The sequence below is a fragment of the Rhinolophus sinicus genome, linkage group LG14, assembly GCF_036562045.2.
Source record: "Rhinolophus sinicus isolate RSC01 linkage group LG14, ASM3656204v1, whole genome shotgun sequence".
Lineage (NCBI taxonomy): Eukaryota > Metazoa > Chordata > Mammalia > Chiroptera > Rhinolophidae > Rhinolophus > Rhinolophus sinicus.
The window spans coordinates 21,088,119-21,232,297 of record NC_133763.1 but is presented as its reverse complement, the minus strand read 5'-3'; the positions used below and the strand labels follow the sequence as shown (position 1 = coordinate 21,232,297).

At 37.3% G+C, this 144,179-nt stretch overlaps 3 protein-coding genes across 16 annotated transcripts in view; 1 reads left to right on the top strand and 2 right to left on the bottom strand.

The window, feature by feature from the left end:
- MOS (MOS proto-oncogene, serine/threonine kinase) overlaps window positions 1-144 on the bottom strand; it is a 1,047-nt gene extending 903 nt beyond the window's left edge. Inside the window, exon 1 of the mRNA XM_019711058.2 lies at window positions 1-144. This exon is cut by the window's left edge and continues 903 nt beyond it. Within this exon, the coding sequence (XP_019566617.2) occupies window positions 1-144 (144 nt within the window).
- A 63,010-nt stretch (window positions 145-63,154) lies between these two features.
- On the bottom strand, window positions 63,155-107,741 carry PLAG1 (PLAG1 zinc finger). Of its 5 annotated transcripts, none has more exons than XM_019711084.2 (5): window positions 107,535-107,741; window positions 80,791-80,895; window positions 73,188-73,286; window positions 70,099-70,457; window positions 63,155-69,578 (listed from the first exon to the last, which is right to left on the bottom strand). In XM_019711084.2, exons 4-5 carry the CDS (start codon window positions 70,338-70,340, stop codon window positions 68,321-68,323), a joined length of 1,500 nt encoding a protein of 499 aa, XP_019566643.1. In that variant the 5' UTR covers window positions 70,341-70,457; window positions 73,188-73,286; window positions 80,791-80,895; window positions 107,535-107,741; the 3' UTR covers window positions 63,155-68,320. The 5 variants fall into 5 exon arrangements, with proteins under 5 accessions (XP_019566643.1, XP_074174788.1, XP_019566645.1 ...); XM_074318687.1 differs by lacking the exon at window positions 107,535-107,741 and adding an exon at window positions 81,561-82,514; XM_019711086.2 differs by lacking the exon at window positions 70,099-70,457 and having other exon boundaries at window positions 107,535-107,727.
- A 319-nt stretch (window positions 107,742-108,060) lies between these two features.
- Window positions 108,061-115,351, top strand: CHCHD7 (coiled-coil-helix-coiled-coil-helix domain containing 7). 10 transcript variants are annotated; one of them, XM_019711069.2, is made up of 6 exons: window positions 108,254-108,407; window positions 108,516-108,690; window positions 109,713-109,811; window positions 111,031-111,100; window positions 113,056-113,154; window positions 113,912-115,351. In XM_019711069.2, exons 4-6 carry the CDS (start codon window positions 111,047-111,049, stop codon window positions 114,014-114,016), a joined length of 258 nt encoding a protein of 85 aa, XP_019566628.1. In that variant the 5' UTR covers window positions 108,254-108,407; window positions 108,516-108,690; window positions 109,713-109,811; window positions 111,031-111,046; the 3' UTR covers window positions 114,017-115,351. The 10 variants fall into 10 exon arrangements, with proteins under 10 accessions (XP_074174703.1, XP_019566632.1, XP_019566631.1 ...); XM_019711073.2 differs by lacking the exons at window positions 108,254-108,407; window positions 108,516-108,690 and adding an exon at window positions 108,072-108,247 and having other exon boundaries at window positions 109,713-109,816; window positions 113,012-113,154; XM_019711072.2 differs by lacking the exons at window positions 108,254-108,407; window positions 108,516-108,690 and adding an exon at window positions 108,078-108,247 and having other exon boundaries at window positions 113,012-113,154.
- Window positions 115,352-144,179: the final 28,828 nt, after the last annotated feature.

Sequence of the window (144,179 nt, the reverse complement as noted above, 5' to 3'; positions counted from 1 at the left end):
CCGTGGGGCCCTGGGAGGAGTGGCCCCTGAAAAGAGCTTCCCTGCCTTACCTGGGAGCTTGGAGGGGCTACTGCAGGGCCTCGAGTCCACCGAGGGAGAAAACTCCCCCGGGAGGTAACGGCGCCGTGGGAGAGGTGAGGGCATCGCCCCTTCAAAGTGGACGCAGAGCGGCTCAGGTAAGTGAAAAGAAAAAACACTCGTGAGTTTGGGAGCATGACTGACTGCCTACTCCTTTGCTCCACCCCAGCGTTTTTCTCCTCTTCCTTCCTTTCCCCCAAATGAGCCGCATCTGTGCTGTTACTCAGCAAGGGTTTCTATCAGATGGGAGAAAACAATCTGAACGAAGCACAACAGTATCTTTCAGATGAAAGTATTTCCCTTCAACACTTACAGTGAATTCTTATAACACCAAGCTCTCAGATAAACAGCACTGAGCTGCCCCAGGACTCACCCCTTTTACACTATTTTTTTATTATAATAAAACGGGCTTTTTTTTTTCACATCTCATCCTCTGAACATTATCAGTTATCAGCCTAAAGAGACCACAACAGTGCAATGAAATTATTTCACACTTTGCAGACTGTAATGATTGTCAGTTATTCTCCAGCTGCATTAAATCACTTCCAGCAGTTATTGGCAGAAAGAGTTGAAATATGAACGGCTGACATTTGTTAAACCAATTACAGGGATAATTAGGTGCAATCTTCATATATGGATAAAAAATTGTAACCTTAAAGTAATCCATCCAAATAGAATCACTGATACAGGTCAAAACATAGGCATACACCTCCTAAGTTCAGCGAGGGAAAGGAAAAGTCTCTTACACTGTATTCAGCATATACAGCAAATTAGCAAGACTTAGCAACATATTGACTTCCTAACAATCCTTCCGTTCCACGGCAGTTCAGCCCACCCAGTAAGCTTGCTTGCAAGAGAGATTCTAGACTCCACAGCAAATGAGTTGCAGAAGTTTTGAAGTAGAGTTGGGTGAAGAAAAAAGAACAAAAATGATTCAGAGCCACGATCAGAGCTTCAAATAATAATAAATATGAGAGAATCCTAGGAGAGGGAAAATCTGAAGAAATAAAAATGGCACAGAATCACTAGTGCCTGTATATAATGTGGAAAACCAGATGTTGAAATTAAATTCATGGTCTTGCTGTCCAACCATAAGTTTTTCCTTTCTAATTTTTATAATAAAAAAGCTAATTTTCATTCTGTATCTTTGGAAAAAAGACCAACAATATTACCCTGTTCATTAAAAAGCACAGGAAAATGTTAGGATCTACATTTTTAAAAATCAAATGGTAAAGTTTTATTAAGAATTTTTGTACTTAGAGCACATAGGTAATGTGTAACCACCTTTTTATGATGATAGGTCTATGCTTCTGAGGTATGTTGGTTCTGAAAAGGTATGTTTATAAACACAAGTCCTTTTGAAGTCTCTTGAACTCTAAAATAGGATTTCTACTCTATACTATCCATTTGCCTTAGTATGTGATGTGGTGTTTAATAGTTAACCTAGTTAAGCCTCCATCTTTTTACTTACAAAATTAGCATAATCATTATTAAACTTTTTATCTTGGAATAAAAGTTGGGGTGACCTGCCCAGATTAATAACAGTAAAAATCTAAAAAATGTAAACTATGTGATATTTTAGTAGAAATGCAGTTATATGAAGGTGTATCAGACCCAAAATATAAAAGGCTGACAGTGAATAGAGTAAAATAAAAAAGCAATAAAATTATATTCTGTAATAAGTCGATATTGCAAAATTTATTCAATAGTCATCACATAGTTGGGATTATACTTTAGGGCTCTGAAACTGTTCTATGGTATTAGGAGTGCTATGAATATTAGTCGAATAAGAGCAATAGAGTGCCTTAACCTCCTTGGTATTACACACAATGCAAAATAATGCGACTTGTTATCACATAATCTATTTTTAAGATAATAGCATAAACAATTCATTTTTCAAAGTTTGATGTTATTATTTAAATAAAATATAAGTATTAATGAAAATGTGGTACTCTGTACATTCACAAACCCCAAGTTCATTTAACTTGTCATCTGCCAATCTGCACAAGAGTACTTAATTGAATATCCTTTTTAAAATATCTTCTGGGGCCAGATGGCCTGGGTTTATTACTGTCCCTCCGTTTCCTAATCTGCTGAATGAGGAAAATATGCCTACCTCAGGATTGTTGTCAGGATTAACAGAGTTCCAACTACTTAGGTAAGGGCTAAATAAGTGATACCTAAATGTTAATTGTTATTTATGAAACTCATTAAAAATATATACGGGTTTATACCAATAAGAAACAGATTTGTTAGACAGTATTGGTTTAAATTGTACCCTACCAGGGCTGAAGCAAGGCACGTTATCATAAACTAAACCAATTTGAAGTTTAATTTGAGTATTTTTTTCTGCACTTAAATTTTATTTGAGATTAAAGATAAAAGAGTATGTTGCCTTATTGTTATATATTTAAAATGTGGAGGGTTCACATTAATCTGATCAAATGCAATAACGTCGTCGTTCTCAAACAAAGACAAAGAATGAAAGTTGCTGATAACAGTTGCCAATGAAACAAAGGAGAGAAATTAAAGAGACTGTGTGCATGCACCTACTGAAGAGCAAAGGGCTCTCTGGATCTTAGAAAAGGTTTTACATTTTCTGCTCTTTCATTGGCAGCATGACTGTTATGGGATACCTCAGTATCAGGGAAAGAACAGCATATTTATCACAAGACGTGACAACAGATACCAGAATTAATAGCTCATTGAATTCTATTTCAATCAAAGAGAATTCAGAAGCACTGGGTGTAGGAAGGAATCTATTGGTGCACGCGGAAGGCTTGCCCACTGCGTAAAGGGCGTGAGTGCTACTGGCCAGCGTGGGCGCGGGGGATCCAGGGCAGCGCTGGCTGCAGGAGCGCCTCCCTCGCCAGCCCGGCGCTCGGGAGGAGTTTCCCTGCCCGGATCCCCAAGCCACAGGAGTTGAGCGGCTGCAGTTCACGCAGCTGGACGAACGCCATCGCAACCTCCCCTGCACGAGGACGCACGCAGGGCTCCTGAGGCCTCTCTGGCCCTGGAGTCTGTACGCACCTCATCAGGAACCGCAGCGCGGTGGAGTTGGCTGTGAGTGAGCTGCTTTGGGGGGTTGCCGAGGAGCACGTGGTCACCCCCAAGACGACGTGGTGCCTAAGGTCAAATGTACTCCAAGCTGCTTTGTTTTCTTGCCCTTCTACATACACAGAATTTTATTTTCACTTCAAGTCAGACTCATTACATAAGCTCTTGGAAGACATTAGTAAAAGGCCTTTAAAGTCAATGGTCTTACAACAATGCACAGAACCCCACTCAGAACTACCACCTTGTATCCTTATGGCCATGTCAGCGCTTGCGCACTGAGTGACCACCGTGTCACCCCGGGGACTGTTTCCCAGTGATCTCAGGTTTCAACCAAATTTCAATGTTAAAATGTGAGGGAATGCGCATATTGGAGTCTTTGAAGTGTCTTATTACTATTTACAAGCCTGAACTAAGGTTGAAAATTCACTTTTGCTTTTTTTTAGAACTAAAACTAAGATATAAAGAATACACGTACTTTGTATTGTATAGTCACACTTGAAATTTCTTTTTTACTTATGTAGGATTGTACTGTTGATATTAATCTGAAATTTGAATTTTATATTTAGCAATATATCATACATGTGTTTCCATGTCAGTGCAGTACATATAGAGCTACTTTAGTTTTTGCAACATAATATGATCGGGCAAATCGAAGTTTTCTGGGGCCTAAAGTTTCTACAAACCGGGGGACCCTCTTTAAGCAAAAGATTTAAAAATTAGGTATGTCAGTGAATATTACTTAGATGAGAAATCACAGCAACTTATAAAGGAAGAGGTGGTACATATATACAATGGAATATTATCCAGCCATAAAAAAGAATGAAATCTTGCCATTTGTGACAACATGGATGGACATTGAGGGTATTCTGCTAAGTGAAATAAGTCAGGCAGAGAAAGACAAATACTATATGATCTCTGTTATACGTGGAATCTGAAATAAGCAAACAAAACCAAGCTCATAGATACAGAGAACAGATTGGTGATTACCAGAGGCAGGGGCAGGGCAAAATGGGTGAAGGGAGTCAAAACAGTACAAACTTCTAGTTATAAAATCAGTAAGTCACAGGGATATAATGCATAGCATGGCAACTATAGTTAATATTGTATTGCATATTTGAAAGTTGCTAAGAGAGTACATCTTAAGGTTCTCATTACAAGAAAAAAAATTCTGTATGTATGGTGATGGATATTAACTAGGCTTACTGTGGTGATCATTTTGCAAGACATGTAGCTAGCAAATCATTATGTTGTATACCTGAAACTAAAATAATGTTGTATGTCAATTATACCCTAATAAAAATAACAAATTTAAACAAATTACTCAATTATACATTTTAAATCAGAGATACAGGCCATCACTCTAATAGGCCAAATTCACTTATATGTTACAAATGTATGAAGTCCAAAATATGCACAGGTTCCCACTTGACAGACAGATGTTAACACTGGATCACATGGATCATGTCCCTGGGTGGAACCTGCACACATGATCTGCTTCTTTTGTTCATTCATGGAGGTTGGTCACTCTTATCTGGGATGATCATTTGGATTTTGTATTTTGACTCTTAAGATACATAAATATATGCTTACTTCTGTAACATTTAACTTCTAACTTCTCTACCTTTAAACTTCACAGGACGTTAAGACATGCAAATGCCTATCAAACTGGTTTTAAAGACCTTTGAGCTAAATGGTATCTTGAAAATGTTTTTTTTTTTTTTTTTTTAAAGATTTTATTGGGGAAGGGGAACAGGACTTTACTGGGGAACAGTGTGTACTTCCAGGCCTTTTTTCCAAGTCAAGTTGTTGTCCTTTCAATCTTAGTTGTGGAGAGCGCAGCTCAGCTCCAGGTCCAGTTGCCATTGCTAGTTGCAGGGGGCACAGCCCACCACCCCTTATGGGAGTCGAACCGGCAACCTTGTGGTTGAGAGGACCCATTCCAACCAACTGAGCCATCCCGGAGCTCAGTGGCAGCTCAGTTTAAGGTGCTGTGTTCAATCTTAGTTGCAGGGGGTGCTGCCCACCATCCCTTGCGGGACTCGAGGAGTCGAACCAGCAACCTTGTGGTTGAAAGCCCACTGGCCCATGTGGGAATCGAACCGGCAGCCTTTGGAGTTAGGAGCATGGAGCTCTAACCGCCTAAGCCACCAGGCCGGCCCTGTTTTCATATTTTTAAGACCATAAAATGTTCATGGATATTTGAAATTGTATCTGAAATTTGGCACTCTTGAATGACTTTGTCCAATTTATGGAATCATTCTACTGACATCCTTCTTTAAGCCAGAAAATACTATTTAATTATGTATTTAATATTTACTAAATTTTGTATTTTTCAGTGATAAAGTAAATGAATCAAAATAACATGTTGAAAAAGATTCAGAAGTAGTACAGGCTATTCAATTCACCATCTTTACTCAACTTTATTGTAATTTTTCTCCCATGTACCATTATGGACTCATAGCTTTCCATAGATTCGATGTGATTTAGCCAAGTGCAATCATTATTGTGTTTTACAACGCTTGTGTTCTATTGACACAGTCCCATTAATCTGAATTATTTATTGTATCCTGGTATAGCAAGTTACCCCCAGGCTCATAACCTACCCTGCCCCAGACATTGAATCAGTCATTTCTCCAGTGTATCCTGGGAAGATGGAATTAGAAATCATAATAGTGAAACTGGTACATTTATACAATGGAATATTACGCAGCCATAGAGAAGAATGAAATCTTACCATTTGCAACAACATGAATGGACCTAGAGAACATTATGTTAAGTGAAATAAGTCAGACAGAGAAAGACAAATACCATATGGTCTCACTTATATGTGGAATCTAAAGAAAAGGATAAATGAATGAACTAATCAGAAATAGTCTCAGAGACATAGAGGAAAAACTGAGGGTTGCTAGATGGGAGGAGGAGTGGGGATAAGGGGGAAGATGAGGGGGAAAAAATGGGAAAAAAAAGAAATCATAATTTACACATTAGGTTCGTTATCTAAGCCCTTGTTCCTAGCTCATTTTAGCTGACAGCATTGGAAAACATATTCTTTTGCTTTTCTTTTCAAAGCATGGGTTCGTAGTGATATTTCTGTCAGTTCTAAAATTATGGTTCCTAATTAAAACAGATTTTATAATTTCCCTCCCCTTTCTCTTATACTTAAAATTTTGATTCCAAACAAAAAATATTACTTCTTTTATCTGACAAAATTATTAAATATAGTCTAAAAAATTTTTTTGCAGTTATTTTAATCCTTATACTGAATGCCACTAAGGATGTGTACTCAAATTATGTTCTTGTAAAGTCATTCATAATAACTCTTTCTTGGAAGCTTTGTATATTATACTCATATATGATTAGTTTAATTTGTTTTCAATTCTCAGAGGTTATCAACATAAATAACTGGTAGTTTTCGTAGAAGGCAGTGGCTTTCAGCCACGAGGCTTTTACCTTGTGTGATATTCAAACCCTGGAGGATGGTAGAAAACAGTTAGCTAAGTCTACCTTATGAGATGGCAGGGGTCGGGGGTAAAAGAGAACACAAGCAAATGCATTTCCCAAGTTCTGTGTGAAAATTTCATTTAGCCACCATCTAGTCTACATTTATTGACCAAATGAAGTATCACATGCATAACATTCATATGCATAAGTTCTGGCTGGGCACCCCAATTCTGTATTCTATTCAATTGGTGATAGTATTAGAACCTACATCGTTTCATATATTCCATTAAAATTTAGTAAATAATAAACTATATTAAAGCCTTTAAAATTTATTTTTTAGCTTCCTTTTCTGCTATATAACATTTTTCTTCAAATTAATATTATATTAACCAAAGTTTAGAATGTATAAATCCAAATGAGTCTCTTAAGTTTGTTTTATCACAATTCAGTGCCAAAATCTTTAACTGTTTTCTCCAGGAGGACTTTAAGGAGGTAAGTAGTATCTTAGAATTCAAAATTATTAAGAAAGAATGCTGTGTTAGTCCAAGTCTTCTGAGAAGCAGATAGCAAGACAGAATTAGAAGTGCAAGAGATTTACTAGAGGAAACATCTGAGGGAAATGAGGAGGGAGCTGGGGGCAGCTGGAAAGCTGTCAGACAGTGATACAGGTTTGACCCTTGTGAAGGAGAGAGGGAAGGAAAGCAGGTTGGATGGAAGTGTTTTAGCCTGCAGTGTAGTTCTAAGAAGTTTCCATATGGCTGGTGAGGAGTCCTCAAGTTAAAATTGCCTGTTAGAGGAATCCTTGTCTCCTAGAAATTGGCTGGCTTTATTTAATGTCCATGCTACACACACTTACTGGCTGGGAGCAGCCCTGGGAAGCATAGTTTCAGTGCAAACATCATGATGAACTTCAGAGTGCAGCTCTGAGGCCATTGGCAAATAAAACATTCTGTATTCAGTGATCTTACAGACACATTTTCATGGTCACCACAGATATTATAAGCTTTAAGGATTTTGTCTGAGAACCTCTCTACTTGGGTCAAAATTCTGATGTCACTTTGTACATAATAGTTACCCTAATTTTTTGTTACAGTGTAAAATTCCAATTTTTAAGAAGGCTTTGGATACACTGTATTTCTTTTTGGTCTCAAGACTATGTTTAAAATAATAGATGTGTTTGCTTAAACCCATTCTTGAGGAGTGACGTCATAGGAATGGCAGCAGTGAGGCGGACTTCTTGAGTTCTCCTCTGGAGCTTACCACAAATTGAACATCTATAACCCATCAAAGGACTCTCTGCTCATCACACAGAACAGCTAAGAGACTCGTACGAGGATTACTTGAAGTGCCCTACACCAGGGCATCTCAAAAGGCACAAGATTCAAAACACCCAGAGGCCAACTCCAGACCAAACCGGAGTACTACTGGGTTTGACCTACAAGTGACACACCCAGAGGGAATTCTCTACAGGCACAAGAGCCTATAGGGGCCAAGCCTCATTTAAATGGTCATCCCTCACGTAGCAGAACATCCTGCTGTGGGCAGAGCCGGGTCTCACAACTAGTCAGCCTAGGAGTCAATCCCACCTACTCACAAGCTAAAAGCAATTAAAGATCAACGTTAACAGGACAATATACACAACACCAACGGTCACCTTTGGAGCACACACTCAAGAGAATAATGAAGTTGTGCAAGTTAAATACAAAGGACACATACTACATAAGATCACCCAGCAAAAACTAAGAACCCTAGGGGATCTACCTAATACATTGAAGCAAACACAGAGAATCAGCCAGAATGGGGAAACAAAGAAACATGTCCCAAATAAAAGAACAGAAGAAACCTCCAGAATGGGAACCAAATGAAATAGAGGTAACCAACCTATCAGAGATAGAGTTCAGAACACTGATGATAAGAAAGTGTAAGGAGCTTAGTGATGACATAAAGAAAGATAGAGAAATCATAATGAACAACCAGTTAGAACTAAAGAATACAATAACAGAAATAAAAAACACACTTGAAGGAATTACCAGCAGGTTAGATGAAGCAGAGGATCGAATCAGCGACTTAGAAGACAAGTTAGCAGAGATCACCCAAATGGAACAACAAAAAGAAAAAAAGAATAAAAAATAATTAAGATGGTTTAAGAGACCTCTGGAATAACATCAAGTGCAACAACATGCACATCATAGGAATTCCAGAAGGTGAAGCGAGGAAGCAAGGGATCGAGAACATATTTGAAGTAATAATGTCCAAAAACTTCCATAACCTGTTCAAGGAAACTGACATACAAGCCCAGGAAGTGCAGAGAATTCCAACCAGGATAAACCCAAACAGGTCCACACCAAGACACATTATAGTTAAAATGGCAAAGGTTAAAGACAAAGAGAGAATCCTAAAAGCAGCAAGAGAAAGACAGCGGGTTACATACAAGGGAACTCCCATAAGACTATCAAATGACTTCTACAGAAACATTGAAGGCCAGGAGGGAGTGGCAGGAGATACTCAAAGTGATGGAAAACAAAGGCCTACAACCTAGATTGCTTTTTCCAGCAAGACTATCATTTAAAATTGAAGGAGAGCTAAAGAGCTTCCCAGAAACGAATAAGCTAAAGGAATTTATTACAACCAAGCCAGCATTGCAGGAAATATTAAAAGGGCTTCTGTAAACAGAAGAAAGATGAAAACAATCTAACTACAAATTTTAAAAATGGCAATAGCTATGTACCTACCAATAATCACTTTAAATGTAAATGGATTACATGCTCCAATCAAAAGACATAGGGTGGCTGAGTGAATAAGAAAGTAAGACCCTTGTATACACTATATGCAAGAGACTCACCTCAGCTCAAAAGACACACATAGGCTGAAAGTGAAGGGTTGGAGTAAGATATTTCATGCAAATGGAAATGAGAAAAAATCTGGAGTTGCAATACTTATATCTGACAAAATCAACTTTAAAATGAAGAATATATTAAAAGACAAAGATAGGCACTATATAATAATAAAGGGATTGATCCGACAAGAGGATATAACCCTAGTAAACATCTATGCACCCAACATAGGAGCACCTAAATATATAAAACAGATATTGACTGACATAAAGACAGAGATCAACAGTAACACTATCATAGTAGGGGACTTCAACACACCTCTGACAACAAGGGACAGGTCTTCCAGACAGAAAATCAATATGGAAACAATGGCCTTAAATGACACATTGGACCACTTGGATTTAATCGATATTTTCAGAGCATTTCACCCCAAAGCTGCAGAATACACGTTCTTCTCAAGCGCACATGGAACATTTTCCAAGATAGACCACATGTTAGGCCACAAAACAAGTCTTGATAAATTTAAGAAAATTGAAATCATACCAATTGTCTTCTCTGACCACAGTGCTATGAAATTAGAAATGAACTACAGGAAAAAAACTGGAAGACACACCAATTCATGGAGGCTGAATAACATGTTACTAAATAATGAATGGGTCAACCATGAGATCAAGGAAGAAATCAAAAGATATCTCGAGACAAACGAAAATGAAAACATGACGACCCAAAATCTATGGGATGTAGCAAAAGCAGTCCTATGAGGGAAATTCACAGCATTGCAGGCCTACCTAAAGAAACAAGACAACTCACTCATCAATAGTTTACCTTCACACGTAAGGGATCTGGAAAAAGAACAGCAAAATAAGCCCAAAGGGAGTACAAGAAAGGAGATAATAAAGATCAGAGTGGAAATAAATAAAATAGAAACCAGAAAAACAATACAAAAGATCAAGGAATCCAAGAGTTGGTTTTTAGAGAAGATAAACAAAATCAACAAACCTTTAGCCAGACTGATGAAAAAAAGAGAGAGAGGACCCAAATTAATAAAATCAGAAATGAAAGAGGAGAAGTGACAACAGACACCACAGAAATACAAAAAAATTCTAAGAAATTACTATGAGCAACTATGTGGCAACAAATTTGACAATCTGGAAGAAATGGACAATTTTCTAGCAGCATACAACCTTTCAAGGCTAACTCAAGAAGAAATGGAAAACCTGAATAGACTGATTACCACCAGGGAAATTGGATCAGTAATCAACAATCTCCCAACAAATAAAAGCCCTGGACCAGATGGCTGTACAGGTGAATTTTACAAAACATTCAAAAAAGAATTATCCCCTATTCTCCTCAAGCTCTTCCAAACAATACAGAAGTAGGGAAGGCTCCCAAGCGCTTTTTACGAGGCCACTATCACCCTGATCCCAAAATCAGAAAAGCCACTACAAAAAAAGAAAACTACAGGCCAATATCCCTAATGAACATAGATGCATCCCTAATGAACATAGATGCAAAAATCCTCAACACAATATTAGTGAACAGAATTCAGCAATACATTAAAAAGATCATACACCATGATCAAGTGGGATTCATTCCTGGTAAGCAAGGGTGGTTCAATATCCGCAAATCAATTAATGTGGTACACCACATTAACAAAATGAAAAATATAAATCATATGATCATATCAATAGATGCAGAAAAAGCATTTGACAAAATCCAGCAGCCATTTATGATAAAAACCCTTAAGAAAGTGGGAATAGAGGGATCATAGCTCAACATAATAAAGGCCATCTATGATAAACCCACAGCTAACATACTCAATGGGGAAAAGCTAAAACCATTCCCCTTAAGATCAGGAACAAGGCAAGTTTGCCCACTTTCTCCACTTCTATTCAACATAGTGCTGGAAGTTCTAGCCACAGCAATCAGACAAGACAAAGAAATAAAAGACATCCAAATTGGTAAGGAGGAAGTAAAATTGTCATTATATGCAGATGACATGATACGATATAGAGAGAACCCTAAAGACTCCACCAAGAAACTATTAGAGCTGATAAATGAATTTAGTAAAGTAGCAGGATACAAAATTAATATTCAGAAATCAGTTGCATTTGTATACTGATAATAAAGTATCAGAAGGAGAAATTAAGAAAACAATCCAATTTACAATTGCTTCAAAGATTATAAAATACCTGGGAATACATTTAACCAAAGAAGTAAAAGATCTGTACTCAGAGAATTATAAGACACTGAAGAGAGAAATTAAAGAAGATACAAATAGATGGAAACACATACCATGTTCATGGATAGGAAGAATTAATATAGTTAAAATGTCCATACTGCCTAAGGCAATATACATATCCAACGCAATTCCTATCAAACTACCAGGGCGTTTTTCACAGAAATAGAACATATAATCCTAAAATTTATATGGAACCATAAAAGACCCCAGATAGCCTCGGCAATCTTGAGAAATAAGAACAAAATGCGAGGTATAACGATACCTCACATCAAATTGTACTACAAGGCTACAGTAATCAAAACAGCGTGGTATTGGCATAAAAACAGACACATATACCAATGGGACAGAATAGAGAGCCCAGAAATAAATCCATGCCTATATAGTCATTTAATCTACAACTGTGGAAGCAAGAATTTACGGTGGGATAAAGACAGTCTATTGAATAAATGGTGCTGGGAAACCTGGACAGACACATGCAAAAAAATGAAGCTGGACCACCTCCTTACACCATATACAAGAGTAAATTCAAAATGGCTTAAAGACTTAAATGTAAGATCTGAAACCATAAAATTCCTAGAAGAAAATATAGGAAGAAACTTTACAGACATCACCCGGAGTAAGATTTTTACTGACATATCCCCCCGGGCAAGGGAAGTAAGAGAAAAAATAAACATGTGGGATTACATCAAACTAAAAAGTTGTTTACACAGCAAAGGAAACCATCAATAAAACAAAAAGGGATCCTACTGAATGGGAAAAGATATTTGCCAATGATATATCCGATAATATATCCCAAATTTATAAAAAACTTAACTCAAAAAAAACAAACAACCAAATTAAAAAACGGGCAGAAGACATGAAGACATTTTTCTAAGAAGGACATACAGATGGCAAACAGACACATGAAAAAATGCTCAACCTCACTAACCATTAGAGAAATGCAAATAAAAACTACAATGAGATGCCACCTCATCCCAGTCAAAATGGCTATCATTAATAAATCAGCAAACAACAAGTGCTGACGAGGATGTGGAGAGAAGGGAACCCTTGTGCACTGTTGGTGGGATTGCAGATTGGTGCAGCCACTATGGAAAACAGTATGGAGGTATCTCAAAAATCTGAAAATGGAACTACCTTCTGATCCAGCAATTCCACTCCTACGTATCTATCCGGAGAAATCCAAAACTCTAATTGAAAAAAATTTATGCACCCCTACGTTTATTGCAGCACTATACACAATAGCCAAGACATGGAAACAACCAAAATGCCCATTGGTAGATGACTGGATTAAGAAACTGTACATTTATACAATGAAGTATTATGCAGCCATAAAGAAAAAAGAAATCTTACCACTTGCAACAACATGGATGGACCTAGAGAACATTATGTTAAGTGAAATAAGTCAGACAGAGAAAGACAAATACCATATGATCTCACTTACATGTGGAATCTAAAGAAAATAATAAAGGAATGAACTGATCAGAAACAGTCTCAGAGACATAGAGGAAAAGTTGAGGATTGCTAGATGGGAGGGGAGGTGGGGATAGGGGAAAGGTGAGGGGATTAGAAAGCACAGACAGTAATGACAAGATGGCCACGGGGTTATGAAAGTCAATTTGGGGAATGTAATCAATAATGTTGTAAAGATTTTGTAGGGTATCTGATGGACACTTGTCTCAGGGAGACCGCCTCAGGGAGGATGTAGATGCCTGATCACCACACTGTACACCTGAAGTTGAAGCTGAACAATAATGAATGTCAACTACAATTATATGTGTGTGTGTGTGTGTGTGTGTGTGTGTGTATAGTTACAAGAAGTGGAGTACAGCATTAGGAATAGAGACAGTGGAAATGTAATGGCTGTGTGCGATGGCAGAGGGATAGTGAATGGGGGGAGGGGGTTGACACTGTGTGAGCAATATAAATGATAAATATCTAACTATTACATTGTTTAGTGCACCTGAAATTAATAATAAAAAAAATAAAAACCCCATTCTTGTAATTTTAGCTTTATACCATTTTGTGTAAAGGGGTTAGGGGCAACAACCCCAGCACAGTTGAAAATCTGCGTATAACTTTTGACTCCCCCAAAACTTAGTTTTTCCTGGGTATCTGCAGAGGATTAGCTCCAGGACTGCCTGCAGATAACAAAATCTGCGAATGCTCAAGTCCCCTATATAAAATAGTGTAGATCAATGCATACAGTCAGCCCTCCACATCTGCGGACCCCCAATGGCAGATCGAAAGAGTACTGGTATTTACTGAAAAATATCCACGTATAAGTGGACCCATGCAGTTCAAACCCATGTTGTTCAAGGGTCAACTATACATACATACATACATTCAACCAAAGGAATAAACAGAAATTTGTATATACATAACAGAAGCAACAGAACCCATGGAAGCTTCCAAGTAGATCAGTCTTGACACACCCCAAATGCTTTTTGGAAGGCAATTTTTTTTTTTTTTTAAAGATTTTTATTGGTGAAGGGGAACAGGACTTTATTGGGGAGCAGTGTGTATTTCCAGAACTTTTTCCAGTTGTCCTTTCAATCTTAGTTGTGGAGGGCACAGCTCAGCTCCAGGCGCAGCCCACTATCCCTTGCAGGAGTTGAGGAATCAAGCTGGCAATATTGTGGTTGAGAGCCCACTGGCTCATGTGGGAATCGAACCGGCAGCCTTCGGCGTTAGGAGCACGGAGCTCCAACCGCCTGAGCCACTGGGCCAGCCTGCAATTTTTTAATTGGTAAAAAGAGTGTGTGTGTGTGTGTGTGTGTGTGTGTGTGTGTGTGTGTGTGTGTGTGTGTAAGGATAGATGATAGATAGATAGATAGATAGATAGATGATAGATAGAGACTATATATGTGTGTGTGTGTGTGTGTGTGTGTGTGTATACATTTTAAGAGATGTTATCTTAAAATGTGTGTACATTTTTGGGGCACTCTCTGTACACAAAATCGTAAGCAATTCTCTTTATTGATAAAATTGCCTTACTCAATGCCTCTTATTAGACTAAGACTTTTAAAATTTGAAATACAAACGGTTTCTTTCTCACCTGGCCTTCTGAAGTTTAGGAGAGATTTACTTCATTTTCTTCTATTCTAAAATGCTCAAATGTTCTTTCTACCTTTAATGGACAAAAAATGTTCTAACCACTTCTAGGGTGTGGCTCCCTAACAGCTTGAGGATTTCAATGCTAATGCTTTAAGGCTTGGTCTTATATGAGATTAAGAAGCATTTTATAGTGAAGCTCCTGGTACCCCTGGCCTGCATCTTTGCAAATGGAACATTAGGAAATTAGTTGGAATTCCAAGCAAGGTGATTTTAGGTGACTCTGGAGGAGGAGGAACCCAATTATTAGAAGGTCTTTAGCTCTTGTTGAGGTGGAGAGACTGGGGTACAGTCTCAGTGGGTCATACTTGGGCAGGAAATGGAGAATCTTCTAGAGGGTTTTTCCTCAATGTTTCTCTCATCTTTAATGAGGTTTTGGCCCCTTTCTTGGCAACTTATGTCAGAGCCTCAGTTCATCTTTCCATGCACACCATGAATCTATCTGGTTTTGCCCTGGTTGATGTTGTTTTGGATATCATACTCCCAGGATCGATAAAGGGGAAATTAAAATTTGGGGTCATCTCTAGTATATCTATTGCAGTTTTTTCAGACCATTGACTGTAATGATCCAGTACTAACTGAAGAAAGCTGGAAATGCCTTCCTAACATTTAAACATGGTGGTGACCGTGCTATGTCAATCTAGCCTGAGGAAGAAAACAGGATATTAAATTCTTTTATTGGCTGTTAAGGAAAAATATACGGGGTGTGTGTGTGTGTGTGTGTGTGTGTGTGTGTGTGTGTGTGTGTGAGAGAGAGAGAGAGAGAGAGAGAGAGAGAGAGAGAGAGAGAGAGAGAGAAACAGAGGCAAGATGAAAAGATTTAATATATCATTCCTGCCTGAGACTGTAGATGCTGCTGAACTCAACCAAGTTGAGCACTGGAGTCCAAACATGACAACTCAGGACAGCAAAGGACAAGTGAGGAGGGGAAGACAAGAGGCTTACAAATGTCAAGTGACTCATTCTACAGATTCCTGGTTGCAACAAATTCTGCTGACTATGCCAAATTCTTATGAAATAAAGATTGTGGTCTCAAACTTTAAGACTCTGTCATTTACTTGTAATCTGTATACAGAAAGAAGAAATAGAGAAGCATACATACACCAGTGGCTTAGCTCCCTGATATTCTTAGAGTTTTCTAGTTTTGCTTGCTCTTTGAATCCCTTTTTTGTGGATCAACTATGAGGAACTTAATTTAGCAAATTCAGCAACCTAATACTTAGGTAACAGAATATTTTTGAGAATTATTTATGTGTGTGTGCAAGGGTCTCCTGTGAAACAATGAAGTGTGTGGGAAGGGGTACCTGTGTCACATGGGAGCTGAGGGTGTTTCTGGGAAGGATGAATAGATTCTTCATCTAAGGATTCTCTAGATCCTCAACTCGGGACAGTGAACACTTACATGTTCTTTTATTCACAGGAACATTTGATTTAGGCTTTTGTATTTATTCGATCATTACTGTATAATTTTTATGTCCATGGAGTAAACAACTGGAGGCTGATTTGGGGTTTATATACCCCAATTATCATTGACACGTTTTAAAAATCATGAAGTTACCAATTACCAAAAAAGAACAACTGGTCCCTTCCACAATTGCATGTAATCCCATATGACTCAGTTCTCGCCTACAGACAGTGTCCAATTATATGACCAGATGTTATTAATAACTTGAGTCCATATTGGTCTCCACATTTAGCAAAACCCAGGGAGGGCAGGTGGTGGCTGCACAATAATTTGTCCCAGATGACCCCATGGAAGATAGCAGACATTCTCTAATTTGTGTCATTTTTCCACCCAAAGGAATAGTATTGAGTTAGCACATTAGCAAGAGTGTTGATTCAGGTGATGTAGAATCTCCAACTTTGAACAACAGTTAAAATCAGAAAAAGCAGGGTCAGGGAAACATTCTAGAAGATATGAAATTACTATTGCTATAAGTCTCCATTTTGAATGGCTTTGGGTTTTAGGTTGCATTGCCCCTTGTTCAATTTTATGTTTCCAGGGCTTTAAACTTACACTACTCTGGTTTGTTTCTCGTGTAATTAACTTACACTGTCTCCTTCATGTTTGTATCCCCCCAATCAATATATTATCAATGTAATGGGTAATTATAATATTTGGATCTAGTTTTGGCTATAAGTTTAAATTCTACTGAACTATGTTATGACACAAAGCTAGGGAGTATATACATCAAATCATTATTGTCAGTGGTGTTAACAGGGAGAGAAAAAATTGCATTAACCTGGTTCATAAGTGCTTACAAAAACAAGTGGGATTTAGGATAATCTTTCAATATAGAAGCAAAATGAGTCATAACATCGACACAGCAGGAACAGTGTCATTCAATTTACTAGAATCCACAGTTAGCCACTATATTAGTTTAGTTAGGGTTCTTAGTTTCCAAAATGTAATAGAAGCAAACTAAGCAAAGAGAAATTTATTGGAAAGATTTTGCAGATCCACAAACTCAATGGGAGCCTGAGGAACCATGCTCAGAAGTGGGCAAGAACCAGGACATTTCCAGAGAACTAGGAAACATGAACCACTGTTAACAGTCTGGGCAGAAAAGTATGTCTAGGATACCACCACTGGGTTAAGGATTCCTCAGCCATGTCTTTAGTCTTAGGATGAAACAGCCAATAAGTCAAATTTGTTCACTTTTTAACCCTCCTACTACTATACTATCATGGGGAAAAATAGGACATGAAATTTTGGCTTCCCTTGTGGGAAGCAGGCACCTTGATATACTATTTCAACTAGACCATGAAATATTGAGGAAGAAGTAATTTCTCAAAAGGAAACCAACATGTTGTTAGGAAGGACAAATGGTGACAAATGTCATCTAAACTCACCAGGGGACCTCTCTCTGGCAAAAAAACCAGGGCAATAGGGGGAAGTGAAGGTGTAAACTACCTCAGTGTATCTAATTTCTGTATTCAGCTGTGATGCTTTTCAGTTCACTAGGACCCTTGTGCTATTTCATGTTTATAGTTTGGGTTGGGGTAGAGAATTTCAAAGACTCCTCCTTTGCATGTCCTAATAACAGGCCCTTCCAAATGTGCTCTCCAGCCATTCAAACTTTTCAAGGATTGTTTCTTTTTTCTTTTTTTCAGGACCACTATATATCAATTCTTATGTCACTCTTGGGAAGAGGGAAACCATCACTAGGTAATTCACCAGAACTGTCTGGCCCACTTAGAGTGTTAGCACAATTCAATCTTGAACACTCACTTGCCACATGTTCCAGTGGTTAAGGGGTCTTTACATTTATTAGGGTCTCCAGGATACCTTATCATTACCTTCTCTTTCTCTTGACTATAGTGGTTGGTTCAATGAGTTTCAGTTGCAGGAATTTTCTAGAGCAATGAAGAAACACTACCTATAGGTGAGTGCTGACCTGAGAGAGAAGTGAATGCAGAGTAATGCAAAGCAAAGATTTGGTAAAAGAGAAATGGAGAACCGTTAGCAGTATTTGAACGCTCAGGACTAATCCTGCATGAAGCAAGATCTTCTCATAGATACATCAATTATGTAATCCAGCAAATAAATTACCTCTGAGGAAATGGTGGGTGTGAGAATTTCCCTACAGGTTGGTGAGATATGAGCCAACCTGCCCACTGCCATTTCCCTTTGTCACTTAGTTCTGTTACCCAGAGGCAACCGTTTTCAACTTTTTAAGCTGTATATTTGAGTATTTACTTCCTATTCTGGCATACACTTCTGTAGCTTTCCTATTCCAAAATGGATGGTTGCTAAAGCTTATTACATAGCTACCATCTTGGGTTTTTCCTTTACATTTATTTTTGGAATTCTCTTTGCCTCTCTCTTGGTTTGAATACACTTTTTTTTTCTTGAATTCCATGTCTTTCTCTTGCCTATCTTATTTTCTTGTTCTGATGGAACACATCCTACAGTAACTTCCTGAGAAGGACTACATGGGAGATAACTTTTTTTTCCAGTTCTTATATGTCTAATACTGTAATTTACCTGGACATTTAATTAATAATTTGGCTAGTTCAAATTGTATATTGAAATTAATTTTCCCTCACAATTTTAAAAGCAACTATTGGGATGTATAATGATTTTTTTCCTTAGTGCTTTGCATGTAACTAATTTTTGAACTGTGAAAGTTTTTAGGATACTCTCTGAAGTAGATATCTATTGTTGCATAAAAAATGACCCCAAACTTAGTGGGGTTTATATCTGACATGTATTATCTCACAATTTCTATGTTCTCAGGAATCTAGATGCAGTTTACCTGTGTCTTCTGGCTCAGAGGCTCTCACAACACTGTAATCAAGTTTTCAACCTGCAGGTTTAGGTATGCTATCTCACCAGAAACTATGCAATCTAGAAGATAATTGAACAACCTTTAAACTCCTGAGAAAGAAAAAATTGAGATCAGTCTATTCTCTGTCTAGCAAAAATATTGCTCAAAAATGAAGATAAACTAGACTTTTTCAGGCAAACAAAACCTGACAGAATTTGTTTCCTGCACACCTGCATTATCAAAAGTGTTAACGGAAGTACATTAAGCAAAAGGAAAATAATACCAGATGGAAACCTGGACATATACAAAGGAATAGAGATTATTGGAAATGGTAAATATATGGCTAATGTAAAATATTCTTGTCACTTAAAAATGTTTCTTTAAAAGACAATTGAAAATAATAATACATTGTTTAGTTTAGAACATAAGTAGAAGTAGAAAACATGACACAACTGGCACAAAATAGAGGAAGGGGCGATGGAAGCATGCTGTTGTAAGTTTCACATTACAACTAAAGTGACATAATATTATATGAAGGTAGACTATGATAAGTTAAGGATGTATATTGAAATCTTACAGGAACCACTAAAATAAGAAAACAAAGAGGTATATAGCTAATAAGCTGATAATGGAGATTTTAAAAAAATCCTAAAACTCATTCAACCCCAAAAAAAGGTAGGAAAAAAGAAACAAAATATAGATATGACATAGAAGCAAGATGACAAAGTTAAACTCAATTCTATCAACAGTTACATTAAAAGCAAGTGGTCTAAACACTCCAATTTAAAGGCACAGATTGTTAGATTGGATAAAATAGCAAGACTAAACATATTTTGTCTACAAGTAACCTCACTTAACTATAAAGATACATATAATATAAAAGTAAAAGCATGGAAAATGAAACACTATGCAAAGACTACAGAAAAGAATGCTGGAATTGCTATATTAATAACAGAAAAAATAGACTTTACAATAAGGAATTATTAACAGGACTAAGGAGGACACTTAATTGTGGTAAAGATGGTAAAGGAATCAAGAAAACATAATAATCCTAAATGGTATGATAGAATTTTAGTATTACAACTGCAAAAAAGACACAACTGAAAGAAATAGACTGTAGTTGTAGTTGAAGATATTAACGCTCTTCTCACAGTGATTGACAAAAAATTATCAAGTATACAGAAGAACTCAGCAACATTCTGGTATTAATCAAAGTTCTTCAGAGAAACATGAGAGAGAGAGAGAGAGAGAGAGAGAGAGAGAGAGAGAGAGAGAGAGAGAGAGAGAATAGTGTTAGATGGGAAAGTCCAAAATCTGTTAGGTAGGGTGACTAGCTGAAGATTCAGGGAAGAGTTGCAGTTCGAGTCCAAAGGCAATCTGTTGGCAGAATTACTTCTTGCTTGGGGGAGGTCTGGCTTTGTTCTATTAAGACCTTCAACAGATTGGATGAGACCTACACACACAATATGGAGGGTAACTTACTTATTTAAAGCCCATTATCTTAAAAGTTAATCTCATTCGTAAAACACTCCACGGATCACATCCAGAATAATGTTTGACCAAATACCTGGGTGCCATGGCCCAGCTAATTGACATATAAAATAACTTGACCCCCAAATTTCCCAATGCACATTCTTTTCAAGGGTGAATAGAACATTCATCAAGACAAGCCATAAAACGAGCCTCAGTAAATTTAAAAGGATCAATATCCAATAAAATACTTTCTCACATCACAGTAAAGTTAAATTAAAAACGAATAAGAGAAAGATATCTGCAAGATCCCTAAATATTTGAAATTAAACAACATACTTCTAAATAATTCATGGGTCCAAAAAGAAATCACAAGGGAAATTATAATTTTAACTGAATGAAAAATTCAATACATCAAAAAATTTGGTATGCAGCTAAAGTAGTGCTTAGAGAAAATGTTATTGCTTTCAAATGTTTATATTTAGAAAAAAGGTCTAAAATTAGTGATATAACCTTTCATCTTAAAAAAACTAGAAATACAAAAAACTAAAAATAAAGAGAAGATTACAAGTCAATAAAACAGAAAAAAATCAATGAAACTAATAGCTGTTTTATTTTAAAAATCAATAAAATTGATAAACCTCAAGCTAGACTGATTAAGGAAAAGATAGAGCAGACACAAATCACCAGTATTGGGAGTGAACAGGGGCATATCACTATAGAACCTAAAAACCTTAAAAGGATAGTAAGGAAATATTGTGAACAACTTCATGCTAATATATTTGACAACTTAAGTAAAATGGACACATTCCTTTAGAAAAACATGACCAAAACTGACTCAAGAAGAAACAGAAAACTTGAACAATGTTATATTTATTAAATAATTTTTATTTGTAATTAAAACTCTTCCCATAAAGAAAACTTTAGGACCATATGGCTTCATTGGTGAATTGTACCAAACATTTAAGAAAAAAGTTATATGAATATGACATATAGACATTCAGAAAACAGAGAAGGAGGAAACATTTTTCCAACTCCTTTTATGACAGAATTATCCTGATATCAAAACCAAACAAAGACATTGCAAAAGAGAAGACTACAGAACAACATCTCTTATGAACAAAAAATTAAAATTTATTAATAAAATATTACCAAATTAAATTCAACATATATAAAAAAGAGACTACATTGTAATCAAGTGGGATTTATCCCAGGAATCTAAGGTTAAGTTAATTTTCAAAGGTCAACCAATGTAAGTTACTGTTACATGAATAAAAGAGAAAAACCATATAGTTATTTTAATAAATGCAAAAAAGCATGTGGTAACATTTAAACTCACTTATGAGAACAAACTCAGCAAAGTAATAATAAAAGGAAACTTCCTTAACCTGATAAAAGAGGCATCTACAAAACATTTATAGCTAACAACATACTTAATAGTAAAAGACTAAATTATTTTCCCTTAAGACTGAGAACAAGGTAAGGATGTCCACTTTTAACATTATACTGGAGGTCCTAGGCAGTGCAAAACAAGGCAAGAAAAAAGAAAAAGATATATACCTGTTGGAAAGAAAGAAGTGATGAAATGACCAGATGAAATGATCATATGTGAGAAAATCTTAAAGAACTTACAAAATAAAAATCTAATAGAAATAATAAATGAATTTAGCCAGATGGCAGGATACAAGGTCTATATACTAGCAACTTTACAATAATAGCATCAGAAAACATGTGGATAGGGATAAATTTAACAAAATGTATGTAAGATTTGCACACTAAAATGACAAAACATAGCTTAGAGAAATTAAGAAGATCTAAATAAATGGAGAGATATACTATGTTCATTGATTGGAAGACTAAATCCTAAGAAGTCAATTATTGTTCATTTTTTATATAGATTCAACACAATACTAACCAAATTCTTAGCAATTATTTTTAGGAATTGATCACCTGATTTTAAAAAGAATACATATATGACAATGCAAAAGGTCTAGAATAGCCAACATAACTGAAAGAGAACAAAGATGGACAATTAACACTATCTAATTTCAAGAAATACTGTATTGTAAAGTAATTCTGACTAGTACTGGTATAGGGATGGGCATACTATGTATCAACAGGACATGATAACAAACTCAGAAATAGATCTATATATATGTATGGTCAATTGATTTTTGACAAAGTAGCCAAGATAATTCAAAGATGAAAAAGGCAGCATTTTGAAAAATGGTGTTGGGACAACTAGACATCTATATAGAAAACATATAACTTTGATCTTTATTTTACACCATCCCCAAAATTAAATAAAAATGAATGCTAGACCTCAATATAAACACTAAAACTATACAGTTTTTATAAGAAAATATAAAATAAAATCTTCAAAATCTTAGGCTAGGCAACTATTTCTTAGATAGGACATGGGAATCATGAATCAATTCAAGATACCATTAAAAAAATAAAAGGCAAGCCATAGAGTGAGGAAAAATATATTTGCAATGAATGTATTTTCTATCCTGTCTCTAGGAAATGCCATTTTATGCTACTAAGAAAGCTTTCTGGCTTTCACACTTAGTATTTAATTGCTGATTAATCATTCCCAGACTTTCTTCACCTTTTGTCAATGAGTCCATTGCATTTAGTAATTGCCACTTGATTCTACTATTCTTTCTTTCTTTTTTTTTTTTCAGTTTCAGGTGTACAAAACAACATAGTGATTAGACATTTATATACCTCCCAAAGTGATAACCCCAATAAGCCTGTTACTCATCTGACACTGTACATAGTTTTTACAATATTGACCATATTCCCCATACTGTAATTTACATCCCCATGACTATTTTGTAATTATCAATTTTAATCCCTTCCCCTTTCTCACCCAGGCCCACATACCCCCTCCCCTCTAGTAACCATCAGTTTGTTCTCTGTATCTATGAGTCTGTTTCTGTTTTGTTTGTTTATTTTGTTCTTTACATTCCACATACGAGATCATGTATCTTTCTCAGTCTGACTTATTTCACTTAGCATAATATCCTCTAGGTCCATCCATGTTGTTGCAAATGGTAAGATTTCATTCTTTTTTATGGCAGAGTAATGGTCCATTGTATATATGTACCGCACATTCTGTATCCAATTGTCTATTGATGGTCACTTAGGTTGCTTCTATGTCTTGGCTATTGTAAATAACACTGCAATGAACATGGGGATGCATATATCTTTTCAAATTAGTGTTTTGGATTTCTTTGGATAAATAACCAGGAGTGGAATTGCTGAGTCATAAGGTAATTGTATTTTTCATTTTTCGAAGAACCTCCATACTGTTTTCCATAGTAGCTGCACCAATTTGCAATCCCACCAACAGTGCACAGGGGTTCCCTTTTCTTCACATCCTTGCCAACACTTTGTGGATTTATTGATGATAGCTATCTGACAGATGTGAGGCAATATCTCATTGTGGTTTTAATTTGCATTTCTCTGTTGATTAGTGACAATGAGCATCTTTTCATGTATCTATTGGTCATCTGTATGTCCTCTTTGGAGAAATGTCTATTCAGGTCCTCTGCCCTTTTGTTTACTGGATTTTTTTTTTTTTGGTGTTGAGTTCTATGAGCTGTTTATAAATTTTTGATATTAACCCCTTATCAGATGCATCAGATGTAACATCTTGTCCCATTCAGTAGGATTTCTTTTAGTTTTGTTGCTGGTTTCCTTCACTGTGAAAAAACTTTTTTGTTTCATGTAGTTCCATTTATTTATTTTTTTCCTTTATTTCCCTTGCCTGAGGAGATGTATCAGTAAAAATATTACTAAAAGTAATCTCTGAAAATTTACTGCCTATATATGCTTCTGGTAGGTTTATGGTTTCAGGTCTTATATTTAAGTCTTTAATCCATTTTGAGTTTATTCTTGTGTATGGTGTAAGAAGATGTTCTGGATTCCTTTTTCCTTTCTTTCTTCTTCTTCTTCTTTTTTTTTTTTCATGAATATGTTCAGTTTTCTCAGGACCATTTATGAAATAGACTGTCTTCACCAATGTACATTCTTGCTTCCTTTGTCATAGATTAAATTACCATATAGGCATGGGTTTATTTCTGGTCTCTATTCTGTTCCATTTCTGGACTCTCTATTCTGTTCTATGTGTCTGTTTTTATGCCAGTACCATGATGTTTTGATTACTATGGCCTTGTAATACACTTTAATATGAGATACTGTGATACCTCCAACTTTGTTCTTCTTTCTCAAGATTGCCGTGGCTACTTAGGATCTTTTATGGTTCCATATAAATTTTAGTATTATTTGTTCTAGTTCTGTGAAAAATGTCATTGGTATTTTGATAGGGATTGCATTGAATTTATAGATTGCTTTGGGTAGTATGGAGGTTTTAACTATGTTTTAACTATTCATGAGCATAGTATATGCTTCCATTTATTTGTATCTTCTTCAATTTCTCTCTTCAATGTCTTATAATTTTTCTGAATATAGATCTTTTACTTCCTTGGTTAAATATATTCCTAGATATTTTATTTTATTTTATTTTGATACAATAGTAAATGGGACTGTTTTCATTTTTCTTTCTGACAGTTCATTATTGGTTTATAAAAATGCAACCGATTTCTGAATACTAATTTTGTATCCTGCTACTTTATTTAATTCATTTATCAGTTCTCATAGTTTTTCAATAGAATCTTTGGGGTTCTCTCTATATAGTATCACATCATCTGCAAATGACAGGTTTACTTCTTCCTTTCCAATTTGGATGCCTTTCATTTTTTACTTCTTGTCTGATTGCTTTGGCTAGGACTTCCATTACTATGTTGAGTAAAAGTGTGAATGTGGACATCCTTATCTTGTTCCTGATCTTAAGGAAGATGATTTCCCCATTGAGTATGCTAGTGGTGGGTGGCCTTTATTATGTTGAGCTATGTTTTTTCTATTCCCATGTTGCTAAGAGTTTTTATCATAAATCAATTCTACATTTGTTCAAATGCTTTTTCTCCTTCTATTGATATGATCATATGATTTATATTTTTCACTTTGTTTATGTGGTGTATCACTTTAATTGATTTGTGGATACTGAACTAACCTTGCATACCAAGAATAAATCCTACTTGATCTTGGTATATGAACTTTTTAAAAAAATTTATTGGGGTGACAATTGTTAGTAAAATTACATAGATTCCAGGTGTACAATTCTGTATTACATCATCTATAAATCCCATTGTGTGTTCACCACCCAGAGTCAGTTCTCCTTCCATCACCATCTATTTGATACCCCTTACCCTCATCTCCCACCCCCCACCCCCCTTATCCTCTGGTACCCACTAAACTATTATCTGTGTCTATGAGTTTTTGTTTCTCATTTGTTTGTCCATTTGTTTGTCTTGTTCTTTTGTTGTTTTTGGTTTACATACCACATATCAGTGAAATCATATGGTTCTCTGCTTTTTCTGTCTGACTTATTTCGCTTAGTATTATACTCTAAAGATCCATCCATGTTGTCACAAATGTTCCGCTATCATCTTTTCTTACAGCCGAATAGTATTCCATGGTGTATATATACCACAATTTCTTTATCCATTCATCTATCGAAGGACATACTGGTTGTTTCCATGTCTTGGCCACCGTAAACAAAGCTGCAATGAACATTGGAGCACACATGTCTTTATCTCTAAATGTTTTCAGATTTTTTGGGTAGATACCCAGGAGAGGGATTGCTGGGTCATATGGTAATTCTATTCGTAATTTTTTGAGGAACCTCCACACTGCCTTCCATAACGGCTGCACCAGTCTGCATTCCCACCAACAGTGTATGAGGGTTCCTTTTTCTCCACAGACTCTCCAACACTTGTTACTGTTTGTCTTGTTGATTATAGCCATTCTGACTGGGGTGAGGTGATATCTCATTGTGGTTTTGATTTGCATTTCTCTGATGATTAGTGATGTTGAGCATTTTTTCATATGTCTATTTGCCATTTGTATGTCCTCTTTGGAGAAATGTCTGTTCAGGTCCTCTGCCCATTTTTCAATTGGGTTGTTCTTTTGTTGTTGAGTTTCATGAGTTCCTTGTATATTTTGGATATTAGCCCCTTATCGGAGACACTGTTTGCAAAAATCTTCTCCCATTCAGTTTGTTGACTCTTTATTTTGTCGATGGTTTCTTTTGCTGTGCAGAAGTTTTTATGTTTCATACAGTCCCATTCGTTTATTTTAGCTTTTACTTCCATTGCCTTTGGAGTCAAATTCATAAAATGCTCTTTGAACCCAAGGTCCATAAGTTTAGTACCTATGTTTTCTTCTATGCAGTTTATTGTGTCAGGTCTTATGCTTAAGTCTTTGATCCATTTTGAATTAATTTTGGTACATGGTGACAGATAGCAGTCCAGTTTCATTCTTTTGCACGTGGCTATCCAATTCTCCCAGCACCATTTATTGAAGAAGCTGTCTTTCCTCCATTGTATGTTTTATGCTTCTTTGTCAAAAATTATCTGTCCATATTTATGTGGGTTTATTTCTGGGTTCTCAATTCTATTCCATTGGTCTATGTGTCTGTTTTTCTGCCAATACCATGCTGTTTTGATTATTGTAGCCCTGTAGTACAAGCTAAAGTCAGGAAGTGTGATACCTCCAGTATTGTTCTTTTTTCTTAAGATTGCTTTGGCTATTCGGGGTCTTTTGTGGTTCCAAACAAATCTGATGATGTTTTGTTCTATTTCTTTAAAAAATGCCATTGGGATTTTGATGGGGATTGCATTAAATCTGTATATTGCTTTGGGTAATATGGCCATTTTAACTATGTTGATTCTTCCAATCCATGAGCACGGAATGTCTTTCCATTTCTTTGTGTCTTCTTCAATTTCTTTTAAAAATGTCTTATAGTTTTCAGCATATAGGTCCTTCACATCCTTGGTTAAGTTTATTCCTAGGTATTTTATTCTTTTTGCTGCAATTGCAAAAGGAATTGTTTTTTGTATTTCTTTTTCTGAGATTTCAATGTTAGTATATAGGAAAGCAATGGACTTTTGTACGTTGATTTTGTAGCCAGCAACTTTACCGTACTCGATTGTTTCTAATACGTTTTTGGTGGAGTCTTTGGGTTTTCTATATATAGCATCACGTCATCTGCAAAGAGTGATAATTTAACTTCTTCATTCCCAATTTGGATGCCTTTTATTTCTTTCTCTTGCCTGATTGCTCTGGCAAGGACTTCCAAGACTATGTTGAAAAGCAGAGGTGATAGGGGACAGCCTTGTCATGTTTCTGAACGTAGAGCAAAGGGCTTCAGTTTTTCACCATTAATTATGAGATTAGCTGAGGGCTTGCCATGTATGGCCTTTATTATGTTAAGGTATTTTGCTTCCATACCTATTTTATTAAGTGTTTTAATCATAAATGGATGTTGTATCTTGTCAAATGCTTTTTCTGCATCAATTGATATAATCATATGATTTTTGTCCTTTATTTTGTTTATGTGATGTATCACATTGATGGATTTGCGGATGTTGAACCATGCTTGTGCTCCGAGGATGAACCCCATTTGGTCATGATGAACAATCTTTTTAATGCATTGTTGTATTTGATTTGCTAGAATTTTGTTTAGGATTTTTGCATCTGTATTCATCAGAGATATTGGTCTGTAGTTTTCTTTTTTGTGTTGTCCTTACCAGGTTTTGGTATCAGGGTAATGTTGGCCTCATAAAATGAGTTAGGGAGTACTGTCTCTTCTTCAATTTTTTGGAAGAGTTTGAGCAGGATTGGTATTAGATCCTCTTTGAAGGTTTGGTAGAATTCACTAGTGAAGCCATCTGGTCCCGGACTTTTGCTTTTGGGAAGGTTTTGGATGACTGATTCAATTTCGTTACTGGTGATCGGTCTGTTTAGATTTTCCAGTTCTTCGTGGCTCAGCCTTGGAAAGCTATATGTTTCTAAGAACTTGTCCATTTCTTCTAGGTTATTGAATTTGGTGGCATATAGTCCTTCATAGTATTTCTTGGATGATCCTTTGTATTTCTGTGGTGTCCGTTATAACTTCCCCTTTTTCGTTTCTGATTTTGTTAATTAGTGTCTTCTCTCTTTTTATCTTAGTGAGTCTAGCCAAGGGATTGTCAATTTTGTTAATCTTTTCAAAGAACCAGCTCTTTGTCACATTAATTTTTTCTATTGTCTTTTTGTTCTCTGTTTCATTTAGCTCTGCTCTGATTTTTGTTATTTCCTTTGTTCTGCTGACCCTTGGGTTTCACTTGTTCTTCTTTTTCTAGTTCTTTAAGGTGTAACATGAGGTTATTTATTTGGGATTTTTCTTGTTTCTTGAGATAGGCCTGTAATGATATAAATTTCCCTCTTAAAACTGCTTTCGCTGCATCCCAAAAATTTGGTAGGATGTATTTTCATCGTCATTTGTTTCTATGTATCTTTTGACCTCTCCTTATTTCTTCTTTGACCCAGTCATTCTTTAAAAGTATGTCGTTTAATCTCCACATATTTGATGTTTTTCCTGCTTTCTTCTTGCAGTTGACATACAATTTCAAAGCCTTGTGATCATAGAATATCCCTGGTACAATTTCAATCTTCTTAAATTTGCTGAGGCTAGTTTTATGTCACAATATATAGTCTATCCTTGAGAATGTTCCATGTACACTAAAAAAGAATTTATAGTCTGATGTTCTAGGATGAAGTGCTCTATAAATGTCAATTATGTCAATTTTGTCTAATGTGTCATTTAGGGCTGATATTTATTTAATTTCTGTTTGGATGATCTATCCATAGCTGCCAATGATGTATTTGGTTCCCTACTATAATTGTGTTTTGGTCAATTTCTCCCTTTAGTTCTATTAGTAGTTGCTTAGTATATTTTGGTGCTCCCTGATTGGGGGCATAATATTGATGACTGTTATGTCTTCTTGTTGTATAGTCCCCTTTATCATTACGAAATGTCCATCTTTGTGTCTTGTTACCTTTTTTGTCCTGAAGTCTTTTTCATGTGATATCAGTATGGATACACCTGTTTTTCTATGGATACAATTTGCTTGGAGTGTCAATTTCCACCTTTTCACTTTGAGTCTATATTAGTCCTTGTAGCTGAGATGTGTCTCTTGGAGGCAGCATATGGTTGGGTTTAGTTTTTTGATCCAATCTGCTACTCTGTGCCTTTTTATTGGTGAGTTCAGTCCATTTACATTTAGGGTGATTATTGATATATGAGGATTTCCTGTCATTCTATCTTTAGTTTTCTGGTAAGGCTGTGTCTCCATTGTTCCTTTGCCTTTTTGTTATTATTTCAGTGTGGTGGTATTCTATGATTTTTCCCTATCTTTATTCTTTTATTATGTTATATATTTCAGTTCTGGATTTTTGTTCGAGTAGTTACCATTAAGTTTATGTACAAGAAAGTTTCATATTTAGAGTATTTCACTTTCTTCAGCATGCTTACTTTCTCCAATCCTGTATTCCAGTTCAGGCCTTTACTCTCCCCCTTTTTATGTTTTTGTTGTCACAAATTATCCCTACTTAAGCTGGTCGAATAGCCTCCTTTAGTATTTCTTGTAGTGCAGGTCATGTGTTAGAAAATTCCTTCAATTTCTGTATGTCTGGACAGGTCTTTATTCCTCCTTCATATCTAAAGGATAGCTTTGCTGGATATATTATTCTTGGCTCACAATTTCCCTCTTTCAATAGTTTTGAATATTTGAGTCCAGTCCTTCCTGGCTTGTAGAGTTTCTTCTGAAAAATATGATGAAAATATAATGGGTTTTCCTTTGTAGGTTACCATCTTCTTTTCCCTGGCTGCCTTGAGGATACTTTCTTTGTTGTATTTGACAGCTTCAATACAATGTGACTTGGAGAAGGCCTGTTGGGGTTGAGGTAATTAAGTGTTGTATTTCTTTTTGGATTCGAGGATCCAGTTCTTTCCACAACTTTGGGAAGTTCTTGTTGACTATTTGTTTGAATATACTCTCTGTTATCTTCTCCCTTTCTTCTCCTTCTGGTATGCACATTATTCTTATATTGCTCTTTCTGATGGAGTCAGAAAATTCTTGTACAGTTCTTTCATTTCTTTTAAGTTTCAAGTCTTTGTCTTCTTTCATCTGTGTCGTTTCCAGGTTTCTATCTTTGATGTCACTTATTCTTTCCGCCATCTGGTCAACTGTACTACCTAAGCTGGCTATTTCATTTTTCCTTTCTTTTACTGAGTTCTTAATCTCCAGAAATTCTATTTGGCTCTTTTTAAAAATTTCAATCTTTGGTAAAATTTTCATTTTGTTCTTTGATTGTGTTTCTGAGTTCATTAAATGCCTGTCTGTTTTCTTGCATCTTGTGGATTTTTTTCATAACTTCAATCTTGAATTCTCTGTCATTTAAGTCACACATTTCCATGTCTTTAAGTTCATTTTCTGGAGACTTTTCATTTTCTTTCTGAGCTGTCTTGTTACCCTGGTTATCCATGGCAATTAATGGATTACTATTTACTTTCCTAGGCATCTACACAAGAGGGTTCTGCAACAGGTTAATAGAAAGAGGTCTTTTGTTTTCCTGTAGGCATGGTAGAATGTTTTATTTTCTCTCCGATTGCAGCCTCTTATTCTCTCTCACATTGTAGTGTTATATTTTCTCTGCACTATTCTGGGTTGTCACACAATGGGGGGATTCCCTGGAAGGCAGGCTTCTCCTCTGTGAACAGTTTGCCTGTGACACAGGGCACTGCCTCTGTGGGGGGATGTGGAGAGCTTCTGAAGTTCCAAAGCTCTTCCTGCACGAGATTCAGAGCATGAGTATTTCAGCGACTGTTTAGTCCTGCAGGGATCCGCCCAGATAGGTGAGGACAGGGGCAGGGTGGGTTGTGTGAGTTGGCATAGAGCAATGGCAGTGACCACCACCACAGCCAGTCCTGCACCCAAGACTCCCTCCCCTTTCTCAGAACTAGTTGGGCTGCAAGTCTGTGGCTGCAGGCCACAGTTCTCAAAACTGCAAATATTCTATTCTTTCGATCTGACCCTGCTTCTATTCTGCTTCTAGCACTAGGAGGGTGGGGATATGGCGAGCTCTGGGAGGATGCGGAGGGGGCAGTTAGGCTCTGTGCCTAAGCCTTCTGTCCTCTGCTCGGCAGTGAGGGCTTAATCCACCGTTTTCACCCTTATTCCCTCAGTCTTTGCTCCGAGGTCTCTGCTGTGAGCATTGGGTTCATCCGTGTTATATGCTGATCCCTCAGGAAGGACTCTAGGCCATAAGCAGAGCCCTAGCAGTCAGAGTTCTTTCCTCTCCCATGGCTGTGGTAGTTCCAGAATTCAGAGAGCTGAGAATTCTGATATCCAGTCTGCGTCCTGTGCCCACAGGGCCCACGTCTCTGCACTTCCCATTTCCTTTCTCCCCCGACTCGCCCAATTTGCCCACCTTTAGGTGATTTCAGTTTTGTGCCTCTTAGTCTTGCCTGTCTGCTGTGCAGGGAGTCCTTTGTGGAATTACAGTTGTTCAATTTGTTGTAAATGCCAGGGGAGATTTCAAGAGGCTCATTTCATGCCGCCATTTTTATGACGTCTTTATGAGGGGTTTAAATGTCTATTATGTTGCTTTGCACACCTGAAACTAACAATAAATAAATAAATAAATAAATAAATAAATAAATAAATAAAGTTTCCCAAGCTGCCACAGGGCATCTGGTGCAGTAGAAGCTTCCTGAAGCTTGCCGGACAAGGCTGGCTGCCCATGAGCTGAGCATGCTCTTGATGCTGCTGCTGTAGCTATGTGGGGTGAACACCCAGGGAGTCACCAAGGTGATGCACACATGGATTTTTACCAGACCAACGCAGCCTCAGATTTGGTCCTGTGGGGTCGATTCAATACAGGAAAGATGGTGCTGTCCTGTAGGCTGCAAGTGAGGCAGGCTCCACACAGGGATAATGGCAGCTGTCCCTCTAATCCTTGCCCTGAAGCCACACAACTCAGTCTTTCCCTGTATGTCTCTGGCCCCTCTCGAGTTGCGGCCCCTCTTGAATTCCACCCCTCTGCTGGAGCCCAGGTTGAGTGCTTGCAAGTGAGTGAGTCTGTGCACAGGCTCTTTAAGAGGATGTATGGGTTTCCAGCTGCCTTCGATCTCACTGGAACAGATGGATGGTATCCTCACTGATTTTCACTGCCAGATGTTGTGGGGACTCCTCTTCCTGGCACAGGACCCATTGGCTGGGGAGTCCAGTGTGGGGCTGAGACCCCTCACTCTTTAGGCAGCACTTTTACCACTGAGGTGTCTGCCCCAGTGCTCAACCACTACCTGTGGGTTTGGGGTCAGCCTATTTCATGTCTCTGCTGCTTCTCCCAGTCTCAATGTGGCCTCCTCCTTATATCCTTAGTTATAGAGGTTCTGTTTAGCCAGTCTTAAGATAATTCTTGAGGTTGATTGTTCTATAGCTTAGTTGTGATTTTTAATGTGATTCTGGGAGGTGGCAGACATAGTGTTTACCTATGCTGCCATGTTGGACCTTCTCCTGATTCTACTATTCTTATAGTTACTATGTCCCCTATATTTGAGACAGGGTTCCCAGCAGGATGTACAGTACCATCCCATCACAGTTCATCATAGGAGAAAGTTTTAACAATTGCTCCACTACCTTGTACTGGAACCCATTTGTCTCTATCTCTTAGGAGGGGTCCTAACTGTCAGGTAGGGTTGTCCAATGCCAATAGGCCCCTACTGACTCAACTGTAGCAGGTGAGGTTCCCTGAGAAACAGAGTCTGATATGGAGAGCATCATGCAGGGTGTTCATTACGGAGTGTTTTGGAACCAGTGGAAGCAGAATTGGACAGAGAGACAAACTGGGCTATGAGGCAGTCAGATAGTTGCTCCAGAGCTAGGATGGTTCTTCAGTGTCCCAAGTTGAGGCGAGGAAGCTGGGAATTTGTGCACCTAAATTCATCATTTATCGAATGATTGCCCCTGTGGAAGAAGGTGTGACTGTCAGCAAGGTGATGTTCTTCCACTGAAGTAGGCCTAAAAGAAGGCTGACAGTGAAAGGCTCTGCTGGCAACACTCAAATACCTGGAAAACAAGTCTTGAAGAAAGCTATGGGCAGTGCTTTTTAGTGTCCCCTAGACACCTTCCATGACTGATTAACTCTTGGGAAGATGTCTGTTCTTCCACCCTGGTTGTCAGGTCATCCCACCAAATCTTCTGGAATTTGAGCAATTCTTGAACACTACCAACAGCCTTTGGCTGACAGGTTATCTGTGTTCTGTTCATTCATTCAAAGCACCATGGAGTCCATAGAGTCTATAACTACACACATGTCTTGAAGACATCCATTTCACCAATGATTTCTTTTTTTTTATATCCCTTAACAAACATTTTGATGTATATTTCCATCATAATTCTGATATTTTCTGACTATGGAATATGAATTCCTTATTAGGATACTCCAAAATCAAACTATCTCTAATGAGAAAATTTGTTTAACTCTATATTATATCTATCTTTAGATATGAAACACATTTTACAAGTTAGTTTTAGAGTGAATTTCCCCACAGTAATGTGGCTGGAGATCTACAGGCCTTCAGAAGCTAAACTGGGGAAGACTCTTCCCTGGCATCCTTGTTCCCAACAAGAGCCAACTGAAAGGAGTTCTCAGGACTTTGCTGAGTAGGGCTCTACCTTTACTTGTCTAGTTGGAGCAGGGAACAGGTACCTTTACCTTAAAAGGCTAACGCCACTAGGAACAGGTGGAGGAAATGACCCAGGTGTCCAAAAGCCAAGTTTTCTCCTGGAGCTGACATAGTAGGCTTAGGTGGGTTGCTTAGGCTGGTGTCCACTCACGGTGGCTGCTGGGGCTCTTAATGAACATGGCTAGGAAAACATAGGAAGTTTGAAACTCAGTGGTTATAGAGGGTATTCTTAAGAGACCAGTGTTCATTTTATAAGAAGCATCTCAGCACTTCTCATTATAGAGATTGGAAGTGCTGGGTCTTAGTGGCTTAATTGCTGGATTATGTGATTAGATCAGAATTTCCCAAAGGGATAATATGGATCAGTAAGGAGATAATGCCACAATTTCTCATCCAGCTAGGGAGGCATTTGAACAGTACTGGCACCAACTTTTAATAGTGGTAGCTCAATATTGTGGCCAGCAGGCAGATGCCAAATGTCTGGCAATCCAGTCTCTTTCCGTTCTGAAAGCAAATGCCTATGGGAAGTTAGAGGCTGTGCTGAAGCCTAAATCCAAGAGCTTCAATTTTAGAAAAACTCTGGTTCTGGCGAGTCAGAGACTGTAAATGAAATTCTTCAGCCAGAAGCACGGCCTTCTCCCTCACAAATAGAATGTGTGTTTTCTCTATATTGCTCAACATTGTTTTAATTGAATTTCTGTAGACTTTTTGAGAGGTCTAGAAAAGCATATGAAGTTTAGTACTCATGAAATATTATTAAAGAGTCATCAATTAATGATATAACATGTAAAACTTAGAGACCTTATTAATCTCCCTCACCCTACACTGTAGTGATAAGAAAGAAATCAGGAAAATGATAAATGTGCACAGAGCCTTGTACTCAGAATAGGAGCCTAAAATAGATTAATTCACTGCACCTCGTTATTAGTTCTCAGTACTGGATTTGATTGGTAGGTATTAACATATACATGGGGCTGAGGAGGGCAAACCTAGAGCTGCCTTTATGTGTCCTCTGTGGTTTTAAATTTTGAACATCCCCAAATATTTCTGGAGCACCTGCCAAATTCCAGCAGTTAATGATAAAGTAATTGGGGCTATTCATTATCTACAATTGTTGGTTTGGTACAAGAAGCATAAAGACTGAGGAGCTTGGTCCACAGGGGTGGGTGGAGCAGGTATACAGTTGTCCCTAGATAAACACTGATTCTCTCAAACATCTATACTATGCATGGGATGTGCTACGCCACTGACTGACCACAAAAAATGCCACCATCACCTACAGGTCCTTAGTTGTATTAATTACAGGAAATGTATAATTCAATAGTAATTATAAAAGGTACCCAACTTTTAAACCACTGAGTTCACATGAAGGTTGTGACACTATAAGAACAGCAGTGCACACACTCCTTGGCGCTATCTCTGCTCAGCACAGTGGCCTTAGATCCTTTGGAGTAAGATGACCATGCAGGACACTCAGAGCACTGTCTTGAGTGCCAATCTCAAATTTAGGCTCCATGACTCTCTAGGTCCTTATTATCCACACAGATATCAGCTTTGAGGGCTCCTGTAGGAGCTGTTCTGAACTAAGATGAGAAAGGAGAGTGAAGAGAAATCGCGTTCACACAGTCAGAATTGTGTGACTTCCAAATTAGAATTCCTGTCCTTTTGGGGGTCATTTCCTACCTGTTCCAAGATGTGTAAGGTCACATATCAGCACAGAATGTTTTCTATTGCAAGTAACAGAATAGCTAACTAACATTGGTTTAAGTAATGAAGTCAGTTATTTCACATAACAAGGAATACAGAAGAAGATCAGAGCTGTCAGAGGTCTTGCTGTGATGTTAGTGTATCATTTAATGGTTGGGAGATGCCTTTGCAGCTTCAGGCATCATATCTATGAGGACAGGAGTTTGGAGGGTACGGGAAGAGCTAGCCACGTCTGACCGTTTTACTAGGAAAGCAAGGGCTGTCCCGGAAGTAGCCCAGCAGTTTATCCTTACATCCCTCTCATTTGCCATAGCTGGGTCACCTAACTACCATTATCTGCAAGGGTAGTTGGAGAGAGAGAGAGAGCGAAAGGGAGGAAGAGAGGGAGAGAGAGGGAGGGAGGGAGGGAGAGAGAGGGAGAGGGAGAGAGGCAGAAGAGGGAGGGAGGGAGGGAGGGAGGGAGGGAGGGAGGGAGGGAGGGAGAGATAGAAAGGGAAGGAAGGAAGGAAGGAAGGAAGGAAGGAAGGAAGGAAGGAAGGAAGGAAGGAAGGAAAAAAGGAAGGAAGCCAAACAAAAATGGGTACATAGCTTTTTTCAACCCCTGAGGTAGAGGCAGACATGAGGTTTGGGAATGGGTATGGCTGACTTTGGTGCATTTTCAGGCAGTTGTCTTCATATCTGTACTCATTAATGCCAAAGACACGGTGCTCTGAGAGCATCCAGAAGGGAAAATAAACCTAAACTAGGTGTCTGGGAAGGCATCCCAGAAGAAATGACATTTAACCAGCAAACCTGAGGGTAAATAGGGAAGAGTGGTAAAGAGTGTTTTGGGTTAATTAAGTGGCATTTTTGAAGACAGAAAAAGAAAGAATGTGTTGTTTCCAGGAACTGAAAGAAGTATTCTGCTGGAGGAAATCCTGAGAGCTGGGGAGAGTTTTTAGAAATGAGATGGGACATCTAAAGGTAGGTTTGTGGAAGGCCTTTTAAGCCATTTTAAGGAATTTCAAATTATTAAATAAAAAATAGAGAATATTAGAAAGCAAGTTTAAGCCCTGAGAGAAAAATTTTACTGCCAAGCAGGGAAGCCTCAGAATAAGGTTTCAGGAAGCAAATGAGGTAGGTCTTTTCCAGCCAGAAGACCATGAACTGCTTGTTCCAAAGTAGGAGGGCAGTGATTGGCTGGTGGCAGCTGGCATGCTGCTGGGTTAGCATTAAGCTTGTGGGAGGTGTCTGCTTTACATTTGGGGTGCCAGCTTTGGAAGCATGACATCCAGCTGCCTCGGGACTGGCCCAAACAGGAGCATGGTGCCCAGTTGGGGCTGCCCCTTGCGTCAGCATGTTGGGCTGGGTCAGGGCTCATCAGCATTTACCTTAAGGAAAGGTTCAGGGTCATATATTTCAGGTGATATGAGTTAGCCTGTGTGGTTTTCACAAGGAATAAATATGGAATCAACAGAGAGTTTTAAATAGATTTGTTATTTTAGAACAGTTTTAGATTTACAGAAAAATTGTGAGATTGTGTAGAGTTCCCGTATAACCTACGCCCAGTTTCCCCTATTACCAACAGCATGCCAGCTGCCACCTGCCAATGGCTCATGTGTCTTATGAGTAATTAATGACCAATATTCACACATTATTAACAATAGTCCACACTTTATTCAGACGTCCTTAGTTTTTAACCTGATCCTTTTTCCTGTTCAGGATCCCATTCGTGATACATTATGTTTAGTCATAATGTCTCCTTAGCCTCTTCTTGCCTTTGGCAGTTTCTAAGACTTTTCTTATTTTTGATGACTTTGACAGTTTTGAGGAATACTGGTCAAGTATTTCCTAGAATGTCCCTCATTTGGGATTTGTCTGATGTTTTTCTCATGATTAGACTGGGATTATGGATTTTTAAAATTAGTTTCAGGGGTACAAAACAATGTAATAGACATTTACACCCCTCAAAAATTGATATCCCCCCAATCTTTTACCCTTCTGACATCATATATAGTTGCTACAATTGCATTGACACTATTCCCTATGCTGTACGCCATAAGGAATTAAGGATTTTTGGAAGGAAGACTAGAAAGGTAAAGTACCATTTTCATCGTACCATATCAAGGGTGCACAATATCAACATGACTTATCTCTGTTGACGTTGACCTTGATCTCCTGGCTAAGGTAGTATTTGTCAGGTTTTTCTACTATAAAGTCACTATTTTTGCCCCCCACTTCCATACTTTACCCTTTGGAAAGAAGTCACTTACCGGTATGTGCAGCACACACTTAAGAGGCAGAGAACTGTGTGGTTTCTTATACTCATAAAATATTTTAATCCTTCTGCACAAGATGTGTGCCTATTCTCCCCCATTTATTTATTTGTCCAATCATTTATTTATATCAGTATGCACTCATGAATATTTTATTTATACTTTGGGTTATAATCCAATACTACTTTATCTTGTTGCTCAAATTGTTCCGGCTTTGGTCTTTGGGAACTCTTTCAAATGGCTACTGTGTCCCTTTAACATCATTATAGATTTTTTTTTTTAATTTCTATTACTGAGGACTTCCTAACTTTCTGAGACTAAAATATACTTAGGATTCATTTTGTATTATTTCCTACTCCAATCAGCCATTTATCCATTGCTATTCATTTTCTAAATTTATTTTGTGTCTTTTTAACTTTAAAATATTCAAAAATAAATGTAGAGCCCAATGAATTATTATAAGGAACACACCCTTCCAGTGTTGTGCTGGAGCTGGCTCACACAGTCTTCTAAGATCTGTTTGTTCCATTTATTCCCAGCTTCACATACAATAACATCGTGTTGGTAGCTTGAAACTGGCCATGGTGGTAGTATTTATATGATGGAAATCAGAAAATGGTACAAGTTAGGACTTTCTTTTTCCCCTGGAGCGCCAGTTGCCAAATACCAGGAAACCACTGCTTGTAACCACCACCAAAGTTAAGAAATAAAACCACAAGCTAATAAATAAAACTTTGCCAGTCACCCCCATAACCCCTTCATGTACACTATCACAGCCCTCTCTCATCAAAAGTAACCCCTACCCTGACTTTTATAGTAAATGGATTTTATCACCCAGGTGTCCATCCCTAGACACTATGGTTATTATCATACATTATTTTTCACCTGATGTGTATTTTAAGACCTTTAATCTATAGACTCCCTCTCCATCCTTTTTAAAAAACAAACAAACAAAAACAACAACAATTTATCTATTGAAGCATGGGACATTTTATCTGTAGACTTTCCTCAGTCTGGATTTTACTGACTGCATACTCATAGTATAGTTCAACATGTTTCTTCATGCTCTATTATTTACCATATCAAGCTGACATTAATAGAATATTCTACCTAACAACAGTAGCATACACATTCTCTTCATGTGTCCCTGGAATATATCAATAAAACCACAACCATAAAACAACTTCAACAAATGTAAAAATTGAAACCAAAAAGAGTGTGTTCTCTGATCATTATAAAATTAAACTAGAAAAGAATAACAGAAAGATAGCAGCTAAATCTCCAAACACTTGGCAACCAAATAACACACTTCAAAATAATCCACATGTCAAAGAGGAAATCTCAAAGGAAGTTAAAAAAAATTAAACTTATATGCATACAGCATATCAAATTTTATGGGACACAGCTAAAGCAGTGCTAAAAAGGAAATCTGTAACATTAAATGCTCACAATAGGAAAGAAGTAAATCTGAGATCAATCGTCTACATTTCCACCTCAAGAACTTAGAAGAAGAAGAGCAAAATAAACCCAAAAGAAGCTTAAGGAACAGAATAATAGAGATCAGGAAACAATGTAATTGTAACAGAAAAGCAGTGGAGACAAATGAATGGAACAAAATCTAGCTCTTTAAAAAGATCAACAAAATTGACAAACCTCTAGCAAGACTGACATATAAAAAAAGAAGATACAAACTACACATATCAAGACTGAAATAGGGAATGTTGTAAACATAATAAAAAAAGAGATACTACAAATAACTGTCTAAATATAAATTTGGCAAATTAGATGTAATAGACCAATTCTTCAAAAAGCAGAAACTACCATAATTCACCCAATATGAAATGCATATTTTGAATTATTCTATAATTATTAAGAAAATTGAATTCTTATTTTCAAAACTCTCCCAAGAGAAATCTTGCAATCTAGGTGGCTTCACTGAAGAATTCTCCCAAAGATTTAAAGAAAAAGTAACACGAATTCTACATAACCTATTCCAGAAAATAGAAGAGGAGGGAATATTTTCCAGTTCATTTTATGAAGCTAGTGTTACTTTGAACCAAAACCAAAGATAGTACAAAAAAGCAAAATATAGACCAATATTCCTCATGAACATTGATGGAAAAATCATTAACAAATAGAATTCAGTAACATTAAAAAAAAAACTGTACACCATGACCAAGTCATGTTTATTTAAAGAATGCATGGCTAGTTCAACATTTTACAATCAATGTAATCCACCATATGAACAGGCTGAATGAAAAGTCACATCAGCATATAAATGGATGCCAAAAAAAAATTGAAAAATTCAATGCTCATCCATGACAAAACTTTACAAACTAAGAATAGAGATGAACTGATTTCCGGTCAATATGGTGGAATAGGTAAATGCTGTGCTTACATCCTCTCATAACCACATCAAATTTACAACTAAACTACAGAAAAACCATTGAGAATCAGCTGAAGTCTAGCTGAACTAAAGCCCTACATTCAAGGATACACAGAAGAAGCCACTTTGAACAGAATTCAGCAACACATTAAAAAGATCCTATACCATGATTAAGTGGGATTCATTCCTGGTATGCAAGGGTGGTTCAACATCCACAAATCAATTAATGTGATACGCCACATTAACAAAATGAAAAATATAAATCATATGATCATATCAATAGATGCAGATAAAGCATTTGACAAAATCCAGCAGCCATTTATGATAAAAACTTGTAAGAAAGTGGGAATAGAGGGACCATATCTCAATATAATAAAGGCCATCTATGATAAACCCACAGTTAACATCATGCTCAATGGGGAAAAGCTAAAACCATTCCCCTTAAGATCAGGAACAAGGCAAGGTTGCCCACTTTCGTCACTTCTATTCAACATAGTGCTGGAAGTTCTAGCCACAGCAATCAGACAAGAAAAAGAAATAAAAGGCATCCAAATTGGTAAGGAGGAAGTAAAATTGTCATTATATGCAGATGACATGATACTATATAGAGAGAACCTTAAAGGCTCCAACAAAAAACTATTAGAACTGATAAATGAATTTAGTAAAGTAGCAGGATACAAAATTAATATTCAGAAATCAGTTGCATTTGTATATACCAATAATAAAATATCAGAAGGAGAAATTAAGAAAACAATCCGATTTACAATTGCTTCAAAGATTATAAAATACCTGGGAATACATTTAACCAAAGAAATAAAAGATCTGTACTCAGAAAATTATAAGACACTGAAGAGAGAAATTAAAGAAGATAGATGGAAACACATATCATGTTCATGGATAGGAAGAATTAATATAGTTAAGATGTCCATACTGCCTAAGGCAATATACATATCCAACGCAATTCCTATCAAACTACCAGGGCGTTTTTCACAGAAATAGAACATATAATCCTAAAATTTATATGGAACCATAAAGGACCCCAGATAGCCTCAGCAATCTTGAGAAATAAGAACAAAGTGGGAGGTATAACGATACCTGACATCAAATTGTACTACAAGGCTACAGTAATCAAAACAGCGTGGTACTGGCATAAAAATAGACACATATACCAATGGGACAGAATAGAGAGCCCAGAAATAAATCCATGCCTATATGGTCATTTAATCTACAACTATGGAAGCAAGAATTTACGGTGGGATAAAGACAGTCTATTGAATAAATGGTGCTGGGAAACCTGGACAGACACATGCAAAAAAATGAAGCTGGACCACCTCCTTACACCATATACAAGAGTAAATTCAAAATGGCTTAAAGACTTAAATGTAAGATCTGAAACCATAAAATTCCTAGAAAAAAATATAGGAAGAAACTTTACAGACATCACCCGGAGTAAGATTTTTACTGACATATCCCCTCGGGCAAGGGAAGTAAGAGAAAAAATAAACATGTGGGATTACATCAAACTAAAAAGTTTTTTACACAGCAAAGGAAACCATCAATAAAACAAAAAGGGATCCTACTGAATGGGAAAAGATATTTGCCAATGATATATCTGATAATATATCCCAAATTTATAAAAAACTTACTCAACTCCAAAAAAACCAAACAACCCAATTAAAAAATGGGCAGAGGACATGAAGAGACATTTTTCTAAGAAGGACGTACAGATGGCAAACAGACACATGAAAAAATGCTCAACCTCACTAACCATTAGAGAAATGAAAATAAAAACTACAATGAGATACCACCTCACCCCGGTCAAAATGGCTATCATTAATAAATCAGTAAACAACAAGTGCTGACGAGGATGTGGAGAGAAGGGAACCCTTGTGCACTGTTGGTGGGATTGCAGATTGGTGCAGCCACTATGGAAAACAGTATGGAGGTATCTCAAAAATCTGAAAATGGAACTACCTTCTGATCCAGCAATTCCACTCCTACGTATCTATCCGGAGAAATCCAAAACTCTAATTGAAAAAAATTTATGCACCCCTATGTTTATTGCAGCACTATACACAACAGCCAAGACATGGAAACAACCAAAATGCCCATTGGTAGATGACTGGATTAAGAAACTGTGTACATTTATACAATGGAGTATTATGCAGCCATAAAGAAAAAGAAATCTTACCACATGCAACAACATGGATGGACCTAGAGAACATTATGTTAAGTGAAATAAGTCAGACAGAGAAAGACAAATACCATATGATCTCACTTATATGTGGAATCTAAAGAAAATAATAAATGAATGAACTGATCAGAAACAGTCTCAGACATAGAGGAAAAACTGAGGGTTGCTAGATGGGGGTGGGGTGGGGATTAGAAAGCACAATCTGTAATCACAAAATTACCACGGGGATAGGAACGTCAGTTTGGGGAATGTAATCAATAATGTTGTAAAGATTTTGTAGGGTGTCTGATATATATATATATATACATACATACATAGTTACAAGAAGTGGAATACAGCATTAGGAATAGAGGCAGTGGAAATGTAATAGCTGTATGTGATGTCAGAGGGGTAGTAGATGGGGGGAGGGGGGTTATCACTGTGTGAGGGATATAAATGATAAATGTTTAACTTTTTAAAAAAAATAAAGCCTACACCCTTGAAAGCCTTAAAAAAAAAAAGACGAAGAAGAAGCCACCTTGAGATTGATACGAGGGGCAGAGATGTGCATCCGGCTGATCCCTCTCCCACATGTGGCCATTAAAAATTGGGAAGGATATCTCAGCTATTGAAGTCCCCTCTGAAGAGCAAGGGGTCCCAGCCCTGCACCAGGCTTCCAGCCCAGTCTTCCAGTGCTGGAGAAAGAAGTACCCATAACTTCTGGCTGTGAAAACCTGAGGAGATTATGGCTGGGGTGGGGGGTGGGGGTGCAGTTTCAGCTGTACCTCTTAAAGGGCCTGTGCACGGACTTACTAATGGACTCACTTGTCTGAGCACCGGCACTGGGGCAGCAGCTCGAAAGGCACCAAGGACATATGAGTTGTATGGCTGCAGGGTGAGGGCAGTACTATTTTCCCAGACAGCTTTCTCCCAGACAGAAATGCTGATAGAAGCCATTGTTTCTATGTTGAGTTTTCCCCGCTCCCATCATGCAGACACAGAAGGCCACGATATCTATCTCCATCAACCCAGCTAACAAGGTTCATTTGCCCCGCCCTGGTGATTCCCCCACCCAACTTGATGGCACACCCAAGACACTTCCAGTGACTTTTCCATACAAACAGCCTGTCTTGACTCATGCTGTGGTCTTTCCTAAAATTTCTCAAAGGTTCACAAAACCCAAGCATCTGGCTTTGGCATATCCTGTAACTCTTGCTGAGCAACCATAAGCCCAGCATTAGCAGCAGCCGGCCTCAGTTTGCAGCTTGATCTCTCGAGGCACCTCCAAGCCCAGTGTGAGTGATGGCCATCTGCAGATTGAAGCCACAGGCTTCAGCTGAACTTTGCGTGCAGGAGGCCCCAGGGCTGGCATGCCCAGTGGGTAGCTTCAGACCAAGCCTGAGCAAAATGTAATCTCCAGGTGGGTGGGGACTGTATTTTGTTCACTGCTTTTCACCCTGGCCAAAATTCTGCTTGGCAGGTGGTAAGCACTCAGTGATATTTATGGGATGAATGAATACATGATCTTGCAAGTTTAGATGTAACTCAGCTCCAAGTGTTATCCATGGGTGTGCTGGTCTTTTTTCAAATAAGAGAATTTTAATCATTTTCCCATTCTTTTGTATGGCATTTGATTTAGTCTAATTTTCTACTCCTTGAATCTTGGTAATTAATTTTTTGTTAGGGAACCATTTCTTCTAAATTTTAATAATAAATTCAACAGATTTAGATGTAGTAGCCTCTTATAATTCTTTTACTTTCATTATCTCTTTTTTTTCTTTAGCAAGGATCAGCAAGGGTTTATATACTTTACTGATTTTGTTGTTGTTGTAAAGCATTAATTTTGCATTTATTTTTTCTAATTTTTACCTCACTCAATGTACCTTTAACTTATGTTATCTATGTACTTTCTTCTGATTTATTTTATTCTTTCCCTCACCCTTTAATTTCTTAAGTTGACGTGTTAGTTAGGATGCAGGCTAAATTGATGTAGCAAGGGGGATCCCAAAACTTCTTTGTTGTTTCTCTTTCTTGGAACAGTCCTGGGTGGGTATGTGGTCTGTTCCATACAGTCATTCAGGAACACAAGCAAGTGGGAGAACTCCCATTCTCTAGGTTGGGGTAAGCACACTATAACATGAGGGACAATCCTGCCTGTTGCCTGCTTTTGTAAAGAAAGTTTGATTACAGTGCAAACATACTAATTTACTTACATCTGCCAATGGCTACTTTTGAGCTACAGTGGCAGAATTGAGGAGCTATGGTACAGAACAGATTGCTCATAAAACCTAAAGTATATTCTCTCTGGACTTCTTCAGAAAAAGTTGTTGACACTGCTTTACGGCAATGTCCTGTGTGCATAATCAAAAATGGGTCGCCATGGAGCCCTCATTCCAGCTGATGGAGAGGGGAAAGAAAATGTGGAGAAGGCATGCCCACTCTGCCCAGATGTGGCACATAGCACTTCCATACATACCGTGTTTCCCCGAAAATAAGACCTAACCGGAAAATAAGCCCTAGCATGTTTTTTCAGGATGACATCCCCTGAACATAAGTCCTAATGCATCTCTTGGAGTAAGAATTAATATAAGACCCAGTCTTATTTTGGGGAAAACACGGTATTTTCTCGGTGAGAACTTAGTCAAATGGCCATAACTAACTTCAAGGGAACCTGGGGAATGTATTGTAAGTGGGCACCAGCCAAATATGCCATGTGCCCAGCTATTATTCTTTTACTATGGTAAAGGGAGAGAATGGATTTTGGAGGACAGTTATCAGTTCCCCCACAGATAAACATGAAGTTACTTTATTTTCTGTCTTTCTCCTTCAATAATGAAAAAAAATTCAAGTGATAATTTTTTTTCTAGTAGAACTTAAAATTTTATTCAGAGGTTTTGATATGACATTTTCCTTTTCATGGCCTTTTTTAGATAGTTTGCAGTTTCAACTTGGATTTCTTCATTAGTCTAACGACTATTTAAGATGATGTTTCTTAGCTTTCAAGTAGTTACATATTTTGTAAAGTCATATTTTTACTATTTATTTCTAATTTTATCAAGAGAATGTGGCCCTAAAATTTATATTTTAAAAAATGTGTTTACATTTTATTTGTGACCAAATGCATAAAAGGTTTTGTAATATCCAGACATACTTATATGTATGTATACATTCCTTTTTCAAATGACAGTTTTATTTAAGATGTACATCAAGTTTTATTATTTGATTTTGTGTCCTTTCTTATTTTTGTCTTTTATGTCTATCTAATTCTGAAAGAAATATTAAATTCTTCCATGCTAACAGCATTTATAGAATTAAATTCTTGCATTTCTAATAGTTTCCATTTATATATTAAGCTGCCATGTTTTTTTCGTGCAACAAGTCATTAACTATTATATTTTTTAAATTGCACATTTAATATTACTTTGTGTCCTTTTCCTTTTTGAATGTTTTAATCTTAAATCTATGTGTTCTGATATTAATAATGCCAATTGTCATATGTCTTTTTTCTTCTTTTTCTTTCTATTTCTCATTTTTTTCCCCTAGTCTTACTTCTCTAATCTGTAAAATGAAAATGACAAAACATGCCTTGACTTTTGTGAGAATAAAAGAAAATAATGGCTGAGGGAGTGTTTGTAAACCACAAAGAACTACACATCTGAGTCATATTATTCCTTCTGCTACTGGGCCTACTAATCTAAGTTGTTGCTGTATGATTTTGATTGTATATTACTGGGAGGATCAGATACACCCTACTTATATCTATCTATCTATCTATTAATCTATTTACCCATCTTGATTAATCATTCTAACCAATCTAATCATTAGCTAGTAGACTGTTTCTACTGTTACAACATATACAGATAACTGTGCCAATTTTCATTGCCAATACCAGGGAGAATATTTATAACATTACTATTGTGGAATTCATACATTATTGGATAACATTATGTTCATTTTATTTTTATTTTCCTACTATTTTGTTATCTAAAAATGAATACAGTTTCAAGAAAAAACCAGCTACTGTGAAACATCAAATAACAAATACTCAAGTTAAAAGCAGGAAGCCAGAATTTTAAAATTGTTCTTAAATCACAATAAAGTTATCATCTCAAGCAGTCACATGACAAAACACCTCTGAGCACATGGTCTACTGGTCCCCAGGCAGTTGAAAAAAGGAAAAATTATGGACTCAAAAAGTTTGTCCTTTCTTTCTTTGCCATGTTTCTATCTTGTCAACAGCCACTTCTTCCTACATCATCAATCTAAGTCCTTCTTAGTTTCTTTACATCCTTTTGGATATTAAAAAAGGAAAATACATTTATTTCTAATCTTTATCCCTGGATTTAAGTGTGTTTCTTGTAAACAACGTGTATCAGTTTTTAAAATTCCATTGTGACAGTATGTTTTCTTATAGGAGAATGTAACCCATTTATTACATCTCCATTCACAACTGATATTCTAGCTTTGTTTATGTTTAGTACACATTTACTTGGGGTTTGCTTTTATCTAATTTCCTCATTTTTGGCAGGTTTTATGAACCTATGATTATTTTTTCACGTATTAATTTGAAACTTCTGCTTCACTTTTCATTTAACGGATTCATTTAGCCTATCCTTTCCCAATGCTCATAATCAAACTCATATATCACCACTATTATATGAAAAGGAGCTCTAGCTGTTTCTCTTATGTTTTAATAGAAAATATGTTCTTTTTTAAAAAAAGTCTTTTGTTTAGGGACTCACACAACTCACATTTAATGTAATAACTGGATAACATTTAATTTTTTCCAACTTATTTTAATTTTTACTATTTATCTGACTTTTTCTTTTTTCCTTTCCTTACTCCTACTGACCTGGTCAAGTTTCTCTTTATTCCTCCTTTTTCCTCATTAGTTTCAGAGTTCTACAGTCCTTTTCAGTGCTCCTAGCTGTTACTATCCTAATCTTGAAGTCATAATTAAACACTGTTTCCCTAATTACATTAGAGTAAAACAATAAATATATTCTCCTCCCCTAGAAAACTTTCCTCACCTCTCCCACCAACAAAACATGTAGCACGCTTTCCAGTGCCTCCACCTGCATAACTCCCAAGCCTTGCTGAAATAGTTTGAAACTTAGTTACAGGCCAAAATTATTCTTTTTCAAGAACACTTAATAAACTTATATCTCAAGTTCCAAGTTCCATTCTCATCATCTATTAATACGGAGTAATAAAAGGATCTACTGTTCACCTCTCTTTGCTCTCTTCTCTTCTGCTCCAGTTTCAATGTAAGTGAGTTAGAGGACTTCTTCAAGTGTTTTCCTCAGATAGATTACACAGGTCTTTTGTTTTCTGAATTCTTTCATGTCAGAACAAGGCTGAAGAAAGTGTCAAGCTAGTGAGGGAAGTGCAAGGATCTTCAGAAAGTGATTTACTGGCTGTTCTTTCTAAGTGAGGAATTCAAGTATAAGATGCTATAGTGGAAATGGGCTCCCTAATCTCAATGGTGGTAAGTGGTCAAGGCCAGATGGTGGCACTTCAAGTGGTGTATTTAACAATAGATGGCAGGGTGGAGATAGTAATCAGAAATATTTATTCCATAGATATCTTGGGCTGGGTTCATTATTCATGCAGTTCTTAAGTATGAACTAGATGAGCCAAGTAAGGCCTTTATTTAATTTCTATAACAAGTGTCCTGGTGCAGTGAACAACTGACTGACTAGAACCAGAGTTGTAAACAATCTGATTCCCAGGCCCAACAACTCTTGAAGAAAGAGGAAGGAACTGCCAGTCAATATGGTACAGCCATGTCCTGCTCTGATGCACTCTCTCTGTCCTAAACATGTAACAATGATAGATAACACATAAAATAGGAAAAAAGATATGGTCTGACTCAAAACCAAAACAAAGATCTCTAGAAACCACAGACAGTACAGAAGTGTACAGTGGTGAGTGGGACTGAAGCCACGTGTTATTTGGGTTTTGGATTTACAGCTGGCTGTGGCTGCAAGCCATTTAGATTTTAGGTAAACAGAGACTAAACTTAAAGCATTATATTTAGATGGGGGAGTAAAAATCAGGCTCCTGCTTCAAGTCAGGAGCTAGAGGGGAGATACCACCTTCTCTGTAAAGGCTACAGCTGTCCACCATCTAGGCACATGGATTTCTGGAAGTGGGCACCTAGTGGAATGGGAGAACAAATCACGTCTGGAACCAGGAACTGAATTAAGTTCAAGGGATGAACCTGTGATATTGCCAAGGAATCACCATGTCACAGGAGCCCAATAAGATGTTCTAAGAACTGTTCTGCATCAGGAGCCATAGGGAAGGGAGCCGTGGATGGAGATAACTGCAATGCTGACAGTGAGTGGCAAAAAACAAGGGAGAAGTAGAGAAAAACAAACAAACCTCCAATATTTCATTCAAAATGAGACTTTTAATCAAAATTACAAAACAAAGGAATAAATCTAGTACTAAGAATAAAAGAAATGAAACTATTTTCATAGAACAGTCTAACAAAGACTTTAAATGTATTTGATGATCAACTAGTTCATTGTTCTGATTATTTATTGCATTCCAAAATGTAGTGGCTTAAAACAAGAGCAGCAACACATATTTGTTTTCCTCATAAACACTGCAGTTGGGCAGGGCTCAAACACTCAGTCTCTCATGCTCTCTCCCTAATATCTAGAATAGGGCAAAGATGTTCTCAATTGCCACTTCTATTCCACATCATGCTGGAAGTCCTAGCTCATGTGGTAAGGCAAGAAAAAGAAATAAAAGGTGTACAGACTGGAAAGCAAGAAATACTAATAAAACTGTCTTTAGTCATATGTGATATAATTGTCTATATAGAAAACCCTCCAAAGTCTACATGCACAAAAAACCTCCTACAACTAATAAGTGTGTTTAGCAAGTCACAGAATACCTAGTTAATGTACAAAAGACAACTATATTCTTATACACCACCAATTATCAACTGTAATTTGAAATTTAAAAAATACCATTTGCAATAATACCAAAAAAAGTACTGACAAAATATGTCTGACAAAATATGCACAAGGTTGGTATGCAGAAAACACTAATAAATCAAAGAAGACTGGGATGATTAGAGAGATACATCCTGTTCATGTATTAGAAGACTCAATATTTGAAAGATATCAATTTTTCCCAATTTGATTTATATATGCAACAGAATCTTAATCAAAATCCAAGCAAACTTTTTACTAGATACCAACAAGCTGATTCTAAAATGTATACAAGCTATATAATGTATGCAAAAACAAAAGGAATAGCGAAGTCAAGTCTGAAAGAGAAAAATACACTTGGAAGGCTCACATTCCCTGATTTCAAAATGACTACAGTAATTATGACAGTGTGATGCTGGTGAAAAGACAGACAACAAATCAACAGAACAGAATAGAGAGACCAGAAATAAGTGATGCTGGAACAACTGGAGGTTCATATGCAAAATAAAACAAAATAAAACAGAAGCATATCAACACATACCTCATACCATATACAAAAATTAAATTAAAATGGACCACAGACCTGCATGTAAAACATCACACTATACAACTTCTGGAAGAAATCTAGGAGAAAAACTGTACGACCTTAGGTTTGATGAGTTTTTAGCTCTAACCCCAAAAGAAAAAATATATACTAAATTGGACTTTACAAAAATTGAAAACTTTTACTCTTTGAAAGACACTGTTAAAGTAAGTCATTCATGAGGCTTATTGTGTTGGTCATTCTACAATACATACAGCTATCAAATCATTATGTTGTACACCTGAAACTAACATAATGCTATGCTAATTATAATTCAATAAAAAAATAGAAAAAAGAAATGGAACTGAAAAACCCTAAAATAATTATACACAGTAAAAACCCTATGTTTATAATAAAAAAAATAATTAAGACAAATCAGAGACTGGGAGTAAATATATGCAAATCACATAGCTGATAAAGGATTCATACCTAGAATATATAAAGAGCTCTTAAAATTCAACAATAAAAAAATGAAAAGTCCAATTTAAAAAATAGGCAAAGGATCTGAACAGACATTTACTTAAAATGATACATAGTTGGCACATAAGCATATGAAAAGACTCTCAACATCATTGCCAGTGGGAAACGCAAATTAAGACAACAATGAGATACCAGTTAAAATCCAAAAATCCTACAAAATCGAAACATTGGGAGGATGTGGGGTCACAGGAACTCTTGTTCATTAATCATGGAAATAAAAAATATGGTACATCCATTTTTTTAAGGACAGTGAAAGTTTATTATAAAGTTATTCTTAGACTTATACAATCTAGTAATTGTACAGTTCTTTGCTACCTAGAGAAATTACACAGAAAAAAAAATAAACCGTTCATAATGCAGGCAAAAGTTATAAACAGTAAATGAAGGAAACACACCCATAAAATTGTGGAAACTTTCCTAAGATGTAACAGATTTCATAGCTAACAGATTTGAGAGCTTTTTCAGATGCAGATATTATAAACCAAGGTAAATAAAATTCACTTTCCACATTTATTATGCTCCCAAGGGTAACAAAAACTCACATAAAACTCTGCAGTCTTACCCAGATGCAGGGTTTGGAGGGAAAAATAGCAGCTGGAACGTGTAGGAGGAGAATCCCAGAAAGGAGACAGGGAAAGAGCAGGAGTCAAATTCTGTATAACCTTTGCCCAAATTTCTAGCTCCCGTGTGTCGGCAGACTACAAGCAGCCAGATTCAGGCTCGAAGGACGTCTATATTACCTGCAGCCCTCCATAGTGGAGACAAGGCTCAAATGGACAAACAGACCCACTAGTCTTTAGCGAAACATAAAAACATCACAAAATTACTACAATACAAAGAGACAGGAACACGTAAGCCATAGACAAGAGAAAAGGTGATTGATAGAAACTGAACCTGTGAAGGAACAGTTGCTAGAATTAGCAGAAAAGCATTTGAAAACGATACTCAAAGACATAAAATATGTAATTGAACAAATAAATAGGAAATCTCAGCAGAGAAAGAGGTATTATATAAAAAAGAACCAAATGAAAATTCTAGAACTTAAAAAAATACACTATTGAAATAAAACTTTTCACTAGATGGTCATACAGAGTAATGGAAAATAATAAAGGCTAAACTACGCTTGCGAAATACTGGAGTTGTCCGGATACTGTGGTGGGGGATGTGTGGGTGGGGGGAGGTTCAAGGACCCTTTTGTGATGAATAGGGTAGAGGAGGTGAGTAGGGAAGAATTAATGTGTTGTGGGAGTGTCTCGGTGGTGGAAAAAGTTGGTATTTTGGTCTACAAAAAGGAGTTATGTGTGATTAATAAAGCAGAGAAAACAGGACAGTAATGATTAATGGGATGAAAACATAAAAAGGCACATCGAAATTAACAAGGTGAAGAAGTGGAATTATTAATAACTCTATTAGACTCACAAACATCAGGTAAACAAAAAAGACAAACATCCCTTAAAGTAATAAATATAGAGATAGAGTTAGAAGGAATAAAATCAAATACAACTAAATCAAACTAAAATCAAATACATAGTCTAAATATGAATGAACTGAATCAACTCATTAAAAGACAAAGATGATTACAGCTGGTGAAAAATTAAAAGCCAACTGTAAGCTAACACACACACACACACACACACACGCGCGCGCGCGCACACACACACCAAGCAAAGAAAGGTTGACAACATCACAAATGGACCGTATAGTTTTTGATGTCAACTTGGTCATGCTAGAGTAAGAGGATGGAAGAGAGGGCTGCCCACTTAACGGAGCTTAGGTGTAGAAAAAAAGCATTCTAAGAGAACAACAACATGCAAATCCTATGGCAACAAATGGGAAAATCTACAGGAAATGGATGATTTCCCTGTAAGTCTAACTACCGAACTGATCCAAGAATGACTGGAGCATTTGAAGTGAGCAACTGCCCACGTGAAGATGAAAAGCTCAGTAGAAACTGACCAGAGGCGAGGGCGCCTCAAGCAGCGCCCACTCCCAAGAGAGCAGCACTGAATTTCTGTTACGCTCTTCTGCAGTGTGGAAAAGACAGCCCCTATTCTTCGAAGCCAGAATAACTAGAATTCCAAGAGTTAATAAATTCAGTAAAAAGGAAAATATGTACTAATCTCACATATTAATATGGAGTCAAAAGCTTAACAAAATATTAGCAAATAGAATCAGGTAATGTATGAATGACTGAGCAGGGGTTGATTAATCCAGGAATTCATCAAAGGTATTTCAATATAAGATGAAAAGATCTCCATAAATTTAAGGAGAAAACACATGTGGATATATCAACAGACGCTGAAAGGCATTTCCTAGAATTCAGTGAACTCGTTAATTCTCAAAGAGAATAAATTTAATAAAAAAAAAAAAAAGAATAAAGACGACCGGCTGTTCTGCTTGCAGGAAGTTTCCGACACAGGAGGGGACTGATCCGGGGGCCACACCAATGTTGCGCCCTAGTTCGGGTAAGTCCACCCACCGTCCCCGCGGACCTTGCCCCCCGCGCTGTCCCAAAGCGCCCCGCAGCCAGGTGTAGCCCATACGTGCATGGGCAGGGAAGAGGCGCCACGGAAGTCTACGAAAGTGGGTACAGGCTGTCGTAGGGGGCGGGGAGGAGGGAGGCGTGTGCGGGGGGTAGATGAGGCGGCCACGCGCTGGAAGCCTGGTACCAGGCGCGGAGGGGATGCCTGAACGCTCGGGGACCGAGTTCCCTGTTTGCGCTTCTGAAAGGCGCGTAGCGCTCCTCTCTAAGTCTTCGGATCCACTACAGGCTCGTGAGATGGGGGAGGGGTTTGGAGAGCGGAGAGACCGCTGTGCACTGCCCACTGGCCACGCCCATGGCCCCCGCAATCCCGGACGTCCCTGCGTGGGGCGCCGCAGCCCAACGAGGGCAGCAGGGTGGGTCTGGGCCTGACCACTTCTGAGCGGTAGGGCATCGAGGGCTGCCTCTACTAGTTCCGGCTCTCGGCGCTGGTATAGCCCGTTATTTTCGTGCGCAGTGTTTACAGAATATAAGGTTCTTCAGGAACACATGAGTTTACAGGAGAAAAGTCTGGAGTGCCCCTGAACTATCAGCAAATATCTTAAATATCAAAACGCTAAAGTTATTGCAGTTAACACCAAGAATGCGAAAGCAATGCCTACTTAATTTTTCTTGGAGATTTAAGTAAATCTAAGAACCTGAAATAATTGGCATGGACATAAGAAAATACATTGAAGTACAGTGGTACTTCGGTTTTCAAACGTCTCCATTGATGAACATTTCGGTTTACGAACACCGTAAATTTTATGGACCTACAGTATCATTAGATAGTAAAATTCATGCTAAATTTGCAGTTTTAGGTATTGATTTTAAAGGTCTGGAATGGATTAATCCATTTTGCATTACTTTCTATGGGGAAACCGTGCCTCGGTTTTCAAACGTTTCAGAACTCGAACGGTCTTCTGGAATGGAGTACGTTTGAAAACCGAGGTACCACTGTAGTTTTTTTCCTGATGATGTGAATATGTACTTTAGTAAGCCCTAGAGAACAGAGGAACCAATTAGAATAATTGTGCAAATTTAGTTAAGTGGGAAATAAATGTTAAATCAACCGCTTTCTTATGTTTCTAGATGTAAAACGGAAGACATTTAAAATTACATAGGAAAAATTTTAACAAGAAAGACTGAGGGCCAATTATCAAGAATCTGTAATATTAAAAGACATTAAACAAAATTTTAAAAAATGGAAAGGCCTTCCATATTCTTGGATGCAATGATTTGTCTATACTATATCTCTTCTCTCAAAATGAATATTTAGATATAATGCAATTTCCAATTAGAATCGAATTAGATAAAAATAGAGTTCTTTTTCATAATTGAATGAAATATTCTTAAAGTTATGTTGAACAAATGCCTAGAAGAATAGCTAAGAAAACCATGAAAAAGAACAGTGGAGGGGAGATTTGCTGTATTTGTTATCAGAACCCACCCTAAAGTCACCTTAACCAAACCAATATAGTATTCGTGTACTAATGATAAATAGATCAGTGGAACAGAGAATCTAGAATTAGATCCCAGTTTACATGAGAAGTCAATATTTGACAAGTGTGGAAGTTCAATGAAGATAGAGTAGTCTACCATGTGATGCCAGCACAACTATACACTCCTCTGGAAGAAATTAAAAATTTTATCAGCATCTTACACCTGATGTAAAAATACATAGATTGAAGTTTAAATATAAAAGTTAAAACAATGAAAATCTGGGAAGGGTGATATAGTCTTCAACCCAGTAATTCTATTCCTGAGACTCTACCCCATATAATAAAGCCTGGAAATCTAGAGCCATAGAAGAAAATTTATTCATGTATGACTATATCAAAATTTAAAACTTTAAAAATGGTATTTATATCTTTTGATACCAAGGGCATGCAAAAATGATATTGCTGGAAAAAGCTTATAATGCAGATGACAAATGATTAGTTTCTCTATTATACAAAGAAAATGTACAGATTGACCAAAAACAAACATCTAGTGAAAATGAGCAAAGGTATATGAATAGGCAAGTCACAGAAGAGAAAATGCAATTGGCCATCAAATGAATGAACAGATGTTCAGGTTTACTAGTAAGTCAGGGAAATGCAAATTAAAGTCACAATTTAAATATCTCTTTACTCTATCAGACAGGCAAAACTGAAAAGAAATGTAATGCCTTTTACTTACTGGTTCGGGGAGGTAGGGTATAATGTTTTTACACACTGTTGTAGGAATGTGAAGGGTTACAGAAACTGAACACTATAACATTCTTGGAAAGCAATCTGGCAACATTCGTTAAAATTACAATTTAAAATACTCTTCAACCTAGGGATTCTACTTCTGGGAATCTGTCCCATAGATCAATTAATAAGGATCTGTGATCGTGGATGCTTCCTAAAGCATTGTTCACTGTGGTCAAGATCCAGAAACAAAAAGATTGCCCATCACTAGCATTCTTATTAAATATTTAAGCGAATTCATTTAAATATGTTTGTAATCAATGATTAATGTTAATGGCGTAGCTAATTAATAAGTTTTGATGAGTGTAATGTTTGGAAATTTTTGCTTAATTCACTGTATGAATTATGTATTTAGCTGAGAGCTTGCACCAATAGTAATAAGCATCCCTCTTATACTCCCTAACTTTCTTGGATATTTCAATAGCCTAACAATGAAGAAAGTGACATGATAGTAACATCCATCTGGAAAATAAACATAAATAGCAATTTAGAGAAGACTCAATATATAAAAATGCTCACCTTCAAGACAATTAGAAAAAAGTAAGCAAATGTTGATTGGTGCTACTATTTTGGAGGGCAATCTGGCAATATTTCTCAGCATTTAAGAGGATTTGGGGATTTCAAAATTCTGCCATGTCCTTTGAATTATCTTATTATTTTGGCGGCAGATATTTATTTGTGTGTGTGTGTGTGTGTGTGTGTGTGTGTGTGTGTGATTCAATACTTTATCAATTTTTATGTATCATGAAAGTTTCAAAAACATATACCGGATATTCACGGATTCCTAATTTCCATATGTGCCGCAGTGTTTTACCACAGCTTCCGGAATTTCCCATGGTGCACCCGCTACCACCCCTGCACGCACGCACGCACGCACGTAGGCACACAGGCACGCAGGCACGCACGCACGCACTAGGCCTCAGAGTTGCTTCTGATAGTCACAGCTTGGGGCTTGGTCATGCGTCGCCCTGTTACTGGTCTCTCTCAAAATTACACTTGCACTAAGCAGTGCAGGAGTCTGTAAGCCGAGTCCTGTCAAGATCTTTCCCTTGGGGCGGGGCTGTGTGGGCACAGAAGCAGGTGTATGGAGGAGTGGGGTAGCTCCCTCCCCAGCTCTTGCCCCAGTTTTCAACGTGAGTGTAATCTCTTAACCACAGCATCTTCATTTTATCCGTTAGAACTGAGTCCGCATACTCTGAAGGTGGCTGTGATGGGGAATGAATGGAGACGGGTGTGCTTTGGTGGGCATAGCTGTTCCCTTTTGAGACTCAACCCCATATACTGGAAACAAACAAGGAGGTTTCTTGACAGGATCCTGAATATACTTTGGATCATGCTGACCAGGGACAGGGATCCTGCTTACTTTCACTCCTTGGGAACTCACTCCAACAGAATGTAACCTCCACGAAAACAAGAACTTTGTCTTGTTCAGTACTGTATACCCAGCACTGGGAATAATGCCTGGTGCATGGCAGGTGTCCAATTAATGTTTGTAGAATGAAGGAATGAATGAAAGGATCCTGTTGGTCAGGAATCATACTTTGGCAGGGAGTGCTGAGCCAGACTTGCGTCAAATCCAGTCTCCCAAATCTGACTTGATGTTTTTGATTCCAATCCTGCAATTTATTTAATCTTGAGGCCTTCAGGGTAGCCATTATTGCCTCCCCCCTTCTTCCTAACGGAGAATTTGGAGGTCCTTCCAGGTTTCAGTAAAAAGTCGAGCTTCTCTAGTGTTCTAACCCTAAATTTCTCCCCAACCAAACTAGATTTTCCAAATCTCACTCCATAGCACCTTGTTATGTGGCTTCATGTAAAAGCCTCCAAAATTATTTTACTCTTCCTGTGTGATTATGTATGATCAGAAGTTGTTATGTAAGCCCTAGCCACTTTAATGATTTACCAAATATCCATTGAGGACATTTACATTGCATTAGGATTTATCTCTTTCAAATACTTACTCATTAGCAAATGATCAATACTTTAGACTTAACCATGGGTTAACATTGTTGACTTCCTTATTTATCTTCTGCTTTCTTGAGATGTCCATATTAATTCCACTTTTTGCTTCTCTGAGTTATTTATAAATTTTTTAATAAAAAGACTACAACTTACTTTCTGAATCCTTGCACATCAGAACCATTTTCCTTGTACATCTGACAGCTTGATTGGATTTGGTTCTGATGACTTCTCTCATTCGGCGGTCTATCTGATGTCGGTTCTGATTGATTCTCTTTCAAATTGTAGGCATGTGGGACTTACCATGTTCCCTGAAAATAAGACCTAGCCAGACAATCAGCTCTAGTGCTTATTTTGGAGCAAAAATTAATGTAAGACCCAGTATTATGTTATACCCGGTCTTATATTATATAGACTCAGTCTTATATTATAGTAAAATAAGACTGGGTCTTATATTAATTTTTGCTCCAAAAGAAGCACTAGAGCTGATTGTCCGGCTAGGTCTTATTTTCAGGGAAACACGGTATGTGTTGTTTTTTCTTTCTTTCATTTATTTATCCTCATTATTTCTCCAAATTTTCTTAACCAAGATTGTAGCTTATCCAAATTTTCATTGTATGTCTAAGTTATTGTTCCATGTATTTTACTGCTGGGTTGTTTGGTGTGAAAATGTTCATTGTGTTTTCCTCGTCTTGGCAGAAAGGACCTTTTTTGGTAACCCTGTCTGGCAAGTGTGAGCTCAGGGAAAACTGCTCATGTTATGAGAGTATGCCTCTTCAACTCTCAACCTCCACTTTCTTCTCCCCTTCTGGATGCCTGGATATTGGTTTTCCTGAAACTGTAGTGGTAAAATCCGAAGTCAAATAACCTGGTTTAAATCCTGTCACTTCTAGCAAGTTACCATGTCCAAGCCTTAGTTTCTTCATCTAGTAATAGTAATGGCACTGAAAAAAAGGGGGGTAAACACAGGATTTTTGTTATCTTCCCAGAATTTGAAATGTTAAGGTAAAGCATGAGACTTCTAAGAAATTTCTGCTTGTAGCCTTGCATGTTAAATTGTGCCTCTCCCTTCAAATAGGACTGGTTCTAGTGGGAAAACTTCAGACACCTGAAAGCAGAAACAGCTGGAGTCCTGGGTCCTGGTCTTAGCTCTGTGGACAGCAGCCTTAATTCCCTGGATTCATCTGTAAAAGTGGGGTCGTAACTTCAAAGGTATGTTTCAGTTGTAAAATTTGGTTTTGATCTTTCTTTAAAGGAGAAATTCATTTTCACTGTCTGTAGAACAAGGAAACAAAAAGGTCCACTCAGTGGCTTTTTATTTACTGGCCTAATTGTTAAGGAGAAAAGGCAAATTAAAATTTAAATATGACCTATGGAGATTTTAAAACGATTTCTCATATGAGAACTTATAATAATACTTGAAATAAAATCTTAAGAACCCTACCTACTGATGTCTGTATCTACGAGCTCTGACAATTAAGTTCACGAACTTGCTGCAATGACATTGCTAACCTTTTTTTTTATATCAGAGGAATTATTCATTATGAACTTGTACCAACTGGGTAAACAGTTAACCAAGTTTACTCTTTGGAAGTGCTGAAAGGGCTGCGTGAAAAAGTTAGACGAAAACGACCTGAACTTTTTGCCAACAATTAATGGCTTTTGTATCACAATGCACCAGCTCATGAGGGAGTTTTTAGCCAGTAAACAAATCTGTATTGGAACACCCTCCCTACTCGCCTGATCTGACCCCCAATGACTTCTTTCTTTACCCAAAGATAAAGGAAATATTGAAAGGAAGACATTTTGATGACATTCAGGACATCAAAGGTAATACGACGACAGCTCTGATGGCCATTCCAGAAAAAAAGTTCCAAAATTGCTTTGAAGGGTGGACTGGGTGCTGGCATTGGTGCATAGCTTCCCAAGGGGAGTACTTCGACGGTGACCATAGTAATATTCAGAAATGAGGTATGTAGCACTTTTCCTAGGATGAGTTTGCGAACTTAATTGTCCAACCTTGTAAATAGTCACACAACTTGTAGAAATTTTAGACAGAGCACAAGACTCCATGGTTAGAACTTTTGAGGTACACAGTGACAAGAATTAGAATTCTCAAAGGTTCTTTAGTTTTGGTCGATTGTAGTGAAAACATTTTTGTTTTATAGAACAAAGATAACTCAAGTGTTAAAATTATTTATAAAATTTTCTAGAGTCAAATTTTCAGAGTATTTCTTTCTGAAAATGTGTCTTAAATATTAACTCTTTTGTTGCATTAATTGATTTCAAGTTTTTTTTTTCAAAATGTGTCAAATCCACAAAAAACAAAAATTTGGTATTTTATTTTATGCATTTAATAACAATTTGATATGTAAATGACATTATTTTTATGTATAAAATTTTCAGATGTATTCATTCGGATATATCCAACCGTCGCAGCAAAAGGGTTAAGACGGTTGAGAAAGATAAGAGCCATCATTGTCCTTCACCCAACAAATACGTGTTGATTATCTGCTATGTACAGGGAACTACCAATATGTGGACATAAGCTTAGAAGAGCTCTCTGAAAAGATCTAATAAGCTGTAATAAATGTTCATAGGCAAAAATAAATTACCTTTCAGTGGGTAAGACCAGAGACGGTACTGTGAAAGAAGAGCTATCATAAAGAAAGGGCTGGAGGACGGGTAAGATTTTGGCATGTGGAATTCATGGGCAGGAAGAGTAAGACAGCATTTCAGGCATGGAGAACAGGACTACTGAAGGCAAACAAATGGATAAGCACGATGTACCATGAGTAACTTCATATGAAAATGATAGGAAGAGGAAGAGGAGGAAATGGAAAGACACAGTTAAGAATGGAAAAGAATTTTCAGGGTCCTTCAAATCACTGAGCAGTACTAACTTGAAGTTCTCTTAGTGAAGGTACAATTTAGGAATAAATACTGAAATATATGAAAGAACATTTGACAGAAAATGTAACAGTAACACTTTATTACAGCAAAAGGTAATTTTATTTAGAAAGGTGGGAATGAGTTGAATGTATCTGCCTGAAGTCTTTAAACAAAATGATCTTCAAGATGCTTATACTGATTACCATTCATTTTGGGGTGGGAAAAGCTGACATACCTTAAACTCTTGAATAGGGCATGGCTTAGGCTATTAACCTACTTACACAATGAACATTCCTAGGGCATAAAAATCTGGTTACAGGAGCCTTCTTAGAAATGTCACCAGGTGTGTGTGAATGCTAATAACAGATTATGTATTTCTAGAAATGGAGTTTACCAACATCATTCCAATGGGACTACTAACTGCACTGACAGTACTTTGAATGGGGTCCCAAGAACAAGATAAATTTCTCTAATTACGAATGGAATAACCCAAAAGTTAAGCCTTTCCAAAAAATTCTAATATCAAAACAGAAAACTTCTATAGCTTATGTGAGGAGCCATGTCACTTCCGACCCCCATCCCATCAGAACCCCAGGGCCTTGACTGACATATAATTATAAATGGACTATATGCCTGTTTTCCAAAAGATTCAATTTACAAATGTTTCCACTTGTGCATTTATAATAAACATTGGTTTACTTTTCAAGTATGCCTCTATTGAGTAAAGAAAGATTAGCCTGTATACATTTTTTTAAAAAAGAACACTTGTTCATTACCAAAAAAAAATTCCATCTGCAGTAACGGCAGCCAAAATAACAGTATAGAAAAGGAGATTCTGAGAACTCCTTCATGGATACAATCGCCATTAAGCACTGTGCGCTTTTCCTGTTTCTTTTCTAAAGCAGTCAGAACCTGGGAATTTATGTTCTCTGCCCTAAGTGTATCAGAGAAAAAAAAAAGTTTCCACTTTCTCTAAGGTAAAACCAGCCCTCTAAAGAATGACAGTTGAAACTAGCTGTATTAGATAAACAGAATCAACAGAATGTGTATATATAAATATGTTTAAGAAATTGGCTCACATGATCATGGAGATTGACAAGTCCGAAATCTGCAGGGAAAAATTGATGTTGCAGCTCAGAGTCCAAAGACAGGATTTCCTCTTGCTGAAGAATTCAGTCCCTTTAAGGCCTTCAACTGATTAGATGAAGCCAACCCACATATGGAGGGTAATCTGTTTTACTTAGAGTCAACTGATAGTAAATGTTAATCATATCTAAAAAATACCTTCACAGCAACACCTAGACTGGTGTTTGACTAGACCAGACATCTAGTTTGGGTACCATGGCCTAACCCAGTTGACATAAACTTAACCATCACACTAGCCAAGAGTCAAATATCTTCAGAGCAATGAATTGACCTCTGTGAATAGAATGACCTGGGTTTTGTTATAGTTTTAGGCTGAAATTGCCAGTATTTGACCATTTCTGATCTACCAAAAAAAGGGTAACTGTGTATGGCTCAATACAATATTGAGGCTTTCCTGAAGTTGCACTGATGCTGTCATCTTCACTAGGATGCTTGATCAGGAAACAACCTTCTTTCTCTAAAGCTGACTTCTTTGGAACAACCCTAGGACTTAGCCCAAAGTGTTGCCTTTTACTTAAGAAATGTTTGTTGAATAAATGTTTAAGGAAAAGTGATAGCAAAGCTCAAGCTGTCCATAACCAGACTGAACTTTTCCTCCCCTTAATGGTAAACCATAGTACCAACTTTTCATTTAACAATACACAAATGAGTCTTTTAGCCCCATGGGGTCTATAATGTAATAAGCAAACTGCATTTCTAATTACTTTTCCACAAAGGAGATTATACCTTAAGTGAATTAATCCCAAACGTACTTTTTCAGGGTAGTCTAACTGTAAAAAGCAAAAGCATTTTCCTTCTATAAACAGTTCTTGAAATAGCTCATATGTATGAATTTAAATAAAAATGCATTTAGTGTTAATACTAAGAATTAACAAAGAAATATTAGATTTGCTGGAATGAGGCATGTGAAAAGAGGATCTGCCAACATTAGAATTAACTGTTCATTTTCTTTCTTTCTCTGAAAATAGGAAAACCTTAAGAAAGCCAAAGGTAAACAAGGAATTTTTCCTATCAGACTGAAAGTGGTGCTATGAGATACATTAAAAATTATTTATAGAATCGGTTCCTGAGCAGATTATTAATTGAATTTCCAGAATTACCTCTTTTTGAAACTGCATTAGTGACTGTTTAACTGATGAGTTTTAGATGAAATAATACGTGTTTGTTGTTTTGGTCCCAATGCACTGTCAAGGGAGGATTTTCAGCAAATGTTAGACTAACAGCCCAGGGGAACTTCTAAAAGGATAATTTATAGTACTGACAGACAATAAGTGTTAAAGGAATGCTTAATGCCTATTTTATATCACATGAACAAGAAACATTACCAATTGATACTGATAGTCTTTTTAGAATTCCTTTTTGAATTCTCACCTGCATTAAAGTTTTGATGCATCACGTTTTGACTTTTTTATTTACAATTTCTATCCTTCCTTTAAAGGTACAAAAGTTTTTAGAAAAACAAAAACGAAACCCTAGAACTTACATTTCATTTCAATAACAAACTACTGTCTTAGACCCAACTATTAAAATCTTGTATTTATCAGATGAGAAAATATCTAAAATTCAAAGTGAAGAAAAAAATGTTGTACCAAATAGAAATTTATCATCTGTTAAAATGTCAGGAAGATCTACATTATCTAAAGCCATTCTATAATTTTATTCATATATTTTGTGGAGTTCACATATCTTTTTCTTACAGAAAACATAACACTGTAGGCCACAAGAAGCTGCAGTACTATTGTTTAATTAGCAGCAAATTAATATTTTATATCTGGGTAACTGGACAATAAATAGCCTGCTTCTTTGGATGTGGATGTTTAAAATGTAGTATCACTGCAGCTTCATAATGTGACTGCTATTTTACAGAGCTTATACACACACGAAAAATACGATCTTTGTCTATATTTTATACAAATACAACAGTAGTTTGTGAATACATTTTAAGTACATGATATACATGATAAGCCACTTGATTTCCCAATATCACAGAATAGCAATTTTTAAATGCAATAAAAATATACAAAATTCAGCCTGGAATGCAGATTTTTTTGTTTTCTATTTTTACTCAAAACTTTATCATAAGAACATTTTTTTTTTTTTAAGAGTACTAGTCCAAACACTTTTTCATCAGCTAAAAATACAATTTCAGCAGTCCAGCTTACGTTCAGGCACGATGCAATCCATTTCCTAATGGATTCCCAGTTTTTGTTAAATTCAAAGGGCCGTTAGTGACATACAGCATGTTCTTCACTCCACACCATATTATAAAGCCCACTTTTCTTTTTGAGTTACAGTCACATTGTGGATGAAAGCTGGGTTTGTTCTGGTAACATTTGCACGTCCAAGATTTTCTTTTGCAAGTGCACATGAATACATTGTGGTGGGTGGTGTAAGTCTGTTAATGACAAATTAAGTCACAGTATAAAAATATATTGTACACCTTTACACCTAATGAAGTCCTTTTTTCCTATGGATAAAAAAATACGACTGAACGAGACAGAGAAGTTTGTAGCACCATGAAGAGTTGTATCCCAAGTTACATTAGCAGCATGATCCAACATAATATTGAAGGAGTGTTTCTGAGAAGATAGACATTCATTCTGGTTCATCTGTACCACTGAAGCTTATACAGTGAAGTGTTTTATACATTAGCAATAGCTCTGTCATTTCTAGAGCTAGATAACTGATCAAAAGACACTGCCTTCCATCCTCAGAGGGCTGACAACGCTGTAGGAGAGGGTAAGGGTGATCTAAGCGTGCCTTCATGTTGTTAGTATCTTGTTTTATATGATCAAAAAGGAGCTCTGTATGGGTTTTTAGCACAAAACTACACATCTATGTGGATCTATGTAATCACAACAAACTATTTGTGCTATTGACAAGGCTGCTGACAGACTGAGAAAAATAAGATGAAATCAACTTAGGCACTCATTTGTCAGAGATAAGTCTGCCATTGCTAATGAAGAATACTCAGCATTTAAAAGATCTCCTCCAATGCCACATGGATCTCAGTAGGCTAGAAGCAACTTGGGTGAACTGGTATTCTTACATTTACATACTGGGAAGACAGTGTGTTTTGAGACACGTAAACCTTGTAAAAAAATAAACCATTGTAAAACCTTATGAAAAGACACACACTGATTCTGTGCAAGATAGCAAATTGGTAAGAAAACACTGTAAAAATGTACCTGTTTAAAATACCATCTACCATTTTTGAACACAAAGCATTATATATCAAAGGCCTACATATATATCATCTAATGGCACTTGAAACAAATTATAAGTCTTAAAATAAAAGGCATAACCTATAAGCAAGTTTCTGTAAAGGTTTAGATTCGTTTTGAAAGTGCTATATCTTGTAATATGTGTAGTATAGAGGTTGACCAAGCTCTATTTTTTTAAAAAAAATATTGGCCTATATATGTGTATTGCTTACTAGATGAATGATCCTGAAAATATGTACTCTTTAACATTCATTATTAGCTTAATAAAGCAATCAGCTCTGGCTCATGTTTCAGTCAGTATATGGTTTTTAAAAACCGCTACTGTCCAAATTAACACAATATATCACTATATTCCACAAATGACTAAGGATAATAAAGCACAAGCAACAAATAGGCAAAAATACATAGTTTGGAAGAAACACTAAATGAAATTTAAAAGTTGCACAAAGAGTGGTACATGATCAGCCAGGACAACTGAAGTTTTGAAAAACTGAACTTGGTAGTAGGATTTTAAAATGCAAATTTTAACACTGACCAGTAACTATAAAGATGGTATTTGCATATATCAACGGATAATATTGCTTACTGTGCCAAGATCCTTCCACAGTCACGCTTCCATGTCTGATGATTAATCTACACAACATGTGGAAGTTCAAACTGAATGATGTTCAATATCTTGTCCAAGATCCAAATTCTAAACTGAAATATTTTTTACTTAATGATAAATGTTTTTTTTTTTAAACGAAGCAAAGGCACTACTAGAAATTTCAATGATGATTCTTGCCACCGGAGAATGGAAAACGGCATTGGCAATAATTATTTTTAATCATATCCAGTTGACATAAAAATAAAATGTCAATTTTTTTCTCGGAAAAAAAAGCCAATTCTGTGTTACATCCTTATTAGACCATTGTGCAATTAAAATAAATGATTCTGTCTCATCTTTAATAGAAATTCTCTCAAAAAGGGTTTAGTGACAACGACGGTCAATTTTAAAAACAAGTTAGCTGAATTCCCTCTTACTTGGAAGTGTTAATGTCAACTCTGTGGGGTAGCAACAGGCAAAGCGGTGCATGTATGAACATTAAGACTCCACAACTTTAACATGGGTGCCCTGAAAGGTATGTCTCTATGCATCTGAATTCCATGCAGGATGAGAATTAGGCCAAAAATATACAAACATATATGGCGCCTTTCCCCTTTTTCACAATACTTTATTGAATAAATCCTGGTATTTCCCCCTTTTTTTATTAGCAGTGAAATATAGCCTACTAATGCCAACGTCTCAGTTCATTAAATTTGACTTCTCCTTAAACAAATTTTAGATAAAATAAAGTAGTGCTTCCACACTTGTATTTGTGATTTCTATTTAAAAATAGGTTTTCTATTTATTTGTGCTCTGTCACCAAATTTTCCCATTTTTAAAAATGGTGATTAAAGCAATATTGAACACTACTCATTCAACTAATGATTTAGGTAAGCAATCTGTTTCATAGAAACTAAAGGAAGCAGTAACAAAGCAGAGCTAATAGCCTACTTTCAGAGCAAATAGTCTCCTAATCAAAAGTTTAGGAGCCGCTTGAAAATTTTTTAAATGTATTTCCTTATTAACATATATAATTTTAATGCCTTTGGAACACATTTTTTTTAATAAAATGTCATTTTTAATAAAATTTAAATACAAAGTATAAAAACTACTGCTCCTAGGATTTAAAAAAAAATAGGAGCATGATAAAATATCAGGAGCCAAAGTTCCTTAAGAGAGCAACTTTGATTCTGTGAAGTGCGATGTGTGTGTGTGTGTGTGTGTGTGTGTGTGTCTAATATATATAGTCAAACCCCCACTTACATTATTACAATTTACATTCCTCCACAAATTATACTACTCCCAAATATTTTAAATAATGCATTATATTCAGTAATCTGCACTCATTTTCAGAAATTTGTGGTAAACATTGTAATCTGCAGTGATAATTGGCCTTATAAACGGGAAAAGAAGCTTCCATATTGGTCTGAGTGCTCAGAAATATTTTTCTTTTTTTTTCTTTAAAGAGATATATACTCTTTTATAAACCTTCCCCCTATCCCCTCACCTGTCCCAACAGACAGGGTCCTAAAACAAGGTGTTAATAACAAGTGCTTAATACATATGTTTCTTAGGTAGATGTCCCAACTGATTAGAAAAATGTAACAATTTGAACTTTCAGAAGATTATGGTAGTTATCTAACATCAGGAAAGCCCGTAATAACTATTTTGTTTAGTGAACACAATAGTCTTGATTATTTTTCACATTAACTAAGATAATGCTTGCTGTACTTTACTTTTCTCCCCCTCTATAAATTAAACTTATTTGCAATATTCCCTGCATTTCCCAGAGATGTGTGAAAGTGGGGTTTTACTGTATATATTTTTAGCCACTTAAAACTTTGTGGTCATTCCTCAGTTTTCTAATGCATTTCAGTTTAAATTCTCCATCTGAAAATAGCAAGAAGAGATGAATTAACACTGAATAAGAAAGATACCACGGGTAGCACTGTTTTGTTTTCTGCTTTTAGCTCTTATGGAAAAGAAAACTGTACCAAATTCAGCTACAAGTGATATAAGCGATATGCTTTTACTTTATTCCTAAAGAGTCGAGTTTCCAACCCTGCCAACAGGGGGCATGACCCCTACGCAAGTCCCCAAGTTGAACTGTGTGCTTCATATCTATCTTCCTGCTTAGAATGTCTATTACACCATATAAGCTGAGACAGTCCACTCTGGGATAAATCACCTGACATCTATGTTCCGTAATGGCTCTAGATTCTGGACAAATTGTGAACAACGAAAATAAAATTACTGGCTGCACTTGACCCACCCTTTGGCCTTCAAAGGTAGAAAAGATTAAAGAGATCTATCTATATACTGACTCTGAAGACTCCGATGCCATACAGATTCATATTATTAAATGGAAAGAGAGCAAGTTAAAAAGTTTGAAACGTGGCAAAATATCCTGTGTACTAATTTAAAGCCAACTATTAAGTAACATGGAATGCCGTGTCACCTCACTAGGAGTCTCTTTTTGCAATAAATACTGGTGCTTTGTGTTTAGGTTTTGTTTTCCTTATATGTGCACAGTGAAGACAGCAACTATTTGAGCCAGACAACAGCAAGTCTTCAAAACATACTGACCTGAAATTATGATGTATCTTAAGAAACCTTTTACCTCCTCAAACTAGATTTTTAATTCATGTGATTATGAATCCATTTGGAGGCTAATAAAAATTGAAAAACTATTGGGTTATTCATATGCATTCTACTGCAAAATTTTTTTAATGAGCCAAATGTCAAAAGGTAGAGCCATTGTTATTGACAAAAATGAAAATTCTAAGATCAAAAAGTAATTTGAATGTGGGATTTTTAAGACTTTACTAATAATAATGGCTTTACTATATGAAAAATAATCTCAAAGTATGACAATTGGCAGTGAATCAGGACAAAATACCCAGGTAAACATAACTGAACACAAATGGTTCCGAAGCTAGCTCCTATTTTATACTGGCTTAATGAAAATTGGTACTATACAAAAGCAGACACTTTATACTGTCTTAAAGTAGGCACTAAAATAAAAACGGTCATCTAAGGCAGGTCTACACGTACATTTTTGTAATACACCCACGTCTTGGAATCCTACTGAAAAGCCTGATGGAAACGTGGCAGGGTGGTGCTTGTGCTTAAACTACTTGTGAAAGCTGCCGACAGTGAGTGAAGAGACCCCAGGCCTAGGGTGTTTGCAGGATCGGGCAGATCCTGTGTCTGTGGGGGGAGCTGAGACACAGAAGAATGTGCTTCTTCTTGGGAATAGCTCATTCCAAGGCTCCCCACTGATATAGGATTATAGGGAGGACCATTTAATGGTATGAAATTGAACAACTGAGAAAAATCCAATGCTGGGGTGTTTATGGGGTCACTGATAGAAATAGAGCTTTTTGACAGGGAGAGGTCCCCTGCACCATCATCAAGGGACCCAATCTGAGGATCCAACCCTAGTTTAGATGATGATGCTTGAGAATCCTGGGATGAAGAGGGCACGCCACCTTGTAGCTCCATCAGATAGCTCTCAATTTCCCCCTTCAATGGCTGTTCTTTTTCAGGAATAGAAATTGCATATGAGGTAGAACTGAATGGGTATTTGAAAGAAAGGTGGTGAGAAGGATGAACGGCATCCATATCTATTGGGCACGTCATTCCCAAAGGTAAAGTTGTGATCATTTGGTGGGCAGACCCCGAGCTCTGCATGGACTGAAATGGAGTGTTATAGAGGTTTAACTGCAAAGTGTTTGTGAATGGCTTTGATAACAGTTCACTGGAAGGTAAGGACATCACCGGAAGGAGCTCATCTTTTATAGGCACAGAGACATTACAGGTAAATGGATCCAGAAAATCCACTGGTTCTGTTTTGACCTTCAGAAGTTCTTGATTGTGACTCTTCTTCATATGTCGAGTCAGGTGATCCTTTCGCCCAAATCTCTGTGCACAATACTGACAGAGGAAGTCCTTTCTTCCAGTGTGCACCACCATATGTCTCCGGACATCTTTCCGGGTGTAGAACCGGCGATCACAATGCTCGCACTGGTGCTTTTTTTCTTTAATCCCACCAGACGACTTGCCTGCGTGAGATTTAAGGTGCTCCAGCAGCACTCCTGTGCTTTCAAAAGTCTGCAAACAGACCTTGCAAGTGAGGTCACCACTTGTTGCAGCATGCAAGGCCAAGTGACGTTTGAACCCAAGCTTGGTATTATAGTTCTTGCCACATTCTTCACACTTAAATGTCTCTTTGTTAGGGTCATGTGTATGTAGGTGATTCTTCAGGTGATCTTTTCGGTGAAACATTTTCTCACAATAATTACACTTGTGGGTTTTCTCAGGAGAATGAGTAGCCATGTGCCTTTAAACACAGATATACTCTGTAAGTATCGTGACAAAAATGGTATGTATTCACTTTTCAAATGGAAGCTAAACTACTATGCTAAAACAGAATTTTCCTAATAATGGACACTTTTAAACTTAATATATACTACAAGGATAGTTAATATACCTAAATACTGAAGAACTTGAGCCATTTAAGTTGCCACTTTAGTTTTTACTGTCTGGTTTTTAGCTATTATTACAAAAGCAAATGAGCAAGACTGAATATACTCACGTAAACGTCCATACCTTTCCTTGTAATTTCTTTGTACAAACGGAAATTCTACTTTCATTAAGCATTTCATTTTAAAAACTCTAAAGACACTAACACATAAAAGTATGTGATTTAGTATACTAAAACTAGCCAATGTCTAATCTACTTAACATTTCTTCTCTGCAAATCAGCTAAAAAATGTGTATACAAATATATACGTTTACAATGGCTTCACATGGCCAACATTATAGAAAATATAATCTGAAAGACAAATAGAGTTTAATACCTTTGTAATTTGTACTTAGAAACAAAGGCCTTGGTGCAGTCTTGTTGTATGCACTTGTAGGGCCTCTCTCCTGTGTGAGAGTAGGAGTGAACCTTTAATTTCTCAACACTGTTAAAGGCCTTGTCACACAGTTGGCAAGGAAAGTTTTTTCTTGGTTTGGTTTCACCACGCTTACGTTTCCCTGAAGGGACTTTCTGGGTATCTCTTACTTCTGACAAATCACCAGGAATGACAGTGGCCATCGCAGCCTAAATCAGGCCTTCTTGTTGGACACTTGGGAACTGCCCAACTCCACTAAATGATTTAGCTTTAGGTGGCTTCTCAAGTTTCATGTGGTCGTAAAAGAAAGCAAAAAGGGACTGGAAAAAAAAATAAGAAACAACTAGTTTGTAACTAAATTTAATTTTTAAAAATTTTATTTGCTATGTGATGCTTTTGAATTAAAAAAGAAACCATAAAACGGATTCAGCTGGTCTAATGTAATATCTGTAGGTTTCTTTATATATGTCAAAATACACATTAATGCATTGCTCAGAATGAACAGTTCACACATCCCTTGAAATTCTACTTGACAGATGTTGTACTTAGGGAAAGCAGTAGCAATTTCGGAAGCTCTCAGGAAGCACCAAAACATGACACTAATCTACAAGGCACGTAAATATTTTTCCAATGAGACATGGTTCTATTAGGTTCCTTCATTGGTGGTGTTTATAGTTTTTCTTTGTTTTTAGTGTCTTGTTTGTGACTTTAATGCTATCACAGAATAAACAACTGTGAACTATGAAAAAAAAAACAGAAAAAAAAACATGACACTAAAAGTGGCATTATTAAGCTTCAATTTTTACAAGAGACTAGAGAACATAAATCTAAGAACATAAAAATGTCTCCGCAAATATTTTAATGTCTAAAAATAATTTTAATTTGTGCAAGTTGGCTCTAGTCACTCTGTATTATAAGAAAGTAAAACATAAATAAGCAACTGAAAACTCTTTTAGGCACCTTGTGAACCATTTAGTCTATGGCAGACATACTTAATGCACAGACACCAGAGGCCTGAAAGAGTTGAATGTGTCACCCAAAGTGAAAATTTACTCTTTATACCAGTGTCATCACATGCAGAGGAATTTCTGAGTCAAGAGTATAAATGACTTATCTTCGTAACAAATATGCATTCTTGAAATGGTAAAACCTTTTGATGTTACATTAGGTGAGGATCATGGCTTCTTGTCATTTGGAGGGAAGAAGGATTTGGTTGAAGTCATTTTTCTTGCCCATTTTTCACGTCATAGAAAAGGATTCTGTGCATTGGGCAGATTGAGGTTAGTGGATGAGCCAGTCATCAGGCCTCCCCAAAAGCAGAGGGGTCAGTCTTTGACACACCTGTACCCTGTGTGCAGCATTAGTGGGACTTTTGGCTTAGAGAGCAATACTTGGGCAAGGATACATCGTTATGGAGGTGTTTCAGGTTATAAAAACCTGTGTCAGAATTTCAATTCATTATTGGTGCTTTGGGAAAGAATGAAATGAACACATTGTATGGCAAAGAGTATGGCTGCTTAAACAAAAATTTTAAACTGATTGAAACCTTTGAAAATTTGTGGATAAGAGATAGTAAATATTATCAATTGTATTTCTCAGAGTAAGAAACCAACCCCCCAAAGATTCAATTGATATAAGAGTTAAACTCTTCCTCAAGGTTCATGAAGGCTAGCTAGTCTAGCAATGTACTTTTAAGAGACATAGAAATGATAATACCTACAACCTCTTTTAAAAAGATCTGATTTTTAAACTGAAAACTGAATATGGCTAAATGACTGTTATTAACTACTAATCAGTTGAATTTTTCATCCTATTATATATTCATAAAAAAACAAAACAAAACAAAAAATTTCTTTATACTACTTGTCTTTTGGCATGAGACAGACTTATTTGCCTTCACAGCGAGAGGTATGATACTGACTTTCTCACAGATTCCAGTTATACTTTGCAGGGGCTCTAAAGTTAGCCTACATTTTTTGTAAAATTAAGTGTGTATTACAATACATCCTATTGCGTTTTAGTGTAGAGGTTGTCACCAAAAAGGCAAAATAGAGCAGCTATCCACTCATTTGATTAAAATGTAAAGCAGATAGGTAAGTTAATCAGTGTTTGGTTCAGGTATTCTTTCTTCATCGGTAGGCAGACACAGGCAAGGCCTTCCTTCATGCTGTTCATATTGTCTGAGTGTCCTCTGCAGTTTAAAAGTGACATTAACACAATTAATGCACCTGACATTACTAATGCTAACCCAGTATATTCCCTCTAGTTCCAGATCGGGTTTTGAATCTCAAGAACTTGTTATTTTCCTGTTGTGGTCTCATTCAAGAGACAGCTTCTCTGCCTCTCTGTGAAATATATTAACAGCTATTCCGCTGTAACCAGCAATGACACAGTAAATTGGTATAAAGCACTCTGCCAAGATAGGAAAAAGAGCAATTCTAACTATTTGATTTCCTAACACAATGCTTTTATGCACCTATTTAGTACATTGTAGGAAACAAGCTTATACATTTTTCAACTGTAAAATCAACACAGAATTCAAAGAATCTAAATCGCTGTATATAACTAATATCTGAAAATATTTCAAACACTGGTCATATTTGTCATTATTGTGTTATGAGATCCAACCATAATGGGCAGAGAATTCCAGTTAAGAAAAAAGATAACTGCTAAATTATTGAAAAAATTTATTAAAAATACACCATGAAACAATATACTAACATTTGATTATATAAAAATCGGTGATACTCAATATAAAGTAACAAATGAACTCTGTTATCTTTGGATGTACATACTGAGCAATGAAAAATTGCAGATTTCAAATATTACACTTTTCTAAGACCAGCTGAAATTTTTTCATGGCTAATAATATCTTTTTATCTCAACATATTACAAAACTCAAATTAGTTATAGGTGCATTTAAAACTATAGGATAAATATAAGGTTGTGAGCTCAACATTGAATAAAAGTCCACAATCATAATATGCATATCAATCAAATACTTTAAAGAAACATGCATAGAACTGTAATGATTTTTGTTTAATGCTTACCTGATGACAGATGGAAAAAGCCTCAGACCTTGATCTTAGCCAGTACCATTGACTCTTCGTGGAAGAGAGCGGAATCCAGTCCTTCCCATTTTGGCCAATCTATGAAACAAAAAATAAGAATGGACTACACTCTAAATGGAACCAGTATGTAAATCATGGAAAATAAAGGATAAAAGAATTGCAATTTCATGGCACATGCTTACATTCCATACTCTGCTGACGAGTCATGCATTAATTTCCACCAATTGCAAATTTTTATTAGTTCTAAGCACATTGACATGACCAAATAAATGCAGAAAAAAAAGTAAAATAGTATTACCTATATAAACGGCATTTTGTGATGCTGAATGGCTCCCCACTTCTTTCCCAATTTAACTTTTAAAATCTAACTTGCCTACTGAGAGAAATGGATGTAAGGGTTGCTATTTGTAAACCAAATGGATCAAAATTTCATTAAGCTTAATAATATTATGGAAGAGACAAACTCAGTTTTCTTGGAGAGAGCATGTGGAACGTCACCAAAGAACAGCAGCCTCCTGATGACAGCACCTTGCACGCCCACACTGTACACGCTTGTGCAACTTGGGCTTGTTACCTACAGTACCTGCCAATTTGTCTCTCAGAATGCTGTAAGGACTGCTGAAATGTAGCAATAAAGCTGTGCTCTTTAGATTTCAAAAGCATGCGAGGGAAGTTAAATACAGATTTGCTACAGACGGGGATGTCAAGCAGAAAGCATCATTTGGTTTTAAGAAGTAATTGTTGAAAAAAATCTTAAAACATCTTAAAAATGCCTATTAGTAGCATGATCTTCAGTAGACTAAGAACATTTACAGAAAACTTAATAATTCTTGATTGTACAAGTAAATGTGAAAAGTATAATGGCCAAAAGGCAGAAAAAAGTAGAATTATCTATTACAGAAAGAACAGGGCACAGAAAGCTTAGTAAACTCTAAGTATTTCAAAGATGAACATTCACAATCATGATTATAAGAACCTGAGAGGAATAATATAAATCAAATAGTTAAAATACAATAAGAAAGGGATTCACCAATGACAGACTAAATGAAAATAATTTTACTGAATGTTCTAAACACAAATCTAATTACATTCCCGAAATCAAATTTTCAAATATTTTAAGAATTTGATGATGTGTAAATAAAATATTTAATAGAGGACATTCAAGCATCATTATAAAAACACTAAGGGTATATTTGAAAGCAGCATTATTCTCATAGTTTAAAAGACAAGAAAAATTAAAATTTAGACTAATAAAAGATATTTAAAAAGTTAAAGCAAAAGCTCCATTCTTTTGTAAAGCACAGGACATGCATAAATGTAAGAGCTGAATTCTGCACATCAAAATTGCAAAATAATAAAATTAACTTTGTAAATACTTACTTGCCCCGGGCACATACTGAGTTTTTGGTAGGGTAGTTAAGAATATAAGTCTACTTTGTGTATTCTGTTATTTTAATAATATAAATACCTTACAAGTGTAGAGTGTTTCCATTTCTATTACCTCCCTGGAATTCAACGACCTGAGAGGCGGACGCATTTATCATCATTGCCATTTTAAGGTGAAAGGCCCAGAGAAGCCGAACATCTTGACAATATACATGTGGTCAAGCATATGTGGTCAAAAAGGGGCTTATGACCTAAAACTCCTATTTCACTCCTATTCTACTGCATTCTAGAAGGGCAGGTTGGGCAAATCAATTTGCAAGCAGATAAATCCTCTCATTACACTTAAAAAACAAGAATGGGGGTAGTGCCTAATTCCTCTATCAGAGCTGTCAATACGACCACCCAAAGGAAACAAATTTAAGATTTAAAAAGCTTCTTTTAATATAGTTTACAAAGTAAATTTTAAATAAATAACAGTTCAAATAATAACTAGTATATCTATCTGATGGATAGTGATTTGGGTAGGGAAAAAAAATTTGAAACCAAAGCTGACTAGTGAACAACAAATTTTTGTATTTTTTTCTTCTTTTTCTGACCAATATATATTTTATTCCATTTCAAATACATTCACACAAATTTTATTTATGTTTACTGTTATTGGCATTTATAAAAATCTCTTAGAGAACTATTTTGATATAATTTAAAATCATGTAATAGTTAAAATAATAGTCTACAAATTACCCTTGTTATATATTTTACAGTCTGAAATAAAATCATAAAGTCATCATTTTCATTCATTTTATCACAAAATTCCAAAATCATGGTTAATTTTACTAAATTTGACCTATTTTGAATTCTTTTGAGTGGCCAAATAATTTCAAGGGACTGCTACTTAATTCCCAAAACAAAGGAAACCAGGAGCTGGTTAGAGTTATTTGGCTTGATATAATAAACATAAAAAAATAAAGGCTGCATTTATATAATCCTAAATAAATGTCAACTACAATTATTTGTGTATTCTCTTTTAGAGGATTAACAAAACTTTTAAAAGGCATTGGACTACTATTCTGAAAAGTCTGCAACAAAATTTGTACTCCTGTGTTTCTTTTTTAGCTATCAAAGATCGGTTTTCAAATGATTAAAGTTCTTCTTTGCCTTGATTTGAAGAATTGTGAAACAAAATAGAAAATGCACATATACCCATTTCAAATCACCCTAAGATGAAACAGGACTTGGAACACCCTTCTAGTTTTTGCTGGTACTACAACATTTTTCCTAGGGCAACTTTGCATTCATAAAAATAATAATTGAAGGAGCTATTTTTTGCGTGGGTGTGCACACACACAGGTTTATCTTCTTCCTATGTTTTACATTCTAAAAAGTGACTCACACAGAAAAATAACAAGCAAAATGTATCAGACATCAAGGGTCTACTAAAACGAATTCCTATGAGGATGCCGGCTAAGGAACAGACCTGTATTAAAACTGTTTCTATACTTAAAATGCTACAGTTCTGATAGTCATTTCTCTAACAGCTGTGAATTTTCACAACACTTACCTGCATCAATAATTCTTTCATATTTAAGTTAAAAGTCAAACATGTACTTTGCTAATTAAGGGCAAATGTCATACATAATCAAAGCTTTAGTCTCCTTTATGCTAATCATAAAATATCATTAGCAAACAATTCAGAAAATGTCAACATTTGCTTGAAACATGTTTTTCATATAGAGTAAGTAGGTAGGCTACAAAAGGAAACTTACCAGTAGTTAAAACTTTATGTGTATAAAACACAATAGAGCTTTGAATAATGTGAAAGAAATTGTTAACAAGATAACGTAATTGAAGACAGCCAATTTTGAAGTAAGGGCAACAGCATACTTGGAACACTTTTTTTGATCCTGCATGATAATGCGGAAATTTTTAAAGCATTCAATTCTGTAGAACTGTAAAATCACTTATTAAAGAATAATGAAAGGAAAAAAAAATCTTGCAACTATAAAATCTAAGACAGAATCAAAAATAGACGGTAGGCAGCATTGGGGCAGGAGCTGTGTCAGTTTTATTCACTGCTGTTTCCAATAAAGGTAAAATTTTTGTTGCATGAATGTTAATAATTAAAGCAGGGCAAGTGCTTTCCAGCAGCAAAATGAACTACAGAATGGCTCAATTACCATAGTAGACATAGGACAAAATATACATTTCTATGTTCAAGTGAAAAAAAAATACAGTATGGATACAACTTGGTTCAACAAACTAAATAAGCCACTAGAAAGGTATTTTTGAAACTTAGCAGCTATTTGTAAAGTCTTAGGTTAAAACAATAGCAATTGTAATGAATGCTGTCTAAAATACTTGTTTTGTTTCACAAAACAAGCCTTCTCTGATTGATCTTACTGCTAAGGACTCAATTAGTACAAGGAGATAATATCAATTCGTGCCCATTCCTAATAAAAATTTCTAAAATGAAAACATGCCTGGTACCTGCATCCATGCCTGGCATGAAACATGAAGGAAGGTTGGATAGTTAGATGGTTATGGTTAGACAGGGCTGCTGATGCATCAAGAGAAGAGATAGGAGCAGGAGTGCCCACTGCAAAGCAGGAGACATGGCAAAGAGCTGAGTCTGCACCTGACCTGCCTAACTTGTAAGTAGATGCCCAAATAATGTATCTTATACTCAGAATATCAAAAATTACAGTACTTATTTTCCTATAGTTGATGTCATAGTTAATTAAAATTAATCATAAACAAGGATGCTTTCTTTGAATTACTGTATTGGATATTTATAACTTTTGAGCAATTCATTAAAAAGCAGTTCTAGGATAACCCTTTTGAAATGTATCATTAAAATTTAGCCTTCCTATCCTTAGATAGCCATATATTTGACATAAAAGCAAACAGAGAAGTGAAGTGAAATAGCAGAACGATTTGCTTTTAAGAACCAGTAGAAAAGATTCAATAAATTTCAAAGTGGAACCAACAAAATCCAATGTCAATTCTCTTATCTGTACAATTATGATGTTTTGTTTTGGGCCATCTGTTTATTTTGTTTTCTAGAGTACCCAGAGACAATGAACAGATAATCTGATGATGGAATATTCAAATAAGTTTTATCTTCCAATTCAGAAACATTTTCCTTGGTTATTTTATGGAGCAATAACATCATGTTCGGTTAAAAAGGTTTTTTTCTCCTTTAAAAACCCTCTTTTAATGATCCACGGCTTAGAAATTAGCATTTCATTTTAACTACTATGTGGGGGACTTTTCCCCTTATGGTTGTAGATTTTTATCAAAATAAAAACACTGAAAAATACAGATGAGTGGCATGCTGGGGATATTTTCATTTTCTTCACATACGGCAATTAGTAAGTATTCGCAAACAGGAAACAATAGAAGAATTGTGCAAAAGGGAAGCAATGATGCCTGAGAGAGAAAAGAATCGTAATTATATCTGAATATAAAGAGTGCTTAATCAAAAATTTAATCATTTTTAGAGGTTTTCCTGGTTTTGTCAGTTTTTTTTTCTATAAAGTATTTCCAAAATAGGAGTTCTCTGGCTAGGATTATAAAGTAGGTAGCTCACAGGTCAACTCAATCTGAAAACTGCATAGTTCCCAAATTGTAATGAGTTGTTTTTATTTTTATTACCACTAACTCTTAAATTCCTGGGGCTACAATAAAAATGCTTGACACCATCCATAAACATGTTCACACTGAAGGACCCCAAACATTTGGAGGACATGCCTCCATTCATTTATGGTTAACTGTCTACTGCTATTAAAATTACAAATACAGCATAATCCAGGTTTCATGTTTGAACTCTCCAAGCACTCAGACTGAATCTGTCTATAAGTTCAAATTGAAAGGCAGAAATAATACACATTACGATAAAAGTGATGAGGAAAGGTTTTCCTTAATTATAAAAGCTCATGCATAGAATTAGCTTTAAGCAATCTCAAAGTAAAGTGAACTTTAAATATAGGCTTGTGCTATGGTATAAAACAAGGTATACATGTTTTTAACTGTGTGTGCAAAATCTTGAGTAGCACTCAACAATCTAATGAAAACAGAACCACCACCACCACCCCCAAAAAACAAAAAAACACACAGAACCCACCAAAAAACAAAAAAAAACACAGAACCCACATCCAGGTAAGGCTCTATAAGTGCCATGACTCTGCTTCCTACACCCATGTCGCTGTTCAGGATAAACCGCTTGTGGAAACTACCACTTCTATTTATTCCTACATAACTGAGGTAAACAGGACCAATTCTAGGTAAAATTGTCAAGAGGACCTATGCGCTTCTCCGACTATCACAATTAGAAGAGATTTGACTGATTTTACTTGAGTGAGATGAACTTCAGAACTTTATCTCCTAAAATATGGACTGTAAAGCTCTTCTGGAAATTCCGTTTTCCCCCCCGGGACCATAAATTTATCTACGGGGAGACTTTTATTCATCCTTATATCCCCAGCACAGGGTCAGGGCCCTGGCATGCAGTACACAGTTGATAAATATCTAACAAATATAACTATAGTCCCTTTAAAGAATTTCAGGACTCAAAACAAGCAGTTAAACATGTTTTCAGGTTCCTGGAATCTCAACTCGATTTAAAGAAAGCTCAGAAAACAAACCCCATAAAATGAAATTGTTAGTTTGTTTTGATGGAGGGGTGGAGACTCGGGGGGAGCATCACAACCACCTGGGAGCCTGTCATGTTTCTGTCAGTAGGTGTCGAAAGCTAGGGAGACTTGGGTACATGCTACTCAGAGGCCTGCAGGCATCCTGACTGGCAGGGAGATACACCTGGGCAGCACTCAGTTGGCCTGGATTTTTAGAACATTTCTGCTTTCAAACGTTAAATTCCGTAGCTCCTTAAGCACATGTCAACTGTACTGATTATGATTTACTGTTTGGAAACAGCCAATGAAGTTTTATGGGAAGGAAAAAAGAACAAAGTAAAATTCAAAATCTTTAAAGAGGATGTCCGTCATGTGAATTAAAATGTGAGGAGGACGATGAAAATATCAGAAAAACTGTTTTACTTATTATAGATACAAGAAAGATCAAAAGGAGAAAATCTGTGTAAATGTAGTTGGCTAAGTAAAAACTGAAAAAAAAATTATTTTCTTAGCTGTCAAAGAAAACAGCTTTGTTAAAAACAAGTCTAAAAACTACAATGAAGTAGAAAAAGAAAAAAAAACTATAACCTGTAACACTGAAAATAAAATTAACATCATTTCATTTATTTAAAAACTATAATATAAATGACTAAAGTTTTATGCTAACCTTAATGCTTAAACTCCACAGAATACTGTGATTAGATAATTTCTGCCAGATTAATTTATGTACCTTTTATTTGATTAGAGCTCTGTTCTTGGATACTGTGAGGACCTGCCTGGCTCTCAGCCTACATCCTCCTTTCCCCAGGGCTGGGCCCCTGCCTGCCATCAGTGGAGTTTGAGCCCATCCTCTGGCACTTGGCACAGCCATCTTTGTTTTTACCAGCCTTCTCATCCTAGGGCTGAAGGTCCTGGCCTCTAAACCTCAATCCTGTGTTTGAGGTCCTGCTGACACTTACCTGGAGCGAAATCCATGTATACCTGATTTCCAAGTATCACTCACTACACCTTGATTCTGTGCCACTGAGCTGCAACTACAAGGTTAGGAAATCTAGTTGCCTGTGTGTGCCCTCTTTCCAACAAGGGCTAGCAAACTGCTGTTGTCCCATTGAGTTCCTTGTTCTAGCATCTGCCCCATTCCAGCAAGCAGAGTTAGCCTTCCTCCCCACCTGCTCACAGTTAATCAGATCCTTCCCAGCAGACAGAAAGAAATATAGTGGTAACATGGGATAGTCTGTTACTCTGAGCAGGATTCCCAGAAAGAAGAGCTTAAGAGTTCATCAGTGGCTATTTGGGGACACGAATAAATAAGCTTTTATAGCAGCTATGCATTTTGTGCAGAGTAAGGAAGACCGCTCCTTGTCAGTATTCCAATCCTTCCATTAGACCATAACTATTAGTGAAATCCCACTGAACACAATACATACTGAGAGACCTTAAAATAGTAAGTGGCATGCTTATTATGTGGCATGCTTTTCAAAGCTTTTAATATTTTATCTTACATTATTTAGAAATGGAATGACTGATCACTTTGAAAGCCATGCCATATAATGATAAAAGCCACCTACCTGAGGCCCTGCTCCAAACTCTAGCAAGGTAACCTTATTAATAGACCATGATAGAATGAAGCATTCTGGGTGCCAAATACAGCCAATGCAGCACCAAGAGGCAACCTAAAAAGAAAAGAAGAGTTAGTTTGAAATTCCAAAAGTCAGACCCAATCTGGTTAACGGCATATGAACCAAATTGTTTTTTATTCATTATCACTTATTCATATTCTTTATATTTTTTCTTTATTGGAAAATCTATCTCAAATCTTGTTAGAAACAAAAAATTTATATTACATTGAAAAATGAAAACTAAACAAATCAATATCCCTAGATTTATATATTTCCCCCCGAATCACAATTATCTAAATTGTTTATATTTTTATTTGGTAAAATATTAATCCAAGTCTATTGCCATTTCTCAAAATGGCTGCTTATTTTCTTCATTTATATTCTAAACACATCACTATTTCCTCTGTAACACAGTTCTCAGAAAAACCTTTCGAGATGTGTATTTCTTCTGAACACTAGCTGAACCTCAGGCTGTCTGTTCTGTCCATAGGGAAGGGTGCAAACCACTGGTGCCCTGAAGTAGAGGCAGAATGAGGAGATGGGCAAGTGGTCGGCTCCTGAATCAGTCTTTTTTATGAGACTACTATTTATTTTAAAGTGAATTCACAGGTGGCAAGTCCATGTTCAACAACAAATAAAAACCAAAATGTATTCTGAAGTACTCAATGTTTTGAGTTTTCCTCAGCTTCATTCTATTGGGGCAGGTAGTGAAGACCTACCTCTATGAGAAATAACCAAGAGAGAAAATGAATGCCAGGAGTTCTACGCAGAAATCGTCAACTTCCTTTCCCTAGACCAGAGAGTCAATGCACAATTATACAGGGCTACCACTCTATTAAGATAGTTGACATTACATAATAAATATTATTAACACCTATTACATATAGCTTCAATCTGAATTACTGGGGATGCAAACAGACATGGCCCCTGTTCTCTAGGAGCATACTCATACAAGCTAGTTGCAGCTCCTGGATAGATATCTTATGTCAAGCTAAACAATATGACTGTTAAATAATATGAAAGTGCCATAAAGCAGGATTAGAGTGACAAATCAATAGTAAAAACAATATTATATGGTATAAGCAAGTACCACAGAGGCTCAGAAAAGGAAAAGAATACTATGGATTTTTGCTTTGAAGAATGTACAATAAAGGAAGGGAAGAAAAAGATGGTATGTGCGGGCATGCCAGTTAGTCATCAGAATTCATAGGTTAGAAGTGAGGATTATTATAGATTCTATGACCCTCTGGCTGGAGTGTAGCGTAATTTATTGACATTGTAAAGATTCAAATGAGCAAAGTGCACTGAAGCCTAGTGTACGGGATATTGTACACTCATGTACTAATGATGAGAAGTGGCACAACTCTAAAACACAGAATGGGTCAGAAGTACCAAGAACAAGTACTTGATGTGGGGGAGAGAAGCAAAGAGGGGAGGGGAGAAAGAAGTGTTCAAATGAGACACAAGAGGTGGGTGCTGAAGCAGTCCAGAGCAGAGCTGCAAACCAGCAAACACAAGCATTTCCTAGAAAAAAGGCCACTTATGCCTGACAACATCAATAAAGAAGATAGGATAGTGGACAAAGATAGTTGTACAGTTTACTCAACAGACAGATTCAAACTAATTTACTGGCTCACTCATGTTGGAGTCTAACGACCCCACTGTAAGAGGGAACTGGGTATCCAAAAGGGGGGAGGGGCAGAGACAGAGCTTCAAGGAGAAAGAAAAAGGCCCCCCCCCCCCCCCCCCCCCCCCCCCCGATCTTTCTTGCATAGAGTTCATGCCTTAGGAACAAAGACACCAAACTTCAGCAAGAAAGGGCATGGGGTGAGATGGGTGGGAGTGAGAATGGAGGAGGAGGGAAAGGGAGAACCTAAATTGAGGATAACCAGTTAAGTGACAAGGTAATGACTTCCAGAAAGAGGATACTTTCTTTCAAAGAGTTTTGCACTGAAAGAGGAGAAAAAAGGTAGGGTGGTGGCTAAAGGGGAACTCAGGATGCCAGGTGGGAGACACAAGAGAACCCTTATGTGCTAAGGATAAAGAGGCAGGGAAGAAATGGAACATTCTGGGAGACAAGGCAAAATGGGAGCCAGAGAAAAGGGAGAGGTTTTCGTCTTAGATAAGAACAGGGGTTTCTTTACTGACCTAGGAGGGATATATATTCATCCTAGTTAAGTTTTTTGGCCAAGAGGCAAGGAGTGTGCTTAACTTTGCCAGTGCCAAATAGGAGGGTCATGTATCTGTTAAGAATGAGGGAGGAGCAGGGTACTTGCCCTGGAGACAGAAGGGAAGATTAGAAGGCCACATGGAGAACAAGAGAGGGGTGTTCGGGGCATCCTTGAAAGTTTCACAAAAAACAAAACTTGCCATAAAGAATTAAATTTTTTAGTTATTGTTGGTGGGGGTATAAATTGTTAAAACTTTTCTGGAACACAGTGTGGAAATATGTAATCAAAGCCTTTTAAATGTTTGTGTATGTTGACCTGGTAATTCATTTCATATTTTCTAAAAATTTAAGCTCCCCTCCCCAAAAGAAAGGAGAAACAAAGATTTAAGTGTGTTTAAAGGTATTGAGAAGTACAAATTGCCACTTACAAAAATTGTCACAGGAATGTAAAGTACTCATAGGGAATACAGTCAATAATATTGTAATAATTGTGTATGGTGTCAGATGGGTACTAGACTTACTGGGTGATCACTTTGTAAGTTATATAAATGTCTAATCACTATGTTGTATACCTGAAACAAATATTGTGTGTCATACGTAATTGAAAATAATTTGTAAAAAGATTTAAAATACTAAAAGTTGATAATGTCTAATAAAAGGAGTAAAGTATGATATGTCTATATGATAGACTATGCAGCCATTAAAAATAATGTGCTTAACAAATATGAATTAAATCACATGGAAAACACTGATAAAATGCTAAATTTTTAAAAAGTAGGACATAGAATACACCATGATTCTAATTTTGTAAAGCACATACTTAGAACTACTCACCTTCCACCCCCCCCACACCCCCAGTACCCTTCAATGTACCTGGGTAAGTTATACATTTAAAAAATAGCAAGATATAGGCTTTATACGCTTCTGTATTTTACAAGTGTTTCATTTTTATAATTAGAAAAAAATCATTTCACCAAAAAGTATGTTTTTTTAAAATAAACGGTGCTGGAAAAGTTTGTCTATATACAAAGAAAAAGAACCTGGATCCATACTTTACACCATATAGAAACTTAACTCTTAAGTGGATTCATAGATACAAATGTAAACCCTAAAACTGTAAAAATAATAGAAGAAAACAGAAAAAAACCTTGTGACATTTAGTCAAAAATTCCTTGGCTACAACACTGAAAGTACAGCCCATAAAACAACAGACTGATAAATTGAATTTTATCAAAATTTAAAACTGCTCTTCAAAAGACAGTGTTAAGAGAATGAAAAAACAAGTCACTAGAAGTCTAGAAGAAAATCTTTGCAAAGCATGCATCTGATACAGGACTTGTAGCCAGAATATATATAAAGAACTTCCAAAAATCAACAATAAGAAAACCCAATTAAAAAACAGGCAAAATATTTAAATAGAAATCTCAAGATATACAGATGGCAAATAAGCACATGAAAAGATGCTCAACATCATTGGTCCTTAGGGAAATACAAATTAATACCACAATGAACCCACTAGAATGACTTAAAATTAAAAAGACTGACCACCTGACTATGCACCAGCTGGTGGAGATGTGAAGCAAATGGAACCACATATCACTGCAAGAAAGTAAAAATGGTACAGTCACTTTAGAAAAGTTTCTTAGAAAGTTAAGCCTGTGCCTACTACATGAAAGAGCCATTTCACACCTATGTATATACCCAAGAGATATGAAAACTTATATACAAAGTCTCGTACATCTTGTATTCATAGCAGCTTTATTTTTAATAATAAAAAACTAGATACAACCTAAATGTCCATTCAGATTCAGGTATGAACTTCTGATACACACTGTAACATGGATGAACCTCAAAATAATTATCCTGAATGAAAGAAGTCGAACAAAAAAAATACATATTTCACTTATATAAAATTCTAGGAAATGCAAACTAATCTGCAGTGATAGAAAGCAGCTCAGTGGTTATCTGGGGGAAGGGGGAGGGACACTCACAAAAGGACATGAACAAACTTCTGGGAATGGTGGACATATTTACTATGTTGACTGTGGTGATGGTTTCAGGAATGTAGACATGTCACAACTTGGTAAATTGTACACTTTAAATGTGTGCGGTTTACTAAATATCAATTATAACTCAAAGCTATAAAAAAGCAAAGTTCATATTGAGAAAAACAAAATTAATAAGGATGAGAAATCTTCGTATGAATTTACTGAAGTTTGCGTGGAAAAAAAACAAAACAAAATCCAAAACCACTTTCTGCGAATTGATAAACTAAAATCCTGTATAAGGGCAATGACTCAAAATGACAAATCTTTCCTTCCCATTCAGACGGGGGGGGGGGGGGGGGAAGATGAGGAATATTGGCTTAAATGTAAGAGTCACATTCAGCTCTCACTAGAAAGGATACGTGTCCAGGCAGTTTTTAGAGCCACATTCTCAGCTGTCGCCCTTGGAGGAAGTCAGTGCAGTTCACCTGTTGCTTTAGAGACTAGCACATCATACTACATGATTTAAAGGCTCCAGGAATACCTTCTAACTGGAACTGAGAGCTACAAATAATAAATAGTTCGGGGATAAGACCCATTTATCAAATACCAAAGGAAGTACCCACTGAAGTGTTTCAGTTCAGGCTGTGTATAGTCCTTTCAAGTATGTTAATTAGTGGCAGCCTTAAAAAGAAATAGTGTCATGCTAATTGATAGACCTGCCTTGGATTAATTTTAAAAAATACACCAAGTAACACTCCAGCCAAAGTAAAAGAATGAGTTAAGTGTTAGCCAAGCATGGGCAGGAATTCCAGGTAAGGGAGTCAGAAGCTGTACGGTGGGTCTGGGTAACTTCAGGTAATCTGTTATTTTTGGAGTCAAGAAGGAGAGAAAGAATGAATCTATGAGACTGGAGATGGGTGGAGGAAATTTGTATGAGTCATGCTACCGAGGGCTGACAAATTTAAAATAATTCTGATAATTTACAAATTATCCCACCTGTAGGTGCCTGTATAACTTGCTCCCCTCACTCCTGTCCCCAGCCATGTGTTTAGATTATTCAGAAAACAACCAATCTTTGTGTGCCTTTGTTGATTTCTGAAGCAGAATTAAATGGTGATTCTCTTTTCAATTTTTATTTAGCTTTGCATTTTTAAAAAGAAATTTGACCTTCATCATAAACTCAGACCTTTGAAGTGTTCGCTGACAGATAATTAACAAAAAGGGGTTTAAATCTGTCGACGTGAGGTTCAGGATCCTCTTTCTTGAAGCCTCAGCCAAGACCTGGAGCGGCCCCTTCTCTACTGCAGGATACATTCCTGGTTTGCTCCCCCCACCCCAACTTTCGTAAGGAGATGTGTTACAGAAAGGTCTTTCCATAATCTTAACCAGTACAGTTCTGGCAATCGTCTTTACACTGCTCCTTTAAAACCCTGCTCAGGAGAGCACCTCAAAACACAAATCCTTACAAGGATTCCGAGTCTAGAGCAGTACAGGGGAACAATGATACAGAGGCACGGGACTGTCTTTTGGGAATCAGAACTGAGTTTTGAATCCTGTCTGACCCTTACCATCAGCATAGCTTTGGACAATTTAATTTCTCTTTAGAGTTTGCCTCTGCAGGATGGGAATAAATACTTACCTTACATCATTGCTAGCATAAACAAGGTTATGTGTAAAATCTCTAGCATAGTTCTGAGGGCTCAAAATGCAAAGCTATTATATTTTGCATGTCACTCAGAAATAAGTGCAGTTCCAAAATGGACTGATGTGCACTTATAAATAAGGTTTGCTGTTTTTTTCCTGGCACAGGCTTTTTTTAGAATCATAACCAACAGAATCTTTGAAGGACAAACACTGGGACTACACCATGTGAAGACTATGCAGTCATACGTAATGTAAGATTTACATGAAAAGTGGTGAAGTAGTATACTTCTGATCTCTTGTCTCTGTGACATAGATGGGGTATACCCGAAATTTTATGGTGGTCACGGTCACAGATAATCCCAAATCACAGCTAAAATAAAGCCGATCTGGGTAGGCCCGGTGGCTCAGGTGGTTGGAGTGCCATGCTCCTAATGCTGTGGTCACTGGTTCCATTCCCACATGGGCCAGTGACCTGCGCCCTCTACATCTAAGATTGTGAACAACGGCTCTCCCTGGAGCTGGGTTGCTGTGAGCAGCCAGAGGTTGATGTGGGCTGCTGTGAGGGGCCGTGGGCTGCCACAGGCTGCTGAGTGCTGCCAGGAGTGGCCAGTGGCCAGCGTGAGTGGCTGGCAGCCAGCGTGAGCAGCCATGGGCTGCTGTGAGGGGCCGTGGGATGCCACAGGCTGCTGAGTGCTACCAGGAGTGGCCAGTGGCCAGCGTGTGTGGCTGGCAGCCAGCCTGAGCAGCCGTGGGCTGCTGTGGGCTACCATGTGCTACCATGAGTGGCCGGCAGCCAGCGTGAGTGGCCGGCAGCCGGCGAGAGCTGCTGTGTGCGGCCAACCGACGACCGGCAACCGACTGCCTCAGCCAGGGGGAGTGCAAGTCTCCTAATACCAGCTGGGCCAGCGAACTGGTCCTACACAAGTAGACTGAGAAACAACGGCTTGAACTGGAGTCTGCGGGGAGGTGGAAGACAAGAAAAAAACAAACAAACAAAAAAATAGCTGATCCATGTGGAGGCAGCAGTAATTTTGCATGTTGAATTGAATGGTAATTTGGGTATTGTATGATTACTGACCACCCAGGCATGGACTGACCGTCTGCCTGCCTCTTAACTATGGTAAAAGATTATAACGTACCTGTGAAAATATCAAGATTACTGAAAAATCAGAGGAAACAGCTACACAGTAGGGGGGGAAATGTACTCTATCGAAGTACACAGTACACCAAATTCCACACTGTGAATCCCACAACATGGGAATGTCTCTTTCACGTAGCCTCTTAATCCCCACACTTATCCTCCTTAAACTGAAGCAAGGGTTGGCAGAAGGGGTGTGGAACTGAATCCTGTCTTGCAGAGCCAGCTGGGGAGGGATGAGGTAGAGAGGGAAGGCACAGGGAGGAGACAGGGAGCCAATGCTGCAAAAACATGAGTACTCAACTAAGACTCATACCACACAAGGGCTGCTCTAAAAGACAGTAATTTTTCATAGTTTTTAAACAGGCAATGTGTGATTTTTGAGGTTTCTAAATGATTACACTTCTATTATTTTTACATCCTTGCTTACCCTTTGCAGAAGAAATATTTCTAAACACTAGATATAATTTTAACTAATTTACATTAGGTTCACCTTGTCAACAAGTTACCTTTAGCAACAACACAGTGTATGTCAAATTTATCTGTAGGTACCTGCCACAACACTGGACTTGCTTGTTGTCTTTTAATTTTTTTTATTGCATTTATCTTGATTATAATGTAAGAAATGATAGAGACTTCAGTATGTATTTTTCCACGTATTTACCTATACAATATTGGACGTGCTTTTTGGCATTTCTGAACGTAAGTATCTTTAACTGTGACAAGAACACAGTTGATTCCTAATTAAGTAGGATAACTGGAAAGTAAAGCAGAAGGCCACAGAAAATCATGGCTGAAACAAAAATTAGTCACAGCAGTACACTGACTGGTGGTCCTTTTGCTTTTTAAACCAAAACTCATTTGGATAATATGAAGCTATGGATAAATCCATGCTGGGGGAGAGGGGAAAAAGTGACTGCAAGAGTCACAAAAACAGCAAAGAAACTCTTGGGTCTGTCTCCAATATCCTCAGTGGGGTCCGTCCCACTGAAGGCCATAAATAAGCTCCATCAGGGCAGAGATCTTGCCTTTTATGGTCCGTTTCTGTATCCCTAATACCTAGAAGAGTGGACATACAAAGGAGGTACTCAAATATTTGTTGAATGAAAGGAAGAAGAAGGAAGCAGGGAAGCTATCTATTCTGTTGGGCAAATGGATTTGTAGAAGAAAACAGTTGTCCAACCTACCTGATTACTTTTGTGAATGATTACAAATTGACTGAATACTTTAAATTTGAAAATTCTCTTGGATTTCCCTTGAGTAATTCGGCAACTAAGAACACCTTGTTCTCTTTCTTGACTTGGCCCACCCTCACAGATCCCAGGACGCTGCAGTCACTGTGCCATCTTGTGGTCATACCTAGAAAGTTCCTCTTCTTCAATACACCAGTAGAGTCCCCCTACCTGCACAGAGGCTCTAAGAATGGGCTGATAAATCAATCTCTATTATTTAACCATCAAGGTACCATGGAAAACACCAAAATTTATCAGTGCTCCCATCAGAGTGTGTTATCTAGTACAGGAGGTATCCCAAAAGGATACTTAAAATTACTCATAACATAAAATAGAAGGTAGAAAATGCTATAAAATAAGTACAGTTTAGGAACAATGGGGATTCACAGAAATATTTTTTTCAACCTCTGGAGATGAGAATTTGGGAAAGAAAAGCCAGCTAAACTGAGTGAACAGAGAGAGGTAAGCTGTGGCCCTGTCCATGGGGCTGGGAGGTGGGGAGTACAGCCCAGGGGGGAGGAGCCGCCCAGACGAGCAGGGCCTGAGCGTGTGTGGGCTACAGCAGGAGCAGTTATTTCCTTGACTGGAGCCTGCCCGTGCCTTAAGGAAAAGAGGTTGTCGAAACGCAGGGCTGGGAGCAGCCTAGGAAGCTGCGAAAGGGCCTCTGCTTTAGGATGTTGAACAGCAGAGGGATAAAAAGGTAGTTCTGTTTGTAGACGTGATCCTGTCTGGTGATTACGGGGGTCATGTAGACTAGCTGTGTGGCCTTACCTTTTTGCAGCTTGTGTTTCCACAGTTTAAAAGTGAGACAATTAAACCCTACGGGGTTGTTGTGAGGAATAAGTGATATTGTATGTAAAGCACATACCACTGTGATCAGCATTAATGTTAAGGAACAGCCAGTAATATGAAGACCTTGAATGGCAGCCTATTTAGCAGATGAGGAAGAACAGGCAAACGTTTGGAAGAGCAGGGTAAGGACCGGAGGGGAAGATGGCCTGTGGCAGAGACATGGGGGCCAACTTACAACACACAGGTATTTGGGAGAAGGAGCGTGGAGAGGGGGCAAAAGGAGGAACTGTACCACTTACAAAATGGCCAGAAGAGGATGGCCAGAAGGGCAGAAGGAACATCACTGAGTAGGAGGAAAACCAGGAAGCTGTACTATCATAGAAACAAAAGGAAGAGGTTTCATGGGGACAGTGGTCAAGATAACACTAAATCCTATTCCCTTTTGATTTAGCAGCATGTAGGTTTTTAGTAATCTTGGGAGCACTATTTTAGGGGTTGGAGAACCAGAATGCAAGGCTGAAGGTGACGAAGGCCTGCCGTGTGAGAAATCTGAGCTCTAAGTACACATCACTCTTTGGAGAAATGGTACTAGCTGGAGGGGAAGGTACAGAAAAGGGGGAGCTTTGTTACTGTTTGTTTGTTTTCAAGATGGCAGAGGTTTGAGTGTTTACATGCTGACAGGATGGACAAGGTAGGGAAGGAGAGGCTGAGAGAAAAAGGATAATGGATTAGCAGGGATGAGACCCAGAGCACACAGAGATACAGGAGGACAGAGTGTGCCAAGGCTGAACCAGACTGCAAGGCACAGGTGGAGAACACAGGAGACAGTAATTAATGCGGCTTCACAGAGCAGGAGACACCTGAGCAGTTTTCAAGGATGAACAGGCTTCGACCAACTGGCCAAAAGGAGGTTTAAGAACATTCTAGCAGAGGAAATGGCATGAGCTAGGGCAGGCATATGAATCCCAGACTGACACGCCTGAGGGACTTACGTAGTTTGGTGCTATCGGGTGTGGAGGGGGAAAGCAGGAATATTCCCAAGGCAGAGCTGAAGAATAAATGGGGACCAAATCACAACAGGCCTCGGACTCAAGCTATTCCTTCAGGCCTACTTTACACATGCTACTTCTAAACCACCCTGTAACATGACTGTCACCCAGTCACCTGGAAGCCCAAGAAAAGAAAAAGCAAGGGGAGAGAATTCTTCCAGGGTTGGGAGTAGGAAGGTGGTACAGAGGGTAGCTGATGGAGTGGAACGTTTTAGAGCCTTAGCAAGAGCTAGCCTGGTGGCAGGGAGCAACTGAAACCAGAAGGGAATGGAAAGACCAAGAGAGAAGGAGCGGCTGGAAACGTCAACCATGAAAGAATAGAATCAGTATGGCAAGGGAGTAACTGTGGTTAAAGGACACGAAACTGTGGTCAGCAAGGCTCATATTAGGGTTCAAATTCACAGAGGTGAGTAGTTCCCAAGCCTCAATGACATGCTGCAAAATATTATGCAAATATGAGGCATTTTTATTGTGCATTATAATTTACGAGAAACTTGATTATGACTTCTGAATATTCCTAATATTTCAGATTTCTCAACTGACATCCCCCAGATAATTAATACTTAAAAGTACCAAAAGAGGTGCTAATTCAAATCCTTATTTTTTTAAAAATGAATTATTGGGTAATATAAATTATTGTTCCCTAAGTTTACTTGCTTTGTAAATTCCAATTAATTCAGAATTTGGGTTTTTCCTCTCACCTTATCATGAATTTGTAGCATTACCATGTTTCCCCGAAAATAAGACCTAACCAGAAAATAACCCCAGCATGATTTTTCAGGATGACATCCCCTGAACATAAGCCCTAATGTGTCTTTTGGAGCAAAAATGCATATAAGACCCGGTCTTATTTTGGGGGAAACACGGTAATAGAATGTGATCTTTCACTTATCTTGCAATGTCACTGATCTGAAACACAGGGGAAGAACACGGGGTGGCTGGTTTGCTCAGTTGGTTAGAGCGTGGCGCTGGTAACACCAAGGTTGCTGGGTTCGATCCCTGCATGGGCCACTGTGAGCTGCGCCTTTAAAAAAAATCAATAAAATAAAATATAGGGGAAGAACAGAAAGGAGGAGCACAGGTTCTGAAAAGCTAAAGCAGATGTTACAAATCCACACGTTCTCCCTCCCAGTGCCAATCCTTCAGGCAAAATTACAACAAATTGCGTTACGGAGATTTTGGTTACAGGAAAGATTAGCAACCCAGGTGTCAACGGCAAATGTAATGATGGCAGCAAGAGGTGATTGCTAGGAAGGGAAAGCATAGAAAGCTAAACACATACAGGAGAAGTGAAAAAGCACAGACAGTAGCCAGGTGTAAGGGGCCATGGCCCACTCTGGGGAGGGTTCAGGAAATGGGCACTCCCATGGACTACTGTGACTACGGGTGGACAACTGGCTATGTAATTGCCACACAAAAGAAGGCATTTATCCTTTTGTCCACTAATTTCACACCTCACAAATTATCTGTAGAAAATAACCTGAGATGCACATAAAGATTTATGCTCAAGGCCATTCAACACTGCCTTAGTTATTATTTAAAAACTGGAAACAAGCTACACAGCAACAACTGGGGGAATGCTAAATAAACCGTGGTGCTCATCCCCAAGTATTCCGGCTTTTGCGGAAGATGTATAATAGAAGTAACATGTAAATACACAAGAAATAACCTTTATACAGTGTCAGCTTTTCCAAAAAGGGGCTACGAAATGAAGATCTCGTGCCGGCCAGGTAGCTCAGGCGGTTAGAGCTCCATGCTTCTAACTCCGAAGGCTGCCGGTTCGATTCCCACATGGGCCAGTGGGCTCAACCACAAGGTTTCCGGTTCGACTCCCACAAGGGATGGTGGGCTGTGCCCCCTGCAACTAGCAACGGCAACTGGACCTGGAGCTGAGCTGCGCCCTCCACAACTAAGACTGAAAGGACAACTTGAAGCTGAACGGCACCCTCCACAACTAAGATTGAAAGGACAACAACTTGACTTGGAAAAAAAAAAAGTCCTGGAAGTACACACCGTTCCCCAATAAAGTCCTATTCTCCTTCCCCATTAAAATCTTAAAAAAAAAAAAAAAAAAAAAATCAACAAAGAAGATCTCAATTCAGTTTACAAAAGTATTACATAGGTTTAAAGAAAAAATACTAGAAGGAAAATACCTGTTAGTAGTCAACATATTTTTAATAATGCAAACATTAATATTACATCAGAAACAAGATTATATATTTATTATATTTATATTGATCATATTTTTATTGCTTATACCATTTAACTGAGTATTTACTTCTTCCATATTCAATCTTTCCAACTTTTCTTTCTAGGCCATTATAACATGTTTGGAGGCAAAAAACAGAACCTGAATCTTACATAAAATGAGGGGCCACAGGAGCATGTCAAACAATGTTACAGGGATGCAATTAGCAAAATACAGACTTGTGAAAAACTCCACAGGACCAAACCAAACTAAAAAAATACATTTCTTCAACAAACAAATTTTAAGAAGACAAAAAGGGAAGGGGCAATTTGTAGGTGAAAAAGAACTTAAGAGACATATCAACTAACTGTAGATAACAGGCCTTACTGGATTTGGATCATGCAAATTGTTACAATTAAGATACAATTATGGAAATTTGAACACTAAATATTTGATATTAAGAAATGATTGTTCATTTGGGGTGTGATAATTGTGATTATACTTTTAAAGAGTCTACACCAAAAACATACAAATGATATGAAACAATTCTGCATGGAAATAGTCTGCAGGAGAAGATATGGGTATGGATGGGGGGGGAGAGAGAGCGAGAGAGTGAGAGAGCAAGTGAGAGAGCGAGAGAGCGAGAGCGAGAGCGAGAGCGAGAGAGATTGCCCAAACTGGCGAGGTTTAGGAAGAGGTGAGGACACAAAAGTCTGTAGGAGAAAGAGGATGGCTGGATGGAGGTGGCAGAATCAAGAGAAGGCTTCAAACCATCTTGGCCTGGAGAATAGTGCACATCTCCACTGGCTGAATAAAAGGAGCCACAATTTCCATATTGAATGGGACAGGAAAAGAGATGGTGCGCCTAGGGCAGGAGCACAAAGCTTCTTAGCAGCTAAGAAAAGAAGAGGTTGGGGACAAATAAGGTTGGTGGTCAGTGGGAAACAGACAGTTGAATCTGATACTCCGTTTTCTCAGTGAACTTAGGGCAAAGATACCTAATGTCTATTACAGATTCTAAGTAGAATCCTTATTAGATTATTAGCTATTAATAGATTAGTGTTATTACAACATAAATATTACATATTTCTATTCTATTAAATATTAGAGTAAATATTAATAAAAGGAAATAATAATAGGTTAATACCATGTTTCCCCGAAAATAAGACCTAGCTGGACAATCAGCTCTAATGCGTCATTTGGAGCAAAAGTTAATATAAGACTTGATAGTAAAATAAGGTCATATAGTAAAATAAGACTGGGTCTTACAGTAATTTTTGCTCCAAAAGACACATTAGAGCTGATTGTCCAGCTAGGTCTTATTTTCGGGAAAACACGGTAGTCTATTACTAGAATATTAGACTCTTAGATTTTAGTTCTACGAGATAACTATTATCATCATTAGCTAGAATTTCATAGAGTGGATGGGGTTGTTTAGAAAACAAAAACTATGTAAGTTCTTACATGAACCAGGTTCTATACTGAAATTTTTTTCATGCACCACACCTCATTTAATACTTAGTCACCTATCTTCTCTGAGTCTCGCCTTCTACCTCTGCGAATGGGAGGTAAGCACCATACGCCAGGAGGGTTAGGAGTCACTATATGGAAGTGTGTGGACAGAAAGCAGAGTAAGCCTTTATCACAGCAGGTGATACTGCTGTTCCAGAGAAGTGGGTAACAGTGCTCAGCAGAAGCTAAGCAGCCTCCTTAGGTCCCCAGTGATGGATCAACAGCAGTATGTCTCCTTTGCTCAATGAGGGTGGCATCTGGCTTAGTGTCTGGCACAGTACCTGACCCTGAAAGGCATTCTGAATAAGAGATGGAAGGAAAGGTGTCCTGTATACAGATGTGGAGATGTTTGCGTACATAAACAGGCCTGGAGGCCCAGGAGGGGGTGAGGCCGAAGGTTTTCTGACCACAAAGCTGCAAAGCAGAGAGACCGCAGGAGAGGTAAGTGTTCACGGAAAGCGTACACTGGAGAGGAGAAGTAGTGCTCTGGGAAAGGCCAAACTGCTGGTCTTTAGAGACATGTGGACAAACAGGTGCCATCAAAGGAGGTGCTGGAAGGAACAGCAAGGCCAGGAGACAGGAGAGGAGGGCGTTTTCAGAAATGTGTCAAGTATTGCAGTAAAGATAACTGGGGATAAAATGGAAAAGATGCCACTAGGTTTGGTATGGGATAGGGAGGCAGGGGGAGCAGGGAAGCAGGCTACTGATGGGTATTCTCTTCAAACAGAAAATGATGGTTAGGATGGGTTAAAGAGGAAAAGGAGACGAAAGCAACAGAGACTGTTTCAAGGAAGTTAGCACTGATGGGAAGAAAGATACTTGAGGAGGAGGTGGGATGATGGCAAAGGTCTTCTATAATATTGTTTTTCCTTCATAGAGGCAGAAGATTGAAGCACACTTTGCAGCAGAGAGGAAGAGCTGGGCGGTACCTGGACGGGAGGGGTGAGTGGGCCAGAGTAACCGGGTTGGCTCCAGCAGCCCTGATGATGAATGCCTCTTGAGGCCACGGGGCCCAGTCTCCCTAACCAGACCAACTCTCCCTGAGACTCAACCAAGTGCTGAGGATCAGTGATCAGAGGACTGAGATAAAGGGACTGAGAATAGAGACACAGTTAAAAAAATGGCTTTACATCACTGAAGACCCAATTTTGACTTTCAGTGGGTCCCTCTCGCAACAGCATGAAAACCCTTCAGTGTGGTAATCAAGATCCAAAACATCCTGGCCCCAGTCTCCCTTTCTAGCCTTATCTACTATCATTCTGCTCACTCCTGACTGACACTTTATTCTCCAGCTACAGAAGAGGACCCAGCATGTGCCACAGGACAAGGCTGGTTATCCTTTCCTTGCTCTTAGCTTTCCCCTCCCATTCCCTGCTCTAGGACCACCTTCCTCTGTGAATCAGTCACCTACTGGTATAAACTGCTCTTTCCTCTGTGCCCAGTTCGTTTAGGCCTCTATACTACCGTGTTTCCCTGAAAATAAGACCTAGCCAGACCATCAGCTCTAATGCATCTTTTGGAGCAAAAATTAATATAAGATCCGGTATTATATTATATTATATTATATTATACCTGGTCTTATACTATAGTAAAGTAAGACCAGGTCTTATATTAATTTTTGCTCCAAAAGACGCATTAGAGCTGTCTACCCCTAGGTCTTATTTTCGGGGAAACGGTAGAAGTACTAAACCTACAACAGAAGTTCCAACTGAATAATAGAAAAGGCAGTTTCATGACGGTGGGCCTGAAAGAATGATGGGACCATTGATAAAATTACTTATGTCTGAATTGCTAATTTTAGGGATGTTGAAAGTTTGAAATGGTTCATCCAGATGACTATGGCAAAGAGGCCCTTGAAAATGTACAGTACATCCTCACTTAGCCTCAGCAACAGGTTCTGCAACTTTTAAGCAAGATGACATATAAGGAAACCAATTTTACTATATGCTAATTGTATAAACAAGAGCTAAGTTCCTGTGGCAACTAATCAATGTAATAACAAAATGACACTGAAAGAAAAGATGCTATTCAAGGACCTGCTGTGTATCTAAACTTGATAGTGACAGCTTGAAAATGAGCCTAGTGATAAGATCTGAGTTATCTGCAGAGCAGTGGACCACCACTTTAAATCTGGATTATATTAACATTTCTGTAAGTCCACTCTCCTACCCATGGGCTCAATTTATTCTGGATTCTGACTTGACTTAATTTCTCTAACTCATCCCCACCTGCTCAAAAAGCTACAGCACAGAGTGCAAACTCTTCGGGCTGGCCAATCAAGGTTGTTCATAATGAGGCCTTAGAATACCTTTCTAGTCTTACCTTGCACTGCTCCCTAACAAACCATCCTCTCTAGTCAGACTGGTCTTCTTGGTGGCCATGGACAATAAACACATTTCTGGCTCAGCTGAAACCATTCATTTCACCATTCGTTTCATTCGTCCTCCTTCTTTCTGTCTATTCCTAACACACACCTTGTTCAAAGTCCACCTCAGGTCCCACCTCTCCTTTCCTTGAATACCTATAGTTTTCACTGTTTGTAACATTCATTTGGCATTTAAAAAAACACAGCTTTGTGACGTCTTTCATAGATCAACCCATCTTCCAAAAGCCATAAAAGAAAGACAAGGAAAAAGTAGAAGGCGAATACAAGGACCCTTATAGGGGCAGGAAGTTCTCTCCCCACTTCTGGCTCCCATTTGGAGTAAGAATTAAAAAAACTTCAAAAATATGGGACTTAAAGAACAGCTAAGAAGTGGATAGGAATGTGAGAAGAGCAGTGCAAAAAAACTGGACAAAGGAACTGTGGTCAAAGGGATAGCTACCGTCAAAGGTGGGGTGTGTCTCTAAATCCCCTAAACCTATAGAGAGAAGCACATGAATAACAAAATAGAGCTTCTGAACTTAACTTGGAATTGTGTGGAGTGATTGGGATGATACGATATATTGTACTGAATTATTTCAATTAGTGGTAAGATTATCAGTGACACTTCTATCTTGGAAGCCTAACATCTAAAAATTAAACAAACTAAATAATATTTTCAATTGTCACAATGCAAAATTATACTGTTTATTTGACTGAATCCACACAAAAATTCAAAAAGATGCTCATTATTCTAAAATCAGATGGCTTTGTTATAAATTTCTTTTAAAGCAAAAACTGATAAAACTGTACCTATTTAAGATCCTTAAATCCTGTAAAACAAAGTTTAGGTTTATAATCTTAAAAATCTCCTTTAACTTAGTAAGTTTATAAATTTTCCCCAATTCCTTATGTATAGCTGAAAAATAAGGAGACAAGCAGCACCTTCTAACTTGAGTTACTCAATGTCAACTTTATGACTGAAAATTTTATTTTTACACTAAATTGTTTTTAAAATAAATATATTAACTTCAATATGGATAAAATTTAAGTTTACAGTAGCAAATTAATGTATAATAATTAGCTGCTATGGCCTGTTCATTCTAAAGACTTACTTATGTAACAGAATTCCAGTTTCTGAAATCATTACTCCTTGCATACACATTATTCTTCTACTTCCTATCTGACAAGATTGCTGTGAGAATTTAATGAGGTAATATAGATTAAAAAGCAAAGACTGCTATCCAGCCAAAGTATTTTATGGCTGACGCACAGTGTTAATACTCAAAATATTTTGGGTGATATAATTTGAAAGTCATGTTGGCTAATGATTCAGGGAGTAATTTAACCAATCAAGTTAAGTTTCTTTTTCTTTTAAACAGAAACAGTCACTTTTTTGTGCTTATTTTTGGTTTTGCTTTTATAGAAAGAACTTTTAACTAAAACTTGGCTAAAATAAAAAATCTTGTAATAGCTCTCATCTTTAAAGGACCAGAATCTCCACATTCCTTTTTGATCAATTTCAAGCTATATTTAAAATGCTTGTCCAATTCTACTTTATTTTAGTGAAGTGGCAGACGAAACAGATAAAGCTATTTTACCTTTAAAATCCCCAAATTTCATTTTGGGCAGTGGAATGCCATATTTCTGAACAGTGTAACTTAAAAATCGAGATTTAGTACATTAGACAAAGAAGCAGAGTATACCCAAATATCTTTTAAATCTATTGTAATATGTGTGCTTATTTTCCAGAAGTGGTTTTGGATGTCATCGCTTGATAAAAAGCACAGAAATTAGTGCATTCAGTACTCAGGCACTGCCATACACAGGGTGGCAGCACTGAGAACAAAATACGAGCAAACAGCAGAACACTTGGAATGGCCAATGCAGGCATACAAATGTGCCTAAAATCTGATTATGAATATATTTCTTAGACACACGGGTATTCCTAAGAAATTCCTTTTAATTCTGGCAGAACTATCATGCATTTTGGAAAACCTCTTATGAGTCAGCCTCTGAATGTGATCAGTTGCACCTCTCTTAAAACCAATTGCTTTCTCTCTTCCTGCACTGGCTGATAAAAGGTGAACTGAGCATAATTAAATTTAAGTACTACATCAGACCCAATGTTTAAGTAGAGCAATTGGATCTCTAGTATATATTTAAAAATATAACCCGAGCTATAATGAAAAGATAGAAATTTTTAAAAAGAATAACAGAATCTTGGGAATAGGAATGCTCTTATTAAATAAAAGCAGTTAAAGTTTATAATAATTGTCTTAAGCAGGTTATAATGTCTAAAAAGAACAGCTTTTAAGGAAAACATCTGTAACACTGTTTAAAAAAACTAAAATATCCCTAAGAGTATTAAATGCTCAATGATTAAAAATTTCAAATACGATAGATATTTAACTGATATGGATTAAAACAGAACTAACCCGTTCATCACCATTTTTCTTTGAAAAATAACTCAAAATAATTATGATTTTTGAAGAAATTTTGCCCATATATTTGAAACCTAGATTTTCATTAATTGTCAAAGGATAGATGTTCAGGAACTTCTACAAACTACCAGACTTTTATATTTATTCACTTTGTTTACAAATTTCTAGGCATACAAAAATAGATTCAGGGACAAAAACAACTTTCCGTTAAAATTCCCTGTATTTCACAGCACATCAAGTTATCCAATTAAATGTTTAAAACTTCCATTCTATGTCTAATTAAATCTATTACTTGATAGTTTACTTTCATTTTGATTTGGGTAAATGATTATAATATATTTTACATGTAATATCTTTTAAAATGTGATGTATGAATATTTGTCTTATAACTTTTCCTTAAACGTAAAGTAAAGCAAATTACATTAAAAGCTAAACCTGATACATGTACTTTACACAGGGCATAGTTATATCAGTTATTTGTTTGCATGACAGTAGCTCTGAGGATGCTCAAGTTTTATGAAGCAGAAAAAGAAAAGCATAAAACATCACTAACTGCTGTCAGAGGTGTGCCATAGACTCATAGGCACTTTCCTTCTTTGAAACATTTTAAACTTTCCAAGTAAGAACTTACTTTCCAAGTAAGAACTACTAGGGCTGCTTCCACCTCTCTTGGTGTAATTAAGCTACCTATTTTATTGTATGTCTAGTTCTATTTTAGTGCTGAAACCCTATGTATTTGAATAGTGATTTTCAAATAAAATACTATTAATATTAGAAAAGAAACATAACTGAGATTGAAATTTTACTCAATTAAATTACCTCAGTAACAAATTAGAAAAATACATGAAAAACATTTTCTCAGATTTATTTAGAAAAAGTAATTTTAAAAGTACAAGGAAAGCAAATTCATGTTTGAGATATAGCTTATAATCAGATATGCTGGTCATATTAATATTTTTTTAAGGTTATAATAGATCTTATCCAAATATATAAAGTGACAGCTCTTCTATAAACTGCAAATTTAGAACAAATTTAGTTGTAAAGGACCTAATTTCTCTTCTTTGGAATTGGAACAGGTAAAATAATTATATTTAGGAAATGCAAAAAGTAGCTTAAGAAGGGAATGTACTCTTATATAAAACAATACTTTCATTTCATTGCCTAAAGTTGATGAAAATAAAATCTATTATTATAACCCTTTTAGGGTGTGATGAAAAGTGACGTAGGCTCTATGTAATTCCAGCATTAAGACAATACAAGGAAATAAAATCAAGTTATTGAGAAAATCTAGCAGACTAAAATTCAACTGGTGCTATTTTGTACCTGCACATTTGGACTACCTTAAGCTTTCAGGTTCAATTTCTTAAAATTCTCCTGATTAAGAACAATTCAATCAACTTTTTACTAATGTATCTTCAAGAGAACAAAATTGACTTAAACATTTTCTAATGTTGTCTTTTAGGCAAAGGGGCAAAATTCCTCATTCTTTAATTGGTTTCTAGTTTAACAGTTTCTAAAAAAATATATCACAAAAGCAAAGGCTCTAATGTCTAACTATTGGTTAAAAAGATACAATTTTTTTTAAGAGTCAATGGCAGCCCTTTAGTTGTAGCATTTAATCTGAGAGTATTTCCATATTCAGAAACTAAAAGATAGGATATCATAATCAATATGCACATGTGTAATTACAGTATTTTGAGACAATAAGTCAAATAGTTAATATTTGAAAATCTAAAATGAGTCTCTCAAAAAAGAGTTTAAGACTCTGTAATGGCAGATCATTCACAATTTGTAGAGGATTCGGTCTCTCTTTAAGAAAGGATGCCTCCTCTACCCTCAAAATATTATCTAGTACTAAAGGAAACTTCTAATCTCTGACATAACAGTATAATAGGTCTAGATTCTCCTTCAGAAATTCAATTGCTAATTAATAAATAAATGAGAAAGAAAATTCCTTTTATCGTCAGCATACACCTAAAAACATTCCAGAAATTAAGAACTTTGTTGGTGAATGTTTTTATTTTTACCTGTGAAAAGCTTTTTAAATATTATTAAGTCTGTAAGAAACGACTTTAATTTGCCCTAAAAAAGTCCACAAAGTACACTCTTCATAGACTAAGGTTTTAAAATTTATTTCATTAACTTAACAAAAAGTTTTAAACTTTCTGATGAAGAATGAAAAAAACAATTTTCAATAACTTCTAAGATTTTTCAGAACACTTCACTTAGGTACACATTTAAAATAATCTTTAAAATCTCTTAAAAATAGCAGAAAACAATTTTTCTTATTTAAAAATAAAGAATTCTAAATACACTACAAATTCGTCTTAGAATTCAATTTAGTTTAATTCAAATCTAAGAATAGATAGAGGAAAGCCTTTGGGGGAATCGATTTTTGAAAGGTTATCATAAAACGAGCAATCTGTATTAAAAATATTCTCTTACAGATTCCCCCAATTATCACTCTCATTTTGGGGGGTAAGTTTATTATCTTTGCTTTGTAGTTAGTTATTCTTTATTCACATAAGTCAAAATTTTTAATTCAACATTTTAATTTTATTCTGAAATTCTCATCTACCTGGTTGTTTCCCATCAATGCTGGGAATTTTAGTCCATACTTATGTTCTTGTTATACACTTTCATAACATAAAACTCTTACTTTTAAAAGGCATCAAAAAAGAACATTTTTGCTTTCTACCACCTTCACATTTTAGGTTTTCTATGTTTTTAGAAATAGTTCTCACAAAAAAATGCAAGGAAACATTTTCAGCAAATTGCTTATCCTATTGACCTAGGATGTAACTGCTAAGTTCACTCATTCTACATACACACACATATTTCTTATGCAGTCATCTCAAATTCCCAACACACACTGTGGTTAGTTTTAATACCATCATCCTGCAGTAACTCTGTTTATTAGACATCCAGGGACTTTTAAATACTAACAATTTTCATGCAGTATCACACCACCTCACTTTTAAACATGAGATATTTTTATAAAAATGGGTTTTTGTTTTCTGATAAACATTAACAAACACCAAAAACTTCCGCACCTTAACAACAACAAACACAAAATCACAAACAAAATCAGAAAACAAAAATACCAAAGCACCTTTGGTAGTTCCACATCATCATATACTTGTCAATACCACCCTGGAAAGAGGAGGCAGGGACAGGTGTACACATTGAGAATGCAAATCTCTGGGCAGCAGGCCAAGCGATTCAAAAATCAAAATCAAATTATTCCTCTGTAATAATTTCTACTAGGCTTTCATTCATGTATACTTCTCATAAATGCAAATGTTAATAACTGTACACCAATACTTTAATAAAATAAGATCTAACATTTTTCATTTAATTTCTTAAATTATATTTGAAAATTAAATTTGTTAATGAACTGTAAAAGTTGTCCTGTTATAAATGAAAAGCAGTAACACAGTAGATGTCAGGTTCAGGCATTTCAAAAAAAATGAGGCAAAAAAAATACAAGAAGTAAAAATTAGTTACCTTCAAAGTGGTATTATTGTAAAATGGAAAAGATTCCCATGCCTGAATCTAAAATCATAGTTAACTTTACAGTCCATCAATTTGATGTACCCTGCTCTCACATTTAACTTATTTGTAAATACTTTTCCAAGGCTACCTAAATACTTACTAATTGATTAAATATGCTGCCTACATTAATTCCTCTTAAAATTAGAAAAAATTGAAGGTCCACTTTTGGTTTTTTGCTGTGGCTGATCTATTTTGAAAGTATTCCATTTTTCAGAAAAGGTGTTTATCAGGTTCTTAAAACATTTGAAAAATAGCTCAAGGGACAATTTATAGCCCTTTTACCTTTAACATATTCACTATCTTTGTTGAACAAATTCAGTTGTCCTTTACTTCTTTTGAAACTCTTCCCTCACTCAAATAACTAAAGAATCTAAAATGTTATCAATATAAAGAGAAAAAAATTTATATTGATCTCTTACACATTTGGAAACACATCAAAAATAACAAGTATTACAGGCAGTGTAAGTAAAGTTATTCAGTAAAACTTTTTTTTCCTTTTTCTTGAGAGAAAGAGAGAGAGAGAGAGAGAGAGGGGGAGAGAGAGAGAGAGAGAGAGAGAGGGAGAGAATAACAGGTAATTTTTCATATATCTTAATTTTCCAAAGAATAGTATTGTAAATAAAAAATATTAATGCATTCCTAGAAGGAATCAATATTTTGATTACACAGCTCAAGAGCCGAATGATTATTGAAACAAAATTTCAAAGACAGTTATAGACACATTTCAGTTATCTGGCTTTTCAAATCTCAAAGATAGGCATTTTACATTTAATTTAGCAAATAACAATTTAATTCTGAGAAATAAATTTTCCAGAATACCAAACCTAAAAATATACAGCAACAACTAGGATTCTGTTAAAAATGAAGGAAAAATCTCCCACCTTTGTATAACATTAAAATACAGAGCATCCTTAAAAATTTTTAACTATATTGATAAAAGCAAATTCAGTAACTTATTTAGCTATAAGATGTCTGCTTATTAAAATATTTTGGTTATAATAAATATATAGATATACAATTTTATCAGTATTAGCACACATTTATAAATCATCTTCCACAGTAGCTAAATTCCTTATAGAATTTCAAATAGCAAAATTAGGCATATAAATTTCAAATAAGAAACTCAGTCTATGAGGTTTCTGTAATTCTAACTGAAATAAAGATTTTGAATATACAATATCCTTAGATTATTTCTATAAATTGGTATAATTTAATTATAGCTTCAGAAAAAGGATGTTCAATGGGTAGTATTTTTAAGGCATTAAAAAAGCTCGATCAAACAAATTCAAATTAGACATTGTGCTGTGCCCTATCTAAAGAGGACTCTCTAAGGAATTACAGATTTTATACTTGTGCACTGAGAGTGCATTTTCTAATTCAGACAAGTAGCTAGTTAATGTCAAACCCAAACCCAAAGAAGGTTTTATATCACCTTTTGTGAGAGAAAAAAACCCCGCAACACCAGCACTTTTATTTAGGTTGACAAGAATCATAACTTGAAGTGTCCAAACAACCTGATTAACTCAATGGTCTAAAATAACTGGAAGAAATACTTTGCCTTCACTTTTACAGAAATTGAATTTATTGATATTAGTATTTGGTTTGTCATAGTGGCAACTAGTCAAGATCTTAAAAACTCATTTATTTTAAACATATAGCCTAAATCTGACTACTAGTCAATGTAACAGTCTTGAGCCAAAATACAATAAAAATGTAAGATAAACTTCAAAGGTTTTATAAGTATTAATGGCATTCTGAAATCGCTGGACAGAAGACTATTTTGGGGAGGGAGAAAGTTTCTCTTCTCCAACGATTGTTTAATCACTTTCCAATCAATTTTGATTTAACAGTGATTCATGAGATTAATTTTTTAATGAGTTCTTATAAAGTTGTAATTGTTTCCAAAATCAGAAACCACAAGATGATGTACTCAAACACTGCATCGATTTAATGCTGTTATGGAGGTAATTTACAGAAAGGTGCAGATAAGAGCCCAATTGTGAACACCAGCTAATATACAATGGATTCCAAAATAACAATTTGTTTGTACAGTACAGTAAGAAAAAATACTCTGTATAAGAAGTCTAAAAATCCAGTTCTAATTATAATCCATTTCTACAAATCCACAAAAACAAAAGAAAATAGGCATTCATTTCAGAAACTCCATATACCTGTGGAAAACGGAACACAAGTAATTTTTATTCCAGATTAACCTTAATCCCAAATAGAATACAGCTAACAATTTACATATTCTAAATTTTGAAAATATTATAAAAATCTAAACCATTAGAGATGACAATAGTTTGTAATCAGTAAATATTTCCTGTTAAATAACAAATACATAAACTTAAAAGAGGCAATTGATAGGTCTCAGGATTTTAAAATCTTTTAATTTCAAAGGTGCAGTTACAGCATGTGTATACAGGATGGGCTTTAAAAATGGGTATACGTAAACTTTTCCATGGTGTTAGTGTATGTACTTTTTTTTCCTTAAAGAAATGCCTATTGCTTACAGAATCTTCACCACTCTGTCTACAGTTTTCAACCAGAAGTCCTCATTATACCTTAAGCCAAACTGATTATTAGGTATTTTACAGCTTTTTACAAAATGGCTGTAAAATCACATTATGGGCATACATAGCTCTTTGATCTCACTGCACAGAATTCATAACTGTTCAATAATACTATACCATTACACCACACACCTTAAACTATTTCCATTTTTCCACAATTCCTTCCAAAATCAGCTTCCAAAGCAAAGCAACTTAACATGAAAAGTTCCTGGGAGGGCTTGTTACACAAAAGAACAATTTGGAAACAAACTAATCTACACAATATCCATCTTCTGTTGAGCTTGTTTATCCCTCCTTTCCCTCCATCACTCCTAAAGGTGGGTGCACTTGAGTAATGGAAAGAGAAGGCTCTTCTATCACCACACACCCTCCCAGTACCTCTGCTTTTGGTCCTCAGACATTGACTCTGTGTAGGTGATGAAAATCATTAAGAAAAGAGAAGCTGTCCCTTTAAAATGCCCTGCTGTGTCCCATATCCCACGTGGAACCAACATCAGTAGCACTTTCCCATTAACTTCAATGTGATGCAAGAGGCACCATGCTTTTATATACATAAAACCAGAAAACCTCAGCTAACATTCTTTACTGAGGATGAACAGGTGAAGCAAACGTGTCAGGAAGGGTGAAGCCAAGCAACTCCCCACCCCTCCCCAAAAGGTGCTCCAGTCTTGCACTCCAGTCTCGTAGTGCAACATCACCTCTCTACCCCTCCTCCGTAGAGCCTAGTTTAAAGAAAGGAGGGAGCCACTAACAAAACCTGAAGCATAAATGCGACGAAAATGCAGTTTAAAGCCGGAAAGGTTTATTCTTCCAATCACACATATTAACTCTATTAAGAAAAATGGCATCACTTTTTTCTCTACCAAACCCCCCCAAAACCGCAAAGATCATCAAAAGAGAGTTATAAAATAGCAAATATAGTGTTTATCTTATCTCAGATCAGTCCACATTACCAATAAGTTTAGCAGTTTCTGCACTACCACCTCCCCCCTCCCTCCTCCTCCTTCTCTTGCATCGGATTTTCACGTTTTCTCATTGTCGGTTGAGTTATAAAAGGCTTTTGCCCTTCGAAAGTTTTAAAAAATAAATAAATATTAACTCCTTGGTCCCTGCAAAGTCAAAATGGACTTCAGGGGAAAGGCGGTTCATACTTTTACCTTTAGCGAGAAAAGGGGGAGCATCCCGGATTTTTAGGGATTTTTTGCGATTTTTTAAAAATTTTTATTTGGTTATATGCCTGAGTTCTCCCTCCATTTTGGTTGTTTATGATACTGACAACAAGCTGTCCCTGCTCTGTGCAGATCTCCTGCTTTCATTTAGCACCCCCTCCCCCTACCCCCCCCTCGCAGCCACACATCCAGGGTTCACACCTCCCCGAAGACCCCGCACCCGGACCCCGACTCGCCCACCTGAGGAAAGGGCAAAAACAAATTCATTTCTCCAAAAAAGAAAAACCTCTTTTGAAAAAGGGGCAAAGTTACCCCAAGTCACTCAAAGTGCCCCCCAAATATTGCCGACTGCGGGTTTCCGCCAGGCCCTTTGGGAAGCGACCTTCCCCCGGGATGTTTTGGTGGAAAATGCGGAGAGTTTACTCTCAAAACTGAATTTATATTAATTTTTCCCTTATTTTTCGGGTCTCTAATGTCTTCCGCTCTCGCTGCTGCCGCTGCCGCTGTCACAATATTCACAGCACCAGAGAGGAGGAGGAGGAGGAGGAGGAAAACTTTTCAAACTTTCCAGACCCTGAATAAAGGGGTTTTTTTTTTTCCCACCGACCTCACCTTTGGGTCTCCAGCCGCGTCGCCCCCTGCCCTGTCAGAAGCGACTTCGGGAGTCCTCACACCCTCGCTTAATTATTTTATTTTATTTTTTATTATTATTTTTCTCTCTGGGGTCCTGAGCAGGGGCTGAGAGTAGCACAAACTTTTCCTCCTCCTGCCGCCGCCGCTGCTCCTCTGCCCCCTCGGCTAGTCCCATAATTTAAATAACCCTGATATTTCTCCCGCTAAACGCCTCTCCGCCGCCCCGGACTCCGGGAGAACTCACCGCGGGGCTTTAACATCCTCCCTCCGGCCCGTCCGCCGCCTTTACACCGCCCGCGGAATTTCTAATAATTTTTTTCTCATATTTCGGGCTGGACGCGGCGGGCCTGGAAATTGTTTCCTTACGCCTCTTTCCAGCAGCCATTGTAGTGTATGCGCTGCCCCTGCAGCCCAACTTGCAGCTGCCGCCGCCACCGCCGCCGCCGCCGCCGACGTCGCGCCCACCACCGCCTCCCCGAGCCTGCTCGGCCACCGCCCCCGCCTCCCGCCGGCCCGCCCCCGGCCCCCGCCCGCCGCTGTGCCCGCCCCCCGCGCGCGCTCCGCCCTGGGCCGGGCCAGTAGGCGCTGCCGCCGCCAGGGATGGGCTCGCCTATTGGCCTATGACGCGGCCCATCAAGCAGAAGTGTTAAGAGGCGGGCGGTGGCACTGGGGGCGCGGCGGGGCGGGGGAGGGCGGGACCGCGCGCGCCGCTCCGCCCACTCCTCCCTCCCGAGCCCTCCTCCCACCAGCTGGGGGTGGGGCAAGACCCGCCCGCCCCTGTCGTGCAAGGCCCCTCTCGGCTGTCAGTCTGGCAGCGGCGCGCGCCGATTGGGCCGCTGGCCACTGGGGAGCGGGGGCAGCAAACTAGGATGCGCACTACTTAAGGTCTAGCTGCGTGAGCCATTGACGTGTTTGGAGCTGGAGACGGCCCGGGCGCTGGCGAAGCGGTAACCCGAGGTGAGTGGTCCCGCGCCCCTCCCTCCGCGGCGGCTGCAGTGAAGGGGGAAGAGAAGGCCGCACCTAGGTCGCATCGGGGCCGAATCCACTTCCGCGCGAAGTCGCTTCTACCAGGGTTAGCCGCACCGCGGGTCCCTTTCCGTCGCTCTCGGCGATACAGGTCTGTTCGGGCGGCGGCGAAGAAGGTGACCCCTGCCCGGGCACCCCCAGCTCTTCCTTCATCCTCCTTCCCAGCTTTTGAAGCGTAATTGCCTGCTCCCACCCCCAGTTTCCTGCGTTTTCCTCGCTCCCAGCCCCACTTGGCACTGTCTAAGGTCGAAGCAAGGTGTGTTCACCTGTGCCCGCTATCCACCATTGGACAGACAGGCAGCATCGCGGAAGGCAGCGAGGCCTCGGGCTTGTATCTCTCCCGTTTCTTCATTCGATTTCCTTGCCTCCCTCCGGTATGCCACCCTAACTTCCTGCCACCCTGACTCTGCACCTATCAGTGGGTGAAGGGCTTTAGGTTCTTAACATGACGTGCTTCACCCTCCCAATAGTTGCACCTGCATTTTATCACAACCACAGACCCTGTCTACTTTCTGGCCAGCATGTGGCATGGACATGTTCAGTAAGGTCCCTTCCCCCTCCTCTTTCATAGCTCCTTGGAGGGTGGGTACTTGAACAACTGGATGGGAAATAAAGAAATACTTTTTTTAAGTAGTTTGCCCTTTGGAGAAGATTTGTTCCTGACACCGGCTGTGCTTGTTTGTGTGGCCTCTCCAACTTTTTGGTTTTCTTTCTGGCAAAGTAGAGCTTTGGAACATTGTTTAGTACCTTCACAAAGTAGATGAGGCCTCTCTAACGGACTCTTGATCTTGCCCTTTAGCCCCACTTGTCACTGTAAATTGACATTTCCAGTTAATACATCAGGAATTTATGCAAAGAAGGTGACATTCGAAAATCCAAACTTAGCTTGACTTGTATTTAGAATTCGGAAGGGAAAAGAAATGAAATGTGAATAAATTCATGCTGCAAAACTAATTGGGGTATGTGTGATGTTACCTAGATATTTTTTTTAAATCCTGACTAATGATGATAATAAAATGCACAGTAGGACGCTTTCATGTAAGGCATGCAACCTGAATTTTTACTATGTCTGATCCTTGTTGAGATTATATCCAAGGAATATGAACAGCTAAACAGAGTTCTGTGTTCTCACATCATAGAGTAGCTATAAAAAGCAAAGCTATGAATATCATCTCTCTAGGAAGAAGTCAAGCCTGCAAAAGAATTGTGTTCAGTAGAGGAAGATGCTTTTAGATATAGTTGAACAGCATCTTAAATTTCCTTTTTGCCAAGAAGTTTCTGTTAGCCATCTTCATGTATTGCCAATGAAAATCATAAAATAAAAGGATTACTTAGTCTGTATGTAAAGTTAAAGGACCCCGAATGACTAAACTTTTTTCCATCCTTCTTTGCAAAGGTTGGTCTCTTTTAGCCTGGACAACCTGATGTTTACCACAACAAAAGAAACTGAACTAGGTGACTCTTGACTGAGAATACCTTCACTTTTCAGGAGCTTGTAAGGTTTGATTATTTTTCTTGAATGTACTTCATTTCTTTTAACACGACATGGTTTTTGATCGTCCCGTCTTGGGCAAGGAAAGGAGAAACCATTTCATACAAAAATTCTGACCTCTGTGTGGTTTTACAGACATAGTTTTTATTCTGTGGTATTTTGTAGGTCATAGTACATTATTTGCTGGCTTCTCCTTCAATCTTTAGCTGGAAGATGATTAAGCTAGATCAGGATTTGGGAATATAAGTTAAATCAGCTCCTTAAACTTAGTGCCGAGCATTTAAAAATATTTGTGGCTGGCTTATCCATGGTATACCAATATATTGAAACCAAAAAAGAAAAAAAAAATCACTGAAATATTTAAGTTAGTTAATTATTGGTTTTTAAATGTTTTTTAGTTTCTTTCTATAACCTTTCTTTGAAGATAATAGGCATACCAGTTTCAGTTGAACTCCATTATAGGGAGCAATTGTCCTGGGATATAGTTGACATACCTTTTATATTAATATATAACTCGACATGGAATCACAAAATGGCTCTTAGGAGACTGTGATCACCTTCAATTGATAAAGATTTCTGCAGGCTGTATCTGTAAGGCTTGAGTTGAAGATTAATGAATCACACACAGTAGCATTCCCTGATTCCTTCAACCCAGGGAAGTATCAAATAGATAGAAGATGCCACTGGAAGTAAAGTTTCAACTCTTTTTTTTTTTTTTAAACTTTCGGAAATGTCAACTAAGCAGTAGCTTTCTGTTTTGGTATGTTGGCCACCACAGTGCTGGCCATAGGTTCTTTAGTTAACAAATGTTTTTGCTAAAGATGAGTTGAACTACATTATTCAACAGTGTTTTGTATAATCAATATGTAATAAGGAAATAATAGAGTGCATGCTTAGGTTTTGTTAGTATATTTAATTGCTTAATCTTGAGAAATAAGAAGAAAGCTGAATTATAGCTGAACTATCTTTCTTTCTGGACATTATAATGAAATTTCAGTAGATGTATTTAAATATGGCCTTTATGCTGAGGCACCAGGGCAATCAGTGCAAAGGAAAAACACATCAAAGTCTTTATTCTCAAAATACAGAGGATACACAAAATTCCTCACTATATAATCAGTATGCCCAAATTAATTTTCAAGTAATTATGGGGCTAATGAGATTCACTGATTCATTTTCTGTCATCCACTGTATAACTCTTTTCCCTAACATCTATCTGCAGTTAGAAGACCGATAGGATGCCCCTGGTAGCACGGAGGCTGAGAGATCCTGACATAAATCCTTGCTTGTCGGTAAGGTGGTTTGCTTTTAATTTTAATGAGCGTTAAGTTGGAAAAACAGGCTTCTTCTGATTTTGTGGGCATCTGTTTTCTGCAGTTCTTTTTTCTCATGTTTTTCTCAGTTTATTTGCTTTTTAATTTTAATGGGATTTTTTTTAATATAGAAGTTTTACATTTCCTCCTATCCAGACATCCAGTACATATTCACTTAGATCTTTTAACTATTTTTATTTGTTGTTATTTTTCATTAATTTAGTTATTAAAGGATAGTTGACTTATTAGTTTCAGGTGTACATTCGACATTTATACCTTCTGATGTGATCACGATAAGTAGTTACTGTCTGTCACTGTACAAAATTATTGGGGTGTTATTGACTACATTCCCTGTGCTGTACATTACATCCCCATGACTTATTTATTTTGTAACTGGAAGTTTGTACCTCATCTATTCTCCTTCACCTTTTTCTCCCATCCCTTCACACCCCTTCCTTTCTGGCAACCATCAGTTTGTTCTCTGTATCTACTGTACCAGTCTGTTTCTGTTTTCTGCAGTTCTTTTAAAAGTTATTTCTGTACAAAAAAATATTCCTAGCCAGCGGATCCTTATTTCGCTAGAGCACTTTTAAGATATTCATACTATAACTAACAAAGATTTATCTCTTTTAAGTTTCTCTTGTTTGTATACTATGCAAGCATTTAGTTGTCACTGTAATATTAGACAAACATATGTAAAACTGAGGGAAATTTTTAGTCCAGACATGGAAATTGGCAAGGGTGATATTTTTAAAACTGTGCTGAAATTTGTTTTAATAGTAATAATTTCATCATGTTCTTGAGACTACCTGGCTGAGAGTAAGGGGCTGAGAATAGATTTTGCCTATTTAAAGCCTAAAGGTTTTCACAGAGATATCACATAAATGTAATATTTTGTTGTAATAATAAGCTTTTATTGGCATTTATTTGGTATGACTAGCAGTACTAACTTATGGCTTTGTCACCCTTGAATAATGCGGGCCTCAGATGGGGCTAAGAAAATGATAGTCCCTGATCCTATATGCATTTTCCAAATAAATGTACACATTCGTTAACTATTTAGCATAGAAATTTAGATTTGTTCTGTGTATTCGATGGTTTCAACTGCTTTATTAAACCTCTTTAGATAGAATATATTTCTTAAATCTATGAAGCAAATTACCCACCCTTTCAGTTAAAGCTTTCCTTTAGGTGACCATTCAGAATCATACCTTTCACTTTGAAGTTTGTTATCCAATCTACTTCCAGTTCACACAGCTTAAATTTAATTCCCAAATGGCAGATACTCTTCTTTGAACTCATAGTCCTGTGTTGCTCACTTTGGTTTTGAAGTGATATTAATGATATCTATTAAAATTGCTTACACAACAGTGTATTTACTTGCATACTGAAGTGAATGATAGCCAAAATACATTGACATTGAAATAAATGGTGTTAATTTAAATTGCGTTGGTGCAGACCAGTTATGAGTGATTTACTTGCAATCTAGAAACCAGCATTAACATCAAACATTCAAGTCAAAGTGAGAACTTGGAAAAGCCGGAGAGCTGCTCTGAGTTGGGAGCCGATTTTGATTCTAGCTGCACAGCAGTAGTTTGGAGCACGTTGTACCTTGCCTCACTCAGCTTCTTTGTTAAACGGTTACTAGGTTAAATGATCTCAGTCAGTGATTCAGCTCAAATTCTTGTGATTAGATATTCAGAAAACTGACCCAAACTATGAAAAGGATGTCTGCCCTCGGCAGAATGAGTGCTGGAATAGTTGGAAAGATAATTCAGTTTTTGTTCATTAAAAGTTCGTTAAAATGAATAAAAAGGAACTATTTCATATTAGCTGCTTTGGTGGGAAGCAGCTTCAGAAAGTTTTTAGGTTTTGTTTGTTTTGTTTTAGATCCTATTCCATCTCTCAAATGACGCCTGTCTTACATATTTAAGGAATCTGATGCTTCTACGAGATGTATGGATGAAAATAACTATGATAGGGAAAGGTGTTCCACTTACTTCTTGAAGTACAAAAACTGCCGGAAATTCTGGGTAAGTCTAACTTTGTTAGGTGAGTTAGAGTCTAACTCATCTCTTAGGCTTGAAACTAAAGCCTGAAATTAGCACCTACAATCCTTTTTTTGGGATAGCTTAGGGAGACTTAACTTTTCTACTTTATCCTCAGTGTGTTATTTTAGCCTAAAGAATCCTTGAATGCTCTTCGTAGCTGCCTTATCCCACTCCAAGGAATAAGGATAGAGTTCTAATATAGGTGGTCATCCTAGGTGTGTAAATACCTGCAGCCCTAAAACAATAACCTTGTTATAATTTTAGTTCTTTTTTGGAGATGAACAGAATGGATAACTTGTCATAACACATATTAAGCTTCCATTTCTGCCTCCTTTTCTCCCACCACCACCCAGGGTAGTTTAAAATGGTCCCATTTTCTTGAAAGATTGGCATGTAATTTCTGTTTCTGTGAGCACTGGACCCAGCTCCTTCCTTTCTCTCTGCTAAATTAAGTGTTGGTTTCATTAATGGACAGAACACTTGTGCTCTTATAGTTAAACAGCATATCCTCATCCCAGTTATAATTAACATATTCCTGTGGGAATAATCACTTCTGTGTAATTGTTAATAGTTTGAAAACTTTATCTGGAGTCCTAGAATCCATTTTTTGGATTTTTTTTTAAACTTGGCTTTTAGAATTTCCTTTTTGAGGAAGCAGTAATAATTTACTGGCAAATGACTGGCATTTAATACATGACTAATTTCGGTTTCTTTTTCTTTTTTTTATACCTACACACAGAATTCTGTCATGCTCAAGAGAAGACAGAATGGAGTGAAGCCACCTATGCCTACAGCAGTAGAAAGAGACGAAATCTTGGGAGCAATGGGAAAGATGCCCTATTGAATGTTTGCATTAAAATTGTTTATTTAAAAGCAGATGAATATTTTCAATTAATGATGACGATAATCTTCTAGGACCTTATAGGCCTTACCCAGCCAGATCTCAAGTTCTTAAATTACGTTAAACCCGTGTCCTTTGTGTTAGCTCTCGGTGCCAGGATGATAGTGTGCCCCTGCTGACTGTGCTGTGTCACTGAGTTTACATTACTTCCTTCCTGGAGTCAGGGGAGTGTTAGGAAAGGCTGCATGACGAGTTGAGCGTTTCCTCCGGGTCTTGAAAGAAAAGTAAGATGTGAACAAGTAAAGACGTAATGGGGATGAAAGGAAGGCAGTGTTTCCTGTGAGCAATGACATGATGGGAGGAAAGCATGAGCCAAATTCAGGGGGCTGTCCGTAGACCGTTCCACCTAGAGTTTAAGGTGGGTAGGAGTGCCGGGCGGGAAGACTGGGGAGGTAAGTTAAGAGTGCATGTCTGGTGGGCCTCAAATCTGATGCTCATTACTAAGATCTCTGTCCTTACTTAACTCACTTTTTAAATTAGGTTAGTACATTCACCAGGCGGGAAGCAGGAGTGCGGGAAGGCTGTCTTCAATAAATAGCATGCAAGAGACTGGTGTTCTTTATTTTCTTTCTTTAAAGAAAGGCCTGGTTAAAGTATTCTGTGACTAAAATTCATAAATATTGATTAACTTTCTGAAGGCATGCCGTGTTTCCCCGAAAATAAGACCAGGTCTTATATATAGTTTTGCTCCAAAAGACGCATTAGGGCTTATGTTAAGGGGATGTCATCCTGAAAAATCATGCTTCGGCTTATTTTCCGGTTAGGTCTTATTTTTCGGGGAAACATAGTAGTATTATGCCTTGAACCATGGTAATGGGGGAAAAAGTGAGTGTCTTAGAAGTAGGATTTCTATTTTCAGGATGAGATGGGCAGGAAAGGGTATGAGGTTCATCAGGTGTTTGCAACACTGGGATGAAAGTAGAGTTCAACTTCATTGTGATAAAAAAACAAGAATGGTATGGTGAGCAGGGTGGATTGTGTAGCAGCTCTCATATCCACCGGCTTCTAAAATCCAGTTTGTTTCATTTACAGAATAGTTTTATAAAAGACATTTAATAAAAGTTAACGTGTACTAGAAAATCAACGAAAACAATAGATGTGTCCTTTTTCTTCATCTGGTCCAGGATCAAGAGTATAATTTTAATGGCTGCTAACAACGTTGGTCTTAGACCAAAACACAGCTCAGATGTTTTTAAGTCATAGGACCTTGATTGTTAAATGTGATTCTAATGGAATAAAATGTGATTTCATTTTGAATAAAATTTTATTCAAATTTTTGGATTGAGAAATTCTTTGATTTGTATTGATTGCTCTAAAAATGATGGATTAAAATAGGACCTGACAAGCAATTAATGCATACTTGGGTGAGAAGCATTTCAGTACTTTTAAGTATGGTTGTTTAAGGGTTTGGAATTTAAATGGCACCTCTTTAAATGTACATACCAATATCAACATTCATCCTATAGCTATTCGTTCTGGCATTGCTCTTTTTTAAAATAGCAACTTTGTTGAGATACAATTCACATTTTATAAATCACCCATTTAAAGTGTCCAATACAATGGTTTTTTAGTATATTAACAAAGTTGTGCATCCATCACCACAATTGATTTTAGAACGCATTCATCACCCCAGAAAGAAACCCGGTACCCCTTAGCACACATTCTCCATTTCTCTTAACACTGCCCTTCCTCCCACCTCCCCAACACTTAGGCCAAGAACTCCTCTACTTTCTGTCCCTAGAATGGTCCATTCTGGACATTTATATAAATGGATCATACAATATGTGGTCTTTTGTGACTGCTTTCACTTAGCCTTATGTTTTCCAGGTTCATTCATGTTGCATGCATCAATACTTTATTCCCTTTTTATTACTGAGTAACATTGCATTGTGTGGATACACTGCATTTTATTTACTGATTCATCAGTTGATGGGTATTTGGGCAGTTTCCACTGTTTGGCTAATATGGGTCATGACTTTCTTGAACATTCGTGTACAAGAATTTGTGTGGGCACTTACTTATTTTTGGGTATATTCCTAGGAGTTGAATTGCTGGGTCATATGGTAACTGTTTAACCTTTTGAGAGACAGTATTTTCCAAAATGGCAGCACCATTTTACAATGTGTGAGAGTTCCAATTTCCCCACATCCTCATTAACACTTATTATCTGTCTCTGATTACAGCCATCCTCGTGGGTGTGAACTTGTATCTCATTGTGGTTTTGATTTGCATTTCCCTGATGGCTAATGATGTTCAACATCTTTTTATGTGTGTGTTGGCCACTTGTATGCATTCTTTGGAGAAATGTTTATTCAGGTCCTTTTGCCCATTTTTTAAATTGGGCTGTGTATCTTCATTGTTGAGTTGTAAGAGTCCTTTATACATACTAGATACAAGTCTCTTATCAGATACATGGTTTGCAATTCTTTTCCCCATTCTGTGGGTTGTATCTTCACGGTATCCTTTGAAACAAAAGCTTTTAATTTTGATTAATTTCAATTTATTTTTTCTTTTGCTTTTGGTGTCATATCTAAGAAAGCATTGCTTAATTCAAGGTTAAGAGTTTTGTGGTTTTAGTCTTTGATCCATTTTGAATTAATTTTTGTATATGATATAAAGTAGAAGTCCAACTTCATTTTGCACGTGGCTCTCTACATGTAATTGTTCCAACATCTTTTGTTGAAAAGATTATGCTTTTCTCTGTTGAATTGTCTTTTTGCAAATCAATTTATTGTATTTCTGAGAGTTTATTTCTGGACTTTCAGTTCTATTCCATTGATCTATGTGTCTATCCTTATGCCAGCACCTCACTGTCTTGATTACTGTAGCTTTGTAGTAATGCAAAGCTCTTTGATGATTGGTCTCTATAAATGTATTTTCTGTGAAATGGTTTTAATGTCAAACTAATTAGGTATTTTTGATCACCAAACCCTTAACATATGTAACCATAATATGGCTCCACCCAGGCAAAGCTGTTAAATTCTAAATTAGTCTTCAGTAATTCCCTAATTCCTTGTTTGCATCTTTACGCATACCCTGATAACTTCAGTATATACTTGTAACCAGCTTGTTCAAGATCTTATTTAACCACTTTGGAGGAGCAGAGTCCCAGGGGTTTTCCTTACCGCCACTGTTAAATTTGCCATCTTTCAGGATTCCACTTTGGGAGAGGTGGAGCTAGTTAACCTGATAAGTTAATTGTATCATGTTAGTGCTGTGAGAAATTTTGGAGTTAGGCAAGCCTTTGATATCAACTATCAACAAAATAGGTTGAAGGCATTTCACTGTGTTCATGTGCATCTCAGTCTTGTAGGAAGCATCTCATAGATTCCCCACACAATAGGGGAGTGTGGTGTCCTGGGCAGATGTAAAAGCAATCTTCTTGAGAATCACTGCATCCATTCGAAAGCTGGAGGATGTAAGCAATATATCATTCAGGGTTATATCCATAATGCCTGGTATGCTCCTACTGTGTAATAAATGACCAACAAACGTGTATGTGTTTCGGGAAGGAGTGGCTTTTAAAAGTGAACATATTGAGAAACATACAGGTTCAAACAATACAAAAGGGTATATATACAATGTAAATCAATCTGCCCAGAAGCAGCCAATGTCGAGTTTTCAAGGTTTGTCATGCATATAACAAACATATCCGTATATTTATTTGTTGGTTTTGGGCAAAAGGACCATCATAGTACATGAGCTCGAGGTACCTTGCTTTTTGCACTTAGTGATATAGTTTAGAATAATTCTGCATCCGTGATTATAGATTTATTCCATTCTTTCAATGGCTGCAGTTTTCCACTGTTTAGATATACCATCATTGAACCAATCTCCCCCGATGGGTTTGCTATTAGAAACAAAATTGCAACAAGCATCTTTTTATATGGCTCTTGTTTTTAATCTATATGATGCATGTCTAAGTGAAGTTGCTAGGTTAAAGTTTTCTGTATTTTAAATTTGTAGATATTGAAAAATCACCCTCCCATGAGGAACACACCAATTTATATTCCCATCAACAAAGCCTGTGTCTTTCCTCACACCCTCAGTCCCACTCGGTACTTCAGAACTTTCAGCCTTACAACTGATGAGTGAAAAAAGGAGTAGGTGTATTTATTTCCTTTGCCCATTTTTTTTTTAGATTTTTGGTGTGAATGATTTGGGGAACTCTTGGTATAATCGGGAAATTACCCTTTGACAGATGTATTCTGTATATTTTTCCCACTTGTCTTTTAACTTTGTTTTTTAATTTTTATGTAGTGTTTTACATTTTAATGTAATTAAATGGATCAGTCTTTTTGTTTATGGTTTCTGGTGCTCAATAAATATTAAATAAATCCAAGTACAAGTACTGCTATTCAGTTCTGCTCAACAAATACTTTCCAAGTGCCTATAATGTGCAAAGTGCTAGGCTAACCGGTGTGGAGGAGCATGGGTGATAAGTCACCATCTGGCCCTTAAAGAACTTTCCTGTGCTGCGTGGGAGAATGAAAGGGGCACCACAATAGACCAAGAACAAACTTCTAAGAGGATAAGTAGCCTTAATGGACACAAAGGGGCACATACATGTAGCGTATTTGAGACTAGTCCTTACTGACTGAAACCAGAATATGTGAAGGGAGGGCGCAGGAGAAAAGAAAATCTAGACAGAATATTCCATTTCACACTGGTCTTCCACTGAAGTAACTCTTCAACTTCACACAGGGCTTCCCAAAGCTCTTCACACCTTCCCTGTGAATAGGTTCACATTATAAAGGGCCTTTAAACTTTATTCTAAACATAAAAGGAGAGTTTGGAAGGGTTTTGAGATACACAGGGTCAAATCCAATTTGCATTTAGAAGAATTCTGGATGCATTGAGACAAGTTATTACAATGATGCCGGATAACTGCGACTGATTATTTTCCCCATAAATTCTTGCCCCAGTCTAATTCCTTCTCTACATTGCAGCCAGGCGAATCTTTCTAAAATGCAAATACAGAAGTGCCCCTGCTTAAATTCCCAAGACCTTCCCGTTATCTCAGGATAAGATACACGTTCCTTCCCTTGGTTTACATGGTCCTCTATGATCTGAGGACATATACAAAAGGTGCAGGCTTGAGGAAGTTGGGGAGGGGTTTCTTTTTGGGTACACAAGACGCAGGCTCTGTTCTCAAGGACCCCAGATTTCAGTGAGGGAGACAGACATGAAAATATCTGACTAGATGCTTTCTATATACAGTGTCTTCCTGCCACACTCACCATTCCCTGAACACACTGTTTTTTCTCAACTTGGATGGCTTTCCCTCATTTGCTGCAGTTAAAATCTCACATATCCTTTTGGGCTCAGCTCACATGAAATCTCTCTGAAGCCTTTCTAGTGTTCTCAGTCACAATTAATCTCGCCTCCTCTTTCTTCCCCTCTGGCTCTACTGTGCCAAAATTAGGCAAATAAATTCACCCGAACTTTCTTTTAAGTTTCCACCTTCTGTTTTTATTTTACAGAAAAAGAATAAGAGAAATTTCGTTTGTGTCAAATGCTTTATTCTGAAAAGGAAACTAAAAACAGTGGCTTTGTTTTGCTTTTCAGTTATAAACACAGAGACAATTTTCAATGACAGGTTGCAATGTTGCGAATGGTTTCTATTGCTGTTTGATCAGACAGTGCCTGACAGCCTTGAGGCTGTAGAGTGGCTGGTGAAGACTTGAAGCCAGGCTGCCTGCAGCCTTCAGACTCCAGAAGCCGCTGGCTATCTCCGAGGGCTGCTGGGCTCTTCCTCAGACAACTGGATGGAGCTATTGCACAATGAAATGCAAAGTCTCTTTCAGAACACCTGCTTTCTTCTAGGAAAACTGCTAAATTACATTTAAAAATCTGTTTGCCTACAAAAACTTTCACTAGTCTACAAAAGTGACGTAGGTCTATGGGCCCAGTTGTTCTGTTTCTTCTATCATTATGTTTATAGACCACAAATAAATAGCCTTGGGACCGACTCAGATTCCTCCAGCAGTCCTGATAGTCCTCCCAAAGAAATTCAAAGAAAGTGTCATTTCAGAGCATCGTAATTTAGTATTGGCAGTGTGAGGGAAAGGGGGCAAGTTGCAAAGAAGTTGAGAGAAGAGGGAGAGAAACCGAAAGAGAATGATGATGAGACACTGAGCAAAAAGAAGAGAGTGATTCCGTCAGTGCTGGGTGCTGGCTGTGGATGGCAGTAAGCGCTGAATGAAAAAAGATCATTCACAACGAAAATGAAGGTTCCAATGCCCCAACCTACACACGCACACAGACACACACACACACTCACACACAAGTCCCTCTTACTACACAGAAGTGAAACACGACAGGATGTGGAAATAGCATTGCATTTGGAGTCAAAATATCTGTGTTTGAGTTCTGGCTCTGCCACTTATTGCCTGTACGGTCTTGAGTAAATTGCTAATCATTTAGAGCCTTTCCTACTGTGACATGTGTACTTTTAAAAATACCCTAACTATCATGGACTATGTAGGTGCCTGACCACTGCAGTGTATACCTGAAGCTGAAGCAGAATAATTTTGAATGTCAACTATAATCATATATATATACAAATATATATATATATATATATATGTATATATATATATTTGTATATATATATATTTGTATATATATATTTGTATATATATATTTGTATAAATATATATATATATTTGTATAAATATATATATATATATATACATATTTATATATATATTTATATGGTCACGGGATGTGGAGTACAGCATAAGGAATAGAGTCAGTGGAACTGTAACAGCTACATACGATGTTAGAGGGGTAGTAGATTGGGAAGAGGGGGATTATCACTTTGTGAGGGGTATAAATGTCTGACTATTACATTGCTTTGAACACCTGAAACTAATAATAATAAAAAATACCCTAACTATCCTTTAGGTCGTTGTGAAACCCAAAGAAGGTTTCACTTGTGTTGTGCACGTAGATATTACTAATATTTGAAATGCATCTATAAAAATAGATACTGGATTTATTTGCAATAAGGGAAAGCCTCAGCTAATTCTTGGTCTACTCTGGTAAAGCTATAGTATCAACCACTATAACCTTCTCACTTGACCCCCCTCCCCAAACTGCCCCCTTAAAAAAAGCAAAAACTACACCTCCGCTAGAAGAGGTCACAAAAAGTCAAATTGATTGCTGTTTTATTTCACTCCTTCACTTTTACAGTTTTAATATATAGTTTGGTTCAGAATGATCTCTTTATAGTTTTCTTCTCACTCATACCCCACCACTATTCTAGTTCTTTCATATACCTGCAGTCTCTAATAAGCAAGAACGGGTACCAAAAGAAATTCGTTTTTGGAGGGTAGGTAATAAAAAGAACTGGAAATATTTCCAAGTCACTCAGAAGAGACATATTTTATCCATGACTGTTCAGGGCATGACATGCATAAATATAGCTGGCTATTGGCTGCATTTTCCCTCTACCCATGAACTTGAGCCCTCTCCTCTCTCTTCCCTTTGAAGGCTGGCCTTTATTCCCTTCAGGAAGCACTGCTAGCCTCTTCTCACCCCCACTGAAATCTTGTGTCGATTCCACTTCACACTGGTCTTCCCCCGAAGTAACTCTTCAACTTTACACAGGCTTCCCCTCTTCACACCTTCCCTGCCTTAGTGCTTAGTACAGCTCTTGTTGAATGTGTCCATGATTATTTGTTGGTGCCATCATTTTGTCTAACTTGCTAGAACAGAGACTATGATGATACTTCACATTTGCAGCTTACAAAGTATTGTCAAAAACATGATCACATTTAAAACTCCGTATTCTTCCTGGCTTGCAGATGCAAGACTGAGTGAGACTCATGCGTCTTAAGGAACCAGCGATTAAATGACGAATGCCAGGTTGCCCCCTCCCCCGCCCCTACCCACTCTCTTGTCCCCTGTGGTGACTCTGCCTCCTCTGTGTTTTCATTTCCTTTGTAGCTCCTAACTTCGGCTATTATTAAATTACAATTCATCTCACCATTTAGTACTTATTAAGTCTATACACAAATAAAAGGCTTCTGTAGGGGATGTAAAAGTGAATAAGAGAATTTATATTCTAGGAGGAAATCTACAAATAACCAGCACCATTGACTGTATAACTGACTCTAAATGTTTGATTCTGTGCGCCCTATCAACCCTGTCTTTGTCTTCTGCTCTTGAAGTAATTGTGAGACGTGACATTAGTGAGAGGTAACAGTGCTCTTTGTCATAAAAAAATAACAAGTAACAATAAAGCAAAAGGCCTGGGTGATCTGCAGAGCGGATTTTTTTCATGGATGAAAAGATTGGTTTTGTCATTTTATTATACTGAAGAGTTTCCTGACACATATATAAGCTCCATAAAGACTTGGAGAATTGTGGATTGGGTTGAGGGTGTTTTCAATTTATAGTTCATATTCTTGGCAATTAGAATGTCATTTTGTCTCCCCGTTTCTTTCATTTGAAATGTACATGTCACCTTGTAGAACAGCATTCCAAACCCTTGACAGCTTCTATATATAATTCCCACTTTTAAAGAATGTCTTTCACAACCCCAATAGACTACATTTCTCTACCTCTTGGGAAAAACAAACCAGACAATGACAACAGCCGCCCAACCCGGACAGGTGAGCTGTTCTGCAGTCCTAAGAAGCATAAGGTGCACATCTCCAGTCCTTCACAACCTATGACCCCGCCCCCCACATCTAGTGCAAGAGCATTTAGAGTAGTGTTCGTGTCTGTTACCTATATCTCTTTTTTAAAAATCTCTTTATTTATTTAGAATTTTGGTGTGGGCAAGAAAATATGAAAAGCTGAGAAAATCAGGTGTATCATGGAAGGAGTGCAGTATGCTGGTTGAAGGTGTTGGGCTCTGCTTTGTACTGGCTAGATTTACATCACCACTTCTTTCTAACTGTGGACTTTAAATAAATTACTTACATGTGATGTCTCAAATTCTGCAACTGTAAAATGCCATCCTCACAGGGTGGGTGTGGGCGTTGAGTATGACGATGTCTCTGAAAAGCTTAGCACAGTAAGTGGGCCATAGGGAGCATGGATAAATGTTAGCTATTTTTATTATCTTTTCCTACCTTTTGAGGATAAAGAAAAGTAAAAAGATACTCATGAAATATCCATTCAAGTAATTTTGAAAATAGGGATCTTTGTGTTTTATTTGTTGGAATAATAGAGCAATACTACTTACGTCCACATTGTTGAACTCTTCATACTCTGAAAATAGCATCCTAGTCTTGAGTAAGAATTCCTTAGTGCTGGGTGATTATAATACTAATTATAGGAATTTTACTATTTGGTTATCTCTAAAGGAGAGGGCCAGCTGCATAAGATTTTATGGCTTGGTAACTCGATAATCTTCAAGAAGACAGTAGCATATCTACAAAGTTAGCCAGAGCATTATGTTAATTTGAATAGAGAACTTTCTCCTGAAATGTCTATGGCTCTGAGGTTCTGAATACTTCTCTAAACAATAAAACAAATGATGGGATGGATTTACTTAGAAGGGATAAATAACAAGAGAGAGTGCATTAAATATTGAAACATGTATCACTTTGAAGAACGTAGGTTAGAGTGGACAAAAGAAATGGGTGTGTTTAGAGTAAATAAAAACTCTGGGCAATGGGGAATGCACGTAGGAGGAAGTTAAAGAATGAGGGTAGAAAAAAGACAGGAAAAAAGTTTAAAATTTTGCCAAGGTTTGGCACCTCGAGATGAGGAAAGTAAGTAAGGAAAAGATTCAGTAAGTAGGGTATGCTTTAAGCACCTATCTTTCACCATTCATTCTTTTGTACAGCAAATATTTATTGAGTACCTACTATATGCTACATTGTCTTTGGAACTTGAGATTCATTATTGAACAAAATAGGAAAAGATTCCTGCCCTCATGGGACTTATATGATTATAGAGAGAGACGGACAATTTGCAATAAACACAGTAAATGAACTAGATAGCATATTCGAAAGTTATAGTGTTGTGAACAAAAACATATTTAAGACAAGAGAAGAGGGGCTGGGGGTCAGAAGTAATGGGATGCCAGGTAGGGGAAGGGAGGGATTGTGGATGTATTGAGTAAGACAAGGGTCAGAGGTAACTACACTTATTCCTTCCTGGAAGTAGTTGTGGCCACCACCCAAATGCGTGACTTTGCTTCTTGCTATCCTGTCTGACTTTGCTTCTCTAATGAACGTCTCCTGGGTTTTAGAATGTGGAATTAAAATAAGTCATATGAGTGTCCCTGTGAAATCGTAGTAGACATTTAAAGAACTTGGAAATCATATTTATTGAGTTAATGAAAATGCACCATAGAAAAATGGTGTCAAAGCTCTCCAGGGTCTAGGAAGCAGGACAATGAGCGAGCTCAGCGAACCTTAAAGCCATATGCAACAAGGAGGAAGTCGGTTCTCTTGTCATGCGTAAAATAAACAATGGCTGTGCACGAAGTTTTGGAATTCAAAAACCCTTTCAATTGTGAATCTATAGAATGCTAAACATCTTTAAGGAAATATCCCTTTCCACAGAGGATTCAAAGATCCTTAGTGAAAAATTCAATTAGTTGTTTGCTGATACGATGCCAAGCACCTAGAGGATGGCCTCTGTTTTTCACTTTTCTCCAGGACATTACACTGTATACTCACAGTCAAGAGCAGAGCTGTGATCAGAGGGCTGGTATGAAATGATCAAGATATTAATTTGGGATTGGAGCAATGTAATCTCAGGTAAAAAGGAAGGAACACTTACTTTTTCCCCTTTTGGAAAATATGCTGTTTATTGTCCTGGCTGCCGGAGGCCATGCTATGCTAAATACATTATTTATTGGACCGTCATATCTGACAGTGGCAAGCAAACCTAAAGAATACCTGTCTCAATATGTGGAGGGTCCCTCTGAGCCACAGGGATAATTTGTCAACCTCTGTTCTACTACTCTACATTTATGCCATAGTGGAGTACTATTCTCCAGTTCCCACTCCTGAACTAGAGGACGAGTTCAGGAGAAGTGGAGGAGGAAGGGCCATCGTGGCAAATTGTGAGACCTTCCTAGAGCCACCCCCAGTGTGATTGCACCGAACATCTTTGTACTGGAGGACGTGGTATGAGCAAGAATTCTCTGAACCACCCATCTAGTCAAACAGGGTTTCTTTTCTCCTCTCTGATGCTTCAAGTTGGTGCTTGAAATCTCACAGAATAATAATGTATCAGTTCTCAGCATGTGCTGAAGACAGTGATGTTTCCCCAAATGAACTAAATGAAGGAGACAAAATCACCTATACACCCTAGATATCGCACCCACATGAGAAGTTGCTCAAGTCAAAATATTTCACAATATTCCACCCAAATTAAAACAATGGAGCCAACTGGAAAGTGAATTAGGAGCTGTACATAACCAAAGGAAGAGAGTCTGTATGCTTCTAGTCTTAACACCGACAAGCAAACACAGAGCACATAAGTGAAAAACACACACCTGACTTTCTCTGCAATTTTTTTTTTCAGGTTTGGGGGATTCTTTTGCAGCAGATTTTCGGATGTCAGAAAGGGGATTACAGAAGGTGTAAGGGACAAGTGTAAGACAGAAAAAAGCAGAGTCAGGGGCATAGGAAGCACATTTAAATTTAATTGGAACCTAAACATTTTTACAGAGACTGTCAGAGTTTGTTGGTATAGCTGTATAACTCTGCTACCAGTTGCAATTGTTCCATAATGTAGAAATGAGGAAACGTTCTTTAGAATTGTGTTTTTCTCCTTTGCTTTTCTTGCTTCGGTGCAAAATGTTAAGAAAAAGTTTATTCTGTGGTTTATTCTAAACAAATTCAGTTTGGCATCCAGGTATTATTGCTCAATCAGCCAGTTTAAGTACTTATTTTTAAAAGTGTATTTTTGACTTTAAACACTTAAATCCATTGTGGTTTATCATGTCAATATATATTTTGGCGTGTGCACAGCTCTGAGAAGGCCTGGTAAAATTCCTTAAAGGAGTCTGTGAAAGGCTCCTGCAGCAGAAGCTCAGCCTCCCTGTTCCCAGAGAAGAGAGATCTGCATCGGAAGACCTTTATGCCTGTTCTGAAACTGCCTGTTCCTCCTTTTTGAGAGCCAAATTCAGGCCAATGGAGTAAATGTACCAACCAAATAAGTTGTTTTTCAGTTAGTACAAACAAAATCCAAGAACTAGTGTTTGTGTGGGTGAGTGAGCTCAGATTTTGAAATAAGAACTTAAATTTGTACAATGACTTCAATTATAATTCAATCCAAGTTTTTCCTCATCTGATCTCCAATAACAACCTTGGAAGACAGGCAGGGCAGCTACCAAAGTTCCTATTTTCATAGATGAGACACATGAAAAATTATTCAGCAATGGTCCAGGGCCATCTGCTTAAGCCAGTAGATGGAGGAGTATTTAACATACAATATATTTGATTTTGTTTCAACTTCAAATTCAGTGCACATCTATTATATAATAGTACCTCTTGACAATGAATTGGCTTCCGGTAAATGCTTAAAATACTCACAATGTTAGACCATTGAAAAAATTGTATATTAGAAATATTGGCAGGCATTTTTATTGTTGTTTTTAGTATCCCAACTATTAAAGTAGTGCAAGAAAGATTTTTAATAAATCAAGCAGAACAGCTCAGGAGGGGGAAAAAATGTTACCCCATCTAGAATATTACTAGATGCCATGCATTCCCAGTTCATCCAGAACATTCTTTCAAAGGTCCTTGCCCTATTCAGAAAAGATGGGTATTTGTAATGCACTCCAGTCAAATAAGGAAACATTAATTCTGCCAAGGACATTTTCAGAGATATTCCACTATTACTAATTACAAGTTGTCTCCCTAGTAAAGCAATACTACTACCACTGCTGTTGCTACTTTTCCTTTAATAATAACAACAATAACTAATACTTTTAAAATGTTTACTACACACCGCTGTGCCATGTACTCTCTGTGAATACATTGCTTTTCTTTCTTATTTATCCCTCATGCCAACCTTCGTCCTTATACTAGAGAAGAAAAACCTGTGACTTGAGGTTAAATAATTTGCCCAGTCACATAATTAGTATGGGATGAAGCCAGGATTTTAACCTAGGCAATGTAATTTCAGAACCCAGAAGCCTAAATGTAAGGTGACATTGCCTTCCTAGCAGCTGCTGCTAATGATGATGATGATGATGATGATAATCATAGCTGAAACATGTTGGTTATTTATCAACTTGCTATCAAAATTGTATCTACAAACGATCTATGAGATTTGAAGAGGTGAGGTGAAGTGATTCGCCCAAGTTCCTTTGGCTAGTAAGTTAAAGAAGAGAGATTCAGATTCAGACACGCTGATTTCCAAAAGTGGGACATGAATCCCAGGATTCCACCCCTTTTCCTTCCTGTGAACCGTCTCACAGATTAAATTATAGGTCTAGATTTTCTAGAATAAGGGCCTCAGACCTTACTTACGTCCTTGTAAATCCAAATTTCTAGGTTAGGAATTCTCAAACTTTTGAACTGAAGAGGGATCTCTTTCATTCCTCTGTAATATTAGGGATGACAAAAGAGGTTGAGAGACATAGCAAGGTGGAGAGTCACATTTAGGAAAAAAATATCTTCCGGGTGATTAGGGAGGTTTTTTATTGACAGTGTAGAGCAGGGGTGTCCAAACTTTTTTCAATGTTTTTCACCAAGGGCCATATGCGGTAAAATACACAAACAGCGGGGCCACTCACTCGAGGTGAAGTACGTATTGCCTCACCTGGTTTATTTAAGTAAACTAAATATATTTTTGGAATTTGCTGCTGGCCCATTAAAAATGGATTGCGGGCCGCAGTTGGCCCACGGGCCGCAGTTTGGACACCCCTGGTGTAGAGGCTCTAGACCTTTAGATTTAGGAATTGCACTCTTGCTTGTCCTGAAGATGCTTTCTACCTGATAAAAAACATTCTATCTCCCACATATCGGTGAAGTCATATGCTTCTCGACTTTTTCTGTCAGACTTATTTTGCTTAGCATAATAATCTCAAGATCCATCCATGTTGTCGCAAATGGTACTATTTCATCTTTTCTTATGGCAGAATAGTATCCCATAGTATATATATACCACATCTTCTTTATTCAATCATCTATCAAAGGACACTGGTAGTTTTCATGTCTTGGCCACCATAAATAGCACTGCAATGTACATTGGAGCACATATATCTTTATGGATAAATGTTTTCAGATTTTTTTGGTAGATACCCAGGAGAGGGATTGCTGGGTCATATGGCAATTCTATTCTTAATTTTTTGAGAAATTTCCATACTGCCTTCCATAGCGGCTGCACCAGTCTGCATTTTTACCAGCAGTGTATGAGGGTTCCTGTTTCTCCACAGCCTCTCCAACACTTGTTATTATTTGTTTTGTTGATGATACCTATTCTAACCGGGGTGAGGTGATATCTCATTGTGGTTTTTATTTGCATTTCTCTGGTGACTAGTGATGAAAGCAACAAAGGAACAAGACAAACAAACAAAGAAACAAAAACTGATAGACAGAGATAATAGTTTAGTGGTTACCAGAGGTTAAGGGGGTAGGGGGCTGGTAGATGAGGGTAAACACGATCAAATATATGGTGATGGAAGGAGAACTGACTCTGGGTGGTAAACACACAATGTGATATATAGATGACATATTACAGAATTGTACACTTGAAACCTATGTAACTTTATTAACCATTGTCACCCCAATAAACTTTAATTAAAAAAAATTGTATCTGTTTTCATGAGAACATATTGCAAGAGGATTGCAGGTTTTGCTGCTCTCTCTCTGGATCCCAAGGCTTTGGTGAGAGTGGTCTCTGCACAGGGCAGAGTGAGCTGCAAAAGCATACCTCTCTTCTGGCCTGTCAAGATCTAGGGATTAACCCAAGAGATGCTGTAGAAGGTTTGCTGCAAGGCTAACACAAGACATGATGCTTGTTTGTTTTGTTCCAACACAAGGTAAATGACACCACCATCAGCATATCAGGTAACAAGGCTATCTTTATTATTGCCAAAGGCTATAATGAAGGGAATTATCTCTATCATGGAGTTCCCCTTAACTCTTCCTTCTCCTTAAGGGCAAATCCAGAGAAGAGATGTGCTGTTGAGTCTCCCTATAAGTGGACTGGTTTTTTTCTTTGACATGTTAGTTTGAATTCAGAACATGTACAAGATGCTGAAATGCAATGGCTTTCTAACTTTTTAAATTTCTAGAAGACACTTGATGGAGATATAAGCCTTTGGAGCAATATGTACATCAGTTCTCCTACTGCCACAGCAAAAAAGAAAACACCTGAATGGTTGTGTCTGAAGAGTTGCCAGTGATTGTATTCACTGGGCACTTTAGAGAGGAACCCACATCGGGTTGCTGACATGACTCTAATACTGCAAAACGTCACCTTGTACATGACCTACCTAAGCCAACAGGCAGTCCCAGAGGCATGAACAGGATGAAGTGCATGAATCAATGCCAGAAGCGAAGTATGGCCATGGCTTCTATAAGAGCACCCAGAGACCAACCCAATACCGAATGGTTAGAAGTGTTTCACAGACGAGGATGCATGTCAGTGAGACACCCAGTCAAACATTTTGGGAGTGAGCTACCATTCTGTGTGACCTTTGACAAGTCACTCCACCATCCTGATCTTTACTGTCTTCATGTACTAAATAAAAAGTTGGACTTGTTGTTCATCAACCCTTCCCTTCTCACTCTGAAATGCTCTAATTTCTAGTCTAGGTTTGTTGATCATGCTTTGAGAGCCATTGAGCTAGTAACCTAAAAACTGACTGTACTTTATTTCCAAAGCTATTGGAAGTATAAGAGAAGAAAAGCTTACTCACTGCTAGAATTGGGTTTCAGAGATATTTAATTACAGCATTTGGAGATGTGTCATTCATCCATACCTGGTAAGAGTCATGGTCAACTGTTTTATTAAGTCATTTATCATCTCATTGTACAATTACCAATCTCTAATTACCTCATTCTATTCCACCAGTTTGTGCGAAGAGAGCCTTATTCTTCTATCCTCTGATATCTGACTGAGCCCTAAAATAAACCTATGATATTGTGATTATCTTTCATTCTGCTGCCTCTAAAAATGTTTCTGTTCTTAATTTTGTATCTAATTAATTCTACTTTTCCTGGCTATGGAATCATAGTCTTTCAGAATTAAAAGTGATTTTAGAAACTACTTAATCCTGCCTCTGTTTTACTTCATTGAAAATTGAGAACAGGAAAGGCTATACAATTTGCCAAAGTCCTACCACTGGTTAGTGGCAGAGTCATGCTCCGTGTCAGGTGCCTAACCTTTGACATGCAGATTTCAATGAGATACAGCAGGCTCTGGGTCCATCAGAGGGCAGAGCCCAGTCTTATCTGATTTGAGAGATTTGGACACAGCTGCCTAACCTCACAAATGCCCAGTTAGAGAGCTATACTGCTAAGATAGAATTTGGGCAGTCTGCTAAAGATGAGTGGAGAGAATACAAGAGGAGTTGGGGGCATTTGGTCTCCTCTTCAATTTGGCAGAAGGTGAACTCTAGGGATGAACAAAAGTAGAAGGGATTTTACTGGGATTATACAGAGTCTGAATGTCTTCAAATGCTAAACTATTCAGCCAGATACTTCATTATGTATTTTGCCAAAATCTCTTATTCTGTGAGGTTTTTCTTGGTGAGTGTGCACAACTTCATTGAGAGTGCCAAACACAAAAGGCACGCACTGACTGCTGTGGTGAGAATAAACAGGGAGGGGACAGGTAGAGGTGGGGCGTTCCATCACCAACCAAAAGATGAGGGAGGCTTGGAACAGAAGACACTAACCACGCAAAGGGTACCAAAGATATATGACAACACAGACGAGGGAGGGCAGCTGTAGACACGGGAACACCTGCAGGATAGGGAAGTGGAGGTGAATTGTGGGTAGTTGTATTTTCCTTTTAATTTTTCTTTTTTTCTCGGTACATGTTGTTTCATTAAGAGAAGAATAAAGTGAAAATTGCTTTACTAGATCTTAGCCTGTAACAAATTTCTGAAAATTGGACTTAAAAGATCTCCACGAAAAGGCAACCAACTAAATGCAAGATATTTGCAAATATTTCCTGTAAGGGGTCAACATCCAAAATATATAAAGAACTCATACAACTCAACAACAAAATAAATGACCTGATAGAAAAATGGGCAGAGGATCTGAATGGAAATTTTCCTAAGGAAGACATAGAGATGGCCAACAGACACATAAAAAGATGTTCGACATCACCGATTATTAGGGAAATGCAAATATAAACCACAATGAGATATCACCTCACACCTGTTAGAATTGCTGTTATCAGAAAAACAATAAATAAGTGTTGGAGAGGATGTGGAGGAAAGGGAACCCTTGTACACTGTTGGTGGGATTGTACATTGGTTCAGCCACTATAGAAAACTGTATGGAGGTTCCTAAAAAAATAAGACCAGAACTACCAGATGATCCAGCAATTCCTCTTCTGGGTGTTTATTCAAAGAATAAGAAAAACACTAATATGAAAAGATACATTTTCACCCTTATGTTCGTTGCAGCATTATTTACATTAGCCAAAATATAGAAACAGCCTAAGTGTTCCTCAATGGATGAATGGATAAGAAGATGTAAGACACACACACACACACACACACACACACACACACACACACACACACACTAGAATACTACTCCACCACACAAAAGGTGAAATCTTGCCATTTGCAACAACGTGGATGGATCTTGAGGGTATTATGCTAAGTGAAATAAGTTAGACAGAAAAGGACAAAAACCATATGATTTCACTCATATGTGGAACATAAAACAACAAAACAAGCAAACAAATAAAACAAAACAAAAACAAACTCATCAATACAGACAACAGATTGGCAGTTACTAGAGTGGAAGGGGGATGGGATAGGGTCAATTGGGTAAATGGAAGTAAATGTGACAGGGATTGAAGCCAGACTTTTGGTGGTAAGCACATTACAGTGTATACAGATATCGAATTATAATGTTGTACACCTGAAACTTACATAATGTTATTAACCAATGTTACTGAAATTTTAAAAAAAAGATGTTGATGGAATAATGTTTGACTTTTCTTCAAAAAAGCAATTGTATTTTTTGTGCCATCTTTATTTTTGAACCACTTTTGTTAGAATGTGATTTGCCTATCACATGGTAGTGCTGTTAAGTATGGCAAAAGGTGTTTTGTTTTAATAAAAGTTTTTGCCATAGTTGAACCACAATGGGTTTAGAAAGAGGAGTTAAAATGCAAAGTAGACCCTGCAGTTCTTTACTTTGGATGTAGAATGATCCTCTTTTGAAGTAAATCAGATTTACTAGTTATTTTATGTTCCCGAGAACAGCAAGAAGAAAAGATGGAGTGAGGAAAAGTGGATGGAAACAGGATTTCAGGTACACCGGTGTGCAGGGCCTAAATGACGCAGTAGAGGGAGTCTGGCTGGGATAATTCCTATTTCTATTGCTGTGAACCCAATTCTTTGGAACACTGTATATTGTTCAGCACGATGAAGTGGCAATGCTGCCCAAAGGTGAACTGGGAGTGGCTCTATGCTGCCATCTAGTGGCAATATGCTGCATTGCCTCTCCCTGTGAGTCAGACTCCACTGCCCTTAGCTGGACCACCCGCCAATGTGCAAAATGAGGAAGTTTGGCCTATTTTGTTCATTACGTGCCACAGGAACTTTTCTATTCTTTTGGTGTTCTTTTCTCCTCTATGGAATATGTCTCTCCTTCCCTTAGATAACTTTTTGCCCTTTGTACCGTGTCTCCTTTTCCCATCAGTCCAAGGAACAAGAACAACTAAGTTTCAGTCCTTCCTGGATACCAGGCTCACTAAGTGCTTTGTAAACATTTTTTTATTTAATCCTGGGGAAAAAAACCCACATGGGTAGGGATAATTATTATCCCATTTTACAGATGAGGAAACATGCTTAATAACAGTTAGCCTGTGTTGGATCATTGGCCTCCCTAGAGCCTGAACTCTTAATCACTATATTGCCTTTGCACCTGTGTGTGAAATTCAATAGACTATTACCTATCCTACAGATACTTTGTTTGGTCTTATTTCTAATTATGGAGCGAAACATTCATCTCTTATGAAAAGTTGTCAAGCATTAGTGAGCGGATCACAAAAATATTTGGGGGAGCCCTTCCCTAGTGCCCCTTAAATTTGCCTATAATTAAGACAGCACAATTTTGAGGGGACTGAGCCAAACTGGAGAAAATGGAGTGAGTAAATAATTGTGAAAATCAAATGAGATAATGCATATGAATGGGATTTGGATGTTCTACACCAAAACTAATTATTGTTATGTCATAATGTTGGATAGATTTATAGTTAATATTCACATATGACCAAACCAATGTATTCAGTAAAATGGTAACTATTAATTTTGTGATGCATTTGAGTTGAGTACAGCTTCTTTAATTTGGAGAATAGAAACTCTGCCTGGCTAATTTTAAAGCAAGGTTATTTTTTAGAATACGCAATAAATATTACATATTTTGTATAATTTTTTAGGATAGACTTTGACCAAAAATAATAGTCAACCAACCAACCACCTAAGTACAGATTCTTATTAAACTTATGAACATGATGCTTTGTCACCATGTTTCCAAGATTTTTTTTCTGGTCTGGTTTTTAAATAGACAAAATATTTATAATTAAAATATGGACTTCAATATTTTATATTCTATGAAATAAATTTAATATTTTATAAATAAAATATAGACTTTAACCTTGTGGCAAGAGGTAGATATTCCATAAATACTCCCTTCTGTGACCCCACCTAGTCCTGAGCACCCGTGTTCCTGAAACTCTATTTCCATCCACTATCTCTCGCTCTGCCTTTTTGATTTGTGAGGATCCTACAGTGGGATCCCGAGCGGTATGCAACCTATAGATTCAGCCATGTCTGGACATATCTGGAAGACCTCCTAGAGATTAACTAACGAGATGTATGGAGGGCATCAGAAAGAATTTTCCTAACAAGGCCTGGTACACTTACAAATTCCTTTCAAACTTTAGAACAAGAAAAGAGGGGAGATCATGGTCAAGTTGGTATGGGAAGGTGGTATTGCTCAGATTGTCCCATAGTATGCTATCCCCTATGCCCAGTGCTATGAGGAAAGAAGGCTGTGACACACATATACAAGGCCACAGCCTCCACATCTCTGGGATTTGCTGAACACAGCCCACGTCGATGTGAGGCACCAAGAGTGGGGCATTGTCTTCACTCGGACAAACAATGGTGAGAGCATGTTTGAGAATGGCACAAAGCAAAGGCACTTAGTCAGATACTGTAGTTTGGCTACTCCAAAAGTCATTCCCAATGGCCTTTCCCTTCCCTGACCATATAGGCTGGAAAGCTCACAAACTTACCTTCCCAGGTTCCCTTGCACAGAGAGGTTGCCAGGTGAGCTACAGTTCTGGATAATGAGGTGAAAGTGGAAGCCATTAGGCTGGGTAACCAGGAAAGTTTTTGAAAAAGACATTTTGGCTAAAATGCTTCCTCAGCCTGTTTCCCATCCTCCTCCTTTATCCTTTCTGCTTACAACCAGCCCTGGACACTTCCTGCTAGACTTTTTTTTTTCCAGTGGATAAATAAATGCCTACTTTCTTTTAAACCTCTGAAGAGTAGGAATTTCTGCTATTTGCCACTGAATGCATTCCTAACTGATAAAGGCTCCATGAAGCACAACTGCTAGCTGATAAACACCAAAGCGGTGTTGGTAGGCCACTCTGGGGAGTGGAAGCCGGGGATATGGGAGGCAATATTGGAAATGGTGGTTAGAGAGCTGACAATGCCAAGGGTACACACATTTTGGTAGGTATGTACTCGGGCTAGAGTTCCTAAATTTCTGCAGGTGAGGTGGGAGGCTGAACCAGAGAAGTACACTTTGGGTTTCCAGCTGGTATAGCTGGAGGAAACTTGGGCTGCAAATGTGTTGGTGTTCATATTCATGGATTTCAATGTATCAACTGCTGGTTTTTTACAAGCATCTACTATGTGCTTAACAGTTCACTGGATCAAGGTTTAGCCTACTTTCCTGTAAAGGGGCAGATAGTAAATAATTTAAGCTCTGCACGCCATTCAGTCTCTGTTGTAACTACTCAAAGCTGCCATTGTTGCATGAAAGCAGCCACTGACAATATGTGAATAGATTAGTACAGCTATGTTTCAACAAAACTTTATTTATAAAAATAGGCGGTGGGCTGGATTTGACCAGAGAACTATAGTTTGCCAACCCTTTGCTAGAGATCTTAGAGTGGCAGAAAAGGTAAGTTAGATTTATACGTCCCTTTAAATCATGTTTACATTGTTAGTTTGTATAGAAAAATTTGTTTATGTCCATAAAGTTTTTCTTAAGATTTTCCCCATAGAAAGTGAATGATGTCAAGCAGATTTTCTAGACCAGTTGCCTTTCTGCTGCATAAGACCCCCACAGAAGTATTTCTGAAAGTGTTCTGCAAGACCTAGTTCTAATATAAATATATATATATATATATATATATATATATATATATATATACACACACATATATATATATATAATTTTATATATAAAAGATAAACTTTAACCTTGTGGCAAGAGGTAGGTATTCCATAAATATTACATATATATGTGTGTATATATATACACATATGATATATATATATACACACACATATATAAATGTATTTTAAATAAACAGGATTAGGGATAAATAAATTTGAAAAGCTCTGAATTTTAAAAGTTAAACCAATTTCTCTCTCTCATATGGTACAATATGTACTGAGTCACTCAAGCTAGAAATCTGCGTGTTTTTATTATTTATTTCTGTCCAGCATCTAATCCATCACCAATTTTATTTCCTAAATATTTCTGCTTTTTTTTTTGGTCCTTCTCTCTCCATCTTTCCATCTCTGTCCAGATATTCTATTTCAGGTTCTGACTGCCCTTCATGTTGAGTCTCTTCCAGTCCCAAATCCCATCTGCCAGAATCCTGTGTCAAAAATGCAAATCTGATCATGTTACTGTCCTGCTTAAAACCCACCAATGACTCTTTACTGGCCAGAACAGCATTTTCTAACTGGTGTTTACTGGGATATTAGATGTGCTGCAAGGGAAATTCTGCATGCAATCTTGGATAAACCAATTTAAACAGTTTTACCTCTTAGAGCTGTTAACATACAAATGAACATTTTGATTCATTAAGAGGGGATATGGGATGCAGCACTTCCCAAATCCAACTGAACACACAGCACCCTTTTTTCATGGAGGCCCTGTGAGCAATTAGTATTCCAATCAATACCTTTGAGAAACACTTCCTTGTAGATATTGACAAGAATTCAAATGCATGAGAAATTCACTCAACTCTGTATCCCAAATCTAAGAATTAGTTTCTCTTTTGATGCTGCCCACAACTATTTTTCTTGGCTAGATTGTCTACTTTTCCCTTGTGACACAGTCTGGGCACGTGGGGACAAATTAGTTTTGAGACTCAAAAACATTGGTCCTGGAATTTCAACTGCTTATTAGATATATGAGCTCAGGTAAATTTCTTCAGTTTCTTTGAGTTTCTTTTTCTTAATTGTTAAACTCAATATAAAACCTACCTCATATGGGGGCGGCCGGATGACTCAGGGGTTAGAGCACAAGCTCTAAACAACAAGTTTGCCGATTGAATTCCCACATGGGATGGTGGGCTGTGCCCCCTGCAACTAAAGATTGAAAACAGCAACTGGACTTGGAGCTGAGCTGCGCCCTCCACAACTAGATTGAAGGACGACTTGGAGCTGATGGGCCCTGGAGAAACTCACTGTTCCCCAATATTCCCCCATAAAATTTATAGTAATAAAAAAAACAAACCTACCTCATATGAATGTTTTGATTAGATTATACAACACCTATAAGGTAAAAAGCTCAGTGACCTGCATATAAATGCTCAATAATTGCTATTTCTACTTATGTTTGAACTTTCAGGGCATCTCAGCAGGAATGCCACGGAACCAGCTCTGTTTGGTTCAGCCTCCTACCTGAATAGTAACTGAGTCTCTGTGTACAAGGAAGGATCTTGAGAAAATATCTTATGCAACTAGCACAGCATTTATCCTAAGCCCATAGGAACTAAAAAGCAGGCTTCAGGTGGCCCTCCCTTCATTTGTCATCCAGATAATTTCATCTGCTTTACCATGTGAACTGCAATGCCAGGGATGATTTCCTGCCAAGGCTTCAATGATGCATTAAATTGAACATTGTTTGCATTTTGTTTTAAATAATGTGAATATATCTGACCTTTGCTTTGTGTCAAAAACAAAAAAATTCCCCCTGAATTTATTAATGAAACAAGTTGTTTTTGTTTGTCTATGAGTAACAGTATGGACTTTGGAGCTGTGCTATTCACTAATTTTTAAAATTTTAATTAAGAAACACTACGGAGTTTAAGGAAAATGTGAACAAAGCGTAGTGTACATAAAAATGGGCATAAGATAGTTATTGAGGAGAAGAAACTTATGTAAAGTTTCCCTAGATATCAATGTGTTTAAAATAATCCAGAAAAATACTTGATAAAATATGTAGTGGACAAAGCAAGAAACTAGGTAGGACAATTTGTAGGAACAATTTGAATATGAGAAATCTCCGACACTTGCACTTCTCTGTTATGCTCCATTTGCTCAGTAGATGGCACTCTTCTTCTACCTTCAAAGCTTTTATTTACACTACGGTGTAAAGGGCTGACAATTCATTACAACAGTTAACTAAATTCTCTTTGGGTCTTAGCTAATTACATACACACAGCCCAAAGGCACCTACAGTATATTGCACATAGAATGGATTGCATGGTTAAGCCAATATTTTTATCTATATTAAAGAAATTTACTCCTGTTTAATGTATTTGCAAAATCCAATTCTTTCATCTCTAGCGGATTCACAGCCATAGTCCCAAATTTTGTCCTCTTTCCAATATTATAACCTCAGCCTAGGTCTCTTACTTTAGGCAAGTGACCCACGTACTATTTTATCAAGAAAAGCAATTCATTCATTTTTTCATTCATTCATTTATTCAATCAACAATAATTCATTAAGTACTTACTATATGCCAGATGCTGCTAAGCTCAAAAAAACGCAAGGATGCATGAGTTATGGTCTTTGCTTTTAAAGAACTCAAAACTAATTGGGAGGAAAAACAATTATATTATGTACACAATTATACTTCTAACAATGTCAGAAATATGCACTTGGTGTTATGGGAGTCCAGAGAAAGTGGACCAAACCTGGCCTGAGGGAGAGAGTGTGGGAGAGCGCCCCAGAATTATTAATATTACCTAAGCCAGGTCTTAAGGGACACAGAGGAATTAGTTCAGCTGATGTCAGGCAGAGCTCCATTCCAGGTAGGGATTTTTATGGGCAAAGGAACGGAGGTGAGACACAGGGCACATTATATGAGTAGGTGTGCAGGTACTTTTTGGAGCAGCTCAACTTTCAATGCTACCAGTAGTTCTCAATCCTGGCTACATATCAGATTCACTTGGGGACCTTCTAAAAGTACTAATTCCTGGGCTACATTCTCAGATAGTCTTCTTTAATTTGTCTGGAGATGCCTGCCAGGGCATTGGTGTTAAGAAAAAATAATAATAACAAATAAAAAATTGCTAGGTTATTTTAACAAGCATCCAAGGGTGGGAAACCCTGCTTTTGTTGGTAAGTTGGAGGTGATGGAAAATGAGCTCAGGGAGGTAGACAGCAGTCTCCACATTTTACATTTGGGAAACTTGCTAAATATGTATGTCCTGGGTCCCCTCCCAAGAAATTTAGGAGTTTGCAAATGAATCTGGTAAAAGTGGTCAGAAAGTCACACTTGAGAAACACCGGAATATATCAGGGAAACCTTGAGAGTCATTCTAAGGTGCTTGGACTTTGTCCTATTGTCATTGTGATACCATTGAAGAGGTGGTATGTATGTATGTGTGTATGTATGTATGTATGTATTTAACTATTGCAAGGGACAGGGATGATTCTGGAATTGCTTTTGAGAGGAGCCACTCCAGTGGTCCTGTGGGAAGAATGGTATGAGAGAAAACAGGGAGATAATGAAGAAAACTCTTATAAGAGGCTGACCTAGGACCATGGCAGTTAAGGATGAGGGTTGGGGACTGTGGGACAGTGGGGATGTCAGAGATATTTGGAATGTCAAATTGCCAGGAAATGGTGATTAACAAGGGCTAAAAGAGAAGGACAGGACTAGATTAAGATCTTTAGGGACCCTAACTATTAAAAAATGATTATGTTGCCTCATTGTACATATATGTATTTTTAAAGTTGTAATGGATTATATGAGTATAAGAAAATCCAGCAAATTTCTCTTTCTAAATTTTTTCCTATAGTAAGTTTTTTGTTTGCTTGTTTTGTCCAATTTTGGATATTGATTTTTTCCAAATATTTTTTTCAGATGCCTCTCAGTCGCTGTAGCTTTGAACACGTACTAGATTTTACTATTGGGAAATTCAGTACTGCTGGGGGGGAATAAAGGGCTAATTCCAGGATGCCTAAGTGGTTGGTGGTTCCACCAACCAACACAGAGACTACAAGGGAGGAGGGTGCTGTTTCATTTGCAGGGAGGGATCAGTGCAGACGTCTATCCGGCTGGACCTCAGATGCCTGTTTGGGAGCCATGGACATAGATGTGCTTTATGTTGTGTTTTATGAAATAGACTTGAGTCTATCTAACCAAGGAAGGTGGCAAGAGTGAAAACTGCCGTGACATGAGGAAGAAACCCTGGGGCTCACTCACACTTCAGAGGTGGTGAAGAAAGATGTAAAGAAGAACAAAGAGACGTATCAGTGAGGTGGGAGGAAGTTTTTAGCAGGGGGCCAGGTGTCAGAGTAGGTGATAGAGAAGACAATTTGGTTACAAACAGCCTTTAAAAATGTTCACTGATGATAGTGTTATAAAGAAATGTATGGTGATGATGGGACGACAGGAGCCTGTGGAAGTAGGGGAGAAAGGTGTAAATGTGCGAGAGAGGGACAGCAGACTGTCCTCAGAATGGGATACTGAAATTTCAGTTGTCAGGCAACTTGCCGGGCAAATGTCTTCGTCAGTTGGGCTGCTGTAAAAAACTACACCACAGACTAGGCCACTTAAACAACAAAAATTTATTTCTTACAGTTCTGGAGGCTGGAAAGTTCAAGATCAAGATCAAGGTGCTGGCAGATCCCACGTCTGGTGGTGAGAGCCTTCTTCCTGGTTTGTAGTTGGTTGTCTTCCTGTTTCATCCTCACATGACAGCATGGCAGATATATAAGAGAGAGAGACAGGAGACAGAGAGACGGAGAACATGATAACTCTTCCTTTTCTTATAAGGACCTTAATCCTATCACGTGGGCTCCACCCTCATGACCTAATTACCTTCCAACGGTCCCACCTCTGAATACCATTACATTGGGGGGTTAAGGTTTCCACATATGAATTTTGGAAGGACACAAACATTCAGTCCATAACAGCAAGCTACAGGGAAGCCCACAGATTGGGGGCCCCTCAAGGAACAGTGATGCTGGAGTACTGGATTAGTCATGGGAGCATTGACAGCATTGTCCAAGCTACCAAAAGTGTGGTAAGATGGGGGGCGGAGGAACCAGGGAATCAGGTTCAAATTCTTTCTGAATGAGGGAAAAACTGGGGGGATTGTTCGATATCAGAGAGATAGACGGTAGCTTGAACAGAAGACTTAATTTATAGGGGAACATTTTTCTTTCACTCAGAGATGAAGGAATAATAGTCTAGAACCTTCTACACTAATATTAGTTGAGTGCTTCCTATATGCTGGGCACTATTTTAAGCTGCTTTACATACGTGTATGTTAACTTATTTAATTGTCATAGCAACTTTATAGCCTAAATACTACCATTATCTACATATTACAGATGAAATAAAAAAGTGATTTCTCATGGTCGCAAATCTCTGATGTTGTGCAGCTTAGGTTTGTGTTCTAGCCATCTGGCTCGTACTTCTGTCCACTTCCCTGTACATAGAGGTCAGTCCATTCTGAGCATTTCCCTTTCCTTTTTCTCCACTTTGACATCTCTGCAGCTTCACATTCCTTTTCCTTTGATGTTTGCTTTTTAGTAGATTCCACTTATTTGACTAAGGAGGCAATCTCTGTCCTCAGTGTACTGAGTTTCTTTTTTATTTTATCATCATTAAATACTTTTTCTGCATATATTGAAATAACTATATATATTTTTTCTACTTTATATTTGGTTGCGGGAATAACTCCAAGTTGGTCTTGATTTTTATCTTATTTTTTGTCCATTGTTGAAGCAGTTTGCCATTATATTTGCTTAGGATTTTTGCTTCTGTGCTAATCAGTGATAGTGATAGGACACTATTAATAAATAGAAAGACAACCTATGGAATAGTAGGAAATATGTATAAATCATATATCTGATTAGGAACTTGCACCTAGAATATATCAATAACTTTTACAACGAAATAGTAAAAAGAAAAATCCTAATCCAAAGGATCTGGGCAAAGGATCTGAATAGACAGTTTTCCAAGGAAGACTATACAAATAATGTCTTTATAAACACATAAAAAGACGCTCAACTTCATCAGTCATCATAGAAATGCAAATCGGAACCACAATGAGATACATCACCACTTTACACTCACTAAGGTACCTATAATAAAGAAGTCAGGTATTAACGGTTGGCAGGGATGTGGAGAAATTGCAATACTAATACTGATGGGAATGTAAAATAGCAGAGCTTCTTTGGAAAATAGTCTGGCAGTTTCTCAAATGGTTCAACATAGAGTTACCATTTGACCCAGAAATTCCACTCTCGGTATATACCCAAGAGAAATAAAAACCTATTTCCACTTAAAAACTTGTACATGGATGTTCATAACAGTGTTATATAGACTAAAGGTGGAAACAACCCAAATGTTCATCTACTGATAAATAAAATGTGAAATATTATTTGACCTTAAAAATGAATGAGATATTAGTACATGATACAACACGTATGAACCTTGAAAATATTATATTAAGTGAAAGAAGTCACAAATGATCACATATCATATGATTTCATTTATATGAAATGTCTGAAACAGGAAAACTTATAGAGACAGAAAGTAGATTATTTATTGCCTAGGTCTGGGGCTGGGGCGTGGTCTAATGGGGTGGGGTGATAACTAAAGGGAATGGGATATCTTTCTGGGGTAATGAAATAGTCTAACATTGATTGTGGAGATTGATTGCAGTATTCTATGAACAGTGAGTATACTAAAAACCCTTAAAATACATAATTATATACTGAACTGTATGGTACATGAGTTATATATCAATAAAGCTATTAGAGAAGGAGGAAGAGGTGTAGGAAGAGGAGATAAAGACTATGGTTTCCATTTGGGTGCTTTCACTTGTCCTCTCTCTCTCCAATTTCTTGCTCTGGAGGAAGCAAGATGATAGGTTTGAGAGGCCCATGCAGTGAGGAGCTGAAATCCCTGACCTACAGCCAGTGAGGAACTAAGTTCTTCCAAGAACCATGTAAGTGAGCAGATTCTCCCCTAGTCTAGCAGACAGCTTGACTGCAACTTCAAGGTAGTTCTGAAATCAGAAACACCAACCTAAGTTGCTTCTGGAATCTTGACACACAGAAACTGTGAGATAGTAAATATTTGTTACCAAGCTGCTAAATTTTGAGGCAATTGTTACACAGCAGTCGATAACTAATAATACCATTTGTTGGTTGCAATGTTCTAGAAACATCTATTAGATTAAGTTTGTTTATTTGCTGTTCAGGACTACTATGTTCTTAATGATTTTTGTTTACTTGACCAATCAATTATTGAATGAGGTGTGTTAAAATCTCCTACTATGATTATGAATTTGTATGAGGTCTGACAATTAAGTTCGTGAACTCATTCAAGAAAAAAATGCTACATACTTCATTGCTGAATAGCACTACAGTCACCTTCAAAATGCTCCCCTTGGGAAGATATGCACTGATGCCAGCGCCTAATCCACCTTTCAAAGCAACTTTGGAACTCTTTTTCTGGAATGGCCACCAGAACTGTGATCGTATTACCCTTGATGTCCTTGATGTCATCAAAATATCTTCCTTTCAATATTTCCTTTATCTTCGGGTAAAGAAAGAAGTCATTGGGGGCCAGATCAAGTGAGTAGGGAGGGTGTTCCAATACAGTTATTTGTTTACTGGCTAAAAACTCCCTCACAGACAGTGTCGTATGAGCTAGTGCATTGTTGTGATGCAAGAGCCATCAATTGTTAGCAAAAAGTTCAGGTTGTCTAACTTTTTCACGCAGTCTTTTTAGCACTTCCAAATATTAAACTTGGTAAATTGTTTGTCCAGTTGGTACAAGTCCATAATGAATAATCCCTCTGATATCAAAAAAGGTTAGCAATGTCGTTGCAACAAGTTTACAAATTTTATTGTCGGAGCTCCTATATGACTCCTGCTAGTTCTGTCAATTGTAGCTTCAAATATTAGCTTTACATATTTTGAGGATACATTATTTGGTAGATACAAGTATTGGTATAATGAGGTTTTCTTCTAGTTCTGAGTTTTTCTTCTTCTGAGTTATGTCATTTCTTTTTTTGTATTTTGTTGCTTTCATAATGTTTTTGGCTCATTTTAAAATAGAAAGTTATAGTTTTAACCTGTTCTGTGGGCATCTATTTTGGCATACTTCCAGTCATTATCTTAAAGGATGTTGTTTTCTTCCTTTTCTTTTTTCTTAAAATAACTTTGCATGAGATTTGACCTTGACAGTTTTTATTGTATTTTAATGAGAAGTCAGTTTTTTGTTTGTTTGTTTGTTTTTTAAAATTAGAAGGTGATGTTGTTTAGGGTAGCTTCCATAACTTCATAAGTCTCTTTTCATCCTGGCTGTTTTCCCTCTCCTCTCTTTTCCCTCCTCTTTCCTTCTTTTCTGTTGTTCTTATCCTGTACAATTTTGATTCTACTCCAGAAATTTCTCCTAATCGTGGTGCTCTTTCCTGGAAGCGAACTCTGGTGGGTCAGTTTGTAGAACTGTTAGGAACTAGGCTGCTCCAGCC

What these genes read in the sequence shown, in the direction of transcription:
- PLAG1 (XM_019711084.2), bottom strand. Translation starts at nt 70,340, where the DNA reads ATGGCCACTGTCATTCCTGGTGATTTGTCAGAAGTAAGAGATACCCAG. An exon ending in TCTAAGTACAAATTACAAAG is followed by an intron (nt 69,579 to 70,098) that starts GTATTAAACTCT and finishes CTGTGTTTAAAG; the next exon opens with GCACATGGCTACTCATTCTC.
- CHCHD7 (XM_019711067.2), top strand. Translation starts at nt 111,047, where the DNA reads ATGCCCCTGGTAGCACGGAGGCTGAGAGATCCTGACATAAATCCTTGC. An exon ending in ACATAAATCCTTGCTTGTCG is followed by an intron (nt 111,101 to 113,055) that starts GTAAGGTGGTTT and finishes TACATATTTAAG; the next exon opens with GAATCTGATGCTTCTACGAG. An exon ending in AAAACTGCCGGAAATTCTGG is followed by an intron (nt 113,155 to 113,911) that starts GTAAGTCTAACT and finishes ACCTACACACAG; the next exon opens with AATTCTGTCATGCTCAAGAG.